At 43.7% G+C, this 121,601-nt stretch overlaps 5 protein-coding genes and 1 non-coding gene across 8 annotated transcripts; 5 read left to right on the forward strand and 1 right to left on the reverse strand.

Moving 5' to 3' along the window:
• The first annotated feature begins 21,013 nt into the window (after positions 1–21,013).
• LOC110521814 lies at positions 21,014–30,917 on the forward strand. The gene is made up of 3 exons (XM_021599696.2): positions 21,014–21,673; positions 22,690–22,789; positions 29,794–30,917. The coding sequence occupies exons 1-3, from the start codon at positions 21,317–21,319 to the stop codon at positions 30,630–30,632; spliced, it is 1,296 nt and encodes a 431-aa protein (XP_021455371.2). The 5' UTR covers positions 21,014–21,316; the 3' UTR covers positions 30,633–30,917.
• A 36,973-nt stretch (positions 30,918–67,890) lies between these two features.
• LOC110521815 (protein FAM183A) lies at positions 67,891–69,619 on the forward strand. 2 transcript variants are annotated; one of them, XM_021599698.2, is made up of 4 exons: positions 67,891–68,184; positions 68,930–68,989; positions 69,067–69,170; positions 69,297–69,619. In XM_021599698.2, the coding sequence occupies exons 1-4, from the start codon at positions 67,947–67,949 to the stop codon at positions 69,408–69,410; spliced, it is 516 nt and encodes a 171-aa protein (XP_021455373.1). In that variant the 5' UTR covers positions 67,891–67,946; the 3' UTR covers positions 69,411–69,619. The 2 variants fall into 2 exon arrangements, with proteins under 2 accessions (XP_021455373.1, XP_021455374.1); XM_021599699.2 differs by having other exon boundaries at positions 68,115–68,211.
• Positions 69,620–71,997: 2,378 nt separating this feature from the next.
• ebna1bp2 (EBNA1 binding protein 2) lies at positions 71,998–79,817 on the reverse strand. Its single transcript, XM_021599702.2, has 9 exons — positions 79,596–79,817; positions 79,363–79,446; positions 75,053–75,228; positions 74,571–74,694; positions 73,583–73,672; positions 73,394–73,469; positions 73,125–73,254; positions 72,783–72,987; positions 71,998–72,633 (listed from the first exon to the last, which is right to left on the reverse strand). Exons 1-9 carry the CDS (start codon positions 79,689–79,691, stop codon positions 72,586–72,588), a joined length of 1,029 nt encoding a protein of 342 aa, XP_021455377.1. The 5' UTR covers positions 79,692–79,817; the 3' UTR covers positions 71,998–72,585.
• Positions 79,818–80,435: 618 nt separating this feature from the next.
• Positions 80,436–107,472, forward strand: LOC110521003 (cilia- and flagella-associated protein 57). The gene is made up of 21 exons (XM_021598443.2): positions 80,436–80,652; positions 80,876–81,189; positions 81,796–82,058; positions 82,360–82,516; positions 82,724–83,016; positions 85,149–85,314; positions 85,440–85,553; positions 85,861–86,073; positions 87,641–87,814; positions 88,521–88,682; positions 88,983–89,138; positions 95,564–95,657; positions 95,873–96,063; positions 99,366–99,539; positions 100,374–100,532; positions 102,018–102,161; positions 102,797–102,913; positions 103,383–103,517; positions 103,605–103,748; positions 103,987–104,113; positions 105,813–107,472. Exons 1-21 carry the CDS (start codon positions 80,493–80,495, stop codon positions 106,004–106,006), a joined length of 3,651 nt encoding a protein of 1,216 aa, XP_021454118.2. The 5' UTR covers positions 80,436–80,492; the 3' UTR covers positions 106,007–107,472.
• Positions 97,147–97,219, forward strand: trnaa-ugc. The gene has a single exon. It is a non-coding gene; the product is annotated as a tRNA-Ala (tRNA).
• Positions 107,473–108,027: 555 nt separating the features above from the next.
• LOC110521817 (transmembrane protein 125) lies at positions 108,028–116,640 on the forward strand. 2 transcript variants are annotated; one of them, XM_021599704.2, is made up of 3 exons: positions 108,028–108,628; positions 112,803–114,067; positions 115,239–116,640. In XM_021599704.2, the coding sequence occupies exon 3, from the start codon at positions 115,535–115,537 to the stop codon at positions 116,213–116,215; it is 681 nt and encodes a 226-aa protein (XP_021455379.1). In that variant the 5' UTR covers positions 108,028–108,628; positions 112,803–114,067; positions 115,239–115,534; the 3' UTR covers positions 116,216–116,640. The 2 variants fall into 2 exon arrangements, with proteins under 2 accessions (XP_021455379.1, XP_021455378.1); XM_021599703.2 differs by lacking the exon at positions 112,803–114,067 and having other exon boundaries at positions 108,029–108,628.
• The last annotated feature ends 4,961 nt before the right edge of the window (positions 116,641–121,601 follow it).

Raw genomic sequence — 121,601 nt, forward strand, 5'->3', positions numbered from 1 at the left:
ATTTGGATAGAAAACAATCTGAAGTTTCTAAAACTGTTTGAATCATGTCTGTGAGTATAACAGAACTTATGTAGCAGGCAAAACCCCGAGGACTAACCATTCAGAATTTTTTTTTTTTAGGTCTGTCTGTTCAGTGAGTTCTCATTGGGAAATGATATATCTTAGGCACTTGTTTTCAGTTCTTACCGCTTCCACTGGATGTCACCAGTCTTTGGAATTTGGTTGAGGTTTTTCCTTTGTGCAATGAAGAAGTACGGCCATCTTGGAAAAAGGTAACGCTGTTGAGAGTGCGCAAGACTTGAAAAGTAGCGTTAGCTTCCTCTCGTCCTCTATTGAAAACAGATAGACCCGTCTTCAATTTGATCGATCATTTCAATTTGATCGAAAGTTGTATTACAAAAGTAGTTTGAAATGTTTTGGCAAAGTTTTGAGATATTTTGTAGTGACGTTGCACAATTTTAAAGCTGTTTTTTTCTGGATCAAACGCGCCAAATAAATGGACATTTTGGATATATATGGACGGAATTAGTCGAACAAAAGGACCAATTGTGATGTTTATGGGACATATTGGAGTGCCAACAAAATAAGCTCGTCAAAGGTAAGGCATGTTTTATATTTTAATTCTGCGTTTTGTGTAGCGCCTGCAGGGTTGAAATATGCTACTCTCTTTGTTTACTGTTGTGCTATCATCAGATAATAGCTTCTTATGCTTTCGCCGAAAATCCTTTTAAAAATCTGACATGTTGGCTGCATTCACAACGAGTGTAGCTTTAATTTAGTATCTTACATGTGTGATTTAATGAAAGTTTTATTTTTATATCATTTTATTTGAATTTGCCGCGCTTCATTTTCCCTGGCTTTTGGTCAAGTGGGACGCAAACGTCCCCTATACCATAAGAGGTTTTAACCAAGTATAAACAGCAAAAAAAGAAACGTCCCTTTATCGGGACCCTGTCTTTCAAAGATAATTCATAAAAATTCAAATAACTTCACAGATCTTCATTGTAAAGCGTTTAAACACGGTTTTCAATGCTTGATCAATGAACCATAAACAATTAATGAACATGCACCTGTGGAACAGCTAACAGCTTACAGACGGTAGGCAATTAAGGTCACAGTTATGAAAACAAAGGACACTAAAGAGGCCTTTCTACTGACTCTGAAAAACACAGAAAGAAAGATGGCCAGGGTCCCTGCTCATCTGCGTGAACGTGCCTTAGGCATGCTGCAAGGAGGCATGAGGACTGCAGATGTGGCCAAGGAAATAGATTTCAATGTCCGTACTGTGAGATGCCTAAGACAGCGCTACAGGGAGACAGGATGGGCAGATGATCGTCTTCACAAAGGCAGACCACGTGTAACAACACCTGCACAGGATCGGTACATCTGAACATCACACCTGTGGGATAGGTACAGGATGGCAACAACAACTGCCCGAGTTACACCAGGAATGCACAATCCCTCCATCAGTGCTCAGACTGTCCGCAATAGGCTGAGAGAGGCTGGACTGAGGGCTTGTGGGCCTGTTAGGCAGGTCCTCACCAGACATCACTGGCAACAACGTCGCCTACGGGCACAAACCCACCATGGCTGGACCAGACAGGACTGGCAAAAAGTGCTCTTTACTGATGAATCGCAGTTTTGTCTCACCAGGGGTGATGGTCGGATTTACGTTTATCGTCGAAGGAATGAGTGTTACACACAGGCCTGTACTCTGGAGCAGGATCGATTTGGAGGTGGGGGGGTCTGTCACGGTCTGTGCGTTAGAGGGAAGACATCCTCCTCCCTCATGTGGTACCCTTCCTGCAGGCTCATCCTGACATGATGAAAGCTTGATGAAAGCTTCACGGCAGACTACAACCCCTTTTGTTAAATAAGACGTCCTGTGTCTTATTTCTTCTACCAGACATTCCACCGATTTCAAAACTCTGTCAACTTCTTCCGTGAAAACAACAATGTTAATTGTCGCCGTTTCTTCTCCATCACTGTCATCAGAAGACTCTACAATGTCTTCTTCAATTAAAATGTTTTAGGCTAAATCAGGGATTTCCTCATCGTCTGAATCAGAGTCCTCCAGAAAGTAGTCCATCACAACTTTTCCCCACTGACCTTTGTCCATAGCGCCTGATAAATTCAGGGCAGCAATGTTTTTGAAAGCAGTAGCAACATATTTGCAGTTCTCCATGTCTAACATTATATCTTTCGAAATAACTGCAGTAGAAAGGATTATCTATGCATTACAAGCAGCTCATTTTATAGACACAAGATGCAACACCGCAGACTTATCCAAACTCATCTCTCGGCATGTCTAGCCCACTCATTATCTCAGCCAATCATGGCTAGCAGGAAGGTTGCTGGCTTTCTCTGTGGCTAAACCAACTAGGCTCCTAACTTTACAATTTTATTCGTATTCGTAGCATTAAGGCACATGAGAGTTCACCCCAAAAATTGTTTTACTTTTTTTTTATTTTACCCCTTTTTCTCCCCAATTTCGTGGTATCCAATTGTTTAGTAGCTACTATCTTGTCTCATCGCTACAACTCACGTACGGGCTCGGGAGAGACAAAGGTTGATAGTCACGCGTCCTCCGATACACAACCCAACCAAGCCGCACTGCTTCTTAACACAGCGCCATCCAACCCGGAAGCCAGCCGCACCAATGTGTCCGGCCCGCCACAGGAGTCGCTGGTGCGTGATGAGGACAAGGATTTCCCTACCGGCCAAATCTCCCTAACCCGGACGACGCTAGGCCAATTGTACGTGACCCCACGGACCTCCCGGTCGCGGCCGGTTACGACAGAGCCTGGGCGCGAACCCAGAGTCTCTGGTGGCACAGCTAGCGCTGCAGTACAGCGCCCTTAACCACTTCGCCACCCAGGAGGCCTAAAAAAGGCATTTTGATAAAAAAATATTGTTTTACGTTCAAAAGCCTCTCCTGTGAAGTCATGACTTGTGACATACGCCTAGTTTCCTGAATCGGGTTAGTTTCCTGAATACTTTACAACCATATTCTAAAATCTTTATTTTAGATCTTTATTAATCTACACACAATAATGACAAAATAATGACAAAACAAAAAGAGGCTTTAAGAAAAATGTTTTCACTTCCATAAATACCAAACAAAAAGACGGACTGGGTCGCATCCCTGGCAACCAATCTGATAGAACGAACGATCCGCCGGCTTGGGTAGCAACCCTAAATTTGGGTCAGGACTATATCTTGTGGAAGGATGAAATGAAATAAAATGTTATTGGTCACATACACATGGTTAACAGATATTAATGCGAGTGTAGCGAAATGCTTGTGCTTCTAGTTCCGACAGTGCAGTAACATCTAACAAGTAATCTAACAATTTCCCAACAACTATCTAATACACACAAATCTAAAGGGGTGAATGAGAATATGTACATATAAGTATATGGATGAGCGATAGCCGAGCGGCATAGGCAAGGAGCAATATATGGTATAAAATACAGTATATACATATGATATGAGTAATGTAAGATATGTAAACATTATTAAAGTGGCATTATTTAAAGTTGCCTTGTTTAAAGTGCCTACTGATCCATTTATTAAAGTGGCCAGTGATTGGGTCTCAATGTAGGCAGCAGCCTCTCTGAGTTAGTGATTGCTGTTTAGCAGGTTGATGGCCTTGAGATAGAAGCTGTTTTTCAGTCTCTCGATCCCAGCTTTGATGCACCTGTACTGACCTCGCCTTTTGGATGGGAACGGTGTGAACAGGCAGTGGTTCGGGTGGTTGTTGTCCTTGATGATCTTTTTGGCCTTCCTGTGACATCGGGTGCTGTAGGTGTCATGGAAGGCATGTAGTTGCCCCCAGTGATGCGTTGTGCTAACCGCACCACCCTCTGGAGAGGCTTGCGGTTGAGGGCGGTGCAGTTGGCATACCAGGCTGTGATACAGCCCAACAGGATGCTCTCGATTGTGCATCTGTAAAAGTTTGTCATGGTTTTAGGTGAAAAGCCACATTTCTTCAGCCTCCTGAGATTGAAGAGGCGCTGTTGCGCCATTTCAGTTTGTCTGTGATGTGTAAGCCGAGGAACTTAAAACTTTCCACCTTCTCCATTGCTGTCCCTTCAATGTGGATAGGGGGGTGCTCCCTCTGCTGTTTCCTGAAGTCCACAATCATCTCCTTTGTTTTGTTGACGTTGTGTGAGAGGTTGATTTCCTGACACCACACTCTGAGTGCCCTCACCTCCTCCCTGTAGGCTGTCTCATCGTTGTTGGTAATCAAGTCCACTACTGTTGTCTCGTCTTCAAACTTGATGATTGAGTTGGAGGCGTGCATGGCCACGCAGTCGTGGGTGAACAGGGAGTACAGGAGGGGGCTGAGCACGCACCCTTTTGGGGCCCAAGTGTTGAGGGTCAGCGAGGTGGAGATGTTGTTTCCTACCTTCACCACCTGGGGGCGGCCAGTCAGAAAGTCCAGGACCCAATTGCACAGGGCGGGGTTGAGACCCAGGACCTCTAGCTTGATGATGAGCTTGGAGGGTACTATGGTGTTGAATGCTGAGGTGTAGTCAATGAACAGCATTCTTACATAGGTATTCCTCTTGTCCAGATGGGACAGGGCAGTGTGCAGTGTGATGGCGATTGCATCGTCTGTGGACCTGTTGGGGCGGTATGCAAACTGAAGTGGGTCTAGGGTGGCCGGTAAGGTGGAGGTGATATGATCATAGACTTGTCTCTCAAAGCACTTCATGATGACATAAATGTGTGCTACAAGGTGGTCGTCATTTAGTTCAGTTATCTTTGCCTTCTTGGGTACAGGAACAATGGTGGCCATCTCGAAGCATGCAGGGATAGCAGACTGGGATAGGGAGCGATTGAATATGTCCGTAAACACAAACCAGCTGGTATGCACATGCTCTGATGACACGGCTAAGTATACCGTCTGGGCCAGCAGCCTTGCAAGGGTTAACATGTTGAAATGTTTTACTCACGTCGACCACGGAGAAGGGGGGGTGGAACAGTCCTTGTTAGTGGGCCACTACGGTGGCACCGTATTATCCTCAAAGCGGGCATAGAAGGTGTTTAGTTTGTCTGGAAGCTTGACGTCGGTGTCTGTGACGTGGCTGGTTTTCTTTTTGTAGTCCATGATTTCCTGTAGACACTGCCACATACGTCTCGTGTCTGTGCCGTTGAATTGCGACTCCACTTTGTCCCTGTACCGGCATTTCATTTGTTTGATTGCCTTGCGGAGGTAATAACCACACTGTTTATATTCAGCCATATTCCCAGACCTCTTTGCATGGTTAAATGCGATGGTTCTCAATTTCAGTTTTGCGCGAATGCCGCCATCCATCCACAGTTTCTGGTTAGAGTAGGCTTTAATTGTCACAGTCGGTACAACATCTCCAATGCAAGTCTTTATAAACTCACTCACCGAGTCAGCGCATATATCAATGTTGTTATCTGAGGCTGACCAAAAACATATCCCAGTCCGCGTGATCAAAACAATCGTGAAGCGTGGATTCCGATTGGTCAGAACAGCTTTGAATGGTTCTAGTCAGATTTGCTGAAGGGAGGGCGGGGGAGGGCTTTGTATGCATCGCGGAAGTTAGAGTAGAAGTGATCAAGTGTATTACCCCCGCGCATAGTGCAATCAATGTGGTGATAGAACTTAGGTAGCCTTGTTCTCAAATTTGCTTTGTAAAAATTCCCAGCTACAATAAATGCAGCCTCAGGATATATGGTTTCCAGTTTACATAGAGTCCAGTGACGTTCCTTGTGGGCCATCTTGTTGTGTTGTTTGTTTGCTTGAGGGGGAATATACACAGCTGTGACAATAACTCACAAGAATAATCTTGGGAGATAACATGGCCGGCATTTGATTGTAAGGAATTCTAGGTCGAGTGCGCAGAAGGACTTGAGTTCCTGTTTGTTGTTATGATTACACCATGAGTTGTTCATCATGAAGCATACACACCCGTCCTTCCTCTTCCCAGAGAGGAGTTTATCTCTGTCGGCGTGATGCATGGAGAAGCCCGGTGGCTGAACCGATTCCTACAACATATCCTGAGAGAGCCATGTTTCCGTGAAACAGAGAATGTTACAATCTCTGATGTCTCTCTGGAAGGCAACCCTTGCTCGAATTTCATCTACTATACATTGTTGTTAAGAGACTGGACATTGGCTAGTAGTATACTCGGGAGTGGTGGGTGATGTGCACTGACCAGGAGGCTGCTCCGTCTGCCCCTTCTGCGGCGCCGTTGTTTTGGGTCGGCTTCTGGGATTAGGTCCATTGTCCTGGGTTGTGGTCCAAACAGAGGATCCGCTTTGGGAAAGTCGCATTCCTGGTCGTAATGTTGGTAAGTTGACGTCGCTCTTATATCCAATAGTTCTTCCTGGCTGTACAGTCGTGGTGGCCAAAAATTTTGAGAATGACACAAATATACATTTTCACAATGTCTGCTGCCTCAGTTTGTATGATGGCAATTTGCATATACTCCAGAATGTTATGAAGAGTGATCAGATGAATTGCAATTAACTGCAAAGTCCCCCTTTGCCATGCAAATGAACAGAATCCCCCAAAAACCTTTCCACTGAATTTCAGCCCTGCCACAAAAGGACCAGCTGACATCATGTCAGTAATTCTCTCGTTAACACAGGTGTGAGTGTTGACGAGGACAAGGCTGGAGATCACTCTGTCATGCTGATTGAGTTCGAATAACAGACTGGAAGCTTCAAAAGGAGGGTGGTGCTTGGAATCATTGTTCTTCCTCTGTCAACCATGGTTACCTGCAAGGAAACACTTGGGTTCATCATTGCTTTGGAAAAAGGGCTTCACAGGCAAGGATATTGCTGCCAGTAAGATTGTACCTAAGTCAACCAATTATCGGATCATCAAGAACTTCAAGGAGAGTAGTTAAATTGTTGTGTAGAAGTCTTCAGGGCGCCCAAGAAAGTCCAGCAAGTGCCAGGACCGTCTCCTAAAGTTGATTCAGCTGCGGGATCACCGCAAGTACAGAGCTTGTTCATGAATGGCAGCAGGCAGGTGTGAGTGCATCTGCACGCACAGTGAGACAAAGACTTTTGGAGGATGGCCTGGTGTCAAGAAGGTTAGCAAAAAAGCCAATTCTCTCCAGGAAAAACATCAGGGACACACTGATATTCTGCAAAAGGTACAGGGATTGGACTGCTGATGACTGGGGTAAAGTAATTTTCTCTGATGAATCCCCTTTCCGATTTTTTGGGGCATCTGGAAAAAATGTTGTCCGGAGCAGACAAGGTGAGCGCTACCATCAGTCCTGTGTCATACCAACAGTAAAATATCCGGAGATCATTCATGTGTGGGGTTGCTTCTCAGCCAAGGGAGTGGGCTCACTCACAATTTTGCGTAAGAACACAGCTTTTTTTTTTGCCGCAGGGAGTAGTTTTGTTTTGCACCGAACAAGACAGCACAGAGCAGGAGATATGAAGTGCAGATAACAAACCCTTAAGAGACACCATGGAAAAATATTTAACAGGGATGAAAAGAAAGGCGGACAGAGACTAAGACGAGGAAATATGACGAAGCGTATGTAGCGCTTGGCTTCACTGTGACTACGGTGGGGGACGAGGAAAGACCGGTATGTTTACTATGTCTAAAAATGTTGGCAGTGGACAGCATGAAGCCAAATAAATGAAGGCGTCACTTAAAGACATTACACCCCAGTCACACTGATAAGCCGCTTGAGTTTTTTCAGCGAAAACGTGCAGAATATTGCCAACAATCGTCCCGCTTTGTGAACGCTACTTCAGTAAACCAGCGAGCACTGTTAGCATCATATAAGGTGGCGTACCAAATTACTCAGTGCAACAACCCCACTCCATAGCAGAGGAGCTGATACTGCCTGCAGCATTAGACATGGTCTCTGTCATGCTGGATGACGCAAGTGCTACAAAAATAAAAGTACTTCCCTGAAAACAGTTCCCAATATGACTGGGTGAGAGATCCTTTCAATGCACCAACTCCAACTAGTTTCAGCTCTGCAGAGGAGGACCAGTTCATTGATATGACATCTGACTCCACATTGAGACTGAGGTTCACATCACAGACACTGAGTGAATTCTGGCTGAGTGTAGAGAAGCAGTATCCACTCTTAGGGCAGAGGGCCATGGGCATTCTTCTTCCTTTTGCAACATCTTACAGTGCCTTGCGAAAGTATTCGGCCCCCTTGAACTATGCGACCTTTTGCCACATTTCAGGCTTCAAACATAAAGATATAAAACTGTATTTTTTTGTGAAGAATCAACAACAAGTGGGACACAATCATGAAGTGGAACGACATTTATTGGATATTTCAAACTTTTTTAACAAATCAAAAACTGAAATATTGGGCGTGCAAAATTATTCAGCCCCTTTACTTTCAGTGCAGCAAACTCTCTCCAGAAGTTCAGTGAGGATCTCTGAATGATCCAATGTTGACCTAAATGACTAATGATGATAAATACAATCCACCTGTGTGTAATCAAGTCTCCGTATAAATGCACCTGCACTGTGATAGTCTCAGAGGTCTGTTAAAAGCGCAGAGAGCATCATGAAGAACAAGGAACACACCAGGCAGGTCCGAGATACTGTTGTGGAGAAGTTTAAAGCCGGATTTGGATACAAAACGATTTCCCAAGCTTTAAACATCCCAAGGAGCACTGTGCAAGCGATAATATTGAAATGGAAGGAGTATCAGACCACTGCAAATCTACCAAGACCTGGCCGTCCCTCTAAACTTTCAGCTCATACAAGGAGAAGACTGATCAGAGATGCAGCCAAGAGGCCCATGATCACTCTGGATGAACTGCAGAGATCTACAGCTGAGGTGGGAGACTCTGTCCATAGGACAACAATCAGTCGTATATTGCACAAATCTGGCCTTTATGGAAGAGTGGCAAGAAGAAAGCCATTTCTTAAAGATATCCATAAAAAGTGTTGTTTAAAGTTTGCCACAAGCCACCTGGGAGACACACCAAACATGTGGAAGAAGGTGCTCTGGTCAGATGAAACCAAAATTGAACTTTTTGGCAACAATGCAAAACGTTATGTTTGGCGTAAAAGCAACACAGCTGAACACACCATCCCCACTGTCAAACATGGTGGTGGGAGCATCATGGTTTGGGCCTGCTTTTCTTCAGCAGGGACAGGGAAGATGGTTCAAATTGATGGGAAGATGGATGGAGCCAAATACAGGACCATTCTGGAAGAAAACCTGATGGAGTCTGCAAAAGACCTGAGACTGGGACGGAGATTTGTCTTCCAACAAGACAATGATCCAAAACATAAAGCAAAATCTACAATGGAATGGTTCAAAAATAAACATATCCAGGTGTTAGAATGGCCAAGTCAAAGTCCAGACCTGAATCCAATCGAGAATCTGTGGAAAGAACTGAAAACTGCTGTTCACAAATGCTCTCCATCCAACCTCACTGAGCTCGAGCTGTTTTGCAAGGAGGAATGGGAAAAAATGTCAGTCTCTCGATGTGCAAAACTGATAGAGACATACCCCAAGCGACTTACAGCTGTAATCGCAGCAAAAGGTGGCGCTACAAAGTATTAACTTAAGGGGGCTGAATAATTTTGCACGCCCAATTTTTCAGTTTTTGAATTGTTAAAAAAGTTTGAAATATCCAATAAATGTCGTTCCACTTCATGATTGTGTCCCACTTGTTGTTGATTCTTCACAAAAAAATACAGTTTTATATCTTTATGTTTGAAGCCTGAAATGTGGCAAAAGGTCGCAAAGTTCAAGGGGGCCGAATACTTTTGCAAGGCACTGTACTTTGGTGCGAAAAGTGCAAATCAATCCCAGCAAAGGACAGCAGCAACGGACTTGTGAAGATGCTGGAAGAAACAGGTACAAGATTATCTCTATCCACAGTAAAACGAGTTCTATATCGACATAACCTGAAAGGCCGCTCAGCAAGGAAGAAACCGCCATTAAAAAGCCAGACTACAGTTTGCAACTGCACATGGGGACAAAGATTGTACTTTTTGGAGAAATGTCCTCTGGTCTGATGAAACAAAAATTGAACTGTTTGGCCATAATGACCATCATTATGTTTGGAGGTGGAGGTGAATTACGTGGGTGGCAGCATCATGTTGTGGTGGTGCTTTGCTGCAGGAGGGACTGGTGCACTTCACAAAATAGATGGCATCATGAGGAGAGAAAATGATGTGGACATATTGAAGCAACATCTTAAGACATCAGTCATGTTAATGCTTGGTTCGCAAATGGGTCTCCCAAATGGACAATGACCTCAAGCAAACTTCCAAAGTTGTGGCAAAATGGCTTAAGGACAACAAAGTCAAGGTATTGGAGTGGCCATCACAAAGCCCTGACCTCAACCCTATAGAAAATGTGTGTGCAGAACTGAAAATGTGTGGGCAGAACTGAAAAAGCGTGTGTGAGCAAGGAGGCCTACAAACCTGACTGAGTTACACAAGCTCTGTCAGGAGGAATGGGCCAAAATTCACCCAACTTATTGTGGGAAGCTTGTGGAAGGCTACCCGACCCAAGTTAAACCATTTATAGGCAATGCTACCAAATACTAATTGAGTGTATGTAAACTTCTGACCCACTGGGTATGTTAATGAAAGAAATAAAAGCTGAAATAAATCATTCTCTCTACTATTATTCTGACATTTCGCATTCTTAAGATAAACTGGTGATCCTAACTGACCTAGAACAGGCAATTTTTACTAGGATTAAATGTCAGGAATTGTGAAAAACTGAGTTTAAATGTATTTGCCTAAGGTGTATATAAACTTACGACTTCAACTGTATGTATATACAGTGGGGCAAAAAAGTATTTAGTCAGCCACCAATTGTGCAAGTTCTCCCACTTAAAAAGATGAGAGGCCTGTAATTTTCATCATAGGTAGTACACTTCAACTATGACAGACAAAATTAGAAAAAAATCCAGAAAATCACATTGTAGGATTTTTAATGAATTTATTTGCAAATTATGGTGGAAAATAAGTATTTGGTCACCTACAAACAAGCAAGATTTCTGGCTCTCACAGACCTGTAACTTCTTCTTTAAGAGGCTCCTCTGTCCTCCACTCGTTACCTGTATTAATGGCACCCGTTTAAACTTGTTATCAGTATAAAAGACACCTGTCCACAACCTCAAACAGTCACACTCCAAACTCCACTATGGCCAAGACCAAAGAGCTGTCAAAGGACACCAGAAACTTGGTTTGAAGAAATCAACTGTGGGAGCAATTATTAGGAAATGGAAGACATACAAGACCACTGATATTCTCCCTCGATCTGGGGTTCCACGCAAAATCTCACCCCGTGGGGTCAAAATGATCACAAGAACGGTGAGCAAAAATCCCAGAACCACACGGGAATGACCTGCAGAGAGCTGGGACCAAAGTAACAAAGCCTACCATCAGTAACACACTACACCGCCAGGGACTCAAATCCTGCAGTGCCAGACGTGTCCCCCTGCTTAAGCCAGTACATGTCCAGGCCCGTCTGAAGTTTGCTATACAGCATTTGGATGATCCAGAAGAAGATTGGGAGAATGTCATATGGTCAGATGAAACCAAAATATAATTTTTTGGTAAAAACTCAACTCATCGTGTTTGGAGGACAAAGAATGCTGAGTTGCATCCAAAGAACACCATACCTACTGTGAAGCATGGGGGTGGAAACATTATGCTTTGGGGCTGTTTTTCTGCAAAGGGACCAGGACGACTGATCCGTGTAAAGGAAAGAATGAATGGGACCATGTATCGTGAGATTTTGAGTGAAAACCTCCTTCCATCAGCAAGGGCATTGAAGATGAAACCGCCTGGGCAACGAAGGAGTGGCTTCGTAAGAAGCATTTCAAGGTCCTGGAGTGGCCTAACCAGTCTCCAGATCTCAACCCCATAGAAAATCTTTGGAGGGAGTTGAAAGTCCGTGTTGCCCAGCAACAGCCCCAAAACATCACTGCTCTAGAGGAGATCTGCATGGAGGAATGGGCCAAAATACCAGCAACAGTGTGTGAAAACCTTGTGAAGACTTACAGAAAACGTTTGACCTCTGTCATTGCCAACAAAGGGTATATAACAAAGTATTGAGATAAACTTTTGTTATTGACCAAATACTTATTTTCCACCATAATTTGCAAATAAATTCATTAAAAAATCCTACAAATGTGATTTTCTTGATTTTTTTTCTCATTTTGTCTGTCATAGTTGAAGTGTACCTATGATGAAAATTACAGGCCTCTGTCATCTTTTTAAGTGGGAGAACTTGCACAATTGGTGGCTGACTAAATACTTTTTTGTCCCACTGTATATTGCATTTTTATGTTTTCCATCAAGTCATCCAACTAGGGCAGGGGGTGGTAGGGGCAAAAAAAAGAAAAACGGATCCGGAATGATGCAAGGAATGCTCTTTGATAGTCTAATCTGTCTGCTTGTAACTGCCGTCAATGATCAGCTGATAGCCCACCCTCTTTTCCGATGCCAATCATGTGTTTAGGAGAAACTGTAACTAGCTTTGCTTACAATTTGTGATGACAAGTGAGTTTGTTGTTGCAGAAATAAACAGGCCTACGCTATAAAAAAATATGAAAAAATGGTATGTTATGAATTATGTTATGAATGGTCTGTGCGTTGACCTGGAGAGGAGAGATGTCTTGCTGGGTAGAGAGGTAGAGCTAGAATGATGTCCCCAGCAAGTGGGAAAAAACAGCCAGAGCAAGGTAAGAGCATCTCTGTCTGTCTGATACCACTGTGGGTGGCAAGATGGAGAGGATGCTGGTCTACATTAAGGTTTAATGCCAGGTTGCTTTGTTTTGCTTTTCTCTGTAATATTTAAGATGCATTTCATTATCCAGCCACTCGGCAACTTATAGTACATATCATGCGGTCACATATTTCTCACATCTCTTTTTTTCAATTAAAAAGTTACTGCTACAGCAACTTTCAGCGGATTTCTCCCCTGCAGGTTGTTTCGAAATGTAAGTGGCAATGTTGTCCAATTCTCTGTGTCTTAGAACCATGCTATGTCTCTTTCTTCTTCTCCTCTCTCTCTCTCTCTCTCTCACCCACACACACAGAATCCTGCCAAGTTGCACTTGTTTTTTTTTTTTTTTTTAGCTGTGAAGAGCGATGCGGAGTTGAGACACTGTTGGCGAAATTTCCTTTTGTCGGATAGCTGGCGTCAAAGTCATTCAAATGGATGAGTTACGTTGGTTTATTGGTTGAGCCTTCTTGGGTGTGTGACGTCACAAGGGTACGCTGCAGAGACATTTGTTTTGCTTGCTCGCCAGCATGAGCAGTGAGCACCGAACGACTTGGAAAACCCAGCTTCAGCTTAATTAATTGGGAAATAAATGAAAGCCTCACTAGCTAGCCCCCAATCTATTTTAGTTTCACTGTGCGTTCATTCATAAAATGAGTCCACTAACTGTTATTTTTACCTTTCCACAAACCTTCTGTTGCTTGATATGAGCAGTTAAGCCAAATGTATCAAAGAATAGGAAATCCACGATTAGTTGGCTATAATAGTGGTTACTGCCTCTCTAGCTACAGCTGAGGGAAGTTGTTTTGAGTAGGGTGTGCTGACCAATATAAAATAATCACATTTATAATAAATCATTGCATGCATCTATGCAGGCTAACAATAAAATACAATTCCTAATGTCATGAGTAGCCTAAGCATAGGACAGGATTCGGTATCAGTAGTCACTGCAGCCTAAGTTAATGTAACTCATGACTGTTGTGAACAGCAGGCACATTTCTTTGTAATGCGCAATCACAACGCGTGTGTGAGAGAGAAACATGAGAGGGGTGTTATAACTAAATTAGGTAACACAGGACTGTGCCTAATAAAACTGAGCTCAAAAAGAGGTTTCAACACACCACCAGACTGTTCACCGTACCATCTGGCCAGCTGTCACACTGTCAGTTACTGAACCTTTCAACCAGGAGCACCAGAGTGAGAGTGAGTGAACACCAATGTAGCGAAGCCTATACAGTACTCTGTACCCTACACAGCGCCGACCACAGAGTACAGGATGCAGGCCCGGGCGGACGATCAAATGCACTAGTCAAAGAAACAAGTTACAATTAGCATTTGTTCATCTCCACCGTTCTCCAGTGTCTATTCCTGGTTCTTGTCAAATTAAAGACAGGCAGGATTGTTCATGAATTCACTAATCGTCTAGTCGCTTTCTAAAAGCTTTCTAACAGCCTATAAACAAATATCAAAACTCTCTTACTGAACACAATTGTTTGGGGAAATACTTCCTCCAGTGTGTCTGTCGGCATGCGCAGTGCCGCAATAGTCTTTATCTTTATTTGCATCTCATCTGAATAAAATGACATTAAAACCCATTTAATCCAGCTCCCTGGTGCAGCCAGACACATCAGAATAGTCACATGAAGTCATAATGATGTGTTTTGCAATGCAAAGCACCGCCTCTATCTGCTCTGCCGGACCCTCGCTGGAGTCGAGGGGGTCCCCTACGCCTCAACTCAGACTAGGCCTGAAATATCAGCCCTGAAATAACACTTGATGTAATTATTTTCCAAGGAAATCTACGCGAGTCAGATAGTGGGGCCAATTTGAGGCTTGATCCAGCATTGCTAAAAAAAAAAGGACAAACTAAATCGAGAAAATCCAGCCCCATAGGCTTTAAAGGGACAATCTGCGATTGCTACATCCATGTTTAGACTTTTAAATGAATGATGTATACCCATTGATTCTTGAAGAATCGAACTTATAAATGCCTCGTGAGCTTAGTTCAACTGTCATACTCCATCAGAACCAACAATATAAGCTTGTTTTACTCCTTTATTTGTAAACAATGTAATTGTAGGCAAATACTATAGAGCCTCAAAACATGATTAAAACTATAATTTTGACGTCATGGATGGTCAGTCCTTGTATCTATAGCTCTGTCTATGCATTTGAGAGTGTTTACATTTCTCCGGCCCCATCCCTCTGCTGTTTACTAAAACAGGGGCCTAGTGAGCTCTTTGTTGTTGTTCAAACTGCAGATTGCCCCTTTAAGGAAAGGATTAACATTTGTCAGCAAGAGAGAAAGAAGCGGAGGCTGTTTAGAGTAGAATGAGCTTGTCATTATACAACAAATGTAGCAGCAGAATTAACTCAGATTCAGTTGCAACTGCCAGAAGTAGATGCTTCAGAAATACAATGAGATCAGAGATTTTGGGAGGTATCTTTCTATGGCTGCTAAGATGTTTTAACACAAAGACAGAAAGAAAGAAAGAAAGAAAGAAAGAAAGAAAGACAGAGCGAGAGAGAGACTGATATGTGCACAACCTACACAGCATGCAGGCAGGCAGAGCTTAATCTGCATTATTTAACACCTCTCATTAACCTGAGCTCCAATACGGCAGGAATCAATAGCTACGCTGAGCTGAGAAACACAGCTTCAGAGACTGGCTGTTTGTGTGTGTGTGTGTGTGTGTGTGTGTGTGTGTGTGTGTGTGTGTGTGTGTGAGTGTACGTACAAGTGTGTGTGTGCACTGCTCATTCCTCTCATCTCTCTCTCCCTCCTCCCCGTCTGTGAAAGATATATGGGGTACAGGGCAAGATATAATTGCAGATGTGGACCGAACACATTTACTGAGAGAACAAACTCATCTAGCCTGGAGAGGGAGACTGCTATTGCACTGATTCTCCTCTGTCTGTGGTGTCACATGTTAAATAGCACACGCTGCTCTGTGTTTTGTATGAAAACACCCCCCACCCATAGACAGGTATGTGATGAATGGGTTGCACTTAATCGGATATCAATATGCCTTGATTAGGAATCATATACAACCTAATGTTATGCTATACTGTAAGTAATAGCATAACATTAGAACAGCACTCACCTGAGACAGTATCTCATTACAGACAGGCCCTTTGGACAGAGTCCAGGCCACACAGTGCACTGTAAGTCACCTTTCAACCTTCATTCACCTGGCTGCAACTCCTAAACCCAAACTCGATTGTATATTTTCAATAGGGAAAGAGAGAAGGAAACAGACATAGTACTGTATGGGAAAACAGAGGGCAGAGAGAGAAATTGAGAGAAAGATAACGTGCAAGACTGAGAGAGAGAAACAAGAGAGAGACGAGACAGAGAAAGAGAGAGATAGAGAGAAATAAATTAAGAAAGAAAGAAAGAAAGAAAGAAAGAAAGATGATCAAACAATGTAAAGTGCCAGCTCAAATTGACTGGAGAGGAGAGACTCCTGGCTCTGAGATTTTCTCCAGGTCATCAAGCATCTCATCAGGCATCTCGTCAGGCAGACGTGACCTGCTCCGCAGCGTGCACACACACAGGCACTGTGCCATGCCTCCACACTGGGCCTACAGAGCATTTCACAGCTCTACTTGGGGTTGTCTTTGGTAAAAAGGTAGGGTATAGGCTCCCCTCCGGTGCTTTAAGCCCAGCGCCATATGTGCTCACAGAGTGTGCTGCATTGGGGGTTTCCATAGGCAGCGTGGCATGAAGACCCGGTTGCATGAATATGCCAGAGTGATGCTTAGTACCTGACTGTGATGGCTGCTGGGGAAGGGAGGCTGGCTGACTGGATGGCTGCCCCTCCATCTGGGCCCTCGTGCTCTCCATCTCCTCCACCTCCTCTCTCCTCCTCCCTTTAGTGTCTTCCTGCTCTGTATGCTACCACAGTGACCATGAAAAGAGCCCTGCATCACTGGGTTGTCAGGTCTATGGTCAGTTCAAGGGCCCTACGCTTGTTTACATATTTCCAAAGTACTTTAGCAAAGTAATTTGCTAAAGACAACTAAAAGCCAAAATAAAATGTAATCTAAGACAGCTTTGACTAACCTTGCCCAAAACTAATAACTAGCTGCCTATTGAAGTCTCTTCTCTTAGATAAGGTGGGAAAGGTGTTAAACCGTGTGAAAAGTAAAGCTAACAAAGGCCAGGTTCTTTCCTTTCCCTTTGAAAGCAGATTGACATTAAGCTCAGGATTCAGTTTGAAAGTCAAACACACCGTCCTCTTCTGCATTTTTTATTCTCCTTAAACTTCACTGCATTAAAAAAGTAGAGCCTTCTCTGACCTTGAGGCTAACTTCCAGGTTTTCTTTTGGTGTTCTTTTGATGTGTTTTCTCAGTCGAGACTGACAAAGAGCTAGCAGTCATAGGGAGGAAGGCAGGGGCTAGGAAAGAACGCACTCGCACGGCGAATGAAGGAATGGAGGGATCTGTCAAAGTCCATCTCTTCAGATTAACGGAAGCAGGGGGGGGCACTACTCTCTCCCCCCCCCCCCCTAAAAAAATCCAGTGGATGGAGGGATAAACTGAGGAAGAAGGGAGAAAGGAGAAGGGAGAAGGGGACTGTGTGACCAGAATGCTAGAGGAAATGTCTGAGCAGATGAGGGTCACTTTGTTCCACAGCCAACATTTGGCATCTGGGTTCTCAAGGACTCCTCCGTGTTCAGGATTTCACTCCAACCAGTCTCCTAAATCATGTCGAATTGAGTACTGTAATTCCGACAGGTTTTCCCCATGTCTCAAGATTGAGAAGAAATACATAGACAGGAAAAGAGGGAGAGAGAGAGAGAGAGAGAGACAGAAAGAGAGAGCGAGGGGGGGGCAAAGAAAAATAGAGATAAGGAGAACGAAAGAGAGAGAGAGCGAGAGTAATACACGAGAGGACAGATGCCACCCGCTAAAGAGGCTTCACGCTTTTGCCTGACAACTCATTGTGAAGGAAGGCCTTCACAGGTACCTGCCAACTCTATTTGGTGTGGGAGGGCCGAGTATGAGAGAATGGATGTATGAATGTTTATGTTTATATGTTTATCCTTTATTCTACTGGCCAATAAATAAGCCTGGATCATAATCCATATCTAATCACCTTGCAGTTAGTGATATGCATAATTTCATCACTACCCCCTGAACCATTATTCTTAACTATTTGTATGAATTGGAGTTATGTGATTGAATTTTCTAGTGTTATTATTTGGTTCCCTCTCTCTCCTCCCTCTATCTCTGAACACAGAGGAGAATTATATATATTTGGGTGCTATGGGGTGGGACTTCAAGTCTCCTGGGTTCCAGGCCTGGGGGGGAACATGAGTATTGCCACCCATACAATGTTTTTGTTAGTTTCAGCCTGAGGGCCATGTATTTGTAATAAACATCCCTCAACTTTCACATCAGAGAATGTGGTCCTGTGATTCCTTTTATACATATGGTCCAGGCAACAGACTGTCTGTGACACTCATCCAGACAATTCCACTGATCTATCAATCGCTCCATATGTTGAGTCTGAAAATGCCAACCCTGGAAGTCGTTTGTGCTGACGTCAAAATGGGGACATTTTACAAGACAAATTCATCAGCGATTTGGATCGTCTCAAACCAATCAAAGTATCAAAGCCAATAACGTGATTCTATACATAGACCATAGTAATTACTACCCAGGGTGTAATTGCTTAATATGACCACTAGGGAGCACACCTCTCATGCCCTCTCTTGGTCCTCATGGTGGTATCAGGAAGCAGTGCATGTTTTCTCCCCATGTACACAAGCCCTGTCAGTGTGATGATTGAGCTCTCTATACATTGAAGAAACCATATTATAAATTCATAGCCCAACAATCATCTTACCAATTTCAGGTAAATGACAGCATGTCAGTGTCTATACTACAGGTCTTTCTGAAAGGTGTGTACTGATTTGATTGCCCTCTAAACATGGTTGACCATGGAGACCGAGTCTGATGCTGTGCTCTCTTACCTTTGTGGGGCCACGCTCTCTTACTTCTGTGGGGCCACAGCCCTCCAGGTAGGGTGAGGCCGGTTGGACATACTGCCAAATTCTCTAAAACGAAGTTGGAGGTGGTTTATTGTCGAGAAATTAACATGAAATTCTCTGGCAACAGCTCTGGTGGATATTCCTGCAGTCAGCATGCCAATTGCACTCTCCCTCAAAACATGAGACATCTGTGGCATTGTGTTGTGTGACAAAACTGCACATTTTAGTGTTGCCTTTTATTGTCCCCAGCACAACGTGCACCTGTGTAATGATCATGCTGTTTAATCAGCTTCTCGATATGCCACACCTGTCAGGTGAATGGATTATCTTTTGCAAAAGAGAAATGCTCACTAACAGCAATATAAACAAATGTGTGCTCAAAATTTGAAAGAAACAAGCTTGTTGTGTGTATGGAACATTTCTGGGACCTTTTATTATAACTCGTGAAACATGGGACCGACACTTTACATGTTGCGTTTATATTTTGGTTCAGTGTAGATAAATACAGGGTGGCGCTGTTCCTGGTGTGCTCATAAGTAATCTTGTGTGAAATTATATAGGCAACTCTTGACTGGCCATGATTTTAACTGCAGCAAAGAGGTATAGCCTATGTAAGTATAATAGATTAACACAACTGCAATATTAAATACAAAAGTTCAGCAAGGAAAAGCCTAGAAATAATATGCTTTACCCACTAAATACAGCCCAACATCTCTTGGATGTATTTTTGTTGTCCTGTCCAGACGTCTTTTTTTGCAGGTTGGCATTTATTGTCTCTACTGAATTATTAAATGTTTTATCCCTTTGCCTCCCCAAATTCGTGGTGTCCAATTGGTAGTTACAGTCTTGTCTCATCGCTGCAACTCCCATACGGACTCGGGAGAGGCGAAGGTCGAGAGCCGTGCGTCCTTCCAAATAACAACCCAACCAAGCCGCACTGCTTCTTGACACAGTGCCCACTTAACCCGGAAGCCAGTCGCACCAACGTGTCGGAGGAAACACCGCACACAGGGCAACCGTGTCAGCGTGCACTGCGCACGGCCCTTCCACAGGAGTCACTAGTACGCGATGGGACAAGGACATCCCTGCCGGCCAAACCCTCCCCTAAACCGGACGGCTCTGGGCCAATTGTGCGCCATTTAGCTACTAAGGTAGCTAAACAACAACATATCAGTCACAACAACATAAAAACATTTCTGTAACCGCTACTGGGAAAGTTATTGTAGGTGAAGTGGTCTGTTGGTTTATTCTGTATGTATGTCAGAGTTTGAATATCATCGCTGCTGTTTTAGAACTTTTGAAAAAGCTAACATAATTGCATGTGACATATGGGTGCAATAAGAAATACTCAAGGTTGCAATCTTCAATTGGCTCCTCTTTGTGATATTACATGGATTAAACAAATATTATTGTGATATAATGCTTACTTCATAGAGAATATATGTGCCATAGAATCAATGAGCGGAACATTTGTATTGTCATTTTGCTTCCTGGGTAGTCATTGAATACCGATGTCTATATTATTGAAAAACATATTCTACAATAAACAGAATCCTTGGCCTCAGTAAAGTGATTAATTTGTATGCAGAGGAATTAAAAGAACATTCTGGATATTCTTAACTCCATTAATGCAGAAACCTGAATAATTCAAGAGCAGTTATGACTGAGGGAGTAAAGATAACTGCTAGATACTGTAAATGGGAAAATATAATTCGTTTCACTTTCCCCTCAGCTCTATGGTGACACCATACTCTGCAAGAAGAGCTCTGCTCGAGCCCCTTGAGGCGCATGCCGTGTGTAATTAACATCTACATTGTGCCTCGTTTCTCTGTCTTGTCTAAACTCACCTTGGTGTGAAAACAGTTTAACCGCCCTTCCCGGTTTCACCTGTGTCAAAAGTCATGTATTACTCTGTGTTTAATTTACACATCATTTTAGTGTTTACATGGTGTGTCACAAACTGGATAAAGGGGTGTAGTTATTCCTTCATTATGAAAATTATGTAATATTCCATATTTGTTTTGGAAAGTTTGGACATACAAATCACTCATATTTTTTGTTGTTGAAATTAGTGCATAATCAATTTGATAAAGGGAAGACTAAAATAAACGAAATTGGAAAATACCTTAATTTATCCAACTAGTAGTGTTTACTGTCAAGTGCGTGTGCTCCGTGGGCAGGAGGGGTTAACCTGGATTAAATGTCCAATTGATGACGTTGGAGAAGTATGGAGATTCGCAACGTTGGGAAGCCCAATAAAATGTGGTGTGGTCTGCTGTCTGACGGTAGGTAGGGCAAGTTGACTGTGGTGTGAGCAAACATATCCTACCACAGTAGCTGTCTCACCAGCCAGGAGCCCAACAGTGTCAGTGCGACTCGCCTCTGTTCTCGGAAACAACCCTGTCAAACGTCAGAGAACAGCGGAGAGTTTAACGTTTCAAAAGTCTCGTCTCCCTGCTCAGAGGAATTTAGGGTATGTGTGTCGTCACAGCCAAACGAAACAGTGCACTTCGACAACGTTAACAACTTGTAAAGTTGGAAATACAGCACTGCAACGGCGTGGAAGACATTTCTCATAGATGTCCACTCAATTGGAAAGAGGCCTACAGCTAGAGAAGACCAGACTTAATGCGCTGAAACTCGAATTGGGTGAGGAGATTGATGTTGAGAGTCTTGACGGATGCCTGCCCGAGGGGCGGCACGGCGACGCGGAGAAAGGAGCGAAGGTGGCCGAGGAGCAGACAGCGACGCAGCGCAAAATGACCCGCAGCCCCAAATGCGCCCGCTGTCGGAACCACGGCGTCGTGTCTTGTCTCAAAGGCCACAAACGCTTCTGTCGCTGGCGTGACTGCCAGTGCACAAACTGTATGCTCGTGGTGGAGCGGCAGCGGGTGATGGCTGCGCAAGTCGCCCTGCGGAGACAACAGGCGACAGAGGTGAGCCATGCGGCAGGGACATTCGTAATATACTGGTGGGATAGAATTTAAGAAAGATAATTTTTATATAATCTAGGCCAAAATGATGCAACCCTGTGAGCAGGACCAGCGAAATTAAGGACTATGAAATAACACATATGGATAAGCAAATTAATATGCATTGCTATTTTCCTTTAGTGATAATGAAAACAAAAAAACGATATTGTTCACTTTTACATAAAAACCATAGGCTGTTTTTGCTTAACATTTCTGGATAGTTCATGTTAAAAAAAAAATAAATGCAGTTATTCCACTCATAAAACGAATTTGTTTACACAGCATTTTGTCATATGAATTATAGGCTTTACACCAGGGAAACTAACATATCATTATTCTGTAACAAACTAGCCTATAATATATCACATGGCTATGGCTATGACCGTATGCCTACCATGTACAGTACCTGCCTGTATTTACTGCTCTAGTGTTTTTAAGATATATTGCCTTAAGTAATTTCGCCATGGGGTTAATGCATACAGTGCTTTCAGAAAGCATTCAAACCCCTTGACTTATTCCATATGTTGTTGTGTTACAAAGTGGGACTAAAATGGATTTAAGTCTTTTTTTTTTCAATGATCTACACAAAATACTCTAATGTCAAAGTGGATTGAATCTTTTTTTTCTTCTCACCTATCTACAAACAATACCCCACAATGACAAGGTAAAATACTGTTTTTAGATTAAAAATATATATATTGCAAATGAAAGAAATATCCATACTTTGTAGAAGCAGCTTTGGCTGCAATTACAGCGTCTTGGGTATGTCTGTATCAGCTTTGCAGATCTGGATTTTGGGATTTTTCTCCCCATTGTTCCTTGCAGATTTTCCTCAAGATCTGTTAAATTAGATGGGGAGCGGCGGTGACCAGCAATCTTCAAGTTTTTCCACAGATTTTCAATGGCCCAACCAAAGCCCTGACTTGAATATTATGTAAATATAATTTAATGTATGTTACTTCTACCCCGTTCCTTTGCAGGGTAAGAAAGTGATCAGGGGAGCAGCCACACCATTCCGTCGCACCGCTTATCAGCGCTACACCAGAGCACCTAGCATCTTAGCAAAGAGTATCCTAGAGGGTAGGTATCAGTGATAGGCGTGCTTCAGTAGGTGATCTGGTCTAGCTAACAGTAGTCTATCCTATACAGTGCCTTCAGAAAGTATTCACACCCCTTGAATTACAAAGTGGGTCTAAAATGGATTTAATAGTATTTTTTCCCCCAACAATCTACACAAAATACTCTGTAACGTCAAAGTGGAACAAAATGTAAAAACATTTGTAAAAATAAATAAATAAATAAAAATAAACACTAATATATCTTGATTAGGTAAGTATTCATCCTCAAATAAAATCAAATGTTATTTGTCACAATGCGCCGATAACAATAGGTGAAACCTACCGTGAAACCAACAAAGCAGTTCAAGAAATAGAGTTAAGAACATTTTAACTAAATAAACTAAAGTAAAAAAATAAATAACAATAATGATGCTATTTACACAAGGTACCAGCACCGAGAAAATGTGTGGGGGGGCACAGGTTACTCGTGGTAATTTGTAAAGTGACTATGCATAGATAATAAAAAGCTAGTAGCAGCGGTGTAAAATCAAAGGGGCAGGGGGATCAATGTAAATAGTCCAGGTGGCCATTTGATTAATTGTTTAGCAGTCTTATGGCTTGAGGGTAGAAGCTATTAAGGAGCCTTTTGGTCCTAGACTTGGCGCTCCAGTACTGCTTGCCGTGCGGTAGCAGAGGGAACAGTCTATGACTTGGGTGACTGGAGTCTTTGAATTTTTGGGGGGCCTTCCTCTGACAGCGCCTAGTACATAGGTCCTGCATGTAAGGAAGCTTGGCCCCAGGGATGTACTGGTTGTACGCACTACCCTCTGTAGCACCTTAGGGTCAGATGCCGAGCAGTTGCCATACCAGGCGGTGATGCAACCGGTCAGGATGCTCTCGATGATGCAACTGTATGACCTTTTGAGGATCTGGGGACCAATGCCAAATCTTTTCAGTCTTCTGAGGGGGAAAGGTGTTGTTGTGCCCTCTACTGTCTTGGTGTGTTTGGACCAAGATAGTTCATTGGTGATGTGGACACTAAGGAACTTCAAACTCTCTTCAAACTGGGGGCGGCCTGTCAGGAAGTCCAGGATCCAGTTGATGAGGGAGGTGTTTAGTCACAGGGTCCTTAGTTTAGTGATGAGCTTCGTGGGTACTATGGTGAACAGCATGCTCACATACAGTGAGGAGAACAAGTATTTGATACACTGCCGATTTTGAAGGTTTTCCTACTTACAAAGCATGTAGAGGTCTGTATTTTTTTTAATCATAGGTACACTTCAACTGTGAGAGACGGAACCTAAAACAAAAATCCAGAAAATCACATTGTATGATTTTTAAATAATTAATTTGCATTTACAGACCTGATAGTTTTTCTTTAAGAAGCCCTCCTGTTCTCCACTCATTACCTGTATTAACTGCACCTGTTTGAACTCGTTACCCGTATAAAAGACACCTGTCCACACACTCAATGAAACAGACTCCAACCTCTCCACAATGGACAAGACCAGAGAGCTGTGTAAGGACGTCGGGGTTAAAATTGTAGACCTGCACAAGGCTGAGATGGGCTACAGAACAATAGGCATGCAGCTTGGTGAGAAGGCAACAACTGTTGGCCCAATTAGTAGAAAATGGAAGAAGTTCAAGATGATGGTCAATAACCCTCGGTCTGGGGCTCCATGCAAGATCTCACTTTGTTGGGCATCAATAATCATGAGGAAGGTGAGGGATCAACCCAGAACTACATACCAGGACCTGGTCAATGACCTGAAGAGAGCTGGGACCACAGTCTCAAAGAAAACCATTAGTAACACACTACACCGTCATGGATTAAAATCCTGCAGCGCACGCAAGGTCCCCCTGCTCAAGCCAGCGCATGTCCAGGCCTGTCTGAAGTTTGCAAATGACCATCTGGATGATCCAGAGGAGGAATGGGAGAAAGTCATGTGGTCTGATGAGACAAAAATAGAGCTTTTTGGTCTAAACTCCACTCGCCGTGTTTGGAGGAAGAAGAAGGATCAGTACAACCTCAATAACACCATCCCAACCGTGAAGCATGGAGGTGGAAACATCATTCTTTGGGGATGCTTTTCTGAAAAGGGGACAAGACGACTGCACCGTATTGAGGGGAGGATGAAGGGGGCCATGTATCGTGAAATCTTGGCCAACAACCTCCTTCCCTCAGTAAGAGCATTGAAGATGGATCGTGGCTGGGTCTTCCAGCATGACAACGACCCGAAACACAGTGCCAGGGCAAATAAGGAGTGGCTCCGTAAGAAGCATCTCAAGGTCCTGGAGTGGCCTAGCCAGTCTCCAGACCTGAACCCAATAGAAAATCTTTGGAGGGAGCTGAAAGTCCGTATTACCCAGCGACAGCCCCGAAACCTGAAGGATCTGGAGAAGGTCTGTATGGAGGAGTGGGCCAAAATCCCTGCTGCAGTGTGTGCAAACCTGGTCAAGAACTACAGGGAACGTATGATCTCTGTAATTGCAAACATAGGTTTCTGTACCAAATATTAAGTTAGGCTTTTCTGATGTGTCAAATACTTATGTCATGCAATAAAATGCAAATGAATTACTTAAAAATCATACAATGTGATTTTCTGGATTTTTGTTTTATAATCCGTCACTCACAGTTGAAGTGTACCTATGATAAAAATTACAGACCTCTACATGCTTTGTAAGTAGGAAAACCTGCAAAATTGGCAGTGTATCAAATACTGTACTTGTTCTCCCCACTGTAGGTGTTCCTTTTGTCCAGGTGGGAAAGGGCAGTGTGGAGTGTGATTGAGATTACGTCATCTGTGGATCTGTTGGAGCGGTATGCGAATTGGAGTGGGTCTAAGGTTTCCGTCATGATGCTGTTGATGTGAGCCATGACCAGCCTTTCAAAGCACTTCATGGCTACCGACGTGAGTGCTATGGGGCGGTAATCATTTAGGAAGATTACCTCCACTTGCTTGGGCACAACGACTATGGTGTTCTGTTTGAAACATGTAGGTATTACAGACTCGGTCAGGGAGAGGTTGAAAATGTAATTGAAGACACTTGCTAGTTGGTCCGTGCATGCTTTGAGTGCTCGTCCTGGTAATCCGTCTGGCCCACATCGGCTATGGAGAGCGTGATCACACAGTTGTCCGGAACAGGTGGTGCTCTCATGCATGTTTCAGTGTTGCTTGCCTTGAAGCGAGCATAACAGGCATTCAGCTCATCTGGTAGGCTTGCATCACTGGGTAGCTCTTGGCTGGGTTTCCCTTTATAGTCCGTAATAGTTTTCATGCCTTGCCACATCCGACGAGCGTAAGAGCCAGTTAGTAGGATTCAATCTTAGTCCTGTATTGACGCTTTGCCTGTTTGATGGTTCGTCTGAGGGCATAGCGTCATTTCTTATAAGTGTCCGGATTAGTGTCCCGCTCCTTGGAAGTGGCAGCTCTAGCCTTTAGCTCGGTGGGGATGTTGCCTATAATCCATGACTCCTGGTTGGGATATGTACGTACAGTCACCTTGGTTGACGACGTCGTCTATGCACTTATTGATGAAGCCGGTGACTGAGGTGGTATACTCCTCAATGGCATTGGATGAATCCCGGAACATATTCCAGCCTGTACTAGCAAAACAGTCCTGTAGTGTAGCATCCGCATCATCTGACCACTTCCGTATTGAGCGAGTCACTGGTACTTCCTGCTTTAGTTTTTGCTTGTAAGCAGGAATCAAGAGGATAGAATTATGGTCAGATTTGTGAAATGGAGGGCGAGGGAGAGCTTTGTATGAGTCTCTGTGTGTGGAGTAAAGATGGTCTAGAGTTTTTTTTCTCCTCTGGTTGCACGTGACATGCTGCTCGAAATGAGGTCAAATGGATTTAAGTTTGCCTGCATTAAAGTTCCCAGCCAGTTGGAGTGACGCTTTTGGATGAGCATTTTCTTGTTTACTTATGGCCTTATACAGCTCTTTGAGTGTGTTCTTAGAGTCAGCATCGGTTTGTGGTGGTAAATAGATGGCTATGAATAATATAGGTGAGAACTCTCTTGGTAGATAGTGGGGACTACAGCTTATCATGAGGTATTCTACCTCAGGCGAGCAATACCTCGAGACTTCTTTAATATTTGGCATCGCGCACCAGCAGTTATTGACAAATAGACACACACCCCTGCCCCTCGTCTTATGAGACATAGCTGCTCTGTCCTGCCGATGCATGGAGAAGCCAGCCATCTTTATATTATCCGTGTCGTCGTTTAGCCACGTCTTGGGGAAACATAAGATATTACAGTTGTTTATGTACCGTTGGTAGGATAGTGTTAATCGTAGATCGTCCAGTTTGTTTTCCAACTGCACGTTGGCCAATAATACAGAGGGTAGTGGTGGTTTACCTACTCGTCGGCAAATTCTTACAAGGCACCAGACCTCTTCATGCAGATAACAGGGATTCGGGCCTTGTCTCGTCAAAGCAGTATATCCTTCGCGTCAGACTTATGAGTTACAAACAATGCGACAAAACAAACAAAATAGCACAGTTGGGTCAATACATGTTAAAATCCCCTTTGGCATCGATTACAGCGGTGAGTCTTTCTGGGTAAGTCTAAGTGCTTTCCACACTGGGATTTCGTGTGAAATCCCTGAGCGGGTTCCTTCCTCTCTGGCAACTGAGTTTGGAAGGATGCCTGTATTTTTGGTGGTGACTGGGTGTATTGATACTCCATCTAAAGTGTAATGAATAACGTCATGCTCAAAAGGAATATTCAATGTCTTTTTTTAATTTTTTAACCAATCTACCAATAGGTACCTTTCTTTGGGAGGCATTGGAAAACCTCCCTTGTCTTTGTGGTTGAATCTGTGTTTTAAATTCACTGTTCGACTGAGAGGCCTTACAGATAATTGTATGTGTGGGGTACAGAGATGAGGTAGTCATTCAAAAATGATGTAACCTTTTACTGCAGTGGGCTAAATCAGGTTCACACAGAGTGTTTCTTGGTAGTCTTAAACAAATCTGTTTTGACACAGAAGTATACACCACACACACATGGTTATGGGCTTAAACAAAATAAGACACCTGTATCATTTTGAGTTTGCATCCCAATATTACACTGTATACCATAGCATTGTTGATTACTCGTTTCTGATTGGCTAGGAATGCATTCTAGAATGGACATTAAAACCCAATAACGGGACAGTTGCAAAAGATATCAGAACAGTTGGAAAAAATATCAGGACAACTTGCAATCATGACCCAATAATATACGCCTACACATTGCTGCAAAGTTACAGAAAGCTAAACCAACAACCACACAAATGGAAATAGGTTACATTGTAAACGCAGGTCCAATAAGGAAAGAACATAGCTAGCTAGCAAAGATTTGTTTTTGCAGAGACATTTTTTTTGGAGCATCTGATGACCTAACGTGGTGAGTGATGAACATGAATTTCTCCTGTCCCCCTCCACCACTACTGCTGTCAAATCCTTCCACGTTTCTAGTTTTACCAGCTGTTTTTAGCAACTGATTTCTGAATTTGGTTTTCATATTGGCAGGTTTGCTAGCAACAAACTATTTAGCTATTTTCTTGCCTAGTGTTTGACATGCAACGCAATCTCCTCGTAATTAACAGTCAGTATTGACGAGTGTCCGGACAAGGAGGCAAACTTTTCTAGCTATGCCAAGCAAAATCAGGTTATATCAGCTCATTGTTATGTATGTATCCAAATGAATGTGAATATAAAACAGCTAATTTGCTGTTATTCTGGCTGCAGAGGTCGTGAATGTGTTAGCCGTAGCTAGCTGGTTAGCTAGCAAGCAGAGGATACGAATGTATCCAGCGAGCATGGCAACGGAAGATAAAGAACGAACGACCGGGTCGCGTCAATAAATATTGAACTAATCGAACATATGACTGGGTCGTGTCTCTAGCAACCAAAAGAGGAGAAAGTATGAATTACCTTCTTTTTTTAAAATGAAAATATCAACAAACAAAATGTAATTTCTACCGGTAAATATGTGCTTATCGTTGTTTTCTTTGTCAACTGTGGTATAAGTGGGATAAAAGCCTCCGTTCTGTACATTACCTTGGAAAAATGAACTCGACTCTCTCGTTCGGATGTATCGTCCATTATTTCCAAGGTAATGTACAGAACGGAGGCGTTTAACCCTTAGTTATATAAAATACATCACTGAAGATTGAACTATAACACCATCTGACATATAAACACCAGATAAAAAATATATATATATATATATATATTATGAAATTATGAAAGTACAGAGTGAGTCCTTGCAACTTATTATTTGTGACTAGTTAAACACATTTTTACTCCTGAACTTTAGGCTTGCAATAACTAAGGGGTTGAATACTTATTGGCTCATGACATTTCAGCTTTTAAAACATTAATCATTTGTAGACATTTCGAAAACATAATTCCACTTTGACTTTATGTGTAGGCCAGTGACAAAAAAAAAAACTAATTTAATCCATTTTAAATTCAGGCTGCAGCACAAGAAAATGTGAAAAAAATGTTAAGGGGTGTAAATACTTTATGAAGGCACTGTAGATTAGAGGATGAAGCTTCATTAGCATCTAGCTCATTACCCCATCTCCTGTCTCAGACCAGACAGTGGGCTACACCACACGGGATAAGTCAGTAATTACACTGCCTGTTTCGTCTATAGGGACTAGATCTGTTTGTATTTTATTTATGGTAATTACAATTATGCAAATGGTGGTTATGGAATTACAAGCTGTGTTTACCAGCGAGCGGCTGGGAGACAAAATGATGAGGTCATGTTACCTCTACGTTCCCCTGAGTAAGCACATGAACATGTACACACACTAGAGCAATGTCATCACAGTTGTGTTTAGAGCATCTACTTTGGCTTTATGAATTTCAACTTCATTTACCTAAATAAAGTTGGTAAATTAATGTGTTCATTGTTTAACTTCCTATTTGGTAGATTTAAGTTATTATAAGTGAAACAGACTGTGTTCTCAAGGTAATCATTATACAACTTAATGACATCAGTGTTGTACATTACCCAATAGGGTACAAACTCCCTATGGCGGAGGACGGCCCCTGGTCCAAGCGACGTCACTTCCCCTCTGTCAGTACCAGGATGAGGAAGAGGAGGGCGTTTGCTGATAAGGAGCTGGAGACTGTGATGCTGGAGAGAGAGCTGAGACAGAGAGAGCTGGAGGACATATCAGGTCTCACCCTGCTTCACCCCCCGGCCCTGGCAGTGATGCCCGCCTCCCCCCACCACTGCTGCCCACACAAGGACCCTGGGGCATCCACCTACGTGCCTGTGTACAAATACAAACCGGGCCCTGTGCTGTATGAGTGTGACTTCCACTGTTACCAGGAAGAGCTCAAGGCCAGATCAGCAGAAAGCGGTTATAATTATGGTCAGTTCATGTCAAAGTGTAACTCTAACTCTGGGGTTCTGGAACACATGGAGCAAGCCAGGGAGAGAGCACTGGAGAGCTGGGAGTGCTCCAGGAAGAGGGAGAGCTGTCGAGAGCCGTTACCCGTGCCCTTACTACAACTCCAACAGCGGGGGAGTAGTTATTCTGAAGGCTCAGCTGATCTGGACAAGGATAAGGCCGTGCCAAAATGGGTCAAAGACGATCCAACCGTTCCAACGGCCATCATGCCAAAAATAGCCATCACACACTCTGACTTTCCCTCTGAACCAAAGCATATGTTTCAGGGAGAGGTAGAACCCTACAAACCCAGCAGGTTCCCAGAGCCTCACTTCCTCACACCCAAGGACTGGTCAGCAGGTGGGATTAGGCATCATGACGGGCCTCAGATCAACTCAATGAAACCCACAGTGGTGAGGCGGCCATTACCGTTCTCAGTGGAGTCATTGCTGAGGGCCTGAGGAACTCATGTCCATAAGTGCATTTTCTATTAACAACACTGGTTACTGTAAAATGCATAACGAGTGAAATAATGTATTTAAGAAAATAAGTATACCCAAATCTATGTCAGTATTTAGTTTTAAAAAATGTGCTCAGCATTTTTCAAAGGATTGTAAGATAGTATTTTTAGAGCACAAGATACATTGGGATCCAAAATAAATGACACCCTTGATAAAGATGAGCAATAATGACTGTTGTATAAAGTAAATAATAAAGATTCTGTGCTATAATGTGCAGTGCCTTCAGGAAGTGTTCATACCCCTGGACTTTTTCACATTTGCTTGTGTTGCAGCCTGAATTCAAAATTGATTTAATTGTTGTTGTTTTTCTCACCCAATACCCCACAATAACAAACAGATTTTTTTGTTTGACCAAATACAGAAATATCTCATTTACATAAGTATTCACACGCTATTCAGGTGCATCCAATTTCCTTTGAACATCCTTGAGATGTCACCAGAACTTCATTGGAGTCCACCTGTGGCCAGTTCAATTGTTTGGACATGATTTAGAAAGAAACACATCTGTCTAAGGTCCCACAGTTGACAGTGCATGTCAGAGCAGAAACTATACTATGAAGTCCAAGGAACTGTCCGTAGATCTCCTAAATATAATTGTGATGAGGCATATACAGTACCTGGGAAGAGTGTAAAACAATTTCTAGAGTGTTGAAAGTTTTCAAGAGCACAGTGATGACCAACAACCCATTGACCACTCGGACAGAACTGCATAGTTCCTTGGCTGACGTGGAAGAACCTGCCAGAAGGACAACAGTCTCTACAGCACTTAACCAATCTGGGCTTTATGGGAGAGTGGCCAGACGGAAGCCAATCCTGATATAAAAGAAACATGACAGCACACCTGGAGTTTGCAAAAAAGGCACGTGAAAGACATAGGCAAAAGATTCTGTGGTCTGATGAGACTATTTGGCCTGAAAATGTAACTATTTGGCCTGTATGCAAGGCGCTATTGTCTGGAGAAAACCAGGCACAGCTCATCACCCGTTTAACATGGCAGCAACATGCTATGGGGATGCTTTTCAGCAGCAGGGACTGGGAGACTGGTAAGGATAGAGGGAACAATAAATGGAGCCAAATACAGGCAAATCCTTCACGACAACCTGCTTCAGAGTGCAAACAACCTTAGACTGGGGGCGAACATTTACTTTCAAACCGAACAATGATCCCAAGCATTGAGCCAAAGCAACGCTGGAATGGCTTCAGGACAAGAATGTGAAAGTCCTTAAGTGGCCCAGCCACAGCCCAGATTTGAATCCCATTGAGAATCTTGAAGATAGCCGTTTACCACCCTCCCCTTCTAATTTAACAAAGCTTGAGAAAATCTGCAAGGAAGAATGGGAGAAAATCTCCAAATCCAGACGTGCAAAGCTGGTACAGACATACCCAAGACGACTCAAAGCTGTAATCGCCGTCAAAGGTGGTTCTACAAAGTATTGATTCAGGGGTGTGAATACTTATGTAAATGAGATATTTCTGTATTTCATTTTTGTTTTCACACATGAAAGTTCTTAGAAAAATGTCAAATAGATAGCTCAGTGATTGAACTGTTGCCCAAAGCGTTTGTCTCGAATCACAGTATCCACACTGCCTGCTCCTGTCCTCCCTCTCAGGGCTAACACTGTCAAAATAAACTCTGTGGTGTTCAAAAATCCCTTTAATTCTAAAGAAAACTAACAGAGAAAGGAGTACATGGGGAGGCAGGTGGCCTGCAGCTCTCAGAGAGAGAAAGAACATTAGAAACCAAAGAGGAACACCTCCAAGCCTGTTCAACACTTTTCTAGTCCCCTATATACATGTTATAACATATATTAATACCAAACAATTGCATCATTCCATGCCTTTGTTCAAAAATAGAACACACACACACACACACACACACACACCCTTTCTTTAGTCAGATCAGACAGAGACAGGATAGGGAGGGGCTGGTGCCAGCAATACCTACCCAGCAAACCAACATTTGTCCTACTGTATGAATGTTCCCTGAACATTCATTATGTTGCGGCAAAGGTTCTCCTAACAAAAACTATCCAGTTGTGCTGATGATTATACTATCCAGTTGTCTATATGATTATAGATTCTATAAAACATTCACCTGATGTAGCAAGAACCTTCCCAGAACGTTGCTCTCACATTTTGTTGTGGTGGTATGCTATAAAAACATTACTGGTACATTGTGTTATTACATTACCTGGAAGACTAATGAGAACATTTGGGCAATGTTCTGTGGTGGTTGATACAGATGTCGTGCACAACCTTCCAAGGATATTTCGTTTAAACATTTTCTGAAAGAAATGTTGGGATGTTATCGTCCTATTGTTAGACAAAGCCCTAACTAGAACTAGAATCTTGGGAATCTTCGCTAATGTTCTGTGAATGTCCCAGGTTTGCTGGGTAGGCAACATACGCTGTTCTTTATGCTACGCCAAGCTTGACACTACTTGGGTTTGTTTCAACCCGCAGCTGATCTGCATCCTTCACTATGTTTTCTTTCTTCTCGCTTTCTTGTCCTCCATTGTAACCTGGGCGATATGAAATCCAGATAGTTTTGACAACTCTGGACTGTGTGGCGTCAACCGTGTGGCGATAGCACACTGCTCCGGTCTTTGTGTGTTGCTCACTATCTCAGCACATCTCGGAATGCAGAAAGATAGGCCTTTCCCTCTCTTTTCTCTCTCAGGCCTTTCATAGACAGTAGGCTCTGCACTGAAGAGAGAGAGCTGTGCCCACCAGTGCCAATGACAGACAGAACAGAAGAACGTGGTGTCTGTGTCTTTAATTTAGTCTATCAATGTGGATTTAGCAATATTAAGACGTTAAAAATTACCATTCTCACCGTAGTAGTTAAACACAAGCACCCCTCACTAAGGGAGATAATGACTCGTGTAAAGAATAATACATGGGATATAAATACATTTTTCCCATCGCAAAGACGAAGACCCAATCATTCATCCCCACATTCCATTTTGGGGCATCTTTAGAACGGTGTGCTGTGGGTTTAATAGATTGTAACTTCACTCAGAATGCTAGTCGTGTCCCATTTCTCATTAGGATTGTGTGGGACAGAAATATTAGCCATATTGTTCCCTGTCTGCTCTTTGGAAACGTCTGAATCGGCTTCCTATCGGCAGTTTATTAAAAAAAATCTTTGTTTGGCCTGGGTCGTGTGTGCGTGCATGCATGCGTGCGGCCAGTATCTGACAGAGCAGTTCGATGCTGCTTTAAACACAATCCGATTCATAACAGCTCTACAAAACAGCTTCAACCTCCAGTCTTTTGTCACCCACCTTTTTGGCTGCTTTCAGATTCCTCCGCCCGCTTATACCTCTTTTCCATTTTAGCCATATTCATTTCAGAGAGATGGTTTTAAAAAGCTTGCTTTGGCCCTCAAGCTCTGCTTCCTTTACTAAACACACCGCTGCTTGGCTTGTAGCAGTCCCTGACCAAACTGTTATTTCAAACACAGACCAAGCCTCTCTCCAACCCCAACCTCACAACCGCCACAGGTTTACTTACTCTGCTGGCCTAGCGCAGCGCCTAGCATGAAGCCACCGGCTCGCAATGTTAGTGTAATGTATATAGTAGTGTCTGAGATCCCCTGACAGGTCATGAGCAACGATTAGTATCAGAGACAACATGGAGGCTCTTTGATCCAGCTCCTCTGACTCTGGGATTTTCTGGATTCGCCCCTGTTCTTGAGTTTGGCAGGCAGGCTCACACCCCGGAAGGTCCCGGAGCCCTGGCTGTCCCAGTTCAAGAACTCTGGCCCTCTACCTCTGCTAGGAGTGCTATCCCTCACAGTGTGGGCGGGCTGGACAGTGACCACTCGTACTTCACCCTCTGAGCCCAGTTAAATAAAGGCCAGTTGTATGGAGTCACGTGCCTCAGAATATACCAAGACCAGTTAAAAACTGAAGGTACTCCAATGCAACACAGTATGCACGACGTGTTGCACAGGCAAGCGAGCCAAAGTAACGGCCCAGTAAAAGAAGCAACAGACACAGAAACTAGTGAATAAAACAGTATTTCTCAGGACAATTTTTTTTCTCTCACTAGGGATCAAGCGGAACAGGACTGTCCTTCTCTGATCTCGGCTTCGAGCCTCTCCTAAATATACACTTTCTGGTTTGGTCTAACCACCCCACATAACACTTGCAGAAGCACAAACACAAGCACTTAGTAATAGACAGGCTGTGTAACTGAGACAGCCTTGGCGCAATAGACATTTCACAGCTTTAAAAACATATTTGAAACCGTCCATATAGAGTCTCTCTCTCTCTCTCTCGTCTCTCCCCACAGACATCTACCTGCTTGGGGATTTTCCATCCATCCACTTGGGTTGAGTGGGCAACTCCCCCCTCTGCCACTCTCTTCTCAGGCCAAGTGAACAGCTAACAGCCCCTGGCACCCACAGTCGCAGCTGTGCAGCGATACTGTTACCTTCACTTGGCCACTGGAGCTCTACCTCTGCAATATTACAAACCACACCGCAACCTCTCCTCTGTCAGCCTGCCTCAGCCCCTTTCAGCCGCACAGGCCAACAGGACCGAGGGCTTACATAGAAGCTGCTGGGTCATATGCAGTTATGAAGATAACAATTCTGATTATGGTTGATGATGATGCATTGTCATTTGGCGCCAGTGACCTTCACCTTCATCTCATTTTGTGATAGGGTTATATCACCTCTCGATCGCCAGATACAGTGACGCACCACTTGTGACTCAGGGGCGTACCATTTGCATCCGAAATTGATCACTGCGACACGGAGGTGAGAGGATCTCTCTGCCTTATCCCCACCACAGTGCTCTCGGTTTAACTTCATAGTCCACCCCAGCCTCAACCCTCACCCCCTTCACCCTCCATGCCAGGGCAGAGGCATGCCAGCACAGCCAGTTCAATACTTTTATTGGCAGAGGGTGCCAGTTGTAACAGTCCTGAAAAAAGCCTTGATCCTCCACCCTGTGAACCATTAGCGCGGTATTTACCCAGCCTGGTTCTGATTCTACAGCCAGAGTAACCCACACCAACAACATGCCTAACATATTCCCAGTCCCGGTAAGGCAATCCACCACAATGTTATTTGGGTCTCCGTCTGTAAAGCTCCTACGCTGACTTATTGGCACACTCTTAAGAATGATTGATTACCACGGGGACCAATCTCGTAAAAGGGGAAAAGTGGAGGGTTATTGACATATAAAACTATGTTTTGATGTCGGGTTACGAGACCTCTGGGGAATAACAGCTGGCAGAAGCTGAGAGCTAGGAGGGTGGGGTGCTGGAGCAAGGCAAGATGGCAAGATGTAATATTGTATGAGAAAATGTGCTGTATGTGAATGACTGGAAGGCGCCACAAGATTGTGTTAGCCCGCTGAGCTAAAGCCTAGTCATTAGCGCATTAAGCAGCTGGCCCTCACCTTCCAATAACAACAGCTGTTTAAAAGCTATTTAGGGTTCCAGACATACTGTAGCTAACCATAGTTTACATAGCTAACCATCCACCTTGATCCACACACAAAGAGCGCCAGCAGAGAGAGCGGAATACCTGTGAGTGGTTAGAGTCTGGAATACAATTTACTCTAATAGCTGTGGCAACATATAGTGTCAATAAAAGGCTGCTCTTATCCATCTCAGGTTTCCATGCAGCATATGTTAGGATAATTCACAGGGATCAAAGGCCTCCCTATTCCAGTCCTGTGTTTTGACTGGAGATCAATATTCCCGGATGATGAGGTGAAGGAAGCTTGTCTGTTTTTAACTTGAATTCTAAGGTCCCTATAGGTATCCCCCCCCCCCCCCCCCCTAAAAAAAACATTTGATAAAATATTGAATTTGGCTTCCTTCTTTTCATTCTGTCATTTAGTTTAATATTGTAGTATAACCACAATGTTGTTGATCCATCCTCAGTTATCTCCTATCACAGCCATTAAACTATGTAACTGTTTTAGTTACCATTTGCCTCATGGTGAAATCCCTGAGCGGTTTCCTTCCTCTCTGGCAACTGAGTTAGGAAGGATGCCTGTATCTTTGTAGTGACTGGGTGTATTGACACTCCATCCAAAGCGTAACTGATAACTTTACCATGCGCAAAGGAATATTCAGTGTCTGTTTTGTTTATTTTCACCCATCTATCAATAGGTGCCCTTCTTTGCGAGGCATTGGATCTTTGTGGTTTTATTTGTGCTTGAAATTCACTTCTCGACTGAGGTACTTTACAGATAATTGTATGTGTGGGATGTAGAGATGGGGTAGTCATTCAAAAATAATGTTAACCATTATTATTGCACACAGTGAGTCCATGCAACTTATTATATGACTTGTTAACTACATTTTTACTCCTGAACTTATTTAGGCTTGCCATAACAAAGGGGTTGAATACTTAGTGACTCAAGACATTTCAGTTTTTAATTTTTAATTCATTTTAACCCGGTAAGGTTAACTTCAGATAAGTCCCGGTCGTAGAGCAAAACGGAGAACACCATCGTGTTTGTGAGAACCTCCTCTTTTCCATATCAGTTTGTAGCCCAAACAGTTCAGACGCGACAGACGTTTTCGTGAGAAGACCAATTTTCAGAATGCCTCCTGTTCTGAGAAACAGCGCTGCAGTTCTGCCTCTTTCCACTGAAGATGCGGAAGGCCAACATAGGCGGAAATGGTGGATTGAGACTCATGCAAAAAAATCTCATCATCTCTAGCTGAAACAGAAATATTTTGATTGGGATATGTTAATTAGATTGACAGTCAACCCCAGTTCAACGTCTGGTCATTATGTGTCACACACAGATAGGCTGTTTTCTTTTTGAAATGAAACACTTCCTTTTAATTTGATCGCTAAGTCTCTGTTTTGACAGATGACCTTCACGAGTATGTTTAGCAGATCCATAAGAAGCTGAACATTGAGTCAAGCCTGTAGACCGGAGTAACCCACGCCTGCTCGACGCTCCAACTGACTGACCACATTCAACATGAATGATTCTGTATATCACTCTACATCTTGTATAAGGTTACTTGTCATGATAGTGCATAAACCGATTTTTACGTCTAAGTCTAACTCGGTCCAGTGCAGGCTAGGGCAAAGCAGCATGACACAACATGAATGAACACAGGTACAATCATGGTGTAGAATTACAGACATCAATCAGAAAGTCTTCCACTGACACTTCATTTACGGAAATGGAAAGAGAAGGGTATTCTACTCTCTGAAGGTGATGGTATCTATTACTATGCAACGGTGTTGACTGCCTCCCGTTTATGTGGTGCTTGTGGGAAAAGGCTGCACTTGATTCAGATGAGTAGGACTACGCATTACTTCAGGCTTTCCACCGGTAATGAGGAATGCCTTCGAGAAAGACTATGGGAACCATAGACTGTTTCTCCTATGGAGGAGAAGATCATTTACACTCTCAGAATGGTACACACACACACACCGCACCGGCTGTGTGGGCACACGCACGCAAATACCACACGCGATCACAGTCTCACTACAGAATGAGACGTTCGTCCACGTGCTCCAAATTTCGCAATTGCTCCACGCACAAACTTGTTTTTGTTGCTCCTGCTGCTCTGTATCTTTCCATTTCTCCAAAACATTATTTAAAACATTTGATTTAATTTATTTAAACTAGGCAAGTCCGTTAAGAACGAATTCTTACTTACAATGACTGCATACTCCGGCCAATCCGTACCCTAACCCGGATGACGCTGGGCCAATTGTGCACCGCCCCATGGGACTCCCGATCACGGCCGGTTGTGATACAGCCCAGGATCAAACCCGGGTCTGTAGTTTAGGCGAGGTGCTGGCTAGCGGAGTAGAACACTTGAAAAATAAAAGGAGGGCCGCAAACTCTAGGAGCTCAGATGCAATAATGTAATAACCTAATAACCAACGTTTTGACAGACAAGTTGTCTTCATCAGGGTGTAATGACAAACACTGCAGGTCACTAGTTTAATATAGTGTCAAAGGACACACAGGTGTCTGTAATCATGGCCGGGTGTGTCTTGATATCATTGGTTAATTTAGAGATATCAATAGAACATGCAAAAAACATGAATGAATAGCGTACGATCATTGATACAATTTGGCTACACAGGCCTACAAACATTTACAATGAAACACAAAATCACAACAATCACAAGACTGGCTTCGGATCAAAGTCTACGTCGAGACCGAAGGGGACCAAGGGTATTTTTTTTGTGTTTTTAAAAAAAAATAATTTTTTTTTGCATTTTCCAATTAAGAACATTCAAAACAAAAGTGAAAAGATATTAGACAACGATAGGACAAAGTGACAGTAACAGACGAGCGTAACAAAAAAAAGAAAATAATAATAATTATATAAACAAACATACAATAAGAAAAAAATAATAACGAGACATTGGATCACCTGCCGTAGGCTACATATTATACATTACGTGTGAAACATTATGAGGATTATATATAGATTCAATCAATGAGATGTGGGGGGAGATTGGAACAAGGGTCTTTAAATGAAAGATCCAGGCAGCCTCTCGTTTTAACAATAAATTGTCGAGGTCACCCCGTCTCCTAAGGAGGGTGACGTGTTCGATGCCGATATAACATAGGGACCAAATCGAGTGGTTCGCTTCCAAAAAGTGGGCCGCAACTGGATACGTCGAGTTCTTTCACCTAATGGTGCTACGATGCTCCGAGATTCGTACTTTTGAATCACGCTTCGTTTTACCCACATCTTTTTTTTTACCACAAGGACAAGTTCTAAGATAAATAAGTGCCTTAGTAGAGCGTGTGATAACACCTTTGATTGGGATCTGTTTCCCTGTTTGGGGTTGTGTAAAAAGGATCTACATTTGAAGATTTTGCATCTGAGCTCCTAGAGTTTGCAGCTCTCCTTTTCTTTCTCAAGGGTAAAGTTTAAACATTCATTCCAAATGGTTAAGGTTTGGGATAGGGTTAAAACCAAAACATTGAAAAGCAGTGTCCTCGACTGGGGTCGAACACGCAACCTTCTGATCCAGATTCATGGGATTACCCATTACCAGCCTAATTGATGGTAATAACGCTCAATGTTGCCCCTAGTGGCTGGTTTAGAAGTCATTTCCCGACATCCTCAGGATATGTATAGACGACCAATTTCCACATCAGTCTTGAACAACTTGGCTGTGCAAGCATGCACACACGCACACACAAATACACACACTCTCAAACAGACTCTCAAGGAAGACAAAAGATAACACACACTGTCCTAGTTTCTTATAGAATCACTCAACCACACACACTTACTCCATAATACACATTCTCTGCTCAGACACACACAGATGTACACACACACTCTTGTTAAACAGTCACCAACGTCATGGCAAACTTAAACTGAGTCATCTCGCACAGACAATCATGAGAGTGGAGAGTGGAGTAGAAACAGTTGCTCTTTATAACCAGCTAGCTCCGTGTCAATATTACTCTTTCCCCCTCAGTGCACACAGCACAGGGCTCTGTTTCCCCACACCATCAGGCCTACCTGCCTGCCGGCCTTCAGCCTTTCACCTTCCCTTCCGACCTGGGGCTGTCTTTGGAGCCTGCTCTGTTTCTGCCACACACACACATGCGCACGCACACACACACACACACACACACACACACACACACACACACACACACCTGCTTTAACAACACCTCCACCTGAGACACATACACACGCAGGGATACACATAGGGACACGTACACACAAAACCTGCTTTCATACATCCATTTCAGACACACACACCACATTCACACACAGCCTAATCGTATTTGTCACTACCACTCAGGCCCCCTTCCCTCCTCCCCTCTCCCTCCACTCCACCCACACTTGGCTGATGGCTTTTTCCCCAAAATATTTGGGCTGTAACAGAAGCCGTTCTGTCTTGTGTTTTCACTTCAAACAAACCTATTAATCACCTTAATCGCCCTCAATTAACCCCCCTGCACCAGATGGTCTCTCTGCACGTCAGACCAAGAGGAACCAACCGCTCGGCGCTCGCCTTCGTCGCCCCCCAGCCGGCTCGACCAAACAGGTGATAAATCACCCACAAGGCACCTCTCCTGCGCCAGCGCAAGGTAATTCATATAACATCACTGTACCGGATGACAAAACATTAGCCACAGGGAAAAGGCCATTTGAAAACTGGAGAGGAGAGATGGGTGGATTTGTTAGTGTCACTGGCTTTGGGAACAGGGGAAATCCCCAGTGTGGAGTGAAGTGAAGTAGAGAGAGAGAGAGAGAGGAGGGGATGAAGAGAAAGAAAGCGAGAGAGAGAGGAGGGGAGGGGATGAAGAGAAAGAAAGAGAAAGGTAGAGAGAGAGAGAGAGTAGAGACAAATGAAAGGCACTGAGCGATGTTTTACGCTTGAGCGCCTTGTATCCCCTTTACTGCAATAACTTATTGAGTTACTTACACTGGTGCTCTGCCAAATGTTTGATATCTAAGACGAAAGTATGTCGCTTTGAACACATACTTACAGATGGCTCTCTCCTGTTACAACACTGAGAGGCTTGGATCATCACAGACTTCGGGGAGGCAAGGCAGCGTGTTGACAGGTGGGACAAGACTAGATTTAATAAGAGACAGTTGTAGCAATTGCGATGTGACATTTACACCCAACGCCCGTGTGTGTCATAGTCCATGGAAAAACTCAAAAAGAAAAACAACTGGATGGGTGTGAATCACGTAACGCAATTCCTTATCACACAGATACAGAGACAGCATTGACACATTTTTGTTGTCACACGCGTCGAATGCACGCGTCGAATTCTTACTTATAACCTTCAACCAAAAATGTAGTTCAAGAAATAGAGCTAAGAAAATATTTACTAAATGTACTAAAGTGAATTCAAATTAAAACAATTAACACACAAGAAAATTACAGAACAACAACGAGGCTATATACAGCGGGTACCGGTACCAAGTCAATGTGCAAGATTACAGGTTTGTCGAGGTAATTTGTAAAGTGACAATGCATAGATAATAAACAGCGAGAGTCACTATCATAATAGTGTATAGCGGACAGAAAATCTAAATGACGGACAGGAAGGAGAGAACATGGCAGACTCAAGCTAATGTTTTCAGCTAGTGCGTTAGCTAGTGTCTATTTGAGAACGCCTCATTGAGTTGATTGTGGTATCATTACACGTGAAGACTCTGCTATACCGTTATAAATCCATCTTGAGACCTCTTTAAACCTCCACCCACTCACTGACCTGTGATCAGTCAAGCCCTTGGTTGTGAGTAAAGCCCCTGACACCCAGTCTCACAGCCCTGTTATGGCAACAGCTCTTCTAGAAGGCTGTGGTGACAGGTAGATGGTCCCGGAAGAGCATAGCGAAGGGGGTAATTGTCAGGCTTTCTTAGTCACTGAGTGATTCTTAACACAATGGGCACGGGTATGTTTCTTGTGTATTCAGTAGAGATGAAGGAGTAGCAGGGGGACTGTTTGCTCATTTTGGCTGAGACCCAACGGGAGTTTAATAAGACACACTAGTTCAGTGGATCACTAGGCCTTAGCTCTGAACACAAAACATGGCTTATAGAGGGTTGATTGGATAACTAGCTACGTCTCAGAGTATATGCAGGGTTAATCAGCAGAGGCTTGACAACACGGTTCTGCTGAGAGCGTAATGGTTAAACATGTGTTGTGGGGATTATACCAATGCACAGTAGACCGTCTCTATCCCTTTGAACCAGAGCAGGAGAGTGAGACAGACTTAAAGACACACGCACACACACACACACACACACAGAGGGCCCTGTGGGAGTCGTTACGGACCAGAGGTCGATCAGGCCAATGTTCACACACTTCCCCTCCGAGACCTTTTAAATGACACTTTCATTCCATCACATAGGTTATATACAGTACAGAAATACTGTATCAAAGTATAAAAGGAAATCATTTCCCTTTTTTTTAGCATACAGTTTTTGAATTATTTATTTTATACAATCTATTTATCAAGGTTGACAATTAATCATGGACCTGACTGTATGTGCATACTGTATGTATTCACAGATGAGCCTACAGACAACCCTTCCTCCAGTGTATTAACAGCTACTTTATAGAGACAGGAGAGTTGTGACCTTGGAAATATACGATACATCAGATTGTGTAACAGCGTAAGAGTGTGTTTGATTCTTTCAGCAAAAGTGACTATTTATTATTCAAATAAAAATGTACAGTGTATGCGGAAAGTATTCAGACCCCTTGACTTTTTCCACATTTTGTTTCGTTACATCCTCATCCTTAAGGTTTACAGTAGCCTCCATCATTCTTAAATGGAAGAAGTTTGGATCCACCAAGACTCTTCCTAGACCTGGAGAAGAGCCTTGGTCAGGGATGTGACCAAGAACCCAATGGTCACTCGGAAAGAGCTCCCGAGTTACTCTGTGGAGATTGGACAACCAGGTGCTATGGTGTGGGGTTGCTTTACTGGTTTTGATTTTGATTTTATTTTATTAGGATCTCTTTTAGTCCCCATTTGGACTAATCTTCCAAGAGTCCTTAACATTTAAACTACAATTTATAATACAAACACACTTTCACATATAACACACTATTACAAACATACATAATACACTAGCATAATGACCCAATAAATACTCAATCTAAAAAAATATTGATTCTTCATCTACTATAGTCCCACAACATTTCTATATACTATATTTAAATTGTTTTTAATAATGTTTAAACTTATATATTGAAAGGTTTCTAGTTTGCTCAGTTAATTTTATTCCATTTCTTTATTGCTCTAAATCGAAATGTTCTTTTGCCCATTTCTTTTTTCTGTCTGGATAACGCATAGATAGTGGACAATCTATTCCTAGTATTTACGGAATGTCTGTCTCTTACCAATTGAATACCATTGTGAATAGAACTTGGCCGTTTTAAATGATGTATATTATAAAATAAGATAAGCATGTTTTTTTCAATTATCTTGTCGATTGATGACCAACCAAGAACACAGCGCATGACTGCAACAGAAGAACCATATCTCTGCCTTAAAACAATCCTTGCTGCTATGTTCTGTGCATTCTGCAGCCTCCTAACTTCACTAGATGATGCATTTCCCCAGACCACCGAACAACAGTTCTCTTGACTCTCAATCAATGCCTGTGTTATTTGCTGAAGAATTTTCCCTGGTAAATATTTAGCTATCCTTCTGATTATGCATGCTGTTTTAATATATTTTTTTTTTACATAGATTAGTTATTTGACACGACCATGATAAGCAGTTGTCTAGCTGCACTCCCAGTAGTTTGGTTTCTGCCACTTCTTCAATTTGTACTCCTCCCATACTTAATTGTATCCCATGCTGTTTTGGCCTTTTCCTAGTTGAACAGACCAACATAACTTTGGTTTTCTTGGTGTTTAAAGCACGTTTGTTTTGGCAAACCCATTTCCTGATTATCTCCAAATCTCCTTGCAAAGCTTGCTGTACCTGTTGAACCGATTGTCTTGCTGCATAAATTGTAGTATCATCTGCAAATATAGTAGCTTGAGTTTCAACCAAGGCATAGGGAAGGTTGTTGGTGTATATTAAGTAGAGAAGTGGCCCAAGGCAGCTGCCCTGCGGTATTTAAACTGTGGAATACCCAGTTTAACACATTAGGGGAAGAAAATGAACCATTGATATAGGTGGACTGTTTCCTGTCAGTTAGATATGACTGCTACCTCCTTAAAACCATAATGCATTAATTTTGTCAAAATAATTTCATGATCCACTAAATCAAATGCTGCACTGAAATCTAAAAATAGTACACCTACAAACCTGCCATTATCCATAGCATTGAGCCACTGGTCAGTCATGTCAACCAATACAGTGGTAGTGGAATGGTTTTTGCGGTAAGCATGCTGATTGGCTGTAATCAGATCATTCTTTTCCATATACTCCCACATTTGTCTACTCACAATACACTGGTGACACTGTCAGTGATTTCTTTAGAATACAAGGCACACTAAACCAGCATGCCTACCACAGCATTCTGCAGCGATACGCCATCCCACCTAGTTTGCGCTTAGTGGGACTATCATTTGTTTTTCAACAGAACAATGACCCAACACACCTCCAGGCTGTATACGGGCTATTTGACCAAGAAGGAGAGTGATGGAGTGCTGCATTATATGACCTGGCCTCCACAATCACCTGACCTCAACCCAACTCTTTCAAGACTGTCGGAAAAGCATTCCCGTTGAAGCTGGTTGAGAGAATGCCAAGAATGTACAAAGCTGTCATCGAGGCAAAGGGTGGCTACTTTAACACATTTTGATTCCATATGTTTTATTTCATAGTTTTGATGTCTTCACTATTATTCTACAATGTAGAAAATTGTAAAAAAATTAAGAAAAACGCTTGAATGAGTAGGTGTGTCCAAACCTATTTCCATTGTTAATTTGTAATACATTTGCAAAAATTTCTAAAACTTGGTTTTGCTTTGTCATTATTTGGTATTGTGTGTGGATTGATGAGGAACAAAAACGATTTAACCCATTTTAAAATAAAGCTGTAACGTAACAAGATGTGGGAAATGTAGAAAGGTAACAAAAGCTCCCTTTTTAAAGTTGGAATCTGTATTTGCGATATTCCAACAATAAGACGTTACTTCAAACAAAGAGCACTGTTTTCATTGGTTGGACACCATTGCACGAGTGATGTAACAGTAGAGTATGTACTACAAAAATGTTTTACCACAACGCTGGAGCTCCTCTCCTCCGTTTAATAAACAAATCAAAAACAAATATATCTGGGGCAGCAAGTGGCGCTATTTCTACTAATACGGATTTCAGCTTTAACAACAACAAAAAACTCTATCACTAACTATGTTTCCATGAACTTGTCCAGTGATTTTTTTGTCGACATTTACAAAGTTTGCATGGAAAGTACAATTGTCTGCTTTTCTTTTGAACTATCTTGTGTCACTGAAAACAGCTGGACGTAATGACGTCACACCTTAAAATATTGTATAAAATAAGAATGTGAAATGTCAGAATAATAGTAGAGAGAATGATTTATTTCAGCTTTTATTACTTTCATCACATTCCCAGTGGGTCAGAGGTTTACATACACTCAATTAGTATTTGGTAGCATTGCATTGCCAAGTCGCAGTTGTAAATGAGAACTTGTTTTCAACTAGCCTACCTGGTTAAATAAAGGTGAAATAAAAATAATAATGATAAAGTAGTCCTCCTTGCTCGCACACGCTTTTTCAGTTCTGCCCACAATTTTTCTATGGGATTGAGGTCAGGGCTTTGTGATGGCCACTCCAATAAGTTGACATTGTTGTCCTTAAGCCATTTTGCCACAACTTTGGAAGTTTGCTTGGGGTCATTGTCCATTTTGAAGACCCATTTACGACCAAGCTTTAACTTCCTGACTGATGTCTTGAGATGTTGCTTCAATATATCCACATAATTTTCCTTCCTCACAATGCCATCTATTTTGTGAAGTGCACCAGTCCCTCCTGCAGCAAAGCACCCCCACAACATGATGCTGCCACCCCTGTGCTTCACGGTTGGGATGGTATTCTTTGGCTTGCAAGCCTCCCCCTTTTTCCTCCAAACATAACGATGGTGTGGCCAAACAGTTCTATTTTTGTTTCATCAGACCAGAGGAAATTTCTCCAAAAAGTACGATCTTTGTCCCCATGTGCAGTTGCAAACCGTAGTCTGGCTTTTTATGCGGTTTCTTCCTTTCTTCTTCATTGCTGAGCGGCCTTTCAGGTTATGTCGATATAGGACTCGTTTTACTGTGGATATAGATACTTTTGTACCTGTTTCCTCCAGCATCTTCACAAGATCGCTTGATGTTGTTCTGGGATTGATTTGCACTTTTCGCACCAAAGTGCGTTCATCTCTAGGAGACAGAACACATCTCCTTCCTGTGCGGTATGACGGCTGCGTGGTCCCATGGTGTTTATACTTGCGTACTATTGTTTGTACAGATGAACGTAGTACCTTCAGGCGTTTGGAAATTGCTCCCAAGGATGAAACAGACTTGTGGAGGTCTACAATTTTTTTTTCAGAGGTCTTGGCTGATTTCTTTTGATTTTCCCATGATGACAAGCAAAGAGGCATTGATTTTGAAGGTAGGCCTTGAAATACATCCACAGGTACACCTCCAATTGACTCAAATTATGTCAATTAGCCTATCAGAAGCTTCATGACATAATTTTCCTAGACTTTTCCAAGCTGTTTAAAGGCACAGTCAACTAGTGTATGTAAACTTTTGACCCACTGGAATTGTGATACAGTGAATTATAAGTGTAATAATCTGTCTGCAAACAATTGTTGTAAAAAATGACTTGTGTCATGCACAAAGTAGACTTTCCAAGACCATAGTTTGTTAACAAGGAATTTGTGGAGTGGTTGAAAAACTAGTTTTAGTGACTCCAGCCTAAGTGTATGTAAACTTCCGACTTCAGCTGTATCTGTTTCATGTCTCAGGTAGCCTTCAAGAGCTAGCATGGACGGAATGCAAGAATTGACAAATACTTGTCATAGGCCTATTGTAATTATCATGTGCCTAAGCCTACTTATCGCCAGAGTCCGTTTCATGGTGAACCTTGCACTCATGTAATAAATCTGAAACCCTTTTTCATATTGCGGGCATTCTTGAAAGTCAAGACAATCCTTGCCCTGCAAAGAAACATTATTTTATTGGTGAGTAAATAGATTTTCCAAGCAGTAGGCATTTTCGTGATGACATCACGGGCCCGCAACTTCAAAATGATTCAACAATCACCATTATTTTAGAAAAACACTGTTTCCATCATACATTTTCTCAATAAAGGAAGTTTGACAAAATTAAAAAAATACACCCCTGTCGAACGGATAAAATGATAGTCGATATTTCAAAAAATTTCTCCTACATCTGACGTGTCCGTTACATGGCTTATTGAGTCGAATAAACCTGGTTCAATGGAAACCTGCCTACTCAGGATTGAAAGGCCAATTCACTGACACTGAATATAGTGTTGTGAATATTGACTGAGTAGCAATCAGAGGCAGTGGAAGGTTTTACTCACTGACGGCTTTAACTCCACTCTCTCCTCACCATGTCCCCATCATTAACACACCGAGTGAAGAGTACCGACTCGAGACTATTATTTATCAATCATTATCGTGTATGTGGAGGGAGGAAAGCCATTCCCTTCCCTGCTAGTTTCCACTGAGTATAGTACTCAATCACTGCCCTCCTAGTCACGGACACCAGAGAAAGGATCTCAAATCGCATCCTTTTCCCTATGTGGTGCACTACTTTTGACCAGGGCCCATAAGGTTCTGGTCAAAAGTAGTGCACTATGTAGAGAATAGGGTGCCATTTGGGGTGCACCCCAAATTATCAGCAGGAATTAAATTGGCTGCTGAACTACCACCACTCTGAACCATGAGAAAATACAGCTCCAGCAGCTGACAAATGGGGATAGTTTTTTCCCCAAAATGACAGAGTATTATGAGGTTGTGGATGGATGGCTGACAAAAATACGTCTGACATTAACAAGTTCTGTTTAACTTAAGGGGTTCATGCACCGATGAGAGGAGCTGCTCTGTCGATTTTGGATATTGTGTTCCACTTAAGCGGCCTGGGCTTTTCCTGAGTGGAGCACGGCACGCAGAACAGACTGAAACACTGAATCTACTTTCAGCTTTCAGGGGATTTCACAATGTCCGTTTTCTCGTGATTTATTAAATGAGAATATTGACTTGCATTGCACAATGATACAGTATATGCATTAACCTTTTTCACCTACTGTAAAGTCACAGGAACTTATGAACATATGCTACAAGCTGAGGAGCCTCGTTAAGACAATCAGAGTGTAGATTCTCTCTGTTTGTTTGTCATCACCCTCTCCTCTCTGTCTAGTAATGTTACACCTAACAGGGTCACAATCTGGGAGAATTTAGGTCAATATGTATGGGGCACAGACACACACACGGGACATCTCTCTGTGCTGGGAGAGAGTGGAGAGAATGGAGATACTGGGACTTATTGTAACTCCTGTCATAGGTGGAAGTAGGAGAGGACCAAGGTGCAGCGTGGTAAGTGTCCATGTTCATATTTATTATAACTCAGAACACTAAGACCAAAATAACAAAAATAGAACAACACGAAACAGTTCTGTCTGGTGCAGACACAGAGACAGAAAACAACTACCCACACCCATAGTGGGAAAACAGGCTGCCTAAAGTATGGTTCTCAATCCGAGACAACGATTGCCAACTGCCTTTGATTGGGAACCATACCAGGCCAAACACATAGAAATACAAAACCTAGAATGCCCACCCCAACTCACGCCCTGACCAAACTAAAACAGAGACATAAAAAAGGAACTAAGGTCAGGACGTGACACTTATAGGATTGTCAGCCTGGGTGTCAGCCCTGATGCCTCCACCCCTCCTTCTCCTCCAGCCATCTCCCTCCAGCCATCTCAATCTATCTCAGCCCTATCACTGACATGGTTCTGCACTGCTCTGATCTACCTGTCGTTGTCTTGTTTGGATGAGGCTGATGCTATCCTAGCTCTGTGGGTAAAACTACACTGCGTCTGTCTGTCTCCAGAATCACAGTATAATAAGTGCCACAGTCTCACCCAGTAATTGTACAGAGAATCCTTTTCATTCACCCAAACGAACTAACATAATAAAACATCCCCATAAAAATCTATACGTTTAAGCTAGAGAGATGTTTGTTTTGCACGGGCTGTGTCACAATCCACCTATGTCCCCCTTCCGCATCTGTAGTAGAGAGTGGCAGAGCTACAGCCCCTGTTTGTCAGGCCAGGCGACATCCCGGAAATCAGTTTCCTCGCGAAAACGTCTTTAGTTTTCAGAAGGATTTGGCCTAATAACTATTATAACCCAACTATGGAAAGGGGAGACACTTACGAACGCGATAGTGTTTTCTGTTGTGTCACAGGACTTGTCTGAATGTAACCCCGGTATGGAGGTAGTTTTGTGCCCCCTCAAAGGGGGTTAAATACAGTGAACGCCGAAAGTATTGGGACAGTGACAATTTTGTTTTTGTTTTGACTGTGTACTCCAGCACTTTGGATTTGAAATGATACAATGAAAGTGCAGACTGTCAGCTTCAATTTGAGGGTATTTTGACCCATATTAGGATACCATACCCCCAAGACATGCTAACCTCTCACCGGTACAATAACACGAGAGGTAAGCTTTTTTTTGTGGGTTTATTATATTTATGCCTCTGTAACTTTCTCACTCACCATTATTCATGATTAATTCAGGATGATCTGTAATCATGGTAGCATCCACATTCATGTAGAAGTGTTCAGAAGCATATTCTATTCTTATTTGCAATAAAAGTGACTCCAAAATGACACAATACATTTTCTACCATTCATTTCTATCGGGCACAAAATGTTTTAAAACGCAACCAAACAAATGCATCCAAAAAGTTTGTGGAGTCACAAGCTTGATGTAATCATTGCGTGTAAGGAATATGGGACCAAATACTACACGTTTGACTACTGTAATACACATCTAAGTGAATTTGTCCCAATACCTTTAGTCCCCTAAAATGGGGTGTGACTATGGACAAAAAGTGCTGTGATTTCTAAACGGTTCACCCGATATGGATGAAAATACCCTCAAATTAAAGTTTACATTTTGCCCCTGAACCCCAGTCATTGGGTGAGTTCAAATCAAACGGGCTGGAGTACAGAACCAACAACAACAACAAAAAGCAAGAGAACCAGTAATACCACAGAGAGAGAAACATTGAGGAGAGATGACATGAATGATAGTAGGATGATATAATAAGATGGCCTATTAGGTTGATATAGTTGTTATCAATGTGGACCAGCCTTGGTGTTATGCTGTACCATCCTCTAGTCATCACAGGTACTTAACCCCGTCGTTACCGAACAACTCTCAGCCCTCCACTAAGAGATGTCATCTACCCAGCTCACCTAATGCCAAGATACCCAATCAGATATCTGGGTTAACAAAACTCCACAAAGCTTCTACATTATGCCTACAGCGGCCTGGTATAACTCAATTACCCCCCAGTACAACATTTAAACCAGCCTAACCCTATCACCGTCCTGTCAGAGTCTGGCAGTAGCAGAATAGCAGTGACACCCCACAGACAGAGGTAGTCTTAAGAGGCAGAACACATGCCTGAACAAAGGAGGCCACTTGAGTTGAGTATGTCTCTAAGTGGAGGGGGATATTGCTATAACGCGATCCTCCAAATTGAGTCAGACGTGACAGTCACCATCTTCCTTCCCTCCCAGGTAGAATCCAACTCCCAAGGATGGAGGGAGGGGGAGGAATGGGCCTCGATCTCTGTTCTTACCTGTCCGTTCCTGCAGTCGACCACCTCGGTTTGGGATCAGCTTAAACGGTCTCTCATCTCCCCTCTATCTGTCAGGCTCCAGCATACGGTCTATGGGCTCCAGACATCAGCACTCAGTTCAGCTCTGAACAAACAAATCGGACTTCGACCGACAGTTAACATGACAACGCGTCTCTTGCTGATAGCAAGTCAGTGAAGCTCTGACTGGTTGGCTGAATTGTTTGCATATTTCTACTCTGTGGTCTGGTGACGGTTGAAAATATAAGGGAAAAAAAGCATAATCTCCTTTTTGAGTTCAGTTTTTTTGACTAATGTCCCATTTATTGTATAATAGAGCACCCAAAACAACAGGAGAAAAACAGAGAGAAACTGGACACTTGAAAAGAGATAAAAGTCGGAGTTTCCCTGCAGCTCGCCATCTCTTTGAGAGCACGACAGCCATTGCTGCCAAAGCAGTTGATCCCTGCCCAAACTGGACGGATACACAACACATGTACAGAGCATATGGAGGGAGATGCATGGAGCCATTATGTACTGATAGGCTAGCGATCACATGAAAAAAAAACAAAGATCTTAGATGAAGCCTATTACTGTACTTTATGGACCTTGAATAGTGCTTAGCAGATAACCAGCTGGCAATGTATGGCTCGTGTGTGTGTGTGTGTGTGTGTGTGTGTGTGTGTGTGTGTGTGTGTGTGTGTGTGTGTGTACCGCGGTGAAGCAAAAACTTTTGATGCCTGCATCACAGCTCACTTTATGGACTGAGTTCATTGTCAGCTAGTCATTTTCTGACACTTTAACAGGAGAGTTGTAAGATGATGCACTGGCAAGCCACTGCCAGGTGAAAAGTGTGACGATTGGTTGTTGGCAGTCACCGCGGCATCACAAGAGCTGGCCGCAGACCAGAGCTCCATGTAAAGCCATTCCTCATGAGGTGTGTGTGTGTGTGTGTGTGTGTGTGTGTGTGTGTGTGTGTGTGTGTGTGTGTGTGTGTGTACGCATGTGTGCGTGTCCATGCATGTGTGGGTGTTCATGGATGTTTTCCAATATACTGTTCTGAAATTTGCCAGTCAGAACTTCCTTCCCGGTAGGAGTGTGATATGAAAGCTGAACTAACAGTATGGTAGTCATCCACTCCCTCCAACCCATACTAACACATACCCACCTACACACACAGAGCTACAACTGTGTTGCAAACATCGATTAAATCCCAAACATTGACTAAATCCCAAACATCGATTAAATCACAAACATCGACTAAATCCCAAACATCGACTAAATGGAGATTTCAACAAGTTGGTGTTACATAAATAAACCCGTATGTTTGAATTAGATTGAAGATGAGTGTGTGTCTCCACAACATGTTTCTGACATTTGAAGAGTAATGTTGCCAGGCACTACAAAGTGAGGTGTCACCCAGAGATATTGCTTCAGATCACGGAGGACTGACAGAGGGAGAGCAACCTACAAGCTGTCCTAGATATCCATCCGCTCAGGTTAACAGGGCTCAGTGTGTTCTTGCTTTGAGATAAACAGGAATCAGCAAAGCAAACAAAACCCTGCCAACATGAAGCACCAGACAAATAGCCTGTTAACCCATTTATCTCTGTAGAAGGCTGCATTGGAGAGAGGTTGAGATATCAAAATAGTTTGAAATTGGAGTTCTCAGTTATTCTATAGATTCACAACATGACCGAAGGTATGTGGAAATCTGCTTGTCAAACATCTCCTTCCAAAATCATGAGCATTGATATGGAGTTGGTCCCCCCCTTGCTGCTATAACAGCCTCCACTCTTCTGGGAAGGCTTTCCGCTAAATGTTGGAACATTGTGAGGGGGCTTGCTTCCATTCAGCCACACATTAGTGAAGTCGGGCACTGATGTTGGGCGATTAGGCCTGAATCGGCATTCCAATTCATCCTAAAGGTGTTCAATGGGGTTGAGGTCAAAGCTCTGTGCAAGCCAGTCAAGTTCTTCCACACTGATCTCAACAAACCATCTGTATGGACCTCACTTTGTGCACGGGGGCATTGTCGTGCTTAAACAGGAAAGGGCCTGCTCCAAACTGTTGCCACAAAGTTGGAAGCACAGAATCATCTAGAATATCATTGCTTGCTGTAACGTTAAGATTTCCCTTCACTGGAACTAAGGGGCCTAGCCCGAATCATGAAAAACAGCCCCAGACCATTATTCCTCCTCCACCAAACTAAACAGTCGGCAATATGGATTCGGACAGGTAGCGTTCTCCTAGCATACGCCAAACCCAGATTCGTCCGTTGGACTGCCAGATGGTGATGCGTGATTCATCACTCCAGAGAAAGCTTTTCCACTCAGTCCAATGGGGGCGAGCTTTACACCACTCTAACCGACGGTTGGCATTGCGCATGGTGATCTTAGGCATGGCTGCTCGGCCATGGAAACCCATTTCATGAAGCACCCGACAAACAGTTATTGTGTTGACGTTACTTCCAGGGGCAGTTTGGAACGCTTAGAGTTGACCGGGGAAGCTCTACCAGGTCAGAAATTTGACAAACTAGCATGTTGGAAAGGTGGCACTCTATGACAGTTGAAAGTCACTTCAGCAATGCCATTCTACTGTCAATGTTTGTCTACGGAGATTGCATGGCCGTGTGCTCAGTTTTACACTCCTGTCAGCAACAGGTGTGGTTGACATAGCTGAATCCACTCATTTGTAGGGCTGTCCACATACTTTTGTATGTATAGTGTGATTCTATGATGGACACGCTCCATTTTAATGTTCTGCGCTTGGTCTTTTAACGCAAACAGAGAGGACTGTGTGTAGTTCTAATGAGCTGTCTGGGAGTCTATTTTCCGTTGACAATTACACCAATCTCCATTTAATCTGCTTAGAGAGCAACCAAATCAAACAATAGGGGTGCTCTACCGAGACCTTTTTATCGATTGAGTTTCAAGTTACATTTGCCACATGCACAAGTACAGTGAAATGCTTAACTTGGAAGCCCTAACCAACAGTTCAGTATTCAACATCGAATAGTATTACTATTATTGTTTAAAAAAAAAAAAAGAATAAATAAGAAATGAGAGAGTACGCTAAACACAGAGTCAGTACCACATGTACAATGTGCAAGGATGCTGGAGTACTGAGGTAGGTATGTACACGTAGGCAGGGATTAGGAGAAAGTAACTGGTAGCAGGATAAATACAAATAGAAAACAGTATGGCAGCAGCGTAAGTGGTGGGTGAGTGTGTGTGTAAGTGTGTAAGTGTGTCAGTGTAGGCGGATATGCAGTGCATTCGGAAAGTACTCCGACCCCTTCAATTTTTCCACATTTTGTTAAGTTACAGCCTTGTTCTAAAATGGATTCAATTGATGAGGAAAATAATGAATCTACACAGAATAACCCATAATGACAATGTAAAAACAGTTTTTTTTTAATGTTAGATTTTTTGTTGTTGAAAGAAATACCTTATTTACATAAGTATTCAGACCATTTGTTATGAGACTCGAAATTGATCTCAGGTGCATCCTGTTTCCATTGATCATTCTTGAGATGTTTCCACAACTTGACTGGAGCCTACCTGTGGTAAATTCAACTGATCGGACATGATTTGGAAAGGCACACAGTTGACAGTGTATGTCAAAGCAAAAACCAAACCATGAGGTCGAAGGAATTGTCCGTAGAGCTCTGAGACAGGATTGTGTCAAGGCACAGATCTGGGTAGCACAAAAAAATGTCTGCAGCATTGAAGGTCCCAAAGAACACAGTGTCCTCAATCATTCTTAAATGGAAGAAGTTTGGAACCACCAAGACTCTTCCTAGAGCTGGCCGCCTTGTCAGAAGGGCCTTGTCAGGGAGGTGACCAAGAACCTGATGGTCACTCTGACAGAGTTCTTCTGTGGAGATGGGAGAACCTTCCAGATGGACAACCATCTCTACAGCACTCCACCAATCAGGCCTTTATGGTAGAGTGGACAGAAGGAAGCCACTCCTCAGTAAACGGCACATGAAAGCCCGCTTGGAGATTAAAGGGCACCTAAAAGACTCTCAGACCATGAGAAACAAGATTCTCTGGTCTGAACCAAGATTGAACTCTTTGACCTGAAAGCCAAACGTCACGTCTGGAGGAAACCAGGCACTGCTCATCACCTGGTCTATTGTGAAGTATGGTGGTGGCAGCAGCATCATGCTGTGGGGATGTTTTTGAGCAGCAGGGACTGGGAGATTAGTCAGAATTGAGGAACAGATGAAAACCTGCTCCATATAGCACTCAGGACCTCAGACTGGGGGCGAAGGTTCACCTTTCAACAGGACAACGACCCTAAGCACACAGCCAAGACAACGCAGGAGTGGCTTCGGGACAAGTCTCTGAATGTCCATGATTGGCCCAGACTTGAACCCAATCAAACATCTTTTTTATTTTTTTTATTTTAGCTTTATTTAAATAGGCAAGTCAGTTAAGAACAAATTCTTATTTTCAATGACGGCCTAGGAACAGTGGGTTAACTGCCTGTTCAGGGGCAGAACGACACATTGTACCTTGTCAGCTTGGGGATTTGAACTTGCAACCTTCCGGTTACTAGTCCAACGCTCTAACCACTAGGCTACCCTGCCGCCCATCTCTGGAGAGACCCGAAAATAGCTGTGCAGTGACCCATCCAACCTGACAGAGCTTGAGACGATCTGCAGAGAAGAATGGGAGAAACTCCCCATGTACAGGTGTGCCAGGCTTGTAGCGTCATACCCAAGAAGACTCGAGGCTGTAATGGCTGCCGAAGGTGCTTCAACAAAGCACTAAGTAAAGGGTCTGAATATTTATGTAAAAGTGATATCAGTTTTTTATTTGCAAACATTTCTAAAAACCTGTTTTTGCTTTGTCATTATGGGGTATAGTGTGTAGATTGATGATGGAAAATGCAATGTAATCAATTTTAGAATAAGGCTGTAACGTAACAAAAGGTGAAAAAAGTTAAGGGGTCTGAATACTTTACTAATGCACTGAACATATCAGAGGGCTGAAAAGTGACTGATAGCAGGAATATATAAATACTTGGTATTGGTAATATACATGTAAACAGGAGTAATAGTGACCAGTATCAGGCTAAATAGATACAGTGGGGAGAACAAGTATTTGATACACTGCCGATTTTGCAGGTTTTCCTACTTACAAAGCATGTAGAGGTCTGTCATTTTTATCATAGGTACATTTCAACTGTGAGAGACAGAATCTAAAAAAATCCAGAAAATCACATTGTATGATTTTTAAGTAATTAATTAGCATTTTATTGCATGACATAAGTATTTGATCACCTACCAACCAGTAAGATTTCCGGCTCTCACTGACCTGTTAGTTTTTCTTTAAGAAGCCATCCTGTTCTCCACTCATTACCTGTATTACCTGCACCTGTTTGAACTCGTTACCTGTATAAAAGACACCTGTCCACACACTCAATCAAACAGACTCCAACCTCTCCACAATGGCCAAGACCAGAGAGCTGTGTAAGGACATCAGGGATACAATTGGAGACCTGCACAAGGCTGGGATGGGCTACAGGACAATAGGCAACCCCAAGAACACCATCCCAACTGTGAAGCATGGAGGTGGAAACATAATTCTTTGGTGATGCTTTTCTGCATCACCAGGACGACTGCACCGTATTGAGGGGAGGATGGATGAGGCCATGTATCGCGAGATCTTGGCCAACAACCTCCTTCCCTCAGTAAGAGCATTGAAGATGGGTCATGGCTGGGTCTTCCAGCATGACAACGACCCAAAACACACAGCCAGGGCAACTAAGGAGTGGCTCCTTAAGAAGAATCTCAAGGTCCTGGAGTGGCCTAGCCAGTCTTCAGACCTGAACCCGATAGAAAATCTTTGGAGGGAGCTGAAAGTCCGTATTGCCCAGCGACAGCCCCGAAACCTGAAGGATCTGGAGAAGGTCTGTATGGAGGAGTGAGCCAAAATCCCTGCTGCAGTGTGTGCAAACCTGGTCAAGAACTACAGGAAACGTATGATCTCTGTAATTGCAAACAAAGGTTTCTGTACCAAATATTAAGTTCTGCTTTTCTGATGTATCAAATACCTATGTCATGCAATAAAAATCATACAATGTGATTTTTTGGTTTTTTGTTTTTAGATTCCGTCTCTCACAGTTGAAGTGTACCTATGATACAAATTACAGACCTCTACATGCTTTGTAAGTAGGAAAACCTGCAAAATCGGCAGTGTATCGAATACTTGTTCTCCCCACTGTAGATACTAATAGTAATGGCAATCAATAGTCAATAAACAGCAGCGTAATGATAAGCATTTCAGTGTTAGTCGACACCTGTTATTTACAAATCGTGACAAATACAATTTGACTTGGTAATAATGAACCTAATCAATAATCATTTTAGCAGCAGCGTAGGTGTGAGGGGGAGCAGTAGTTGTTATCCATTTACTAGTCTTATAGCCAGGGGATGGAAGCTGTTTAGGGGTCTGTTGGTCTGAGCCTTGATGCACCGGTACCATCTGCCAGACGGGAGCATGGAGAACAGTCTCAGGAGGCTGGATCCTTCTGCAATTTTTCGGTCCTTTCTCAGACACCGCCTGGCATGTATGGGGCGACAGGTAATAATAATACATTTTAGTACCCCTTTCAGGGTACTCAAGGACATCTTGCATTAAAAGAGGGCCTATATAAAAGCAAGTGCAGCACATAAGATCATGAAATCAATTGCATCAATCAAAGTAACATTTCAATCAAAGAACAAGACGAAACAGGACAGATAAAAAGAGGATGGAGGGGTTGGGTAGAGTAGAGTATACAAACCTGGTTTAGGGTAAGGTTGTGGGTTCACATAGGTATACTGAGACTGCACAGAAGGGGTGGGGGGGGTAGGACAGAGTCAATTATAGAACACGGGCTATTGGTTTTCGGCATCCTTGAAGAAGTCTGTTTTTAGGAGGTTTTTGGATGTGTCTGCATGTTGTATGTGTGGGGGGAGTGCATTCCAGAGCCTGGCTGGGCACCCTTGGTGGAGAGGCATAATGGGGGGGGGTGGGGGGGGACAAGGAGACCATCAGAGAAGGAGCGGAGGGAGAGGGAAGCTGCTTAGACAGGGAGAAGGTCTGAGAGGTAGGAGGGTGCCAGGTTGTGAAGGGCTTTGTAGGTGAGGAGTGTCTTAAAGTTAATAAGGGATTGCACATGGAGCTATTGTAGATTGATGAGGATTAGTGTGATGTGTAGGTGTGGGTGAAGATTCTGGCAGCAGAGTTCTGGACCAGTTGAAGTCTGTTGGTGAGTTTGGCGGGGATACCAGTGAGCAGTGTTGCAATAGTCCAAACAGGAAGTGGCGAGGGCATGGATGAGGGTTTTGGTGCTGGAGTGTGAAGGTGAGGGACGGAGCCTGGAGATATTGCAGAGGTGAAAGAACGCTGTCCTGGTGATGGTTTTTATGTGGGGTTCGAACGAGAGGGAACTGTACAGGAAGAAACAGCGGTTTGTATTGACAGAGAGAGTGGAAACTATGGTGATGTTGAGCTGTTTGGAGAGAGGGGTAGCCTAGCGCTTAAGAGTGTAGGGCCGATAACCAAAAGGTCGCTGGATTGAATCCCCGAGCTGACTAGGTGAAAAATCTGTTGACGTGATCGTAGTCCTTTACACTCTCGCTCGCACATGGCAGATTTTGGCATTAATAAGCACCTAAATTGGAACGTCGTGGCTGTACAGTAACATGCTATACATCAGAGCGCTGGCTTCACAGTGCTGTATGGGTTTTGACTGACAGCCATTCTGAACTTCAGTACCACGCACCACAAGAAGTTGCCTCCACCCCTCCCGATAATTGGGCAACCTTTCCAAATGTTTTGTTGTCGGAGTGAGGGAAATGCTGCAAATTAAGATTACTATGCATTTTTAAAGAATGAGAATGAGGCTGTTTGTTTATTGTGAAGAAAATTTGCTGCTGAACATGCACCTGACTGCACTCATGACTCCTTTCGGTTCCGAACCCAAAATCTCTCTGAATTGCCTTGTGAAAGCCTAACAATGTAGGATCATATTTTATAACTTAACCAGTCATGTTGGCAATAGAACAAGCTTTCAAATGATGCCCGCCTGACCCAGTTTGCGATTTATAATAGACCGTTTTTGGATTGCGTAAACAACAACAGTAATTGTTCCAAACCACACAACTACAAGTGGTGTGCTTGCTGTAGTTCCTCAACGGCACAGCTAGGAGAGCTCAAAAAAGTACCGTATTAGTTGAAGACTCTTCTTTGAGTCATTAAAGTGCATTGAAATTGCTTAGGAACTGTGTGGCCACTTGAGACACCAGTTAGTCCCTCTCACTCAAACGCTTGTCATTTTTGTTGTTTTATGTTGCACCTACCCCACATTTTCCAGGAAGTCTTATCATGTTGCTGAATGTAGGCAGAGTATTTTCAGATTACGTTATCAAAATATGAGGGGAAAAAAGTACAGTGAATGTAAAATGCACATAAAAATCAACAGTTGAAATGTTTGGATTCAGTCTTGTGTCCAGGTGAACTGTTGTGTCTTCACCTTTGGACTGATCCTTTCTCCATCATCTCCAAACGGTTCCTTTTCACTTGCTACCTTATAGGCCAATTCCCGACTGTAAAGGGTTAAGCAAGGCACTTAACACTAATTGCTGCTGCAAGTCGCTCTGTAGATACCCTTACAGGAAAAACCACATTAATTGCACATGTGGTCACGTGATCTTGCGTCAAGGTAACATGTTACAACCTGTAAAAGCAACGTGACAACATTAAATAGCGCATGTGAAAACATGGACTGGTGAAATAAATGTGTCAAAAATGGGGGTGCAGCATTTTAACGTGATAACATGAAGCTACACGTGACATTTGAAAGTTTTTCACATGTAAAACTGCTAATTCAATTTTCACATGCAAATGTTGTTCGATTGAAAATACAATTCTACATGTGAGAGTGCAAATTAGTGCAAAAAAAGTGCAAATTAGATTTCAACATGTCACATATGAACGTTTTTTTTTGGGGGGGGGGGTGTTAACATAACAACTGACCTAACATGTGTCTCTTTTGTTTTCACATTTCAGCTCAAGATGTGAAAACAGCTATTTCACGGGTTCTTAAGGATCTGAGGGGCCATGCCAAATCATTTTAGCCTCCTGAGGGAGAAGAGGCCCTGCCGTGCCTTCTTCATGACTGTTCTGGTGTGAGAGAAGCATGTTGCTTCCTCAGGTGATGTGGACATCGAGGAACTTAAAGTTCTTGACCCTCTCCACAGAGGCCCCGACGTTGTGGATGGGAGTGTGCAACCGCCCCTGTTGAAGTCCAAATGGTGTTTGTTGTTACTATTATTTTTTATCTTTCTTGTTTTCTTTTTCTTTTCAGTGCAGTCTCTGAAAACCCTTAAGGCTTTTCTTCTTTTGGTCTTTTTGTTAGGCTTGATTGGTCCACCTGTCTGAAGAGCAGAGGAGACTCAAGACAGACCATTTTAGAGAGGTGCAAATTTGAAAATTTAAGGACATGTCTCATGTCTGGATGAGTCCCATTTCACGAGTCACTTGTCATACAATGGTAGTCTACCATGATAGCCTACAGATTAGCTTGGCAAATGAGATATGCTCACTAACAGGGATGTAAACAAATTTGTGAACAACATTTTAGAGCAATAAGCTTTTTATGTGTATGGAAAATGTTTGGGATTTTTTATTTTTATAGCTCATGTGTCATGAGATCGACACTTTACATGTTGCGTTTATATTTTTTTCAGTGTATATAATATAGATTGAATTAATCATATCCCCATGAACATCAATCTCCAGGTTCCTTTCAAAGTCTGCTATAAAGAGCCTGTATTCAGCCTTTCACTAAGGGCAGTGTATTGAGTCATGAAGTGTCCTCTTCACTCCCAGTGATGTGAGCTTTGGGGCATTTTATGATCTGCCTTTGCTCTCTCGTTCTTTCTCTCTCTCTGCCCTGTCCCTCTCCTCTATGCCTGCAGTGACCTGTGACCTCTGGGATGAGTTCTGCTGTCATGACTTCCTGTCACCTGTGAGGTATGCCAGGGGACGTGGTCAGGTTAGGGCATGGCCCCACAGGTGGATCCCCTTCCTGAACAAAGATCACTCTGCTCTTGTCAGGAATGTGACATGGAGGACGACCCGGTCTCTTCTGCCATCCCTCTCTCAACAGCAGTACCATTCAGAAGAGGTGAGGCATGGTGAGCCGTGGACGCTGCGCTGGTGTCATTAGCCCTGAGCTAAACGCAGGTTGGCATTTATTGTCAAGAATCTTGCCCTGAAGGCAGCTCTGCAGAGTGGTCACTAGCTAGCACAGCCACAAAGTCATAACATCTGATTTTAAACCTTAACCACACCGCTAACCCTAATGCTGAACCCTAAATGATTTTTTGTTTTCATTAATTTTTACAATATAACCAACTTTTTCTTTGCAGCCTCCAGGGCAAGATTTGTGACAACAAATGTCAACCTGCGCGCTAAGCTGTCCTGCTATGACAACAAAAATATTAAATTGATTTGTCTCCCTCAGGCATCCTTTATTGGATATGAATTAATTTGGTTAATGTTACGTCAAACATATTTAATAAGGTAGGATATGCCTCCAACCCATTTCCACTTGTTGAATTTAAGATTTCAAGGCATCGGCATAGTTAGGGGTGGGCTTCTAGGGCTGCAGCCCTGAGTGTTTTCAGTCCAGCCCCTAACCTTTTGATGGTCAAATAATTGTGAAATTGCGGCCTGTAAAAAATACCATGCAAACGCCTCGGGAACAGGCAGGCAGGCTGTTTGACTCTGCACACAGCGGTTTCTAAAGCCAGCATGGCATGTTGTATCTGTTTTCTCCCTATAGATTTGGCTCTAGCGTGTGAACGGCTTAGGCTATTAGCTATTATGACCCCAAAAATGAAAGCTAAGACCCCTAGGAACATACAGTATGTGTGCCTTCTGTTTCCCTCCACAACGTTCACAAGCCGTGCATAAGTCGTTAGAAGGGACTTTGACAAAACCACAGAATGACTGGAGTAAATTCATTCAATTGTGATAATCTTCCTAGAAATTTGGCTCCAGCCTTGGAGCGGATCGGGCTACTAGCAATTATGACCCCGTTCCTGAAAGTTAAGACATATCTTGTGTTCTAAGAAAGATGAACTACACAATGATTGCCTGATGGTCTTCCTTCTGCTCTCCTGAATATTCCAATACTTGTACGATGCATGTTAATCACCGGAAGGCATACTTAATTCAGACTTAAATTTGGCATTGCCTGATTTGACATATCTTTGTGTTCTTTATAAGGCCAGATTCAAAGGCGTCATCATTTTTCCTTTACAGCTTTGTTCCAGGGTCCTAAAATAGAAAAAAAAAAAGAAAGTGTGCTGGTCCATTCTATCACTATTTGAAAAACAAATGTGTGTTAACAGGGCAGTAAATATAGTACAGAAAATGCACATATTAAGAGGAATGGAATGTACTTTCGGCATTGTAAAAGGTCTGCCACATCTCTCCTTGGAAAGAAAACCGACATTGGATTAGGATGATTTGTCCGACAACAATCGTAAGCGTGCTATTTTATTTGACTGAACTGTACACTCACCATACAGTTTATTAGGTACACCACTCCATTCACGAAACTGGATCGCTTGAGTCGCGTGGCCTGGCTTGCTATATAAAGCAGGCAGACAGGTATCCAGTTACTCTTTGATTAAACGCGAGACTGGGCAACATGAGTGACCTAAGCGACTGAGTGTGGTAGGATCGTCAGATCCGGTATCTCAGAAACAGCCACCCTCCTGGGGCTTTTCACGAATGGTAGTGTCTAGGGTTTACCGAGAAACGGTGGGACAAACAAAGACACATCCAGCCAGCGGCAGTCCTGTGGGAGAAAACAGCTCATTGATGAGAGAGAGGTCGGAGGAGAATGGCAAGAATCATGCAAGCTAACAGGCGGGTCACAGACAGACAAATAACGGCGCCGTGGGTGTTCAGAATGGCATCTTGAAACGCACACAAATCATGAATCCTTGACACGGATGGGCTATTGCAGCAGACGACCACTCCAGGGTCCACTCCTATCAACTAAAAACAAGAAGAAGCGGCTCCAGTGGGAACAACATCACCAACACCGGACAATTGAGGAGTGGAAAACAGCCTGGTCCAACGAATCAAGGTTCCAGTTGCATCATGCTGATGGCAGAGTAAGGATTTGGAGTAAACAGCATGAGTCCATGGACCCATCCTGCCTGGTGTCAAAGGTACAGGCGGTGGTGTACTGCTGTCCAATCTGCAGCAACTGTGTGATGCCATTGCGTCAGCAAGGACCAATATCCCTGTGGAACGTTTCCGACTTGTAGAATCAATGCCCCTGAGAATTCAAGCTGTTCTGGGGGCAAAGGGGGTCCGACCCAGTACTAGATGGTACTGGTGATTGTATATGAGAGAGAGAGAAAGCGAGCTTGGGTAAGAGTGTGATTCTTGAAGCAGTTTGGCTCAATGGACATGTCAGAAGCCCCGTTTATACCTGGTTCTAACATGTGTCCATTGTCCTAATCTTGTCCCATTCTGATTGTGCTCAATTTTTTGGACATGTGTAGATGATTAAAAGACACATCGTGATTTGATTGTGATCAGACCTTCCTGACCACCTCCGGATGTAGTCAGTCACACATTGTTCCTGGATCTGCACAGTGAATCCATTTAAATCACAATTATCCTGTCCTCTACATTCATTGACAGGTTACGCCATTGACTTATGGCATCAATGTGTCTTTAAAAAAAAAAAATATGATTAAAATAAATAAATATGATGACTATCTGCATTTAGGATGTTGAAATTACTTTTTCTTCTGGGTGAGACCCCCAGACCCCCCTGCTAAGGTTCCCGATCTTTGTGCTAAGCCCCCAATTTCCTCAAATCCTAGCAATGCCGTTAACCGAATCAATGGGATGTTCAGCAGACACACACACGCACCCGAGGGTGCCCCGTCTCTCCGCCTCTCTACTCTAATGCCTCTAGCTAATCAGCTCTGTTAGCAAACAAGGCAGAGAGAATCACCAGCCTCCACACTCCCTGTCTCACTCCAGGCCAGTGATATTAATGAAGATGAGCTAATGTAGTGAGGAGGGCAAATAGGAGGACAAATTAGATTAAAACACGACTACATAGCGGAGGGCAGAGGAGCGCCATAGATGAGTGAGCTCACATCACCCACTACTGCAACCCGGTGGAGAAACCATGCAACTGCCTGAGACAAGAAGAGAGCAGAAAGCATACAACACTTATGAAAGTGCCTCTTGCCTTTGTGGCCCCAAAAAAAGATACCACAGTCTGCAGGGAAGGGTAGACTATAAAGTAACTTTGGTCAGATATCTATTCTACAACTAGGTGTATTCTAATCGGTGCAGCTCTAATCGGCTGCGCTCAATCAGTGAGAAAGTCTACTGAGAAAGTCTACTACTGGAGGCACAACAGGGAGATTTGAGAAAGGAGTAATGGTGACATAACAGTGAGATCTGATCTGAGGACGGCTTTCCCGCGACTGGGGTGTCTCCACTGCACCTCACATAAACAAATCACAAGCATCAGCTCTCTGTCTCTGTCTGTGTCTGTCTGTGTGTGTCTGTCTCCAGATAAACGTTCCCCTGCTATCACCTGTCCTGCTGGCTCCATTGTGAGTGTAGTATGTATACATGGCTAGACTGCATGGCACTGAATGTGTGGGCAGTGGTGCCTGCCCTGCTCCACCAAACACAAGCGGAGACTGGAAAAACACCATCTCACTCAGCAGCTACACACACAGAGTCAGCCAGTCCCTTCCTTGATGTCGTACCACAGTAGTGTACAGTATGTGTAGCTGTGTGTGGGCATTATCTTAATGTGTGTGGAGACAATAGGCCAGGAGGGCTGTGTTGAGAGTTGTGTTCAAAATGGAGTGGTGGATGCCTGGCAGTCACAGACTGCACTAGGCTCAGGGGCTACAGGTACAAACCCCAGAGAAATCATTTTCTCACGGTCTTAGGTCTTCACTGGAGATAGCAAAGTCTATGTACAACACTGTCTTCTATGGGCTCTCTTCTGTACTGGCTGATGAGCAGGGTTAGTTGGGATTCGTCACTACCTTAACATCATCTCTAAGGTAGTCTTGTTTTCTTGTTCATGTGATAAAAATATAGCCATTTATTTTTTCTATCACTATTTGATTTGGTTAGAATAAATTCCAAAGAACCGATTCCATTACTCCTAAGGAGTCTGGTGCACAACACGCTCCCTATTTCATAAAAACATCAGTTTATGAAAAATAAAATACATTTACAGTTTCAAAGTGCTATTTGATGAGACATTTCTACGGTTCCCTTTGATTCTCATCCACAACCACTCGTGTTCCAAAGGTCATGTTCAGTAAATGAAAAGCTACACAGGAAGTTCATTCAAATTACAGTTCTAAAATTCCACCACCAGTGTGTTGTTCTTTCCCCTTAGTAAGTAAATATCAGTGGAGTTCATTAGTGGTCATAACTAAGTGGATTAGAGAGTGTGAAGGAATAAACGCAGGCTCTTGTTAGTTCTGTGTTGGATTAATCAGGGAGAAAATGGCTGTATTATACTGCACATTACATCATGTTTAATTAGCAGGCTAGTTGGAGGGCAATTTGTAATTAGAACATGGCCTCGTCAGGAAAGGTCAAAAGCTGTTGATTGCCATGGCGCAGAGTTGGACTGTCTACTATGGAAAGGGTTGTGAATATTGAGCCGTTATTGGCTTTGATACTGAGCCATGTTCTGGGGCACAAACTCTCGATCTCTCTCTACTTTGCACACACATTAGTTCTAAAAGACATTATATGGAGTATACAGTTGCCATAAAATCTAATGTTCTTTTCCATGGCCTTTCTAAATAATAGGTATATTCAAACAAGGGGAAATAGTTACAAATTCTTCCATTATGGCCTGAGGATGTGAACTACATCAAAATGCCAACCTGACAATCTAAAAATTGACCTCTCTCTGTTCTCTGATCCAGAATGCAAAGGGAGAGAAAGTGACTGACTTGACATTAACATGGATGGACATTGTGACAGGGGACAGAGGGATGTGCTTGACATGACACACCCCGAGTCCCTCACACACAGAGAAATATCACAAACACGAGACACAAACTCTCTCTCTCACACGCACACGCGCACACACACACACCTACTAATTTGCCTCTAGATCTTCCCAATAACAAAGCTGCACTCTAACACAAGCTGATTCTCAAACTCCCTGGGAAGCTAGTCCATTTTTCCTGTTATTACTTACTATATTTTTCATTATTTTCCGGAGACAACAATAACCCTTAAATCAGGTTACAACAATGGAAGGGAGAACAGCAGAGGATCTCTGACTTTATTAACTTGTCTCTTTCCATGAGGGAAGCAGTGAGACAGAACCAACCAGCAGAGACACACATTGCTCAGAAACCCTCAGAGGGGGGGGGGCAATAATGATTGTCTCAGAACAGGAGGAAGGAATGAGGAAGGGACTAAGGAAGACTGGAGGAAGGGAAATTAAATAAAAGGCCTTATGTGATGGGACAAGTGCAGGCGCTTCAAAGCCGTGAGATTGTCATCGCTGCTTTGCAAATATACCAGTGATCCTGAGGGACCCATCCAACCAAATGCTCCATTTACAAGAGGAAGTGTGTGTGCCTTTGTAAATGTGCATGTGTGTGTGAGAAGCCCTGATCGTGACACTACAGATGGTAGACTAACTCAAGCGTAGTTCTGCACAATCTGAAAACCTCAATTCGGTTTCCAAGCATTGTGCAGTCAGTCACTAGACTGTACTTTCTCCCATTACTGTTAAATATTCATAACAGTTAACCCAGTAGGCTACGTACAGTACATCAGCAACACAGAGACGTTAACAGATGGAGATGGGGAAAGAGCAGCTGAACACTAAAGCGCTCCAAGTATCTTCTGCCAGTGTCTGCATGACAAAGACTATGTCCCAAATTGCACCCTTTTCCCTATATAGTGGGCTACTTCTGTCCAGGGCCCATAGAGCTCTGGTCAAAAGTTGTGTGCCGTGTAGCGAATAAGATGCCATTTGGGACAGTGTACATGTAAAACACTCTGATTGGCGAGATTGTGGGGGGGGGAAGAGAAAAAATGATCAAGATATGAAGACAAAAAAAAAGTAAGATTGATAGCCACTCGCAAAACCTAGTAAGCTTACAACATAAACCAAAGACAAGACAAATGGGTCTCTGTGAAAACTCGGAATCAATATCAAACACAACGGTCTTTGAAATTAAATCAACAGCAGTCTGAAAAACAAAAACTCACAGACTGACCAAGCAATAATCTCAGGCTATATATATATTATTCGTCGAGCCTATCAGATATAAATATAGCCTTAGAGAAGAGGTCGGCCGAGGACAACCAAGGTCTTGTATTGGAACTGGACACCACCTCTGGCAGGGTTATATAGAGGGAGCCCGGGGATCCTCATGTCAATACAGCTATGACCTTGTCATCACATTCTACTCATGCAGCCAGGCCTAAATATATATATTTTTAAAACACGTACTGAACGGAGAAGCTCGTGTAAAAGGTTTAAAGCACCTAACGTTTGATATAGCATCTCTAGATATCAAACAAGCAAACTTGGCATGCATTTTACAATATTTTCTTTGATGTTTTTCAATTGCCAACGTTGAAGTAAATTGATTTAATGGTGGCCTACAAGACAGAATGTACTCTCTTCACTAGAAGGGCAAGAGCACAGTAGACTACAGCCCCTGTAGCTCTGAACAGAAATACATTTTTAATTTCATCCACGGCTGACTGAAAGAAAATGTGTACTGTGCGCCCTCGTGTGGCCACTAAATACCTGCACATTCTGAGATTCTGTTTACTGTTGCTAGGCAACGAGAGAACTAAAGAAGACTTGTTGCGATTGAATGTTAGTTTGTATTTCGAAGGCTGGCTTTCTACGAAGTTGCATACTACGTGGTCTCCCGTGTTCTCTCTGGATTGCGTCCGAATTTACACGAACCAGGATGGCAGCGGCTAAACAACCAAAAGAAAAGCACCCTGTGGATATTGTTCATCAGAACGCAATTCACGTCGAGACCATAAAGAAGGAGAATAGGAGCCAACGATTGTACACGCTATTTAGCATAAACCCGTACAAAAGACGTAAGCACATTCGACCGCCGTAGAAACGTTTGTGTATTAATGTGAACCGATGAGGAATTTCATGATGAACAACTACTGTAATTGATTGTGTCCAATCTCTCCTACTGTGTCATAAACTAGTATCACAGGAATGAAACCACTTCGAAAGCTTTAGCTATATACAAACTCAAAGTACTGGAGAAAAAAAAAAAAAACACCTAGCTATCACCACACAATTATGAAATACAACCTCCTGAGTTGACAGCCTTTTATGCTTTGCCGACACCTCTGCTGTTTAAGATCACTCAGTTAGTAACATACTGCAAGGACAATACCAGGACGACAAGAGCTTCAACCAGAGGAGTCTGCTCAACTCAGTTTAGGGTCACCAAACTTGTCCCGAAAGCTTTTTCAGTCAGAGCGTCTGGATTATGGAACACCCTGCCAACCAGTGAGAGAGTATTTTTGCTAGCTTCAAGGTAGACCTGAAAAAGTGTCTAGTGTAAAACCAGTCATGTGAAGATTAAGGCATTATGTTACTTAAAATGTCAGATACTGTAGGACCAAAGGAATTTCAACTCTGAACTGGTATCATTATATTTTATATTTTTGCCTGTTTTGATTTGTTTTACATATAGAGATATATTAAGCGTTATATTGTAATGATGTATTGAAGTATATAGTTTTCTGTCCGGAACTACATATATCAGCTATCTACCTAAATCTTTGACAAATAAACCAATAGTCATCTTCTTTTATTTCTCAGTTCATGTTTTGACTGACAAGCCTATGGCCAGCCCCACCCACGACAACATAGAGGAGGATCGTAAGTATAATGGCTAACTTTTCAATATTATCAGAGATGTTGGCCAGTCTCTTAGATTAGGTTTCTCCCCCCCCCAGCTGCTTTCCTGAAGATCATCCACAGGGCTTGTTTGGAACCAACCAAGAAATACACTCACCCCCAAACGGAGAGCCAAGAGATAGGCTGGACATCCAGACCTCTGGTAAGAACTCCCACTCTGTGAGTGATTATCAGAATACGTTTCAAAGTTGCGTCCCCTTCTTTAGTGTCCTTAGCCTGCTCTGGCATTCCTACAATCACATTTTTCCTACATTTTTGCCCTGTCAAGATTGTTTCAGATCGCAGTGATAGGAGACTGAACTGGCCACGGCAGAACTCTGAGATCACCAAGTACATGGATGCAGCATGGCGTCTGAAAGAACAGACACAGAACCTGGGCTAGATCTCCGGCCTACTACAAGCCTCAATTTGGATAAACTACCGGATCATTGGCCTCTTTGCTGGATATCGATTGAGAAATATTAAATGGAAACATGGCTATGAAGAATATTGCTTTACTGTCCCAAGCAAACAACTGGTTGCAGACAGACCTACTGTATAATGTCAAACACCATAACGTCTTTCAGAAAATAAATATTGAACTAGTACAAATCATTTGTCAAAAAGAAACAGGAGCAGGTATAGCCTGGTCCCAGGTCTGTTTGTGCCCTTGCCATCTCCATTGTGGTCATTATTGTCAAGCCAAACATGACACCGCATGACAATGAGTGACAAGGAGTTTGTATCATACCACAGAAAGGCACTCAAATCAAATGTTATTTGTCACATGCACTGAATACAACAGGTGTAGGTAGACCTTACCATGAAATGCTTACTTACAAGCCCTTTACCAACAATGCAGTTCAAGAAAGCTTTAAGAAAATATTTACTAAATAAACTAAAGTAAAAAAAAAAAAAAAAAATTTTAAAATCAAGGAACTTACATAATAGCAAGGCTATATACAGGGGGCATGCATCGTTAATAGACAGTGAGTAGCAACAGTGTAAAAACAAATATAAATAGTCTGGGTAGTATTTGATTTTTTGTTCAGCAATCGTATGGCTTAGGGGTAGAAGCTGTTAAGGAACCTTTTGGTCCTAGACTTGGCGCTCTGTTACCGCTTGCCATGCAGTAGCAGAGAGAACAGTCTATGACTGGAGTCTGACCATTTTTGGGGATTTCCTCTGACACTGCCTAGTATATAGGTCCTGGATGTCAGGAAGCTTGGGCCCAGTGATGTTCTGGGCCTTACGGTCAGATGCCGAGCAGTTGCCATACCAGGCGGTGATGCCGCCTGGTATAGCCGTAAAACTTCTTGAGGATCTGGGGACCCATGCCAAATCTTTTCAGGGGGAAAAGTTGTTGCCGTGCCCTCTTCACAACTGTCTTAGTGTGTTTGGACCATGATAGTTTGTTTGTGATATGGACACCAAAAAACTTGAACTCTACACATGCTCCACTTCAGCCCTGTCGACGTTAATGAGGCCCTATTCGGACCTCCTTTTCCTATTGTCCACGATCATCTCCTTGGTCTTACTGCCAGTGAGGGAGGGACTGTTGTCCTGGCACCACACTGCCAGATCTCTGACCTGTTGGTGATCAGGCCTACCATTGTTGTGTCGTCAGCAAACTTAATGGTGTTGGAGTCGTGCTTGGTCACACAGTCGTGGGTGAACAGGGAGTACAGAAGGGGCCCCAGTGTTCAGGATCAGCGTGGGGGCGATCCGTCAGGAAGTCCAGGATCTAGTTGCAGAGGGAGGTGTTTAGGCCCAGGGACCTTAGTTTAGTGATGAGCTTTGTGGGTACTATGGTATTGAACACTGAGCTGTAGTCAATGAACAGCATTCTCACGTAGGTGTTCCTTTTGTCCAGGTGGGAAAGGGCAGTGTGGAGTGCGATTGAGATTGCATCATCTGTGGATCTGTTGTGGCGGTATGCGAATTGGGTCTAAGGTTTCCAACATGATGGTGTTGATGTGAGCCATGACCAGCCTTTCAAAGCACTTCATGGCTACCGAAGTGAGTGCTACGGGGCGGTAATCATTTAGGCAGGTTATCTTCGCTTTCTGGGGCACAGGGAATATGGTGGTCTGTGTGAAACATGTAGGTATTACAGACAGTCAGGGGAGGTTGAAAATGGCAGAGAAGACACTTGCCTGCCAGTTGGTCAGCGCATCCTTTGAGTACATATCCTGGTAATCAGTCTGGCTTCGTGACTTTGTGAATGCCAACCTGTTTATAAGGATCGGATCCTTTTTTTCAATTTTTCACCTAAAAAATGACAACACACACCGATCCCATAAAGGTTGAATGTCTTCCTCACATCGTGATCAGTCATTCGGAACAGCTGGTGCTCTCATGCATGCTTCAGTGTTGCTTGCCTCGAAGCGAGCATAAAAAGGCATTTAGCTCATCTGGAAGGCTCACTGGGCAGCTCGTGGCTGAGTTTCCCTTTATAGTCCGCATTAGTTTTCTAGCCCTACCACATCCGACGAGCATCTGACCCGGTGTCGTAGGATTCAATCTTAGTCCTGTATTGATGCTTTGCCCGTTTGAGGGCACAGTGGGATTTATTCTAAGCGTCCAGATTAGTGTCCCCCTCCTCGAAAGCGGTAGCTCTAGCCTTTAGCTCGGTGCAGATGTTGCTTCTAATCCATGGCTTCTGGTCAGGATATGTACATACGGTCACGGTGGGGACGACGTCGTCGCTGCACTTATTGATGAAGCCAGTATACTCCTCAGGCTAAACCAGGGGTTATTCTTGTGCCAAATAATTTTTTTTTTAGATTTAACATTTACCCAGATCTATAGAAAGTAACACATTGGCCCATCACATATTAATACTATTGATAGATGTTAAAGGCCAAACATGACAGCTGTTCAATATTACAAAATATCATGTCACTAGGGGTAGTGAATCAGTGTCAATTCGCAGACTTGAAAAATTGCAGATTTTTGCTAAAAATCTATAAGTATTACCAAAAACTAAATGACAGCATATATTTATTGAAGTGGCTTGATCATTTTAATCAACATCACAAAATAGCATCAAACTTACACGCGATACAACAATGTATAAAGTTTTATTTTAAAACATTTTTTTTTTTTTACAGGCGGTAATAAAAGAAACAAAATGTAATTGTCTTTTGATGTCCAAATTCATGTTTGGGGTTTTAAACCACCCCTCTGCAGAGGGAGTGTAGCAGGGCAGCTATTGAATTTGGCGTATATGGTATGGTTCCGCTCAGTCAGGTTGTGCACAAGGTGACATTCCAAAGCTCACATGCAGCCAAGTCCGCATCTAGCCTCAGCGATATTCTAGGAAAGATCATTCTGAGGGCAGGATGCAAGTGGACATCTTGGGTCATAGTGACACAAATTCCTTCATATCAGTCCACTGCCCCAAGGGCTCAATAACAGTTGGTGTGTGTGATTAAGTATAGAAAGAGAGCACTTCTCTTTAATATATGCGCTGGGATGCAATGTGTGTAACCAAAGACTGATGACGAGGTGCAAACCTGGCTGATGTCATAGACCGAGGGACCAATCAAACTGCAGGACCTTCAGCACTCAACTCCTTAGGAGCGACCCTTCATCTTCTTGCGTGCATTCTTGCCCGGTCGTTTCTGAAGAATCACAAAACATATTAGAAAAGGAGCAAAATTACAAAATAACTACAATTTCAAATAACATAACAGGGAAAAATGTAATTAAACAATCAATTATTTTTTACTTTATTTCAAAATGTGATCAATGACGTCTGTCAGTCACTTACAGTCCCTCCTTTGGAGGGGCCCCTTCCTCCTTTTCCTCCAGGTCCCGCTTTGCCTCCTTTCCCCCCCTTTCCTCCTTTCCCATGAGCCACCTTGGCACGAAACCCTGACACATCATTGTGACTGTCCTTGGTGTTCCACTTGGTTCCACTCTTCTTTCCGCCAAAACCAAACCTCTGGTCCTTATACTTCCTCTTAGCATTGGGGCTGTCAAGTCAGAGGTTTGAGTCAAGGTACAGTACACACAAATGTGTTGTAAAAAGCACTGAATACAAATGAGTATAGGTAGGTAGTGGAGAATAAGCATTGGTGCACGACATTCACATCTGTGTGTGGCGTCTTACCCTTTTTTGTTCATGGCTTTTTTATCAGGTGTTTGGCCTCCTGCTGTTTTCCCTGATCCTCCTTTAGCTGGAGCTCCTCCTTTAGCCGTCTTCTGATCTCCTTCCAGGAAGTCCAGTTTGTCAGTCATGCCTACGAGAGAGGAGGGTGTTTAAACGTCATGAATCACATTGGGCAGTTTTAGCAGATTGCTGTCAACCAGAGCCACTTAATAACAACAAGTGTGAACAAGTTGGGTCGTAGGCCACAACACGTACAACTGAGGACCTACCTTTTTGATACTTCTTCACGGCATACATCATGGCCTTCTTCTCCTTCTGTCTCTTCTGAATAACCTCCACTTGCACCTACAGGACAGATTTCATATGACTACTTGTACCAAGATGACATAATAAAAAGTTACATGCCAGTGCACTGCTGTCCTTTAAGGAAAAAAGAGATGGGAGGAGAGGATACGGACCTTCTTGCCGTACTTCCTCTGCTCTCTTAGTTTCTTGGCCTTTTCTGACTTCTCCATCATTGTCTGCTTCATGATGAGTTTCTTCCTGATCTGTGGGAAAAGACAATGGATCGCATTATACATGACCACACCAGTGTTTCAGTGCCAGTAAAATGTCAGAATTTGCTGGACAAATGTGAGATTCAACAGCCATACCAATAGAAATCCATTTGAATGCCTCCACGTGTAAGATAATGTTTTATTAGGAGTGCCCGCTGGTGATTTATTGACACGACACCACTATGGAAGTGATTGCACTAATAATGCAAGAATGATAGCCCACCATGGGTACGTTAGCGCCTTGCATAAAGCACGTCTCCCTCTGTCCATCTGGCTAGTCAATATCCGCTGTTTCAGTGTCAATTTATTTTTTCAACTTGTGCCTTTATCCTTGTGAAAGTAGCTAGTTAGCTAGCTTGATTTGCATTTCTTACATTTTTCCTTCTTTTAAACGGCCAACTACTCGACCAGACATTAGATTAGTGGAAGAGGAGGAAATCAAAATGACTTCATCCTAATACTCCTTCTTGGTGGACTTGTATGACACGTCTCACCTGTATGCATACAGTTATGTCCGTCATAGTCTCACTGGTGCAGGAAACTTTGTGGGCCAGTACCATGATACAATGCTGCTAGTTGGCAAGCGAGAGCTCAAGACAGACTGGCAGATTAGAGATTATGCGATAACAAGACAACCTGAACCAACCTCCATGCATAGCCAATGTGATTTAAAGAGGATATTGATTTTTGTCAGGATACTTTGTCAAATAATGTTTTTAAGCATTAAAAAAAGTATTATATATCTGCCATAAACAGGCAATTACAGAAAAGTAAAACAACTCTTTTCATAACAGTTTTGCTGTCAGAGATTTACCAATACCTGATGCAATTAAGTCACATAGACATGGCAATATATCTCTGGGTCTAAGGCTACGTCAGGGCATCCTACCTTCTGCATTTGCTGGTCCGACTTGGCCATCTCTGCAAAGTAGTCCTCAGGTCTCTTGGTGGCTATCTTAAGCTTCAGGAGCCGGGGCATCGCATCCAGAACAGCGGCTTGGGCTTGGCGGTAGCTGGAGGACATCACCGTAAGAGAGGATGTGTTACAATTGCCATAGCTTAAAGAGCATAAAATTCCACCAAAGTCTCTCTTCAGTATGATACGAATGGATTTTTAAATTTATTTAACTTGACAAGTCAGTTAAGAAGAAATTCTTAATTACAATGACTGCCTACACTCGCCAAACCCTAACCAGGACGACGCTGGGCCAATTGTGCACCGCCCTATGGGACTCCCGATCACGGCTGGTTGTGATACAGCCCGGGATCGTACCAGGGTCTGTAGTGACGGCTCTAGCACTGTGATGCTGCGTCACTCGGGAGCCCCACACCCATGTATTCAACACCCATGTATCGGGGCAATACACTCACAAGAACATCTCTCTCTGGAAGTCGTCATCCGGGTTGAGGTCTCCGCTAGCCTTGTTGTCAAGTCTGCCCTCGGACTTGGCAACGATGTCATCAGCTGGGAGATTGACCATGTCCAGCCTCTCTACCCAGGGTAGTGTGTTCTTACGGAAGTCGGCGAGGCACTGTTTCAAACCCTCCTGTACACAACCATGAAGAAAATAAGTATTAGAAAAGCCACCTGTGATTCACATACTAGACAGGGCAACACCAATTTGGGGAAAAAAAGTATTTAGTAAAAGTATTTAGTCAGCCACCAATTGTGCAAGTTCTCCCACTTAAAAAGAGGAGGCCTGTAATTTTCATCATAGGTACACTTCAACTACGACAGACAAAATGAGGGCGCCTTGGTTCTTCAACAGGTGACTGGCTTAAATCAGAGGGAGCGGTGGCTGTGCTAACAGTGCAGCTAACGGTGGCTTTGGAGCAGCTAGCAGTGACAAACTGCTCTGGTGCTCCCTCACGTCGTGGCTCACAATTTTTTCTCTCTCCGACTCATCTTTCTTATCTCCCTCTTCTTCGGCCCCCTCAGACAGGGTCTGGATTTTCATTTTCTACCCGCACTCTTCTCTTGATCAGAAAACAGTCCATCGCAACGGGGCGAGATGGGTGACTAGCCAGCTAGAAGTTAGCACACACCAGACACACGTCATAGGGGACACGAGCTCGCAGCCAGGGATCGGATTGGAACAGAATCTCAGAGAGCTGGGACCAAAGTAACAAAGCCTACCATCAGTAACACACGCCGCCAGGGACTCAAATCCTGCAGTGCCAGATGTGTCACCCTGCTTAAGCCAGTACATGTCCAGGCCCGTCTGAAGTTTGCTAGAGAGCATTTGGATGATCCAGAAGAAGATTGGGAGAATGTCATATGATCAGATGAAACAAAAATATAACTTTTTGGTAAAAACTCAACTCGTCGTGTTTGGAGGACAAAGAATGCCGAGTTGCATCCAAAGAACACCATACCTACTGTGAAGCATGTCAGGCAGCTGTCAGGCAGTCCAGAACCCAGTTGCACAAGGTGGGGTTCAAACCCAGGGCCCGGGCTTAATGATGAACTTGGAGAATACCATGGTGTTAAAGCTATGAGCTATGGTCAATGAAAAGCATTCTTACATAGGTATTCCTCTTGTCAAGATGGGATAGGGCAGTGTGCAGACGATTGGATCGTCTGGGGATCTATAGGGGCGGTATGCAAATATAGGTGGGTCTAGGTGTCAGTTAAAGTGGAGGTGATATGATCCTTAACTAGCCTCTCAAAGAGGTTAAGCAATGGATTTTTTTTTTTTGCCCCCACTGTATATATAAGAACAAATACTTATTTACAATGACGGCCTACCCCGGCCAAACCCTAATGACGCTGGGCCAATTGTGCACCGCCCTATGGGACTCCCAATCACATCCGGTTGTGATACCGCCTGGAATCGAACCAGGGTCTGTAGTGATGCCTCTAGCACTGAGATGCAGTGCCTTAGACAGCTGCACCACTTGGGAGCCCCAAAACTAATCATAATCTCTATGGGGGTGCCACAGGGTTCAATTCTCGCGACGACTCTTTTCTCTGTATATATCAATGATGTCGCTCTTGCTGCGGGTGATTCTTTGATTTACTTCTACACAGACGACACCATTCTGTATACATCTGGCCCTTCTTTGGACACTGTGTTATCAAACCTCCAAACGAGCTTCAATGCCATACAACTCTCCTTCAGTGGCCTCCAACTGCTCTTAAATGCTCGTAAAATGAAATGCATGCATGCATATTATTAGTAGATTTGGACAGAAAACACTGAAGTTTCTAAAACTGTTTGAATGATGCCTGTGAGTAAAACAGAACTCATATGTCAGGCAAAAACCAGAGAAAAATCCAACCAGGAAGTGGGAAATCTGAGGTTTGTAGTTTTTCAAAGCTTGGCCTATCAAAAACAGTGTCTATGGGGTCAAATTGCACTTCCCAAGGCTTCCACTAGATGTCAAACGTCTTTGGAAACTTGTTTGAGGCTTCTACTGTAAAGGAGGGGCTCATAAGGGCTCATTGAGTCAGTGGTCTGGCAGAGTGCCACATACTCGTTATGCTCGTTCACATGAGAGGTAGCCCTCGTTCCATTGCTTTTCTACAGACAAAGGAATTCTCCGGTTGGAACATTATTGAAAATTTAGGTTAAAAACACCCTAAAGATTGATTCTATACATCGTTTGACATGTTTCTACAGACTCAAACAGAACTTTTGGACTTTGTCTGGACCTAGTGCTCGCGTCTCATGAAGATGGATTACTGGGCTGAACGCGCTAACAACAAGGAGGAATTTGGATTTGAACAACAAATCAAGCATTTATTGTGGAACTGGGATTCCTGGAAGTGCATCATGATGAATATCAAAGGTAAGTGAATATTTATAATGCTATTTCTGACTAATGTTGACTCCAACATGGCGGATATTTCTTTGGCTGAACGTTACTGAACGTAACGTGCCAATGTAAACTGAGATTTTTGGATATAAATATGCACTTTATCGAACAAAACATACATGTATTGTGTAACATTATGTCCTATGAGTGTCATCTGATGAAGATCAAAGGTTAGTGATTAATTGTATCTATATTTTTGCTTTTTATGCCTATCTTTGGCTGGAAAAATGGCTGTGTGTGTTTTTGTGACTTGGCTCTGACCTAACATATGACCTAATATGTTGTGCTTTGGCTGTAAAGCCTTTTTGAAAATCGGACACGATGGGTAGATTAACAAGAAGTTTATCTTTCATTTGGTGTATTGCACTTGTTAAGCATCTCCAATCCCAAATGAAATCTAGAATCGTCTTCCTATTTCCCAACAAAGCCTCCTTCACCCATGCTGCCAAACATACCCTCGTAAAACTGCCTATCCTACCGATCCTTGACTTTGGCAATGTCATTTACAAAATAGCCTCCAACACTCTACTCAGCAAACTGGGTGTAGTGTATCACAGTGCCATCCGTTTTGTCACCAAATCCCCATATACTACCCACCACTGCGACCTGTATGCTCTCGTTGGCTGGCCCTCGCTACATATCCGTCGCCAAACCCACTGGCTCCAGGTCATCTATAAGTCTTTGCTAGGTAAAGCTCCGCCTTATCTCAGCTCACTGTTCACCATAGCAACACACACCGTAGCACACGCTCCAGCAGGTATATCACACTGGTCATCTCCAAAGCCAAAACCTAATTTGGCCATCTTTCCTTACAGTTCTCTGCTGCCAATGACGAACCAATTGCAAAAAATAAATAAACATATATATATATATATATATATATTTTAAATCACTGAAGTTGGGGACTTGTATCTCCCTCACTAACTTTAAGCGGCAGCTATCAGAGCAGCTTACCGACCGCTGCAGCTGTACACAGCCATCATCCAACCAACTACCTACCTCATCCACATATTTGTTCTTGTTTTTCTGCTCTTTTGCACACCAGTATTTCTACTTGCACATCCTCATCTGCACATATATCACTCCAGTGTAAATTGCTAAATTGTGATTACTTCACCACTATTGGCCAATTTATTTCCTTACCTTCTTACTTAATTTCCTCACACTGTATACATGTTTTTCTATTGTGTTATTGACTGTATGTTTGTTTATCCCATGTGTAACTCCGTTGTTGTTTTTGTCACACTGTTTTGCTTTATCTTGGCCAGGTCGCAATTGTAAATGAGAACTTGTTCTCAACTGGCCTACCTGGTTAAAATAAAGGTGAAATAAAAAAAATTGAATACAAACAGTGACAACGGTTGGCTGTTATCAAAGTGATACATTTGACAGTCAAATTTGTGTATTGGTGTGTGGCAAATTTTATGGGGAGACCTACCCGAATTATTCGCGCCATTTGAGAAAGAAAATTATAGCTGCATTCTAAGTCCTGCAACCCCAAGAGTGTATGACACAAATCAAAGACATTTATCCGTTTAAGCAATTGATAGTGTGTAATGTTGACAATAAATCTCTAATAACAGTATGTAATCCCCCCCCATCAGCGTGTGTAATGTAGTAAGTAACACACTGTCCACATCATGGAGTAACGTAATATAAATGAGAGAGTAAAACAATTCAATAACTTAATTTAGGATGATGGTAAAAATGAAGCAAACGCAGACTTTTCCAATAATCATATATCTCACTAGTTTAACCATTTAGAGAGAGAAAAAATGATCCTGACCAGTTTAACCAGGCTTAACGATTATAGCCTACATAGGACTTAAGTCTTTGGAAACAATGGTGGGTTGCGCACTCACCACATTGTTGACAATCTTCTTCGGTTCTTGTGTTGTAAAGTTCAATCCAGGCTTTAACAAACCCTTTGCAAATGCATCTTGAAGCTAATGAAAAAGAAACACAGCAAATAAAAGCTTTTTATAACCTAGCTAAAGTAAAGTTAGCAAAGACATCGCTAACTACCGTTAACTACTATTTAACTTCGCTAATGTTAGCTAGCTACCAAGCACCACACTATTGAATATTCAGTTACCTCTCCGTCAGATAATTCGCTGTCATCCTCCTCAGACGTCTCACCTAATTGCTCGTCATCTTCGTTAATATCCATGGTATTGTTAACGAGAATCATTGGATACAAACAGTTATTTGATGTAAAAGCGGTGCTCACATGGAGCGGTTCACGTGGGAAGGAAGTGGCGGCTTTAACAGTCCTCCGAAAATATCTTCCGGGGAAACACTCAGCCCGAATAAATCAAAGATTCCTACGCGACGTTTCTTTTTGCAGTATTTACAGTTTTCCTGGATTACAACTCTTGGAGAAAAAAATGTCCAGAAGAGTCAGGACAAAAAAACATATTCAATTTATATTGATATGGGTGTATGCTTTAATCATTTATATTCTTTGTTTATTATGTAATTACGCATTGTATGAATGCTTTTCCATAGTGATAGAATGTAACAATAACATTCTATTCATATTATATTATATCCCACGCCTCGGAAAAAACATAGCATGTTAGTCTCTGAATGTATCAATGATTTAAAAATAAATAATGAATAAGGAGTTGTGAGGAATCAACAATTTTTTCCCCCAATAAAGGTAAGTAGCTTAGTTAAATAAGAATAATTACTTTTCAAAGTTGACTGTTTGGTTCCAGGTAAGGCTATAAAAATGTGCCTATTGTAGATCAGGAGTTGTAGATGTAAATGTACAGGTCCAATAGCGCAATTTCAGATCAAAGTGAAAAGGATCAATATGGTCTTAAATAATTTAGTTAGTCTCCTTAAGAGTTTTGCTTGCCATATTTTAAAGATCAAAACCCTTCTGAATTCGTTTTCTTCTGTCCTTCTGTCCTTCTGTCCTGAATTCTCTTCTTCTGTCCTTTCACTGGCAGATTTTAGTCTGCAGCTTTGATTTGACAACACTCTGATGATGTCTGCAGTGGTGGCCCAGTGCCACTACAGCTTTGGTTTGCAGAGGGGCGTGGCCAATAACCTGTTCTACTTTGATGAGCAGACTGTCATCTTCCCATCCGGGAATAACTGTGTTCGTTATAACATTGATCAGAAATGGCAGAGGTTCATCCCAGGTATCTGCATGCTCACATCTCAGGAGTACAACAATATGGCTAAGGTCAGGGTGTGTTATAGATGTTTAGTGTCTCTGACACTACATCACTTTCTCTGAAATCTATTCATAGACTAATTTAAACCTGGCATACTTTTTGTTGTTGTTGCTGTTAACAACCTGTTTAAGATATCCAACTTCCAGTTATGTTGTCTTTGTGATTCATCTTTGATTTTGCTCATTAGGTTTGGAGAGGAGTCAGGGAATGTATGCCCTGGCTATCAGCTCAAACCGCCGCTACCTGGCGGTGTCGGAGCGTGGAGACAGGGCCACCATTACGGTGTACGACCTGCAGCACGAGCAGAGCCGGAAGAGGAAGGTGCTGAATGGAGGGGACATCCATGTCCAGGAGTTTGTCTCCATGGCCTTCTCCACTGACTCCAAGTACTTCATTGGCCAATCAGGAGCGCCAGACTACACCCTCTTCTACTGGATGTGGGAGAAGCAGAAGGTCATGGCCATGGTGAAGACCACTGTGGCCACTAATCCAGTCAACCAGGTGATGTCGGACTGCTCTCTTGTTATTGGGGCCAGGGAAGAGTCGTTGGCAAGGAAATGGTGATGTGGAATGATCCGCGTGTTCATTCAAAATTGCAGTGTTATTTTTCCATAGATAAGGCAGGGTTTCCCAACATGGGTGCATGTTGTTTTTTTCCCCCTAGCACTGCACAGCTGATTCAAATAACAAACTTATCGTCAAGCTTTGATTATTTGAATCAGATGTTTAGTGCTAGGGCAAAAAACAAAACGTGCACCCAGGGAGGGCCCCAGCACCGACATTGGGAAACCCTAAGGTAAGGCAACAAATCGCATTCTGGGTCCTTGCTCCTTACTCTGTTATAGTATTCACTCTGTAGCTGATCACACACATACTTATTCACTTTCAAAAGCTATATTATGATGGCACTGTCTCACACTCAACACTCTTAGAAATGAGGGTGAAGGTGCTATGGAAACATAATACACTCTTTGGAAAAAGGGTTCCTAAAGGGGTCCTACCTGGAACCAAAACAGGTTCTACCTGGAACCAAAAAGGGTTCTCCCATGGGGGCAGCCGATGAACCCTTTTGGAACCCTTTTTTCAAAGAGTGTATTATGTTTCCAGGTCAGCTTGAACCCATACGACAACACCCAGATCTGTGTGAGTGGGAATGGGGTCTTCAAGCTGTTCCGCTATGCAGAGGGGGTTCTGAAGCAGTCCACCTTCCATAAGCAAGAGACCCATAACTTCCTATCCCATGCCTGGATGTCTGAGGAGAGGGTGATTGCAGGGACAGAAGCTGGGAGGCTGATGGTGTTTGAGTCTGGAGACCTCCGATGGGACATGAGTGTGACCACCAAGACCACCATGTCACAGGACCCAGACAGGTGGGCATAAGGACACAGTAATTACCTACCTATCTACCATGAAATAAAATGTTACCAAATTAGCTGTTTTAGAAAGTTAGACCAATCTAAAGTGCTCTTGGATATCATAGCACAGAGGCAGTTAGAATCCAGTTTGAGCAACTTCTTTAATTGCACAGGGCACAGAACAGATGTCACACAATTTCCATGCCTGCTGTTGTTTCTTTTTACCTGCACACCTAAGAAGGTGAAAGCTGAAACGTCTGTGTATGTTACCCTCCTAATGCCGTAATAATAATAATACAAATAAAATGTTTTACAGTGCAGAGGGAAATGATGAAGAGACCCCTCAGTTGCCACGGGTTACAGTCATCACAGCTTACTCGAAAGGCTTTGCCTGCTCGGCCGGTCCTGGGACTGTGTATCTGTTTGAGAGAACCGACGACAAGGACAACTACAGGAAGACCAGGGAGATCAGGGTGACAGAATTGATTTCGCCAAACTATAACAATCACTCAAGCGAGCTGTATACTGCAAATCTACGCACCTTCTGCACAAATAGACTATTTGTAAAGAGATTTCTGATAAGGTCTCTGCCTTTGTATTTATGCTTGTGTGTTTTGTATTAATGTAACTGTGTTGGGTGTGCATGTATATGTGTGTGTTCATGTATGTGTTCCATTCAGATCCCCCCAGACCAGTGCAGTCACGAGCCCAGCCATGCAGAGCAGCAGCAGATTGTCTCTCTGGTCATCAGTCCATCAGAGGAGACAGTAGTGACCAGCACAGATCGTGGTCAGCTCTACAGTATCACCCTGTCCTCTGCTGAGATGAGCAAGGGGGAGCAGGTCCAGTTTGAGTTCCTGTCCCACTCTTTCCACTCTGGGCCTATCACCGGCCTGTCCGTCTGCATCCGCAAGCCCATCATCGCCACCTGCTCCCTGGACCAGTCTGTACGCATTTGGAACGTTGAGACCAAGTAAGAGCTGCGGGTTTGACAATCCCTTTTAATACAGATTTTCTGGAGTTTATGTCAAGTCTATACAGTGTCCCAGCCTGTGATGATTAACTCAGCTCCTTTGTTATTTTAGACACTGAATGGTAGTTACAGTATGTCTGAGAAAAACAATTATTGGCTGGCTGTTAGGTTTTCTAGAGCCTATATTAGGTCTGTTTTTAGAGCCTATATTAGGTCTGTTTTTAGAGCCTATATTAGGTCTGTTTTTAAAGCCTATATTAGGTCTGTTTTTAAAGCCTATATAAGGTCTGTTTTTTAAAGCCTATATTAGGTCTGTTCTTTAAAGCCTTTATTAGGTCTGTTTTTTAAAGCCTTTATTAGGTCTGTTTTTAGAGCCTTTATTAGGTCTGTTTTTTAAAGCCTTTATTAGGTCTGTTCTTTAAAGCCTATATTAGGTCTGTTTTTAGAGCCTATATTAGGTCTGTTTTTAAAGCCTATATTAGGTCTGTTTTTAAAGCCTATATTAGGTCTGTTCTTTAAAGCCTATATTAGGTCTGTTCTTTAAAGCCTATATTAGGTCTGTTTTTTAAAGCCTATATTAGGTCTGTTCTTTAAAGCCTATATTAGGTCTGTTTTTAGAGCCTATATTAGGTCTGTTTTTAAAGCCTATATTAGGTCTGTTCTTTAAAGCCTATATTAGGTCTGTTTTTAGAGCCTATATTAGGTCTGTTTTTAGAGCCTTTATTAGGTCTGTTTTTAGAGCCTATATTAGGTCTGTTCTTTAAAGCCTATATTAGGTCTGTTTTTAGAGCCTATATTAGGTCTGTTTTTAAAGCCTATATTAGGTCTGTTTTTAGAGCCTTTATTAGGTCTGTTTTTAGAGCCTATATTAGGTCTGTTCTTTAAAGCCTATATTAGGTCTGTTTTTAGAGCCTATATTATGTCTGTTCTTTAAAGCCTTTATTAGGTCTGTTCTTTAAAGCCTATATTAGGTCTGTTTTTTAAAGCCTTTATTAGGTCTGTTCTTTAAAGCCTATATTAGGTCTGTTTTTAGAGCCTATATTAGGTCTGTTCTTTAAAGCCTATATTAGGTCTGTTCTTTAAAGCCTTTATTAGGTCTGTTCTTTAAAGCCTATATTAGGTCTGTTTTTAGAGCCTATATTAGGTCTGTTCTTTAAAGCCTATATTAGGTCTGTTCTTTAAAGCCTATATTAGGTCTGTTTTTTAAAGCCTATATTATATTAGGTCTGTTTTTAAAGCCTATATTAGGTCTGTTTTTAGAGCCTTTATTAGGTCTGTTTTTAGAGCCTTTATTAGGTCTGTTTTTTAAAGCCTATATTAGGTCTGTTTTTAGAGCCTTTATTAGGTCTGTTTTTAGAGCCTTTATTAGGTCTGTTTTTAAAGCCTATATAAGGTCTGTTCTTTAAAGCCTATATTAGGTCTGTTTTTTAAAGCCTATATTAGGTCTGTTCTTTAAAGCCTATATTAGGTCTGTTCTTTAAAGCCTATATTAGGTCTGTTTTTAAAGCCTATATTAGGTCTGTTTTTAAAGCCTATATTAGGTCTGTTTTTAAAGCCTACATTAGGTCTGTTTTTTAAAGCCTATATTAGGTCTGTTCTTTAAAGCCTATATTAAGTCTGTTCTTTAAAGCCTTTATTAGGTCTGTTTTTAGAGCCTTTATTAGGTCTGTTTTTAGAGCCTTTATTAGGTCTGTTTTTAAAGCCTATATAAGGTCTGTTCTTTAAAGCCTATATTAGGTCTGTTCTTTAAAGCCTATATTAGGTCTGTTTTTAGAGCCTTTGTTAGGTTTGTTTTTAAAGCCTATATTAGGTCTGTTCTTTAAAGCCTATATTAGGTCTGCTTTTAGAGCCTATATTAGGTCTGTTTTTAAAGCCTATATTAGGTCTGTTCTTTAAAGCCTATATTAGGTCTGTTTTTAGAGCCTATATTAGGTCTGTTTTTAAAGCCTTTGTTAGGTTTGTTTTTAAAGCCTATATTAGGTCTGTTATTTAGAGCCTATATTAGGTCTGTTCTTTAGAGCCTATATTAGGTCTGTTCTTTAAAGCCTATATTAGGTCTGTTCTTTAAAGCCTTTATTAGGTCTGTTTTTTAAAGCCTTTGTTAGGTCTGTCTCCTTTCCGTTCCCCCCCAGCACCCTCGAGCTGTATAAGGAGTTCCAGGAGGAGGCGTTCAGCATCGCCCTCCACCCGTTTGGCCTGTTTGTCATGGTGGGCTTCTCTGACAAGCTGCGACTCATGAACCTGCTCATAGACGACGTCAGGACCTTCAAGGAGTTCACCGTGCGAGCCTGTAGAGAGGTCAGAACGAAGAGTTCTCAGTGCCAACAGTGCCTCATTTTCGATAGCTGAACATCACTGGTACTCAAACATTGATTTCTAGCTATTCCAGCTCTTGCAGTGTACTGTACGCTTTTTCCTTTTAGTGTGCCTTCAGTCACGGAGGACACCTGTTTGCTGCGGTCAATGGAAACATCATCCACATCTACTCCACCACTACGTTCGAGAACGTCCTCAACCTCAAAGGACACAATGGGAAGGTTAGGAATGGTACACTGGGGGAGGGCACTGATGGTTTACCGTGTGATTCATCATCAGAGAGTAAGACCCTAGCTAGCAAGCTCCAACTAGCCCACTAGCAGCCCGCCTCCGGCATATTTTCTCGCCCACATCTGGCAGCCGCTTGACCAACCACAGTTCCAGTAGGCCTCACCTCAGGCCAACAGTTCCTGGCCATGTGACCTGACCAGGAAAAACATTTTGGCCCTAGTTATAGCTTTAGGGTCGCAGAGATAACGTGACCGCAAGTCGGTATTTTGTTTGAGGCTCGCCTGTCTCCATCTACAGGTGCGCTCCATAGCCTGGAGTGGTGATGACAGCAGGCTGGTGTCGTGTGGTATGGAGGGGGCTGTGTACGAGTGGAACACCCTGACCAGCAAGCGGGAGTCGGAGAGCGTCCTCAAGTCCTGCAGCTACACCAGCGTCACCATCTCCCCTGACGCCAAGACTATCTTTGCCGTGGGGACCGACTGTACCCTGAAAGAGATCCAGGCCTGTCAAGTGAGACCCAAAAAATGTTACATGCTTCTTCCCTCTAGGGAGTTTTTCCTGTACGTTGCTTCTGCTTTGCTTGCTCTTTGGGGTCTAGGCTGGGTTACTGTAAAGCTTCTCTTGACAACTGCTGATGTAAAACATTAGATTTAAATTGATTTGAAATGTCAGATACTCTGACAACTGCGTATTAGTTTTGAGATATAGTCAGTTATAATGATGCTATAAAATTATATCAGGTTTGTCTTGTAATCAAATCAACAACAACAAAATTCACATGCGAGAAGTAACACAAGAAAATTAAATAACAATAACAAGGCTATATACAGGGGGTACCGGTACCGAGTCAATGTGCAGGGGTACAGGTTAGTCGAGGTAATTTGTAAAGTGACTGCGTAGATAATAAACAGCGAGTAGCAGCAGTGTAAAAACAAAGGTGGGGGGGGGGGGGGGGGGGGGGTGTCAATGTAAATAGTCCAGGTGGCCATTTGATACATTTTTCAGCAGTCTTATGGCTTGGGGGTAGAAGCTGTTAAGGAGCCTTTTGCTCCTAGACTTGGCGCTCCGGTACCGCTTGCCGGGACTGGAGTCTTTGACATTTTTTGGGGCCTTTCTCTGACACCACCTAGTATATAGGTCCTGGATGTCTGTAGCGCCTTTACGGTCAGATGCCAAGCAGTTGCCATACCAGGCGGTGATGCAACCAGTCAGGATGCTCTCGATGGTGCAGCTGAAGAACATGTTGAGGATCTGGCTATAATAATAGCTATAAGATGGTTTTAATAATTGAGGGGTGCAGTTAGAACTTATTAGCCAGTTCTTATTCTTAGTATGCAGAAGTTTCCTTCGAGAGCGGTACTATGCTGACTGTTTTGAGTTCATATTTTATTTCCCTTAACTCTTCATTACATTGTTTTGATGGTGTCAGTTTCCAGCTGTGTGAAGTGAAGTTCTGAAAGGGAAATAAATAGTGTTTCCCTCTCCGTCATAATGACTGGGGCCAGAGAGTTGACGGCCATCTTTCTGACAGTCTGTGAAAATAATCAGGGAAGAGGATACAGTCCGTCAGATAGAGGCCCTTTGAGTTATTCTGAGCTGCTGGAGCTTGGAGAGAAGAACCCACAACAATCATAAGCATCTCAATTTGGAAGAGTTTTATCCAGTCCTGAATAGATCAGTGGTTTTGTTGGATGTTGGATGCCTTCATCCTTCCCCATTAGGCTATTTGCATTCCAAGTGTTGGTGAAGTAAACAACTTTCACTGACAGAATATCCACTTCAATAAATGAGTCCCTCGGGGTAACTTAGTTCTACTTAAAAATGTACATGTACACTCCTGGGTGAGGCTGGCATAATAATGTTAATGTTATGCATGAATATTAACACTTTACCTCTGCTGCATTTGTTTCTCGCCATCCCTTGATAGTACCCTTTATATGGTAGTCTATATATGGTAGCCTTTATATGGGCTTTTCCTGGTTAAAATAAAGGTTAAATAAATAAAAAAATTGGTAGCCTTTATATGCACATCCACTGTGTCCTCATCCCCTGGCTGTCCCTTCTCTCTCTCTGTCAGATCCTACGTGAAGTGCCCGCTGAAGATGTGGCTTACACCACCATCGCTATGTCCCGTTCTGGGCGCACGCTCTTCACTGGGACCTCCATTGGAACCATCAGGGCCATCAAGTACCCCCTGTCCACCCAGAAGGACTGGATCGAGTACCAGGCCCACTCTTCACCTGTCACCAAGGTAAGACTTGCAATACCCTCACAAAACAGTAAAATACTGTGCATTGCAATGGAACACTACACAACGCATCACAATTTGAGCGATTACTGTGTAATGAACCCACAACAACACAAAAACCGACACAACCTGTTTTACAAGCATTTCGCTACACCCGTAATAACATCTGCTAAATAGGTGTATGTGACCAATGAAATTTGACTTGATTAGATTTTTTATGGAGGCCACTGTGTTCTTGGGGACCTTCAATGCTGTAAAAATGTTTTGGTACCCTTCCCCAGATCTGTGCCTCGAAACAATCCTGTCTCGGAACTCTATGGACAATTACTTCAACCTCATGGCTAGGTTTTTGCTCTGACATGCACTGTCAACTGTGGGACCTTATATAGACAGATGTGTGCCTTTTCCAAATATTGTCAAATATATTGAATTTACTACAGGTGGACTTCAATCAAGTTGTAGAAACATCTTAAGGATGATCAATGGAAACAAGATGCACCTGAGCTCAATTTCAGTTTTTTATTATTTCTAATCGCCTTTTGCTTTGTCATAATGAGGTATTGTGTGTAGATTGATGAGGAAAAGTTTTATTTCGTCCATTTAAGAATAAGGCTGTAATGTAACATAATGTGGAAAAAGTCAAGGTGTCTGAATACTTTCCGAATGCACTGAACGGAGGTGTTGAAGTGTGTGTCCTCTCTGTGTTCAGATGGTGATCACTTTTGATGACCAGTACCTACTGACGGTTTCTGAGGACGGCTGTCTGCTCATCTGGAAGATCATAGACAAGGAGGGCCGCGGCCTGAAGAGAGACAAGGAGATCACCTACGCTGAGGAGATCCTCATCACCAAGTCAGACCTGGAGGAGAAGGTAGCCCACCATGGGGATTTTTGGAGCATTACACTGACTTGATACATGGGTTGGGTGTGTTCCATTATTGTAGGTTTGCGAGGGCTATGGTCACTCCTACTCTAACCTGATTAATCACATTATCCCTGTCCTCCTGTCCTCTCGTCCTCTCCTCTTCCTCCCCCTCTCCTCCCCTGCTCTCATGCCTCCTTTTCTCTCTTCTCCCACTCACTTCACTTCACTGCTACTACTCTTCTTCTCTCTCTCTACCTTGTCCCTCGCTCATTCTCTCCCTCACTACCTCCTCTCCTCCTATAACAGAACCAGGTGATGTTAGAGCTGAAGACACGTGTGGAGGAGCTGAAGATGGAGAATGAGTACCAGCTCCGTCTGAAGGACATGAACTACAACGAAAAGACCAAGGAGCTGTCAACTACATTTGTTCAGCAGATGGAGTCGCTCAAGACCAACATACAGGTGAGACAGACAGGGCTTCAAACATAATCAGTTACCTACCTCAAACAACTTAACTAAATAAAGTACTTCATTTTAATAAATAACCGACATGAAACAAACAAGGACAGCGTCTGGACAGGGGAAACATAACGAAAGTAATGCTGACACAGTGATCAAACTGAGAAACAGACAGATATAGGAGGTGGCATTCAACAAAGTAATGGCGTACAGATGAGTCCACAGAAGTGCTGATACGCGTACCGATGGTGACAGGTGTGCGTAATGATGAGCAGCCTGGCGCCAGGGAGGGAGAGCAGGCATGATAATACTCATCAATTTGATTCAATTCATTTAGTAAATTAGAGTGATGAAGCTACATTTAGATGGTAAATAAGCTCTGAGATAAACACTAATATGGTATGAACTAGTACGGGAGACCGGGGCAATTGTAAAAGGGACCTTGAATTTCTCCAAACAGAAACAAGCTAGAGTGATGAAACTCTCTCAGCACATGCCCATTTAGGTTCTCTCCCTCACTATTTGCAGGTGAAAGTAGTTTTTACGACTGCTGCATTTTTCTTATACTGTCTTGAGCATTAATGTTCAAGAATTCAAGCTATCATCATTTTCATCACTATATGTTGGCTAAACATTGACATTGAAATGTTTGACCTGTCACTATTGTTGTCCCTTGCTAGGCACATGAGATTTTGTCATTGCTACTGGGTTGGTGGCAATTGTAATGCAGTGTTAAAATAAACCCTAGCCAAGCAGCCAATGATGAAAAAAAGTTATATTAACTTTAGGATTGAATGAATTACACATTAATTATATGTGACGATCGTCTGAAGAAGTAGGCCAAGGTGCAGCGTGGTAAGTGTTCATGATCTTCAATACTCAGAACACCAAACAAAAACATGGCGGCTCCGTGCCATGGATCCTTACTGCAGGCTCCGGGCCATGGATCATCACTGGAGGCTTTGTGCCATGGATCATCACTGGAGGCTTCGTGCCATGGATCATCACTGGAGGCTTTCGTGCCATGGATCATCACTGGAGGCGTCAGGCCATGGATCATCACTGGAGGCTTCGTGCCATGGATCATCACTGGAGGCGTCGGGCCATGGATCATCACTGGAGGCTTTCGTGCCATGGATCATCACTGGAGGCGTCGGGCCATGGATCATCACTGGAGGCTTTCGTGCCATGGATCATCACTGGAGGCGTCGGGCCATGGATCATCACTGGAGGCTTCTTGCCATGGATCATCACTGGAGGCTTCGTGCCCTGGATCATCACTAGAGGCTTCGTGCCATGGATCATCACTGGAGGCTTCGTGCCATGGATCATCATTGGAGGCTTCGTGCCTTAGATCATCACTGGAGGTTGGGTTCGTGGAGCTGGCACAGGATATACTGGGCCGTGGAGCCGCACTGGAGGTCTGGAGCACAGAGCTGGCACAACCCGTCCTGACTGGATGCTCACCCTAGCCCCGCAACTGTGGGGCGTTGGCACAGGACGTACTGGGCTGTGGAGACGCACCGGAAAGACAGTGCGCAGAGCCGGCGCAGGATATCCTGGACCGAAGAGACGCACTGAAGGCCAGATGCGCTGAGCCGGCACCATCCGTCCTGGCTGAATGCCCACTCTAGCTCGACAACTGTGAGTAGCTGGCACAGAGCGCACCGGGCTGTGCATGCAAACCTGTAACACACGGCGCAGAGCCGCATAACATGGTGCCTATCTAGTCACTCTCTCCCCACGGCAAGCATGATGAGTTGGCTCAGGTCTATAACCTGACTGCGCCAATCTCCCCGTGTGCCTCCCCCAAAAGATTGCCTTTGCCTCTCGTGCATGCTTCGTCGTGCCAACTCCTCGTATCTTCGCCGTTCCGCCTTTGCTGCTTCTAGCTCCTCCTTAGGACGGCGATATTCTCCAGCCTGTGCCCAGGGTCCCTTGCCTTCCAGTATCTCCTCCCATGTCCATTCCTACAGAAAACGCTGCTTGGTCTTTTTGTGGTGGGATCTTCTGTGACGATCGTTTGAAAAAGTAGACCAAGGTGCAGCGTGGTAAGTCTTTAATACTCAGAGCACCAAACAAAAACAACAAACGGAATAACGAACGTCACGTTCTGCTGGCTTCACAGAGATAAAAAAAAAAAAACAAGATCCCACAACATAGGTGGGAAAACAGGCTACCTAAGTATGATTCCCAATCAGAGACAACGATAGACAGCTGCCTCTGATTGGGAACCACACTCGGCCAAAACCAAAGAAATACAAAACATAGAATGCCCACCCCACATCACACCCTCACCAAATAGAGAAATAAAACATCTCTCTAAGGTCTGGGCGTGACATTAAATTAAAAAAAAAACTTTAAATAGCCTTGGAGTACTATAGATTACCAAAGAGGTGATAAACATATATTTCCATTTAACCAGGCAAGTCAGTTAAGAACAAATTCTTATTTTCATTGACAGTCTACAGCGGCCAAACCTGGGCCAATTGTGCACCGCCCTATGGGACTCCCTATTACAGCCGGATGTGATACCCTGGTTCGAAGCCAAGCTGTATCTGTAGTGACACCTCTAGCACTGACATGCAGTGCCTTAGACTGCTGTGCCACTTGGGAGCCCAATATCAGTTGGGCACCATCAGACTATTCAAATGTTTTGAGAGGAACAGAATGACCATGCGGAAATAAGGATGTTACTGTAATTATTGGTTACACTCACATGAAAAAAATACTATAGTATATTATGGTATAAATACTATAGTATTCACTGTTTTTATAGTCACGTGCCTCAACCTCCAGCTGCGTACCCCCTCTAGCACCAGGGTCAGCGCACTCTCAAATGTTGTCTTTTGCCACCATTGTGAGCCTGCCACACACACACACACTATACGATACATTTATTAAATATAAGAATGAGTGTGAGTTTCTCCTCAAGGAGAAAGCCTCCACTTCTATGTCGAAGATAATATAACAGAAATACTATTGTAAATACTACAGTAATGTCTGCAAAAACGCTACAGTAAATAGTACAGTATATTACAGTCCGCAAAAACCCTATAGTAAATACTACAAAATACTACAGTCTGCAAAAACCCTATAGTAAATACAAAAGAGCTCTTATAGGACCAGGGTACAAATAATAATATTATAATAATAATACATAATTTTGCTCTTTATTTAGCCATCTTACATATAAAACCATATTTGTTAATCAATAATTGTGAATAACTCACCACAGGTTAATGAGAGGGGTGTGCTTGAGAGGATGCACATACTGTAACTCTGTAATGTTGGGTTGTATTGGAGAGAGTCTCAGTTGTAAGGGGTGCGTAACTGGTGGCAGGGAAGTCAGATGCAGGAGAGCAGAACTAGGTAATAGCCGGAGCAGTTTAGTTCCAAAACCAACAGCATCAAGAAAATAACAGCTTGGGTACAAAACCTGACGCGCACCAGTCAACATGTGCACAAGTACTTACAAACAAACAATACCACACAAAGACATGGGGGGAACAGAGGGTTAAATACACAACATGTAATGTGGGAAATTAAAACCAGGTGTGTGGGAAAACAAGACAAAACAAATGGAAAAGTGGATCGGCGATGGCTAGAAGACCGGTGACGTCTACCGGTGACGTCTAAGTCGTGACAGTACCCCCCCCTTTGACGCGCGGCTCCAGCAGCACGCTGACATCGGCCCCGGGGACGACCCGGAGGGTGAGGCGTAGGGGCGATCCGGAAGGAGATGGTGGAACTCCCGCTGCATTGAAGGGTCCAACACGTCCTCCACCGGAACCCAGCATCTCTCCTCCGGACCATACCCCTCCCAGTCCACAAGGTACTGAAGTCCCCTTGCCCGACGCCTCGAATCCAGTATGGAACGAACAGAGTACGCCGGGGCCCCCTCGGAGGAACCTCCTGCACCTCAGACTCCTGGAGCGGGCCAGCCACCACCGGCCTGAGGAGAGACACATGGAACAAGGGGTTAATACGGTAATCGGGGGGGGGGAGCTGTAACCTGTAACTCACCTCGTTCAGTCTCCTCAGGACTTTAAATGGCCCCACAAACCGCAGACCCAGTTTCAGGCAGGGCAGACGGAGGGGCAGGTTTTGGGTCGAGAGCCAGACCCGGTCCCCCGGTGTGAACACCGGGGCCTCACTGCGGTGACGGTCTGCGCCGGATTTCTGGCACAGCATGGCGCGCTGAAGGTGAACATGGGCGGCGTCGTCCACTGCAGGAGCCTCGGTCTGACTCTGATGCCAAGGAGCCAGAACCGGCTGATACCCCAGTACGCACTGAAAGGGGGAGAGGTTAGTGGAGGAGTGGCGGAGCGAGTTCTGGGCCATCTCTGCCCAGGGCACGAACGCTGCCCACTCCCCCGGCCGGTCCTGACAATAAGACCTCAGGCATTCCCTTGGCAGCAAGAGCCTTTCAGTGGATGCTGCCGCGTCGGGAGCAACTGCTTGCACGTGCGTTACCACTCCACTATGTCTCCCTGTGATGGCTTTCGCGCCATCAGTACAGATACCAACACATCTTGACCACCAATGTCCATTTGATGTCACAAAGGTGTCCAGTACTTTAAAAATATCCTATCATGTTGTCCTGATTTCCAGAAGAGGATGTCTTCCTTAATTGAGCCCCCATGAATGCAACGGACATATACCAGGAGCTGTACCAGGCCCGCCACGTCTGTTGACTCATCCAGCTGTAACGCATATAATTCACTGGCTCGTATACGAAGCAGTAATTGTTTCAAAACATCTCCTGCCATATCACTGATGCATTGTGAAACAGTGTTGTTTGATGAAGGCATTGTCTGTATAGTTTTTTTTGCCTTTTCCCCCAGCATTGTCCCAGCCATATCCGCGGTAGCAGGAAGAATTAAGTGCTCCACACTAGTATGGGGCTTGCCTGTCCTAGCCACTCGGTAGCTCACCATATAAGACACTTCTAACCCCTTATTATTAATGGTATCTGTTGCTTTTATACATGTCTTACTATTCAAAAAACTCCCGTGTCTTATTTTTCAAATTGTCATGTTTCGTTTCTAAATTTCTGCGAGAGAGTAACGGTTAATGTGATTGGATTTTCATTATTTGACTTGGCTTCCTGTATTTGACATTGTGTTGTTATTTCGCTGAACACTTGATGGTTTAATTTTATTTTTGGCAGTGAAACGAGGCTACTCTGGCAAGAAAAAGAACTCACCCAAATGTATAGCCATGTTGGAAAATATAAATGTACTCCCCAGTTTGGGAATACCTGCTCTACAGTATACTACAACATTCTGTTGTTAGTACTACACATGATCCACAGGAGGTTGGTGGTAACTTAATTGGGGAGAACGGGCTCGTGGTAACGACTGGAGAGTTATCAGTGGAATGGTATCAAATACTGTACATCAAACACAAGGTTTCCAGGTGTTTGATGCCATTCCATTTGCTCCGTTCTGGATATTATTATGAGCTGTTGTCCACTCAGTACCCTCCACTGACATGATTGAGGGATATTGCAGGGTGTAGTATAGTATTCTACAGTTTACTAAGATTTCTATTGTAAGTACTGTAGTATTCTATAGTAAACTGTAGTATTTTTGTGGGCGTATATATAAATAATAATATTTATTTCAAAAGCATTACTTATGTCTAAGATAATTCATAAACATTCAGTTTTTTTTTAAAGTTAAGTGAATGTATTTGGTTTATTTTTCAGGAGTTACATTTGACCCCAGCTACTGTTACTGAAACAGATGTATTGTACGTTCCTTATATATATATATTTTTTAAAAGTGATCGGCCTAGTTCAAGTGGTCTCAATTGCCCCTGGTCTCCCCAACATTTGATTTACCTTGTACCAAATAACTCTGAGTCTGTTTACTGTACTGTACTGTCTTCGGGAAAAAAAGGGTCCCAAAAGGGTTCTTTGTTGGGGGATAGGGTTCTACCTAGAACCTTTAACATCCTAAGGGACCGTTTTTGGAGGATAATTCTTTGTAAGGCAAGAAGGGTTCTACATAGAACCATATATCATATTTCACAGCATGCGCTAATGATGGGTGATTTTCAGAATAGTTTGTTTAAATATCTATGTTTTTCCATGTACAATGATTGGTTGATTATAAAGAACATTCTAGTAGAACCATTTATGGTTCTACTTAGCACCTTTTTTTCTAAGCGTGTAGCTCAGTATAATACTTTCAACACGGTTTAACTTTCAAAAGTGTTCTACTCTCATTATGGTATGCACTGAGTGTACTTTGCCTTGTAAGAGTCGGCCTTGATAAGAGCTACTGCTAGATCGATACATGGAAATGAGAATTGAAAGTGGCTCTGGCTGGGCTGGCGTAAAGGGAACACCTCAGTGAGGTGCATGTGCAGAGATATCCCTCTCCACCTTTCTTCATCCCTCTCTCCATCTCTCCTGTCAGATCCTGAAGACAGAGAGAGACAATATGGAGGTAGCTAATCAGGAGACCATGTTCGAGGTCATGGAGAAACACTCCAAAGAGCTGCAGGATATGGGTAAGTTCTGTTCTATTCTATGCTATTCTCAGTTCTTGTCCATCTTTCAGAAGAAAACAAAAGTGACCTTTAAGTTTGTAGTTAAGAGACTTGAATGAGACTTGAATGACTCCCATTGCAGTGTGAACATTGACAGCAGCACATGATAGCATTGACTGTGTTTGATCCAGGGTCCTCATTGGATATCCTCTCTGTCTCTCTCTGCGTTCCCTTAGAATCGGCCAACAGTCAGAAGCTGATGCTGGAATATGAGAAGTACCAGGAGCTGCAGTTCAAGTCTCAGCAGATGCAGCAGGACTACGAAAAGCAGCTGCAGCAGATGGACGAGAGCAAGACTGCTGCCCTGGAGGAGCTCACCCTCTACTACGAGGGAAAGATGCAGGAGAAACTACTGGTGCTGGAGCAGGTAGTGGATACTAGGATGTCAAGGGGTTGTATGGGGACGTTTGGAGATGGGATTTGCGGCTTTATATAGAGTCCTCACAGATAGGGTCCTGTTTTTTCCCCTCACCAGGAATAACCTGGGGTTAGCGCCCAGAGTTCTCCCTGGTCAGATCATGTGGTCCGGAAAAACTCCTGGCTTTACTTCAAGGCGATGTAGTCTAGTCAGGCATTTAGCGGCAACCTTCACCCTCCCTTCTGTCCTCTCTTTCTCCTCTCCTCCCTGCTGTGACACTGATTGGAAGCGAAGAGACAAATGAATATCGGAGCACCGGGTTCTCCGATCGAGGATGTCTGCGGAATCTTTAAGGAAATACGACGTCAACTCCCATCATTGCTAATGGGGGTGTGAGTGGCGGGGTGGGGTATGTGGGGGGCGCAACACTGGGCCTGCATAACCACCTCATTATTTCATTCTGAGAGAGGGAGAGAGAGAATATTTTAAGATCCCCTTTATTGGGTAAAGACCCCACACTACAATACATCACATTACCATTTAGCCCTCAGATGTCATACTCAAGAAATAATCACGAAAGCACAGCAAGTTGACAAGACACTAGAAGAGAACCCTCCTGGAAGGATTCACAGAACACTTCGTTCCCCCCCACCCAATACATTCCCAGAAACGTTTGTAAAAAGTCTGATGGCAACCATCAATACCAGGGAGACCAGAGGAGATCTGTATAACTGCAGTGGACAGTTCCTGCAGAGTAATGTCCGAGTCCAAAGCAGCTCTCTGCTCAGGGCCCAGTTTAGGAAGTCCTTGAAGGACCTGTGCAGTGCACACAGAGTCAGTCTTCCGCCCTGTAGAGAGCAGAATAGAAATCTCCGGCATGGATTTGCGCTGCGATACCGACCACTCTAGATTAAAAAAGAAAGCGCAAAGAGCAGCCATATCCCCGAGAGAGAGAGTAGCAAAACGAGACTTCTCATGTAAGAATGACCCCAGTTCATGTATTTCCCCCAGTAAAGTTATGTCTAGAACAGAGCCATTCTGAGTGAGCAGTTTCAGTTCAATAGTTTATATTCTTGACAGTTTTGTCCATCATCCCTTGTGGCTCAGTTGGTAGAGCACGGCGCTTGCAACGCCAGGGTTGTGGGTTCAATTCCCACGGGGGGCTAGTATAGGAATGCATGGCCTCAATCTTTACTGTAAGTCACTCTGGAAAAGAGCATCTGCTGAAATTGACAAAAAAAGAATCTAAATAGTAGATGCAGAAGTATACTGTTGACAAAACACACATAATTGGGCCTTCCCAACCTTCCACCATTGACTCTAAGTTCCCCTTTGTAGCTCTCCACAGGGAGCTCTCCACATAATCACCTTAATATTTAACTCTGTAGAGAGAGAGAGAGAGGCACACATGGAATGCAGAGCATCTCAGTAGCCTAGTCCTGACTGGGGTAATTGAGGATGTACTAAAGGTGCATAAACAAACACCCAACAATGGGATTATCCATCTTCACAGATGCCACGCTAGGATGGCCTAACCTCTGTCTGTGTTGTGAGGCAGAGCTCCCGTTCATACCGTCTTTATCGCTCTCTCCTTCTGCCCTTCGATCTCGTGCCCCCCCCTTTTCTTATCCTCACTCTCTGTCCTTTCACCTCTCTCTTTCTCTGTGTCTCATTCCTTCTCTTCCACGTAACTCTTCCCATTATACCTTGCCTTGTTATTTGCTACCTCTTTCGCCTTCCCTTTTTCTTTCTCGATCACATTTTTTTTTTAAATACAGAGCGACTAACTGCGTTCATCTTAAGATACACCACATGACCAAAAGTATGTGGACACCTGCTCGTCAAAACATCTCTTTCCAAAATCATGGGCGTTAATATGGAGATAGTCTCCCCCTTTGCTGCTATAACAGCCTTCACTCTTCTGGGAAGCATTTCAACTAGATGTTGGAACATTGCAGCTGGGGCTTGCTTCCATTCAGCTACAAGAGCATTAGTGAGGTCGGGCACTGATTGTTGGGAGATTAGGCCTGGCTCGCAGTCGGCGTTCCAATTCATCCCAAAGGTGTTCGATGGAGTTGTGGTCAGGGCCCTGTGCAGGCCAGTCTTCCACACCGATCTCTACAAACCATTTCTGTATGGACCTCGCTTTGTGCATGGGGGCATTGTCATGTTTAAACAGGAAAGGGCCTTTCCCAAACTGTTGCCACATAGTTGGAAGCACAGAACCGTTGAATGTCATTGTATGCTGTAGCGTTAAGTTTTCCATTCACTGGCACTAAGGTGCCTAGCCTGAACCATAAAAACAGCCACAGACCATTATTCCTCCTCCACCAAACTTTACATTTGGCACTATGCATTAGGGCAGTTAGCGTTCTCCTGGCATCCGCCAAACCCAGATTCGCCCGTCGAACTGCCAGAAGGTTCATCACTGCAGATTCATCACTGCAGAGAATGTGTCTCCACTGCTCCAGAGTCCAATGGCAGTGAGCTTTACAACACTCCAGCCAACGCTTGGCATTGTGCATGGTGATCTTAGGGTTGTGTGTGGCTGCTCGGCCATGGGAACCCATTTCATGAAGCTCCCGACGAACACTTTTTGTGCTGATATTGCTTCCAGGGGCAGTTTTGAACTCGGTAGTGAGTGTTGCAACCAAGGACAGACGAAGTACGCGCTACATGCTTCAGCACTCAGCGGTCCCATCCTGTGAGCTTGTGTACCACTTCGCTTTGTTTCTCCTAGATGTTTCCACTTCACAATAACAACACTTACAGTTGACGGGGGCAGCTCTAGCAGGGCAGAAATTTGACGAACTGACTTGTTGGAAAGGTGGCATCCTAGGACGGTGCCACGTTGAAATTCACTGAGCTCTTCAGTAAGACCATTCTACTGCCACTGTTTGTCTATGGAGATTGCATGGCGGTGTGCTCAATTTTATACACCTGTCAGCAGTGTGGCTGAAATAGCCAAATCCACTAATTTGAAGGGTTGTCTACATGCGTGTATATATACTGTATAGTGTAGCTAGGTGAGACATCCACATCTCAGTATTCTTTTAAATAAAGTAGCTATCAGCAAAACCAGTACTGGTAGAACAAAGTCAAGTATTAGTACACGAAAGGCAAGGGTGTTTTTTATTTTTTTGTGGGGGGTGAGGGGTGGTTGCTGTGGGAATATTTAAGTTACTCTTTAAAGAGGGTAGGGTTTCAGATGTTTTTCGAAAGATGGACAGGGACTCTGCTGTCCTAGTGTCAGAAGGAAGCTTGTTCTACCATCTCCCACTTATTTCTTGCTCCCTCCCTACCCTCTGTAGTGCCAGGAGGAGTCTCGTATCCAGGCGAGGGAGTTTGAGGAGAGCAGGAAGCAGATGGAGGAGGATGGGGACAGGGAGATCCAGGACATCAGGGTCCGCTACGAGAGGTGGCTGAGGGACGAGAGGGAGACCAACATGCGCATGAAGAGAGACACCGGCATCATGAAGAAGAAGGTAGAGACATGATCTTCTCGCTCCCACTCCTCCAATCTCTCTCAAAAGTTTCCTTGATTCCTTTTGTCCTTTTGTCCTCTTGCCTTCTTCTCAGAACATCAGAGGGTTAAGAGGAGAGCATTGGAGGAGAAGATCAGAGGCTCCTCTCCAATGCTCTCCTCGCTTTACTCTGATAATTTGAGAAGGAAGTGGGGAGAGAACGGGAGGATGCAAGATTCACCCCTACTTTGCTTCCAAGTCCCATCCCATCCTACACACCCCAATCAACCCTCTCCCACCTAGCCCCTGCCTGCCTTTTCATCACACCTCCCAGTCAGCTCTTCTCTCCCAGCCTGCAGTGTGGTAGATCATAATTACAGCCAATCAGACTGCAAGCAGGGCATGTCCGTCTGTCCACAGTTAGGCTCTAATGCGCTCCCTCTGCATGCTCACTCAATATCACAGGGATCACTTTAATGGAAAGGGATGACGTTGAATCAGATCCTCTGCACATTCAGCCGTCCTATACACCCGGTCCCACTCTGTCTATATGTTGTCTTTTCTCTGTCTTTTTTTTTGTCTCCTTCCCTTTCTTCCTAGATCAAGTCTGGCCATTTTTACTATCCAATATGGTTTTGGATGTGGAGGCCTTGTTATGGGTTATGGAAGCTAAAAAGAATATGACCGTTGTGTAAGGGACAATGAGTTATGAGGACTGGTGACTGATGACATTTTCCTCCTCTACCCCTCCCTCCCTCCCTCCCTCCCTCCCTCCCTCCCTCCCTCCCTCCCTCCCTCCCTCCCTCCCTCCCTCCCTCCCTCCATCCCTCCCTCACACACACACACACACTGCAGTTCAGCAGCCTCCAGAAGGATATAGACAACAGCAACGTGGAGATGGAGAGGATGAAGTTGGAGCAGCAGAAGCTACAGGCCATCGTCAAGTCCTTGGAAAAGGACATCCTGGCTCTGAAGAAAGCGATCCAGGAGAGGGACGAGACCATCCAAGACAAGGTGAGTGAGTGGCTGGGGTGAGGGGTGCAAGAGGTGCAGGGGGTACAGCAAGATGCAGAGGAAAGGAGAGGGTTAGTTTTGTTCCAAAAGCAGCGAGGCAGAAATGATTGGTTTGCCTCCAAGGTATGCAGAAACATGGAAGGTATAGGTGACTGGACGTCACTGAAACTGTCAAAACACTGAGGAAGGAACAACAGTCCATTTTGTATAATGGAGATCTACTCGTATGATTGTGTTCCAGTTCAATTTGTTCTAATGGCCCTCTCTCAGAATCAAACACAGTCAACTCATACGCTGTTATAGATTGTCCATCAAAAAGTTTCCTCTCCCCCAGCCAGCCATTCATCCTGACTGAGTCCCAGTGCCATGCATCACACCAGACGAGGTGACTGTAAGACCCCCCCCCCCCCCCCCCCCCCCCGGCGCAAAACAGCACTGAGCCTTGAGAAGTGAAGGTCCACTAATGACTAATCCCACTCAGACACCTGCTCTGTGAGCACGAACTCACATACGCACACACGCGTACGTGCATAGGTGCACACACGTGCACACAGGCATGCACAACATGTGCCAGCGCGTAAAACCTCCTTGGCAGCATGCATGCTGCTGTTAGCGCTATTGGTGTGTGAGACACTGTAGCGTGTTATTTCCCTTAAAGAGCATGTACATATTTTACCATCAGTGTTATGAGGGGTAGACAGGGGAGAAAGGCATTTGCATCTCTCTCTGTTGGCTCTTTGTGCATACAGGGAAACTTAATTAGTGTGTAAATGTCACAGATGCTGTCCTATGAAAAGATCACCCCCTACACGCACACACGCGCACACACACACACACACACACACACACACACACACACACACACACACACACACACACACACACACACACACACACACACACACACACATACACACACACACAAGATTAAACGGTTTCAAACAGCTAATTGGACAGGGAGTAAATTCAAACAAAATGGTTCTGCATCAAAAGAGGATCCCCTCAGTTCATTTGAAACACCTTCCTCTTCATGAATAAAGATTCACACTCAGCAGCAATAACCTTGGCATCTGTTGTCCCTATACTCTCTTGTCTGGTTTGCTCGCTTGTCTCTAACGATAATACATTTGAACATTAAGAGGCGCTGCCCAGAAGTTAAGCCGAACATTTAGATTTGGATCACCAAAGGGCTTTTATTGTTGAACTACCTATACAAAATTACATTTCCTATCAATTTCATGGGATCAAAGTTTGGAAGAGGACCATGAACATAATTGAACTTGAAAAAAGTGACTATAAAAATCTCATGGCTGTTAAATGTGTAGTCTGTTAGTGTGAATACAAACTTAACTTTATACAGAGATCTGAAGTCTATTTATGCTTTCTTACCAACTCCTATTGTTGTTGCGTGACAATGAGTTGGCAAGACAGCACAAACAGATCTGGGACCAGGCTAAAGTCTTGTCCTGTTCCTGTGTACTGTAGGAGAAACGCATCTATGATCTGAAGAAGAAGAACCAGGAGCTGGAGAAGTTTAAATTTGTCCTGGACTACAAGATCAAAGAGCTGAAGAAACAAATAGAGCCCAGAGAGAATGATATCAAGGAGATGAAGGAGCAGATCCACGAGGTGAAACAAGATGGCTTCTCTTCTTCCTCCTTTATCAGCTCTTTAACGGGATAACTGCCATTTTTGAAATTGTTGAAAACCATCACTGAAATGTCCCTTGAATACATGCATTCTATCAGCGGTTGTCCACAGTAGGCTAACTGAAATGTCTCTTTGATTAGAATGAGAATTCAATATTCACAGAAAAAAAAATCAGTTCCTACTTTTGCACTTGTCACCATTGATATTTTTTTAAAGTGCCTGCCAACTTCAGGCCCTTTTCATCAACATGGAAATGAGCACTGGGGTCCATATCGATTTAGGGTTGATCAGGGTTTAGATGAGTCCTATAGATCAGTTGTGTGAGATAGAGGGAGGTGGGAGAGAGTGGAGAATATGGAGATCAAAGCTATGCCCCCCCCCCCACACACACACTCTAACTGCACTCACACTTGTATTTTCCTACTAGCACTGACTTCACACATAACTACTTAATGCGAGAATTTTGTTTTACTTACCATGACTGTGATAATGTGGCTGTCTCGCCTAGCTGTCATTAGATGACTGCACTAACTGAGTTGCTCTGGATAAGAGTGTCTGCTAAATGTATTTTTAAAAACGATGTAAAAAGGCTATTGGCTTCCGGTGACTTGTAGATGGAGGAGGAGCTGGATACCTTCCACAAGAAGAACACTCAGGGAGAGCTGGACATCGCTGAGCTGAAGCTCAAACTCACCACCACTGACAAGGAAATGCACAAGGGCCTGCAGAAGGTGTGTACTGTATACGTAGCGAGAGAGAGAGAGAGAGAGAGAGAGAGAGAGAGAGAGAGAGAGAGAGAGAGAGAGAGAGGTCCATACGTTTATATTTGTGCCTTTATCTTTGTCTGAAGATCAGTGTCACCCAATGTGTCTGACAAGTTCACGATCTTCACCCACAGTCTCACCTCCATCCCTCACTTTTCCTCTCTTCTCCACGATCTTCGCCCACAGTCTCACCTCCATCCCTCACTTTTCCTCTCTTCTCCACGATCTTCACCCACAGTCTCACCTCCATCCCTCACTTTTCCTCTCTTCTCCACGATCTTCGCCCACAGTCTCACCTCCATCCCTCACTTTTCCTCTCTTCTCCACGATCTTCACCCACAGTCTCACCTCCATCCCTCACTTTTCCTCTCTTCTCCACGATCTTCACCCACAGTCTCACCTCCATCCCTCACTTTTCCTTTCTTCTCCTTCTCAGGTGAGAGATGTGGAGGCCCTGGTACGCAGGTTCAAGACGGACCTCCATAACTGTGTGGGGTTCATCCAAGAGCCCAAGAGGCTGAAGGAGAGCATCAGAGACCTGTATGACCGCTACGCACAGCAGAGTGACGTGGTGAGACAGCGTTGGCTACTGTGTGTTCCTGTTAAGAAGTAGTGAATGAATACACATCTTTAAATGGCTGCTCTTCATGTCTCTCAGCTGGATAAAGTTAGTGTGGACCCAAACGTTCAGATGGAGTACGCTAGGCAAAGGGACCACCTGGAGAGGAACGTGGCGTCCCTGAAGAGGAAGCTGGCCCAAGACAGCGTGGTCCACCATGCTGACAACGTCAAGATCATGCAGGTGACAGAGACGAGACTTCTCAGAAAGGACTATTGAGTTAGATGGATAAGTGTGTCTGTGTGCCCAAAACTATTTTCATATGATTTGTGGATTTGGTTTCATTCCCATTTATAATGACACCCTAAAGCTAGGCTTGTTGTTTTAATGTCGTAGTCCTTGACTGGCTGTCAGACAGACGGACTAATTGACTGACTGGATTACTTGATTGCTTAATTGGATAATTGATTGGTTGCTACAGGAGAACGTGACTCTGATCAGTGAGGTCAACGACCTGCGGCGGCAGCTGCATCTGGCGGACTCCCAGGTCCATGACTACAAGAGTATGATGGGAAAGAAGGGCCTGAAGCAGACCAACACACTCAAAGGTGACCTCTTTCTCTTCTCATCTCTCTGATTTACAGGAAAGAGAATAGAGTGCAGCGTTCTACTCATTGGAAAGATTGGTTGAGTTAAGTTCCCTGAACTTTTCTTTGAAGTAGAGCGTTCATATTTCTAGCCACTGGGTGTCACTGTGTGTATAGTCTGTATAATCAGTTTTTATATTCATATACAGTTGAATCCAGAAGTTTACATACACTTATGTTGGAGTCATTAAAACTAGTTTTTTCAACCACTCCACAAATTTCTTGTTAACAAACTATAGTTTTGGCAACTCGGTTGGACATCTACTTTGTGCATGATACAAGTCATTTTTCCAACAATTGTTTACAGACATTATTTCACTTATAATTCACTGTATTACAATTCCAGTGGGTCAGAAGTTTACATTCACTAAGTTGACTGTGCCTTTAAACAGCTTGGAAAATTCCAGATAATTATGTCATGGCTTTAGAAGCTTCTGATAGGCTAATTGACATAATTGAGTCAATTGGAGGTGTACCTGTGGATGTATTCCAAGGCCTACCTCAGTGCCTCTTTGCTTGACATCATGGGAAAATCAAAAGAAATCAGCCAACACCTCAGAAAGACAATTGTAGACCTCCACAAGTCTGGTTCATCCTTGGGAGCCTTTTCCAAACGCCTGAAGGTACCACGTTCATCTGTACAAACAATAGTTTGCAAGTATAAACACCATGGGAACACGCAGCCGTCATAACGCTCAGGAAGGAGACACGTTCTGACTCCTAGAGATTAACGTACTTTGGTGCGAAAAGTGCAAATCAATCCCAGAACAACAGCAAAGGACCTTGTGAAGATGCTGGAGGAAAGGGGTACAAAAGTATCTATATCCACAGTAAAACGAGTCCTATATCGACATAACCTGAAAGGCTGCTCAGCAAGGAAGAAGCCACTGCTCCAAAACCGCCATAAAAAAGCCAGACTACGGTTTGCAACTGCACGTTAGGACAAAGATCGTACTTTTTGGAGAAATGTCCTCTGGTCTGATGAAACAAAAATAGAACTGTTTGGCCATAATGACCATTGTTATGTTTGGAGGAAAAAGGGGGATGCTTGCAAGCTGAAGAACACCATCCCAACCGTGAAGCACAGGGGTGGCAGCATCATGTTGTGGGGGTGCTTTGCTGCAGGAGCGACATGTGCACTTCACAAAATAGAAGGCATCATGAGGTATTATTGTGGGAAGCTTGTGGAAGGCTACTTGAAACGTTTGACCCATGGTAAACATTTTAAAGGAAATGCTACCAAATACTAATTGAGTGTATGTAAACTTCTGACCCACTGGGAATGTGATGAAAGAAATAAAAGCTGAAATAAATCATTATCTCTACTATTATTCTGACATTTCACATTGTTAAAATAAAGTGGTGATCCTAACTGACCTAAGACAGGGAATTTGTACGAAGATAAAATGTCAGGAATTGTGAAAAACTGAGTTTAAATGTATTTGGCTAAAGTGTATGTAAACTTCCGACTTGGGTGTATGTAAACTTCCAACTGTAAGTGCTTAAGAAGTGGGTGTCTGGTCACTGTTTCATCCTAAGAAGGCATACGTTATTTGAGGTAAATCCTAAGAATTTAGGGTAAAGTCCTATTGGTCTACGTCTACTTCCCAATAAAGTAACTCCTGCATGATCTCACTCTGTATTTGGTCCCTATACCCAGCCCTGCTGTCTCCCAGGGCCAACCCCAGTAACATGGTGGTCCGTCTGAATGAGGAGGACAAAGGGGACCGCATCATCCAGCTGCAGCGCCTAGAGATCCAGAGACTGAGAGAGGAGATACAGGTCCTGATGAAGATACACCCCTACAGACCCCCCTCCACCGCCAAGCTACCCTCCCTCCAAACCAACACATAACCACCACCACCCCTACAGACCCACCTCCATCGCCAAGCTACCCTCCCTCCAAACCAACACATAACCACCACCACCACCACCACACCTACAGACCCACCTCCACCGCCAAGCTACCCTCCCTCCAAACCAACACATAACCACCACCACCACCCCTACAGACCCCACTCCACTGCCAAGCTACCCTCCCTCCAAACCAACACATAACCACCACCACCACCACCACACCTACAGACCCACCTCCACCGCCAAGCTACCCTCCCTCCAAACCAACACATAACCATCACCACCACCACCACACCTACAGACCCACCTCCATTGCCAAGCTACCCTCCCTCCAAACCAACACATAACCACCACCACCCCTACAGACCCACCTCCATCGCCAAGCTACCCTCCCTCCAAACCAACACATAACCACCACCACCACCACCACACCTACAGACCCACCTCCACTGCCAAGCTACCCTCCCTCCAAACCAACACATAACCACCACCACCCCTACAGACCCCACTCCACTGCCAAGCTACCCTCCCTCCAAACCAACACATAACCATCACCACCACCCCTACAGACCCCACTCCACTGCCAAGCTACCCTCCCTCCAAACCAACACATAACCACCACCACCACCACCACCCCTACAGACCCCACTCCACTGCCAAGCTACCCTCCCTCCAAACCAACACATAACCACCACCACCACCCCTACAGACCCCACTCCACTGCCAAACTACCCTCCAAACCAACACATAACCACCATCACCACCCCTACAGACCCCATCCACCGCCAAGCTACCCTCCCTCCAAACCAATACATAACCACCACCACCACCCCTACAGACCCCATCCACCGCCAAGCTACCCTCCCTCCAAACCAATACATAACCACCACCCTCTCTCCAAACCAATACATAACCACCACCACCACCCTCTCTCCAAACCAATACATAACCTCCTCACCACCACTACCACTCCCCCAACACACAGACCCATGCAGTATAAGACCTCCACATCATAGTAAAAATAATTTAAAGAAAATGTTTGCATATTTAAAGTGCCTTTTAGCAGAAGTAATCATTAATGGCATTTTTTTTTTTAAAGCAAATTGGAAATAAAAAGTAGAACAATTCCTATTTGAGTTTTTCTACATATTTTTTTTATGAGATGGGGCCCATTGGAATTTTCAAAAGTGAATGGAGGCTTTTCTTGTCAGGGTGGATCAAATCAATAAGCCATTGTGTCTGACTGGAAATGATGAACGTTTTATGACAAGCTATTCATTAACAAGAACATTGACATTGTTGGGTATTGTTCATCAAAAACCGTTTTCACCATATTGATTCCATATTGTATAGGCTTGTCAGTAGCCTTTTTGTGTTTTGATTGATGCATGTGGTGTGCATATTTAACGGGTCTGCTCGGTGAAAGGGTATTCCTTTTTACGTTACCGTAAAAAAACAAGACATAACCACCCCTACAGATTCCCCTCCACCGCCAACCTACCTTCCCTCCAAACCAACACATACACCCCCCCCCCCCCCCCCCCCCACTACAGACCTCCCTCCAGCACCAAGCTATCCTCCCTCCAAACCCCTACAGACACCCCTCCACCACCAAACTACCTTCCCTCCAAACCAACACATACCCACCATCACCCCCACTACAGACCCCCGTCCCCCGCCAAGCTACCCTCTCTCCAAACCAATACACAACCTCCTCACCACCACTACCACTCACCCAACACACAGACCCATGCAGTATAAGACCTCCACATCATAATAAACAGAATATAAAGAACAATATAACAGAATAAAAATAACAATATGAACGTTTTTATGACAAACGATTAATTAACAAGACCAATTGACATGGTTGTTTATTGTTAATCCACAACAGTCTACACCATATTGATTCAATATTTTATAGGCTTGTCAGTAGTCTATTTGTGTTTTGATTGAGGCATGTGGTGTGCATATTTAACGGGGCTGCCCGGTGAAATGGTATTCCTTCTTATTACAACCATAATAATGGGATATGGCAAAAAACGATATGCCTGTCATTCTCTGGCTCTGAAAAAGTATTGGGAAAATCCTATTTTGTCTGTTTGCTCCGTGCTATCTCAACCGTGCATACCCCCCTTCATGAGATGTGGTTATAATTCCAGCCTAGAGCGCGGGCTTTCCCCGTGGGACGTCGGCGAAAGGTCGCGCGCTGCACTGTAGCCCAAGTAGGATAACTGCATACGTGGAGTGTGTCTGAAAGTGTAGCCCGATCAGCTCTCGCCTCCCAAACGGCGTCGCTGCGGCGTCTTGTGACCAGACCTGCAACAGGGATAGTCCACTCGACCTGAGCACTGTTCCGGGAGCGAGAGGCACACACTTTCATCGCCCTCAGTGGCTCCACACCGCAGAAAGGTAGTCTAGTCAGAGTTGTGCGTTGATTATCGAGACGAGACGGTTTCAAACAGTTTCTGCACGCACCAGATTAGCCGCGGCATATGGTTGGGAATTGGAAATAGCTCCCGGCGCACGAGCGCAGATCTGTGTGTGGAGCGGTTCCGTTTCACGCCACTGAGAAACGGGGATTAAGAGCGACAGGGAACGTGTCAGCAGCACGGACAGGTAAATAACGTACTGAATATAAATGCCAGACAGACGGTGAATGAATCGCACAGTCGTTTCGATAAAATTACCAGTCAAATTACCAAAAGCACGCTGTAACTTTCTATTATAATATGAATCCATGCACCTCCTTTTTAGTTTCTTTCTGGGCTACTTAATTGAAGTAGGTAGTCAGACCACTGCATAGACGAGCCTATTTCCCATTTTTAAAATGTCCAGTTAATAGAGGTGAAGGAGTTCATCATGTGACTGTTATTTAGCTTTAATGACAGCCTAAGGAAATGTGTTACTGTATGTTTATTGAAATGTCTACCATGTCACCATTCTCATGAGACAATTATCACAGAGTCGGCTACATCGGAGAGTTAGCTCACTGCAGTTGCAACACATTGAATTCAAATAACCCGATGTATTTTCTGAAAGAGTCCAAGCCTATTTTCATGAAAGTTATCTCCCATGAAAATACATTGTTGCTCATAATTGAGATATTCATAAAAAAAACAATTAAGTGAGAAATTGGCCACTTGCCTCCCCCCATAAAGGTATTTCTAAAATATGTAATCATGGTTATTAGCTGTTTGATATAAGGTTTAATTATTAGTACATTAACAAATAGTGTGAACAGACCAGTGACCTTATGGTACATTTATTACAGACAAAAAACATACTCCTTATCCTGTCCATTCTTCAGTCTACATATGATGCAAATAATTTAGCATATTCTGTTTTCAGGCACATTTATGCCATACTGGAATAGCTGAATGAATATGAACCTTTTATTGACCGACCAAATGGGTGGAACAGGACTGAATTGTCTCGTGTGTTTTGACTTAAGTGAACCAGGAAGTAGCCTATACTGTAACTTGTTTCTGTCAATATCACATCCCACCCTAACCTTTGGACCACAGTGTTAGTGTTGTCCTCCAACCTCTGAACACTGTTATGATGTAGCTGTGTCATGGACGATGACTCCACTTTTATAAAGCTACCATACAAAGCAAAGGTCAATGCGTGCTTGTGTATGGCAGGGAGAAACAGAGAGAATGAGAGAGAGAATAGTAAGTGAACGGGTGATGTTTAAGGAGCGTGCGGGTCCATGTACAGTGGATGTCGGAAGTTTACGTACACCTCGGCCAAATACATTTAAACTCTGTTTTTCACAATTCCTGACATTTTATCCTAGTAAAAATTACCTGTCTTAGGTCAGTTAGGATCACCACTTTATTTTAAGAATGTGAAATGTCAGAATAGTAGTAGAGTGATTTATTTCCGCTTTTATTTCTTTCATCACATTCCCAGTGGGTCAGAAGTTTACATACACTCAATTAGTATTTGGTAGCATTGCCTTTAAATGGTTTAACTTGGGTCAAATGTTTTGGGTAGCCTTCCACAAGCTTCCCACAATATGTTGGGTGAATTTTGGCCCATTCCTCCTGACAGAGCTGGTGTAACTGAGTCAGGTTTGTGGGCCTCCTTGATCGCACACGCTTTTTCAGTTCTGGCCACAAATCTTCTATGGGATTGAGGTCAGGGCTTTGTGATGGCCACTCCAATACTTTGACTTTGTTGTCCTTAAGCCATTTTGCCACGACTTTGGAAGTATGCTTGGGGTCATTTTGAAGACTCATTTGTGACCAAGCTTTAACTTCCTGACTAATGTCTTGAGATGTTGCTTCCATATATCCACATAATTTTCCTTCTCATGATGCCATCTATTTTGTGAAGTGCACCAGGCCGTCCTGCAGCAAAGCACCCCCACAACATGATGCTGCCACCCCGTGCTTCACGATTGGGATGGTGTTTTTCGGCTTGCAAGCCTCCCCCTTTTTCCTCCAAACATAACGATGGTCATTGTGGCCAAACAGTTCTATTTTTGTTTCATCAGACCAGAGGACATTTATCCAAAAAGTACGATCTTTGTCCCCATGTGCAGTTACAAACCTTAGTCTGTCTTTTTTATGGCGGTTTTGGAGCAGTGGCTTCTTCCTTGCTGAACGGCCTTTCAGGTTAAGTCGATTATAGGACTCGTTTTACTGTGGCTAAAGATACTTTTGTACGTCTTTTGCACTTTTCGCACCAAAGTATGTTCATCTCTAGGAGACAGAACGTGTCTCCTTCCTGAGCGGTATGGTGGCTGTGTGGTCCCAAGGTGTTTATACTTGAGTACTATTGTTTGTACAGATGAACGTGGTACTTTCAGGTGTTTGGAAATTGCTCCCAAGGATGAACCAGACTTGTGGAGGTCTACACATTTTTTTCTGAGGTGTTGGCTGATTTCTTTAGATTTTTCCATGATGTCAAGCAATGAGGCACTGAGGTAGGCCTTGAAATACATCCACAGGTAAACCTCCAATTGACTCAATTATGTCAATTAGCCTATCAGAAGCTTCTAAAGCCATGACATAATTATCTGGAATTTTCCAAGCTGTTCAAAGGCACAGTCAACTTAGTGTATGTGAACTTCTGACCCACTGGAATTGTGATACAGTGAAATAATCTGTCTGTAAACAATTGTTGTAAAAATTACTAGTGTCATGCACAAAGTAAATGTCCTACCTACCGACTTGCCAAAACTATAGTTTGTTAACAAGAAATTTGTGGAGTGGTTGGAAAACAAATTTTAATGACTCCAACCTAAGTGTATGTAAACTTCCGACTTCAACTGTATGTGTGTGTGTCACCGATGTACAGTACCAGTCAAACGTTTGGACACACCTACTCATTCCAGGGTTTTTTCTTTATTTTGACTATTTTCTACGTTTCTGCACTATGAAAGAAAAGTGTCAAACAAATCAAAATATATTTTATGAAGTTCTTTAAAGTAGCCACCCTTTGCCTTGATGACAGATTTGCACACTCTTGGCATTCTCTCAACCAGCTTCATGAGGTAGTCACCTGGAATGTATTTCAATTAACAGGTGTGCCTTGTTAAAAGTTCATTTGTGGAATTTCTTTCCTTCTTAATGTGTTTGAGCCAATCAGTGGTACTTTGAAGAATCTCAAATATAAAATACATTTATTTGTTTAACACTTTTTTTTTAGTTACTACATGATTCAATATGTGTTATTTCATAGTTTTGATGTCGTCACTATTATAATACAATGTAGAAAATAGTTCAAATGAACGAAAAACCCTTGAATGAGTAGGCGTGTCCAAACCGACTGGTACTATATGTGTATGACACAGATTGTGTTCTGGCTTGTGCTGTGTTAGGTAGGTTGCAGCCTGGAACCCTGTGAGGATCAGGTTGTAGGTTAGTCTCCTGTTTCCCAGAGCAGAGAGATGTAAATATGCTGAAGGCTGCCTCTAAACCCACACAGCTACACCGAGATTAAAAAGGAAAAGTTGAACAAAAAAAAACATAAGTAAACCAGTTTCCTTTCCTGCAGAGTGGAGCAAGGCAAGGGAGACAAGACGCGACTGCATGTTAATTGGTGATTTGATTAGTGGTTTAATATTGCAGCTGTGCTCAGTACAGGCATACTGGGGCCATGGACTCAAACTCCCTGTGTTATCAGGCAGGCCGCTAGGAGAAAGCAACGCAGAAAGAGAGAGGAAACAGTCTGCATCCTAGGATAGAAATGCTGTTCAGGGGCATACGGTTACCGTGTGCTTGTGTTCTGTTGTTTCTCCATCCAGTTTCAGAAGAGCTAGAGCCAGGTGTCTGAGACCAGCAGGCTGGAAATACCAGTGTTTTAAGTTTGTACGAGTCTCTTGACAGTGTCCAATTTAAAATAGCATTAAAGCAAATTTGGGATGGTGTGACTAAACCTAACTGAACCGAACCTGCCCTCCCAAACCTCGCTACATCTCTCTATCGCCCTTCCTCTCCCATTGCCGACTGAAGGCATCCTGGGTCTGATGTCTGAGGAGGACACAGTGACAAGGAGACCGAGACACAGGCAGTGAGTCAGCCCATTGTCCCCTCACTGTGCCTAGCCACAGAGAGGGTCCCCAGGCCCCCGACTGGAAAGTGACAGGAACAGAGACACGGCCTGAATAAAGAACCATTCACAACCTCTGTCTCTTTCTCCCACTCATCTCTCTCTCTCTCCTTCCCTCTGTGTACTTACTAACCTCTCCCCTCCCTCTCTCATCTCTCCCTCACTCTCTCCCTCAAACCCTCATTGTCTCTTTTCCCCTCTCTCCACCCACCACGCCACCTCTACCCAGAACATCTCATCCCCAGACGCCTGCCTGCCGCCAGCCCCTAGCAGCACCAGCCTCACAGCCTCCCGGCCCCCATGGCATTTGGCACTGATTCCCACCACAAGGACAGATGGTGCCAACCCTGACCCCTCTCCTCGCCCGTGGGGGACCACACCGCCACAGAGAGACCGCCCATTGACAGGAACAGGAAGAGGGAGCTCCGTCGCCACGGCAACTCCTAGCCCCACATCCTCTCCAAGGGCCTCAGATAAACACATTCACACAGCAGGACCTCGGTGAGGTCCCTGTTTTGTTTGTCTCCGGCTAATTTGTGCCTTTGAGATTTCACCACCATCAGACTTCTTCTTTAGGCGTTCCATTCCATGCCTGTTTAGACTGTATGAGAATGTGCTGATGGACCAGGACCAGTGCAGGAGTACGACATTAGTTTGCTGAAAGCCAGTGAAACTTCATCCTGTCTGGGACTTCTCCTCTTTCCCTCCTGGCTGGCCTGGCCTCTCAGGCCTGGATTAATTATTAAACGGACTCTACAGCCAAGCTCAGGCTCAGTGCTGCTGGGAGCTCTATAGGCCTCTTTAAACCCTTGCTGATTGAAGGGATCGGAGTCACGGGGTCACAGGTCAAACGACACTGCAAAGAGAAAAGAGGTAGAAGCAGTTTCTGCCGTTTTAACTGCAGATCAAAGCAAAACCTCTGCAACTCTCTGGCTCTCTTGACTCTCCTCTCCTCCAGACAGAAGTCAAACAACACAATTCTGTTTATTCTTTACTGGACATTATTATTATATTGAACCCATTAATTCTTGATCTACAGACTGATTACCATATAATGGCCGACTCCTATATTAAAAAAATAAAAAAGGGAATAGCACTTCCAACATAAAATTAGACACTAATGGCTTGGTGGGATGAATTCAGCAGGGCCAAGTAACAGAGGAGGGAATACGGTGTCCCTAAAGCATAGCAGGTAATTGGAGAAAAGCACAGCTTCTCTGTCGAGCCGACCGACAGACTGACCTTCAGGCTGAAAACTCGGAACCAAAAAGGCATGAACTGACTGATTTTTTTTCAAGGCTTACGGTTATCTCTGGGATTTCATCATCATTATCTCAGAGAACATTTGCATAACTGAAATATGCTGCACTGCACACAACTACCATCAACATTGTTGGGTGCAGACGTTTGGGAGAAGCCATTGTCTGCTAGACAATACGGAAGGGAGACTACAGTAGAGCGCAGGGAGAGAAAACAGAGGAGCAGATGATAAAGGTATTTATATTGAGGTCAGTGTAATCTGGGTGATATGATGGAGAGGTCAGCTGTGATAAGAGAGAAGGCAGAAAGGCTTAGAGAGGGGGGGGGGGGGGTAGAATGTGTACAGGTGTGTGTGAGTGAGTGCATGCGAGAGAGAGAGAGAGAGGTGTAGGTGTGTGAGTATTGTTTTTGTCCAGCTCATATGCTACCTTAATTACTGCCTTCTATTCCTGTTCTGTCACTGGCATCAGATCCAAACCTGCTGGGATTTAATTAGTGACTCAACAACACTCACTCACACTGTACACCTCTCTCCCACACACTGCACACCATGTTCTCACACGGTACACACATCCACCTCACAGTTATGAACTGAAACCACGTCGAACATTGGGAGTCCAATAAACACAATGCGCTCTGTGTAATTAAGTATCCCTTCACTTCACACCTCATGTGAACACCTTGTCTCAGTGTGATAGTCCCTCTGTGTTGGTGATGAGGTCTCATCACACCCTGCTGCTGTTCAGCTCCGGCAGACAGGTCGTGTTTGTGTAAGCAGGCCTGCCGCTCTGCGCTCGCCTCGCGCCTCGGCTCGCGCTGCTGACTTTGATAGTAAACACGCTGACAGGCTTTTAAAGACAAGCTGTCTGCGGCGTAACCTTGAGAGTCGCTGGGACTACAGGGACAGCTTATTGATAAAGGGATGAATACTTCGGCCCCTTTGTCGCTTGCGCCGCTATCTTAGAAACATCACCCCCGGGGGAATAAACAAGAGGTTGCTTTGCTCACAACACGGAGGACGAGACCTGGGTTACTACACATAGCTACAGGGTGCTGGTCTGCATGCACAGGAGGAGTGCACCGTAAAGATGACAGGCCATGGTATGAGAGGGAGAGAAAGGTGCGGAATAGAAAGTGTGTGTGTTGTTTGTTCGATTAGCCTCTGATAGTGGTCTCACCTGATTGCCTCTGTACAAATTTGCGGAGTGAGAATGAGGGGGTTTCAGGTTGCCATTTCAGCAGTATGGTTTCAGTCAGTCCAAACACCTCTCTCTGCAGGCTACCTCTGTTTATATGGCAGGAGCTCTACTGTTTACAGCTGCTGTGAAGATGGCATATGCCGCAGTGTGTGCGTGCGTGCATGTCAGCAGGTGGCTTTTATCTTCCCTGTCTCTCCTCTCCCCAGGTATCTATCAGGCTCCATCCTGGTCCCATAGCTCTGAGGGTTCAGTGACGGGCTGTCCTCTCAGGCTGCAGTGGATTACATGAGGGAACCTGTGATCCACAAATAATACCTGTAATCCAGTGAAAAGGAACTGTGATCCGGAGAGAGGCCCAGTGATCGATCCACCAAGGGCTGCTGTGATTCACTGAGGACTGAGAGTTTCAGAGAGCAGGAACTATGACCCGGCACTGAGCGTACCAGTGGTCCAGGTTGTGTTCTGCCGTGCCGAGCGTGGCCGTCAGGCTGGGAGAATCAGGATGCCAGAGCTGGAGGACTTCCCCCCGATGCGGGATGACCAGCCGGCTGGTCCTGACCCGGACCAGATCCAGCGCAGCATACTGGACGAGCAGGTAGAGCTGTGGTGGTTCCGCGACCCGGCCAAGTCTCTGCTGTGCTACGCCGTCGCCGTCCTACTCATCCTGGGCTGCGGCCTGGGAGGCATACTCCTCCTCTCCACCACGACCAGCTTCTCTAGTGACTGGCGCATGGGAGCGGGCATGGCTCTGTGTCTCTTAGCCCTGGCCGTCCTCCTCAAACAGCTCCTGAGCTCCGCCGTGCAGGACATGAACTGCGTCCGTAGTCGGAGGCGGATCGATATCCTGAAGAGCGGAGGGCTGTCGGATCTGCTAGTGGTTCTCATCACAGGGCTGTGTCTGGTGGTCTGTGGGGCCGTACTGCTGAAGCTGGCACTAGGACACCACATGCCCAAGCCCGGCGTAGCCCTTAATGATATGTACATCTCTGGGGTGGTGTTGTTAGCTGGAGGGGGGTCAGCGGTGGTGGGGGTGGGAGTGTACACGGGGGTGGTGTTCCTGTTGGAGAGGACGTGGCCGGGACAGAGGTTCAGGGATCGGGCCATGGGGGTGTTCACTATCTCTGGACGACACATGGACCAGGGTAGGAGGGAGACCACCTCTAGCTTGGCTAACCTCATCTGACCTGACCACCAGAGACATGGCATGGGATAGGTAGCCCTAAACAGCAGATGACCGCAACACTCATATGGCCCAGATCTTATCCATATATAGGCACCGGGGAGGGTTGGAATTTATTGGTCCGCTCTGGCTTGAGATAGGTGGGCTTAGTTGCTGGGCCCCATTTGGTGTGAACGTTGGGCCACATCCACCTTGCTGTCTGGGAGGGACCAATGGACATCACATGTGAAGATGGAATTTGAGCAAAGTGGCCACCTTTGGAGGAACTAAGTATCAATTCAATTTTGCAGGTCCATGAATTGCAATATGGGATAGAGAGCTGTGTCTACACAACATGTTCTATTTTAATGATTGGCCATCCTTGGATAATTACTTATGAGATGGAACCCCAGCAGAGCACTACTCTCTATAATGTGAAATAAACAGAATGACAATGACACAGACACTGGTCCCAGACACAGAACAAAGATTAAGATTCATAATGTGTCTAATCTAATAGTATCATCCACTACAAAGCAGTTTGTGAAAAAGCTGCTGTATGGAATAATCATATCATAGAATAATGTAAACAGGTTACTGTACAAAGTGATTTCCTGATAAATGTCACATTTTGTCACCTTTTTATGTCACAGGTTTACAGCTGTGTTGGGTAGTCAAAGGCCTTGCAACTCTACGAAGAATCTGAGGAGAATGCCATTGTCGCCTGGTTAAATGGTACAATATGGTTTAATTGAACAAAGCATCTGTGTGTTTGCGTGTGTGTTTGCGTGTGTGTCTGGCCCTCGCAACTCCTTATCAGGCAGTACATGTGAGCTGTCTGTCGCTCAGAGACAATAGGGGTCACTGAGGCGGCCATTGTTGTTGTACCGACGGCCGGCCAGGCCAATGGACAATGGGCAGGCTGTGGATCGTAAGGGGTTGGCGTCGCCCAGTACGGCTTTCCCTTACCACCCTCACACACACACACACACACACACACACACACACACACACACACACACACAGCAGCGGCGACTGTGGCTGTAATCCCTCATTGACAAGGGACTGTTCTCTGACCTGAAGTCTCTCTGTCTCTGCTGTGCAATGCTATGCAGGACCTGCTCTTTAGGTGGTGGTGCCAAGTAGGTTTGTGCATTCACGACAGAGAGTGAGAGAGATGACCGCCATGAAACAGTGATGGGAGAGGAAGCGAGAAAGAGAAAACAGTACAATATAGCGACACGAGAGAAACCAGACGAGAAAGAGAGACCGAGCTAAACCCTCAGGTGCAGTCCACCTTTTAGGCCATAGGGGGTTCATACTCACAAACGTGTGCTTAATGTGCTTAAACTGGCAGTTTAGACCTTAGGTTTAAAATGTCTATCTGCTAGCTTTTCTCATAGGCAAACCTGGCACAATTGGCCATTTGGCTACCATGAGTCCTTTGTATAGTGAACAAAAATATAAAACGCAACATGTAAAGTGAAATAAAAATAAAAGATGACCCCAAATTTTCCATACACATAGAAAGCTTATTGCTCTCAAAGTTTGTGCACAAATTTGTTTACATCCCTGTTAGTGACCATTTCTCCAGGTGAGGCATATCAAGAAGCTGTTAATTTAGCATGATAATTACACAGGTGCACTTTGTGCTGGGGACAACAAAAGGCCACTCAAGTTGAGGGAGTGTGCAATTGCCATGCTGACTGTAGGAATGTCCACCAGAGAAGTTGCCAGATCATTTAATGTTCATTTCTCTACCATAAGCTGCCTTTAATGTCATTTTAGAGAATATGGCAGTAAGCCTAACTGGCCTTACAACCGCAGACCACGTGTAACCACGCCAGCCCAGGACCTCCACATCCAGCTTCTTCGCCTGCGGGATCGTCTGAGACCAGCCACCCGGGACAGCTGATGGGTTTGCACAACCAAAGAATTTCTGCACAAACTGTCAGAAAACGTCTCAGGGAAGCTCATCTGCATGCTCGTTGTCCTCACCAGGGTCTTGACCAAATTGCAGTTCAGCGTCGTAACCGACGTCAGTGGGCAAATGTTCACCTTCGATGGCTACTGGCACGCTGGAGAAGTGTGCTCTTCACGGATGAATCCCAGTTTCAACTGTACAGGACAGATGTCATACAGCGTATATGGCGATTGGTTTGCCGATGTCAACATCGGGCACGGTGCCAGGATTTTTTTCTCTCCCGGTGCTAAGGGGAGGGTGGGGGGGCTTGACCAATACGTGGGGGTGCTAAGAACATTTTCAGGACTATTTACAAGTGCATTTATTCCTGACAATTGTGCATTGGTAATAATGTTTCGGATGAAATGGCTATCACAAGGTCAGAAATGAAATGACTAATATCCAAAGTGCAGCCACAACGAGAAGTGCAATGCATTTAGCCGATGCCTGTTAACTGTGCACACACTTGTAAAACGAACTGGCTATCAGCACAATCTTAGTGATTTATATTTCTATTGCAAACAAAAATAACTTGTAGGCCGATGACATATATGCGTCCGGCTGTGCATTGGTTATAATGTGACCAATTAAATGAAAGGAATAATATACACATTGCAGCCACAATGAGAAGTGTGTTGACCCTATGCCTGTCAACTTTGCCCACATGGTGTAAAACGAGCTGGCTGTCATCACAATCTTAGCGATTTCTATTTCTATTGCAAACATACTTGTAGGCCGACTGGCCGACAATATGCATGCATCTTCTCCGTTCCATCCAGATCCAGATCAGCGCGATTGAATCATGTTCCCACCACCGGGCAGGCGCGCTCTGTCAATGAATAAAAGGTCTTTCAGTTACTCCCCAAGTGTTTGTTTTATAGAAGGACGATACGACGATATGTTGTTGAGTCTATAAACTTCTGCACATTCAGGGCCTTGGTTCTTTCTGCGTGTATGGACAGGCAGGCAAGCTTGCTGAGTCAAGGTTTTGCCCAGTATTTCATTCTGTATATCATGATGCGTGCACTTAGCATTTCTATGATTATCTGATATTTTCTTTGTCGAATTTGCCTCTGACCTGTGAAAGTTCAAGGAAGTTTCCCTCTCTGTGAAAGTCCCTGGAATGCAGTAAAACGCAATGACTCCCCAACTGCTCTCATATATTCTCTGTTCTCTGACTATTTTCGAACGGCCATCACTTAGAGCATGGCATATTGTTGAGCCAGACTCTTTCTGAATAGTCCACTCATTCCCATGCTGTCATTCCATATTTATGCTCCACACTAGCATTGTGTGTCTTGAACAAACTTGTGGCCTTCTTCCAGTTCTGGTAGCCATCGTTGGTAAAAGCTGCCTTCTCTCCACCATAGTTTCCTGGACGTTGAAAATGGCGGCATGCAAAGCAGAAAGCACGGTCCTGTGAGATAGAATATACCAGCCATTTGTAATCCTCATAACATCTACGATTGAAGTAGCGATCCTGCTGTCCAACTTTTGTGGCTGGATAATGCTGAAGAAGAGGGCGCCTTGGTTCTTCAACAGGTGACTGGCTTAAATCAGAGGGAGCGGTGGCTGTGCTAACAGTGCAGCTAGCAGTGAAAAACTGCTCTGGTGCTCCCTCACGTCGTGGCTCACAATTGTTTTTCTCTCCGACTCATCTTTCTTATCTCCCTCTTCTTCGGCCCCCTCACAGGGTCTGGATTTTCATTTTCTACCCGCACTCTTCTCTTGATCAGAAAACAGTCCATCGCAACGGGCGAGATGGGTGACTAGCTAGCTAGAAGTTAGCACACACCAGACACATGAGCACGCAGCCAGGGATCAGATTGGAACAGAATCTCTGGTTATTAACTTTGACATATTTCTTTATTTAAAAAAAGAAAATAAATACTAATGCTTTTGAGGGGGCTTAACTGGGGCTATGCAGATTTGTGATGTAGCTATAACCTCCCCTAGCCCCGGTGTAGCTCCGTGCCTGGTCAACATCGTGAACAGAGTGTCCCTTGGTGGGGTTATGGTATGGGCAAACATAAACTACGGACAATGAATACGATTGCATTTTATCGATGGCAATTTGAGATACCGCGACGAGATCCTGAGGTTCATTGTCGTGCCATTCATACGCCGCCATCACCTCATGTTTCAGCATTATAATGCACTGCCCCATGTTGCAAGGATCTGTACACAATTCCTGGAAGCAGAAAATGTCCCAGTTTTTCCATGGCCTGCATACTCACCAGACAAGTGAGCATGTTTGGGATGCTCTGGATCGATCTATACGACCGTGTTCTCACCAATATCCAGCAAATTCACACAGCCATTGAAGAGGAGTGGGACGACATTCCACAGGCCACAATCAACAGCCTGATCAACTCTATGCGAAGGAGATGTGTTGTGCTGCATGAGGCAAATGGTGGTCACACTAGATACTGACTGGTCTTCTGATCCACGCCCCTACTTTTTTTTTAAAGGTACAGTATCTGTGACCAACAGATGCATATCTGTATTCCCAGTAATGTGAAATCCATAAATTAGGGCCTAATGAATTTGAATTGACTGATTCCCTTATAAACTGAAACTTTTAAATTGTTGCATGTTGCATTTATATTTTTGTTCAGTGTATGTTCGGTAACAAAATAAAGAATCTTAAAAATGGTAGAGACACGATCCAATTCCATTTCTTATTAAACTAGGTCAACTTGGCCACCAGAGGTCGTTCCCCTTGGTCTGTTTTTTTATTTTTTATTTTATTTCACCTTTATTTAACCAGGTAGGCTAGTTGAGAACAAGTTCTCATTTACAACTGCGACTGGGCCAAGATAAAGCATAGCAGTGTAAACAATTAACAAGTCAAAAACACAGTAGAAAAAAAAGAGTCTATATACATTATGTGCAAAAGGCATGAGGAGGTAGGCGAATAATTACAATTTTGCAGATTAACACTGGAGTGATAAATGATCAGATGGTCATGTACAGGTAGAGATACTGGTGTGCAAAAGAGCAGAGAAGCAAATACAGTGGGGCAAAAAAGTATTTAGTCAGCCACCAATTGTGTAAGGTCTCCAACTTAATTTTCATCATAGGTACACTTCAACTATGACAGACAAAATGAGAAAAAAAAATCCAGAAAATCACATTGTAGGATTTTTAAGGAATTTATTTGCAAATTATGGTGGAAAATAAGTATTTGGTCACCTACAAACAAGCAAGATTTCTGGCTCTCACAGACCTGTAACTTCTTCTTTAAGAGGCTCCTCTGTCCTCCACTCATTACCTGTATTAATGGCACCTGTTTGAACTTGTTATCAGTATAAAAGACACCTGCCCACAACCTCAAACGGTCACACTCAAAGGACACCAGAAACAAAATTGTAGACCTGCACCAGGCTGGGAAGACTGCATCTGCAATAGGTAAACAGCTTGGTTTGAAGAAATCAACTGTGGGAG

This window comes from Oncorhynchus mykiss, chromosome 30 (genome assembly GCF_013265735.2).
Source record: "Oncorhynchus mykiss isolate Arlee chromosome 30, USDA_OmykA_1.1, whole genome shotgun sequence".
Classification (NCBI taxonomy): domain Eukaryota; kingdom Metazoa; phylum Chordata; class Actinopteri; order Salmoniformes; family Salmonidae; genus Oncorhynchus; species Oncorhynchus mykiss.

Bases quoted from the DNA above. Each gene is read 5' to 3' on its own strand.
- LOC110521814 (XM_021599696.2), top strand. From the start codon at position 21,317: ATGTCCACTCAATTGGAAAGAGGCCTACAGCTAGAGAAGACCAGACTT. The intron at 21,674-22,689 runs GTGAGCCATGCG...GTTCCTTTGCAG, and splicing joins GGAGACAACAGGCGACAGAG to GGTAAGAAAGTGATCAGGGG. The intron at 22,790-29,793 runs GTAGGTATCAGT...ATTACCCAATAG, and splicing joins AGCAAAGAGTATCCTAGAGG to GGTACAAACTCCCTATGGCG.
- LOC110521815 (XM_021599698.2), top strand. From the start codon at position 67,947: ATGTTAGTTTGTATTTCGAAGGCTGGCTTTCTACGAAGTTGCATACTA. The intron at 68,990-69,066 runs GTAAGTATAATG...TCCCCCCCCCAG, and splicing joins CGACAACATAGAGGAGGATC to CTGCTTTCCTGAAGATCATC. The intron at 69,171-69,296 runs GTAAGAACTCCC...TGCCCTGTCAAG, and splicing joins GCTGGACATCCAGACCTCTG to ATTGTTTCAGATCGCAGTGA.
- ebna1bp2 (XM_021599702.2), bottom strand. From the start codon at position 79,691: ATGATTCTCGTTAACAATACCATGGATATTAACGAAGATGACGAGCAA. The intron at 73,673-74,570 runs GTAGGATGCCCT...CTTTTCCCACAG, and splicing joins CGGACCAGCAAATGCAGAAG to ATCAGGAAGAAACTCATCAT. The intron at 73,470-73,582 runs GTCCGTATCCTC...TCTGTCCTGTAG, and splicing joins AGAGGAAGTACGGCAAGAAG to GTGCAAGTGGAGGTTATTCA.
- LOC110521003 (XM_021598443.2), top strand. From the start codon at position 80,493: ATGATGTCTGCAGTGGTGGCCCAGTGCCACTACAGCTTTGGTTTGCAG. The intron at 102,162-102,796 runs GTGAAACAAGAT...GGTGACTTGTAG, and splicing joins TGAAGGAGCAGATCCACGAG to ATGGAGGAGGAGCTGGATAC. The intron at 102,914-103,382 runs GTGTGTACTGTA...TCTCCTTCTCAG, and splicing joins TGCACAAGGGCCTGCAGAAG to GTGAGAGATGTGGAGGCCCT.
- LOC110521817 (XM_021599704.2), top strand. From the start codon at position 115,535: ATGCCAGAGCTGGAGGACTTCCCCCCGATGCGGGATGACCAGCCGGCT.